The sequence below is a fragment of the Lithobates pipiens genome, unplaced genomic scaffold (assembly GCF_037356315.1).
Source record: "Lithobates pipiens isolate NorthernLeopardFrog02 unplaced genomic scaffold, aLitPip1_a1.2 Scaffold_16, whole genome shotgun sequence".
Lineage (NCBI taxonomy): Eukaryota > Metazoa > Chordata > Amphibia > Anura > Ranidae > Lithobates > Lithobates pipiens.
The window spans coordinates 594,213,590-594,357,768 of NW_027507748.1; the positions used below are offsets into that span (position 1 = coordinate 594,213,590).

General features: G+C 45.6%; 1 protein-coding gene across 2 annotated transcripts; it reads left to right on the plus strand.

Annotated features, from left to right (window-relative positions):
- Window positions 1–16,087: 16,087 nt before the first annotated feature.
- LOC143983845 (hydroperoxide isomerase ALOXE3-like) lies at window positions 16,088–104,235 on the plus strand. 2 transcript variants are annotated; one of them, XM_077483943.1, is made up of 14 exons: window positions 16,088–16,258; window positions 18,917–19,121; window positions 29,475–29,556; window positions 36,402–36,530; window positions 38,405–38,508; window positions 40,153–40,325; window positions 40,833–40,976; window positions 51,148–51,351; window positions 72,577–72,663; window positions 79,572–79,741; window positions 79,831–79,952; window positions 101,212–101,312; window positions 103,109–103,276; window positions 103,684–104,235. In XM_077483943.1, the coding sequence occupies exons 1-14, from the start codon at window positions 16,112–16,114 to the stop codon at window positions 103,861–103,863; spliced, it is 2,016 nt and encodes a 671-aa protein (XP_077340069.1). In that variant the 5' UTR covers window positions 16,088–16,111; the 3' UTR covers window positions 103,864–104,235. The 2 variants fall into 2 exon arrangements, with proteins under 2 accessions (XP_077340069.1, XP_077340070.1); XM_077483944.1 differs by lacking the exon at window positions 51,148–51,351.
- The last annotated feature ends 39,944 nt before the right edge of the window (window positions 104,236–144,179 follow it).

The window sequence follows — 144,179 nt, forward strand, 5'->3', positions numbered from 1 at the left end:
CATATGTCTCAAGCGTATCTCGCATGGCCAAAACATCAGCCGCTTGGGCACCACATGCTTGACCAGACATATGTTGACCTGCCATGCAGCTCGTTGGCAAGCGTACCTCAAAGACCCACACCAAAGAACAAAGCGGACCTCTCCTTGCTCCTCATCAGCTGGCATCTCCAACCCCACTAGACCTTCAGTCCTCTCTGAAACCTGCTCTGAGAGGAATGAAGGTGTAGAATTAGGTGTGTCACAGCCAAGTGCTTCCGGGAACTCTGCTAGCGGTACACCCACGTCCGATTATAGCAGGCAAATGTCCCTGGCCCAGCTGCTGGACCGGCGAAAGAAGTTCACTCCCAGCCATCCACATGCCCAGCGGTTGAATGCTAGCTTGGCTAAATTGCTAGCACTTCAACTGCTGCCTTTTCAGTTGGTAGACTCGGCCCCCTTCCGTGAGTTTGTACAATGTGCGGTTCCTCAGTGGCAGGTCCCCAAACGCCACTTTTTCTCACGGAAGGCGATTCCGGCTCTCTACCGGCATGTGGAAGGCAATGTCCTTGCCGCACTGGACAGGGCGGTCAGCGGTAAGGTGCATATTACCGCTGACTCATGGTCCAGCAGGCATGGACAGGGACATTACCTGTCTTTCACGGCCCATTGGGTCACTCTTCTGGCAGCTGGGAAGGATGCAGGACAAGGTGCAGTAGTGTTGGAGGTTGTTCCGCCACCACGCCTCCAAAATGCTACTATTGGTTGTGACACACCTCTCTCCTCCACCCCCTCCTCTTCTTCTTCCTCCATGGCCTCTTCCAGTGCTCTGTCCTCAGAACCAGCGGTGCTTCGTAGGCGTTCCAGGGGCTACGCAAGTACGCAGGCAAAACGATGCCATGCCGTGCTTGCGCTGGTTTGTTTGGGAGACAGGAGCCACACTGGGGCGGATGTTTTGTCAGCTCTGCAGGGGCAGGCTGAGAGGTGGTTGACGCCACGCCAGCTTAAGCCAGGAATGATGGTTTGTGACAATGGCACCAACCTCCTCTCCGCCCTCCGACAGGGACAACTGACCCATGTGCCCTGTGTAGCTCACGTCCTTAACCTGGTGATGCAGCGGTTCTTGGGCAGGTACCCCGGCTTACAGGATGTCCTGAAGCAGGCCAGGAAAGTCTGTGTGCATTTCCACCGATCATTTAATGCCTGTGCTCGGCTGGCTGAGCTCCAAAAGGAGTTGAACCTGCCCAAGAACCGCCTTATATGTGACATGCCCACCAGGTGGAACTCAACGTTGGCCATGCTGCAGCGGCTGCACACACAGAAGAGGGCCATCAATGAGTACCTGTGCGACTACGGCACCAGGACAGGGTCAGGGGAGCTCGGTTTTTTCTCACCACGCCAGTGGGGCATGATCAGGGATGTATGCACTGTCCTGTCACCGTTTGAGGAGGCCACAAGGATGGTGAGCAGTGACAGTGCATGCATCAGTGACACTGTACCTCTTGTCCACCTCTTGGAGCATACGTTGCGTGAAATAATGGACAGGGCACTTGAGGCAGAACAGAGGCAGGAAGAGGAGGACTTCCTTGCCTCTCAAGGCCCCCTTTATCCAGACAGTGTTCCTGCTGTGCCACCCATCACACAGGAAGAGGATGAGGAGGAGGAAGAGGAGGAGGAGGATGATTGTGTCAGCATGGAGGTGGAGGCTGGCACTCAGCATCAGCAGCAGCAGCAGCAGTCTTGTAGGGATGATTTACAGTCCCAAGAAACACGTGGACTTGTACGTGGCTGAGAGGAGGTAGCTGCGGATCATGTTGTCCTTAGTGACCCAGAGGACTCCGGACCGAATGCCTCAGCTAACCTACGCTGCATGGCCTCCCTGATCCTGCAAAGCCTGCGGAAGGATCCTCGTATTCTTCGGATCAAAGAGAGGGACCATTACTGGCTGGCCACTCTCCTTGATCCACGGTACAAGGGTAAGGTTGCCGACCTTATCTTGCCATCGCAGAGGGAGCAGAGGATGAGACATCTCCGGGAGGCCTTGCAGAAAGGTCTGTGCAACGCGTTCCCAGAGACTGGGAGGTTACAAACTCCTGGTCCTGGACAACGTGTTGCTGAGGCATCGGTCAGAAGGAGCGATGGAGAAGGTGGCCATCTGACTGATGCTTTCAGACAATTTTTTAGTCCGCAGCCCCAAGGTATGATCGGTTCCAGCACCCATCGCCAGCGTCTGATTTACATGGTGCAGGAATACCTAGGGGCAAGGTCAGACTTGGACACCTTTCCCATCAAAAATCCTCTGGCTTACTGGGTCTTGAGGATGGATCACTGGCCAGAGCTTGCACAGTATGCAATTGAGCTACTGGCCTGTCCTGCATCCAGCGTTCTTTCGGAAAGCACCTTCAGTGCTGCTGGTGGCTTTGTTACCGATCACAGGGTGCACCTGTCCACCGACTCAGTTGATCGACTGACCTTCATCAAGATGAATCAGTCTTGGATCACCCACAGCTACCAAGCACCTGAAGCTGATGTAACAGAATAATTTTTTTTGAAATATCACATCCCTTCAAGACTGCCTATGCTGATGCTGAGTGACTGTCCTGTTATGTTGATTGTCTATCCTTTTCCTCCTCCGCTGATATGTTTGAAGAACATTTCTGGTTCTGGTTGATGCCATCAGCACAATTTTTCTGCCCCTGTTTAACAGGGGCGTTTAAGTACAATTTTTGATGCAATGCTTTGCAGCAGGGCTAATTCCTGCAATCAAACAAGAGTATATGGGATAGGTTGCAGTGTGGTGGCACCAGCACCAGTGCCTAAGGCCCAATTTTTCTGCCCCTGTTTAACAGGGGCTTTTAATTACAATTTTTGATGCAATGCTTTGCAGCAGGGCTAATTCCTGCAATAAAACTAGAGTATATGGAAGAGGTTGCAGTGTGGTGGCACCAGCAGCAGTGCCTAAGGCCAAATTTTTCTGCCCCTGTTTAACAGGGACATGCAATTACAATTCTTGATATAATATTTCACAGGAGGGCCCCTTCCTGTGCCCACCCAGAGTAACAGTGAGGACTTATAGTGTTGTGACACCAGCACCACAACCACCAAAGGTAAATTTTTCTACCACTTTTCAACAATGGCATGTAATTACAATTCTTGATATAATCGTTCATAGCAGGGCGCTCCAGCGCCCACCAAGAGTCACTTTGAGGGCTTACAATGTTGTGGCAAAACCAACACCTTGTTCCGCCATTTCTGCAGAGCATATAGGGCAGGCCCCTACTTTCAAACATCCAATTTACAAACATCTCCTACTTGCAAACGGAAGGAGACAACAGCAAGTGAGATGAAAAAAGATGGACGACAAAACAAATTATACAGGGGTGATAACCCTTCCCTATGTTTTCCAAAAAGCTTAAAAATAGTTTTTTTGACTGGAGCTACACTTTAAAAATGTACCAGTTGAAAATTACAAACAGATTCAACTTAACACAACAAACCTACACAGTCCCTGTCTTGTTTGCACCGCCTGTATACTGCTGTTCTGAGTATATAGGGCCTGGGGGCCACACGCATTTCTTTTTTTTAATATGGGTACAGGGTTCCCCTTAATATGCGTACAAGACCCAAATAGGCTGGTAATGGGCAGGGAGGGCTACCCATGCCCTTTTTATCAATGATTTTCAACCATATTGCAGGAACCAGATATAACATTAAAACCGCAAGCAGTTTTAAATGGTGTTATTTCCGTTTAATGTCATTTTGTGCAGGGACTGTTCTAAACACGGGAAACACGTGGCACTTCACAGGCATACTACAGACACCCCCCAGGCACCATATTTAAAGGAATATTTCACTTTCGTCATTAAAATCAGTGCTCCCGCCAAAACGGCCATTTTTAAAAACATTTTAGGCATTGACCCATGTCCCCTGGGGCAGGAGCCAGGTCCCCAAACCCCTTTTAGGTCAGTATCTTGCATATTAGCCATTAAAATTAGCACTTTTAATTTCGAACGTTCGAGTCCCATAGACTTCAATGGGGTTCTAAAGATCGTTCGAATTTGGGGTCCGTTCGAAAGTTCTGGTGCGAACCGAACCGGGGGGTGTTCGGCTCATCCCTAATTGTCACTAGTGTACTGGCTCTGGAACGTAGACTATCAGCTGCTAGAGTGCATTTTTCTGATAGAAAGCCAAATCTTTCTTGGATTATGCTGTATGCTGCTTGCCTGTGCCTCAGGCCGCGTACACACGCGGGGACTGTTCGCTCAACTTTGTCCGCTGAACAGTGTTTCGGCGGACAGTCCGCTCGTGTGTGGGCTTCAGCGGACAGTTTCAGCGGACAGTCTGACGAACAAAGTTTTTCGGAAATTCCGTAAAACTGTCCGCTGAAACTTGGTTTGAGCGGACAGTCCGCCCGTGTGTAGGCTTGTTCGTCAAACTAAGTTCCGCGCATGCTCAGAAAGGATTTACACGGCGAAGGTTGCATTGCAGTGTATAGGACGTCGTATTTCTAGTCCCGTCGTACGTGCCGTTCACGTCATCGTGCAAGTTTCAGTGGACTGTTCGTTCGTCGTGTGTGGCCAAGTCCGTCCATGTTAATTTTGAGCGGACTGTCCGCTCAAACTGTTTGACGAACAAAGTTGGGCGAACAGTCCCCGCGTGTGTACGCGGCCTCAGTGATTCTGTCAGTTGGTCAATTATAGGATAAAAGGTGTGCACTTTAAACCTTTCAGAGGGTGTCATATCAGCATCAGCATCTTCTGGATCACCATAGTCCCACCTCCTATTTCTTTTCACTTTCCTTCCACGTTGTAGTTGGTACTCCTCGCAGCCGGAAACATTTTTACCCTGCTCTTCAAATGCAGAGAATCTAGACCGGAGAGTGCACAAAATCCTTCAGAGAATTCAGCATGTTCATTGCTGTATGCAAATCTAATTTTGTATCTTGGAGACACTGACTGGTTCTGTGAAACCTATGTAAAATGACAGACCATACTTCAACCATTATTCCAGTTTCTAGCTGATCCATGACATTGCTTAGGCCCTTTGCTTGTAAGCAGATCTCTCCCTTTGTGTATTCATCATTGAAAACATTTGAAAGAACATCTCTGATGGTACTAAAGCCTTTTTGTAAGGCGTTCACAGCATCATGGTGAACAGACCAACGTGTATCAGCTAACCTTTTTAATGTCGGTATAACACATGGTTTGAAACTATTTGTTAAGAGATTCCATCGGTGACTTGAAGCAGAAAAAAACAATACAACTGCTGTACAAAATGAAAGAACGAAACTGCAACTGGACAGTGTCATGGTTATGCAGTGATCTTCCTGTGTTTGCTTACCTCCCCTCATGTCTTCAGACTAAGAGGCCAGCCGCTTCCACCTGGTGGTTTTTATAACCTCTCCTCTAAGCATGGCTCCACCCCAGGCCCTATCAGGGAGCCCTATATTAACCTGTGCACTGCAGGCCATCAGGGCTGATCAACCTTTGTGTGTTAGCTTCCTGTTTCCTGCCGTGTGCTCTGCTTCTGTTTTCCGTTACCGACTTTGGCGTGTCTTGACTATCCCTGTTTGCCTGTGATCCTGACCTTTTGGCGTGTACCCGGCTATTCTTGTCTGCTTGTGGCCCCGACCTTGGCTTTGTCCCTCACCATCCATATCCTCCTGTTGCCTACTGTGGGTGTGAGCTGGGGGACCCTGGGGGTCGCGACCTGGAGCCAGTTGCAGCCAAGTCCATCCTCACCACTCGAGGCTCTGGTGAACACCTGCTGGCTCTTAGGCCGCGTACACACGCGCGGACTGTTCGCCCAACCTTGTTCGTCAAACAGTTTGACAAACAGTCCGCTCAAAATTAGCATGAGCGGACTTGACCACACACGATGAACGAACAGTCCGCTGAAACCGTGCGCGATGACGTGAACGGCACGTACGACGGGACTAGAAAAACGACGTCCTATACACTGCAATGCAACCTTCGGCGTGTAAATTCTTTCTGAGCATGCGCGAGACTTAGTTTGACGAACAAGCCTACACACGAGCGGACTGTCCGCTCAAACCAAGTTTCAGCGGACAGTTTTACGGGATTTCCGAAAAACTTTGTTCGTCAGACTGTCCGCTGAAACTGTCCGCTGAAGCCCACACACGAGCGGACTGTCCGCTGAAACACTGTTCAGCGGACAAAGTTGGGCGAACAGTCCGCCCGTGTGTACGCGGCCTTAGACTCCGCGCCCCAGGGAATCTTACGCTCTAACCCCAGTGGGATCCATCTTGGTGTTCTGGAGGCCCTGCCTTCCTATCACCTTGATCCCTGTCCGCAGCAGTCAGCCGTAGGGTCCACAACCTTGCGGTGCACTCCTAAGCCCTACGGTGTGCATCTGTCATCTGGGCTCTAGGCGACCTGACAGACAGCTGTTTACGGCATTTTGTCCCACAAGATTAAGCGAATGTGCACAACAAGGAATATATTCAGCAAGTGTTTTTTTTTCCCGAATTAAGGCCTGTGTGCCATTATATTTGCCACTCATATTCGATGCGTTATCATAAGACTGACCCCTGCAATCTTTGATGGAAATTCCATTTTCATCCATAAATTGAAGAAGAGTGTTTGTTAGCTCCATACCAGTGTGTCCATATATTGGAATGAATTTCGTAAAACGCTCCACTGGACCACTAGGTACTGGTAGTACATAGCGAAATATGACTGTCAGTTGGTCAAAATGTGCTATGTCAGGGGTTGAGTCAACAGAAATTGAATAATATTTGGCTTTATTTATCTCTTTTACAATCTGCTGTAGCACTTGCTGACCAATCAGTTCAATAAACTCATCACATATCGTTGATGATAAGTACGATATGTGACCTCTTCCCTTGTTGCCATGTTTTTGAATATGGTCAGCAAGAAATGGATCATATTCAGCTAACAGCTCAAGACAGCCCAAATAATTTCCATTATGCACGGATCCAATAATTTCATACTTCCTCGAAAAGGAAGACCTCTTGATGACAGTAGTTTTATAACACTCAGGATGCGACGAAGTATTTCATGCCAATATTTCTTATGACTCTCAAACTGTTTAACAAGACCTTTGTCTATTCGTTGGCCAGAAGTTTTTCTCCTCATTAGGTCTTCAATTGCTTTTCCATGGCCAGCACTATTTTCATGCCGGCTTAAATCTCTTCGCCAATCTTAGTCGCCAATCTGAATACCCTTTTGAAGCCAAATTGGTTTCCTCTTTTTAAAATAGTTTGCAAAAAGCACAAAAAACTTTGCCAGTTTTTGGAGAATAACAGCCATTCACGCTTAACTTTTTCTCCATTCAACTGTTCTCGGAAAAACAAGGACTTTGTACAGTGTCTTGTAAAAGTTTCACCTGGACATGTCTTTTCTGAAGCTCTAAAATCACTGTCCATATGTTGACAATCAACTCCTTTTTGTCAAAAATATTCCCTCAAAGCATCACAGATATTCCAGTCTCCAATATCATCTGAATACATTTTCTCTTGCTGTTCTGAGTCCAACTCAGTGGATCCATTTGCTCCTGCACTAGTTTCACTATCATCTGATGCAGTGGAAACAACCAAACTTGTTGTACTGACATCAGCTGCACTGGTTGAACTTGAAGCTGAAACAAGTATATCAGTTGCACCACTTGTTCCAGGTGTGCTCTTTCTACAAAATTCTGTAATTTTTTTGGTGTTAGACAAGAATTTTTGGATTTGTTTTTCTTCCTCTTTCTTGGCTTTCACTTTCTCCCAACCACGTTGTTTTGTCATCCTTATGTGTAAAAATAAAATGAAAATTACAGTACTTTCTCCAGGAGCTCCTTAACACATTAGGCCCATGCAACCGTGCAGAAGGCCACATTGTTTTATTTGGCATTTGTAAAGCCAGCTCTACTTACATATACAGCGGGTAAAATGACTATTGAACACGTCATAATTTTTCTAGGTAAATATATTTCTAAAGGTGGCATTGACATGAAATGTTCACCACATGCAATCCATACATACAAAGACGCCAAAACAAAATACGTTCAGAAATGAAATTCTGTGTAAAAAATGGAATGACACAGAGAAAAAGTATTAAACACATGAAGATTTGGAGGATCAAAAGGGCATGAAAAGCCAAGTGAAAAAGTATTAAACACATGAAGATTTGGAGGATCAAAAAGGCATGGAAAGCCAAGACACCAGCTGAAATCTATCAGTAATTGGAAAGCAATCCTGCCCCTTGTCAGTACAACTGGTCAGCTGGTTCAGTTTAAACTGATGGCCTATAAAAAGGTGTCTCATTAACAAGGTGTTGCACAAGAAACCTCTCATGATGGGTAAAAGCAAAGAGCTCTCTTAAGACCTTCGCAACTTTATTGTTGCAAAACAAACCGATGGCATTGGTTACAGAAGGATTTCTAAACTTCTGTATGTTCCAGTGACCACTGTTGGGGCCATAATCTGTAAGTGGAAAGAACATCATTTCACAATAAACAGGTCATGATCATATACTCCTCACAAGATTTTTGACAGAGGAGTAAAAAGAATTATCAGAAGAGTTGTCCAAGAGCCAAGGACCACTTGTGGAGAGCTTCAGAAAGACCTGGAATTAGCAGGTACAATTGTTTGGAAGAAAACAATAAGTAATGCACTCCTCGCCATGGCCTGTATGCTCCATTGCTGAAGAAAAAACATGTTGAAGCTCGGTTAAGATTTACTCCACAACATTTAGACAAGCCTGTGAAATACTGGGAGAATATAGTCTGGTCACTTCACCCTAAAAACACCTCCATACCAACAGTGAAGTTTGGAGGCGGGAACATCATGGTGTTGGCGGGGCTTTTTTTCAGCATAAGGTACAGGTAAACTTCATATCATTGAGGGAAGGATAAATGCAAAAATGTACAAAGACATTCTTGATAAAAATCTGCTGCCACCTACCAGGATGATGAAGATGTAACGAGGGTGGACATTTCAGCAAGACAATGATCCCAAACACAAAGCCAAGGAAACCCTCTATTGGTTTCAAAGAAAGAAAATAAAGCTGTTAGAATGGCCCAGCCAATCACCTGACTTGAATCCAATAGAAAATCTACGGAAAGAACTAAAGAACTGAGTTCATAAAAGAGGTCCACAGAACCTACAAGGTTTGAAGACAAGATATGAAGATCTGAGCAACACACACGACTAGTTTCTCCATACAGGAGCCTATCTCTTGAAGCTTTCATTACCAACAAAGGATTTTGTACCAAGTATTAAATATATTTCAGTTAGCGGATTCAATACTTTTCCCCCCATGTCCTTCTATTTTATTACACAGAACTTCATTTCTGAACCGATTTGTTTTGGTTTCTTTGTATTTATGGATTACATGGGTTGTTACTGAAAAATACTTTCTAATTAATGATGGACCGTCAGCATCAGTGCAAGTCTACACAATAACCCACCACATTAGTACCAGTTTCTGCAATTATATCCACCCAGTATCAGTGCCAGTTTAAGAAATAATAACTCCCCTCCTAAATGGCAATTTCCATAATAATAAAAAAACATCAGTGCCAATTTACAGAACAACCAAAAGCATTCATATCAGTAACAGCAATAATAACCCCCAGCGTGAAATCAGTGGCAGTTTACACAGTAACAACCCACATCATTGGTGTCAGTAGCAGCAATAATAACCCCCAGCATCATAGATTAACATTCCCTCATATCCGATTATTTCCACTATTTATTTCCACAATGTATTTTTTTTTAAATAGTGACAGCGAGTTGAGGGAGAAGATTCTCCTCTTGCTGTCACTAGATCCAGTGGATAGGGGAGATTCTGCTGTGGGATGTGGGAACATGTTACATGGTCCCAAAGGTGAACTTATCCTTTAACCACTTTCCTATGGGCACTTTTACCTACTTCCTGCCCAGGCCAATTTTCAGCTTTCAGCACGGTCACACATTGAATGACAATTGCGCGGTCATGCTACACTATACTCATATGACATTTTTGTCATTTTTAATGTCAATTAAGAGCACTAAGTGTAATTTCTGCCCCCTGCTTTATTCCTATGCTGTCAACATAAATCACTTCTGACAAGTTTTCCTGACACCAAGAAAAAAAATGGTGACAGAAGTGATTCATGTTGACAGCAGAGGAATAAAGCAGCTGGCAGAAATGACACTTAGTGCTCTTAATTTACATATGTACACACTATAGAGGGATATGCTTTGTTCATATTTCATATCTGAGGTTTACAGCCACTTTAAGGCCCCGTTAATACCTGAGCTATTTGAAGTGTTTTAATGCTTAACACTAGTATTGCCATTACACTGAATGGTGCCCATTTACATCTGAGTGTAGTACCGCTTGAAGACAGCAGCTCAAAAAAGTAGATGAGATTCTTCTAGATCACAGCCGACTGTTTTTGAGCCAGTATACTTCAATGGGAGGGTCTGAAAGGCATGTGTTTTTTTTCTGGTAATTTTCAATTGCCTAAAAAGAATTATAAAAAAAAGAAAAAAAAAAGCTAGAAACTAGAAACTCATGCAAAAAAGTCCAAAAACCTACCCATAAAATGGCCAAAGATGTTCACCCGAAAAATGACCACAGACCAGACATACAATGTATCAAGAATAAAAAGACACCAACAAGGGACCACCTGCAGCAATGGCGGAACTACCAGGGCCATAAAGGTTGCTCTTGTGACTGGGCCCTGGCAGTCTGCCCACTGTGGAGGGATCCCAAGATGGCAGAGTTCGGTTCACACTGCTGCGACCCAAAGTCATGTGACTTTCTTGCAACTTTTATGATTTAACATTGCAGTCTACGGCACCCAAATTGCACCAAAATCCCATAAAATTACTGGAATTACTGTCCCTGCACCTTGAGTCACATTGATTAAGACTGCACCCACTGAAATTAATATGTTTTGAATTTTGTCTTTTTTTTTTTTTACACAAATAGACCTTTTTTTTGGTGGTATTTAAACACCACTGGGGTTTTTATTTTTTGCTAAACATGAAAAAAAAGATACATTAAAAAATATATATGTTTTTCTTAGTTTGTTATAATATTTTGCCATAAGTAATTTTTCTTCTTCACTGATGTGCACTGATGAGGCAGCACTGATGGGCAAAAATGAGGCAGCACTGATGGACATTGATAAGGCGGCGCTGATGATCTGCACTGATATGCAGATCATCAGTGATGGGCTATGATGAGCTGCACTGATAGGCAGCACTGATGGGCAATGAAAACTGGTACTGATGGGCACTGATGAGCTGCACTAACAGGCACTGATGAGTAGCACTGATGAGCTGCACTAATGGGCACTGATGAGCAGCACTGATGGGGTCTGATAGGTGGCTCTGACAGACAGCACTTATGGGCACTGATGGGTGTCACTGACACTGATAGGTGGCACTTATGATCTGCACTGATAAGCAGCACTGATGGTCAATGATAGGTGGCTCTGATATGCAGCACTGATGGTGAATGATAGGTGGCACTGATGAGCTGCACTGATAGGTAGCACTGATGGTCAATGAAAAGTGGCACTGATGAACCGCACTAATGGGCACTGATGAAATGCACTAATGGGCACTGATGGGCAGCACCAATAGGGCTCTGATAGGCGGCACTGACAGGCAGCACTGATGTCAATGATAGGTGCTACTGATGAGCTACACTTATGGACTCTGATAGGCGGCACTGACAGACAGCACTTATGGGCACTGATAAGGTGGCACTGGTGAGGCAGCACTATTATGCGGCACTGATGGACACTTATAGGCAGCACTGATGGGTGGCACTGACACTGATAGACGGTGCTGATGATCTTCAGTGATAGGCAGCACTGATGGTCAATGATAGGTGGCACTGATGAGCTGCACTGATGGTCAATGATAGGTGGCACTGATGAACTGCACTAATGGGCACTGATGGACACTGATTAAATGCACTGATGGGCAGCACTGATAGGGCTCTGATAGGCGGCACTGACAGGCAGCACTGATGGTCAATGATAGGTGGCACTGATGAGCTGCACTGATGGGCAGCACTGATGGGCTCTGATAGGCGGCACTGACAGACAGGACTTATGGGCAATGACAAGGTGGCACTGACTGATAGGCGGTGCTGATGAGCTGCACTGTTAGGCAGCACTGATAGGTGGCACTGGCACTGATGAGCTGCACTAATGGGCACTGATAGGTGGCACGGATGAGCTACACTGATAGGTGGCACTGATGAGCTACATTGATAGGTGGCACTGATGAGCTGCATTGATTGGATGGCACTGATGAGCTGCACTGATAGGTGGCACTGATAGAGGGCACTGGCACTGATAGGTGGCACTGACGAGATGCACTAAATGGGCACTGATGGGCTGCCTGCACAGTCACTGATGTGATGAGTTGCACTTATATAGCCACTTATATAGCCACCCGCCCCCCCCCCCCAAAATGTAAGTTAACCACTTCACTTCAGCCAATTTCACAAATCTGCCATTGACATCCCTAGCGCCCATGGCTTACTTGAACTTAGTTGTTGCTTTCACTTATTCTTCACTCCCGGTCCTGGCTCGCAAGACCGCTCGCACATGAGACTCGGTCCAGTCCTTTCCCAGTCAAGCCTCTCGGGATGCTGGGGAAGGCCTCCGGATGATGTCACGCCGGCCGGGAGGTCCAGCTCCTCCAACAGGATGCGAGCAGCCGAGCACGCTCAGCCTCGGCGGGGCACTGGCATTGTCTGCAACGTCAACTGTTAATATATTGCGCCGCAGGTGCGTTTGAGCTGACTGAAATGTCATATATGTGGGCCTAAAAATAATGCAGCTGCCTGGCAATGACAAGGTATATAGCGGCCAGCGTCCGACGGCCGGGTCGTGGTGAATGACTGATTATATGTATTTAAAGTTTTTGGGCCTATAATATGATGGGAGCCTGGAGCTTCAGCTGCCCTTCCCCTCTGACTTTGCCCACATCTGCATACTCTGATCCTTGCTTGCTGCATGAGATACCTTTCACAGATCCCACCAGATCCAAGAGAACCGCACCCTTCCCATTTAGGTGCAGTCTGTTTCTGTTGTAGAGTCGGCAACTGACTGCAGAGATGGCCCAGTTCTCCATGAACATAAAACCTTCCTTCCTATCCCAGTTCCTCAGCCACTTGTTTTGCTCGCAAAGCTCCTGCTTCCTCTCTGGTATGGTTCGAGTTACAGGCAGTATTTCTTTCAGAATGTTAAATTGGAGGTTTTTTTCTTGAATTTTCCACTTAAGTCCCTGAAATAATTTTTAAGGGCACTTCATCGTCCTCTAACTTTGTCACTTGTGCCGATATGCGTCATGATGGGCCTCCCCAGCCCCTTCCTACAATCTGTCTATCCAATGCACAATATGCCGAACCTGGGCTCTCAGCAAACAACATACTTTTTTCTGCAAAATATTTTAAGCCATCCATGGTCTGAACTGCTTATTTTGCCAAAGGACAAATGAGTGAATAGTGAATACTATGCCTAAGAAAAAGGTTACATTTCAGTTGGGGATTCCACTTGTATTACATAATGTCAAACTGATTGCAGGCACTTCCAGAGACTGTACTTTGGTTCCATGATCCCATTTTGTGGAGGCCTAACTTTCAGTATATAATACAGGTGCATTATGTTTTAGTAGCCTGAGGTGAGAAAAATGTAGGAGTGTTAGGCTAGCAAGGAAAGAGGTTATACAGTAGTACTTTGGATTACGAGCATAATCCATTCCAGAAGAATGCTTGTAATCCAAAGCACTTGTATATCAAAGCGAGTTTCCCCATAAGAATCAATGAAAACTCAAATAATTTGTTCCACAGCCACTGTTTGTCTATGCAGTACCGCATGTGGCCAGAGGTGTGGGCGTGCCAGTGACACTCGGAAACACTCGGAGAAGCTCAAAGACTACTCGGAGATGCTCAGAGACACTCTGAGGCACTCAGGGTGTTTCCGAGCGGCTCCGAGCAGCTACGATTGTCTCCGAGCATCACCAGCGCCAACGAAACCTCTGCCCAAATGTGGTACTGCACACCCCAGAGGCTTGAATTTTGCTCGTCTTGTGAGACAATGCTCGCAAACCGAGTCAGGATTAAAAATAAAAAAAAACTTGTATTGCGAAATGCTCGTAAACGCCATTATTCGCATTCCGAGGTTTTACTGTAAACTTATTTTAGAGTTAATACCGCGCTAATGTTCAATCATAAACAAATTAAACTTAATAATAATGATTTAAAAACATAAAAGGTTGTTTCAAATAATAATCAAATTGCAAAGTCCGTGAGGAATAAGCATTGTTTTCAAGTAAACATGGTAAATTTCTTTAATTTCATATATTAACCAGGGGCGTAACTATAGGGGGTGCAGCAGTCACGACCGCAACCGGGCCCTGTGATGCAGGGGGACCATGCAGCCCCCGCTACATATGGCTGGCAGCAGTATAGGCAGCTAGGGGTACCAGTGCACCATGCACACGGGTGGCTGGAGGTGGAGGGTGACTAGCAGAGCTCCATGCTCGACTATCGCACTGGCTGCTCTTCAGTTGTGCATTCCCCGCATGACCTGTGTCCTCAGCCGGCTCCTCAGAGTACCCCTCTCCTGCTCCATGCATTGCCGCTCAGTCCAATGTCTGTTCTCCCTAGCCAGAGTCCCACCCCCTGAGTCCGGGCCCACACTGTACTGCATACTTTTCCCGGGTAAACAAACTTTAAGCACACAGATGCAGTTCAGCCCTATGAAAGCCGGCTCCCCGGAGGACACTGCAGGCTTGTCTGCCAGCCCCCCTCCTCCCCCGTCATACACAGATGATGAAAGGTCTTTCTGGGAGATATACTGATCACCCGTCCAGCACACTGGATGGAGCCCAGGCCAACATGGATGAGTGCGCAGCCTACAGCTTGGTCATGGTGAGTGAGAGGACCCCATCCCCCATACACCATTACATACCCCCTCCACCTAACCTGGGGACAGGGACCCCTTCTCACGTGGGGACAGGGACCCCCACCTCCCCTGGGGACAGGGACCTCTTCTCACCTGGGGGCAGTAACTTCATCTGCCCTGGAGAAAAGGACCTCATCTCTTCTGGGGACGGGGACCCTATCCTGCCTAGGGACAGTCCCCCAATGGGGCACCTAAAAATAAAAAAATAAAATTATTTAAAAAAACTACTGATACCAGTGGTGGAACTACAGGGCTCACAAAGGTCATACCTGTGACCATGCCCTGGAGTTCCACCGCCGGACTCGGAGGGAAGGGCCCCCCTGAACCCCAGCCAGGGCTCTTCCCTCCGAGTCCGGCGGTGGAACTCCAGGGCATGGTCACAGGTTTCTTGCATCGGGGCCCTGAAGGTTCTAGTTACGCCACTGATATCAACAGCACCACAATGATTCACACCACTCTAGTGTACACCACCACCTTATGAAAGACACGCTAACCAGATGGCAAGCTATACAGGCTTGTGGCTATTGCCCAGCCAAGGACTTGTAAGCTCAGATGTCTACTTGCAGATGGGGCTTGATCTTGGGATCGATCACTGAAACCAAACACTCCCACCACTCGTATCCAGTCCAAAGGAGTCAAACAATGTCCCATTCAACAAAGATGACCCAAAAAGACGATTTCACCATAGTGTAAGATTTTCCTAAAGTTTATTAAATTTAAAAAGTATTCCACCTACACTTAGCAGGTTAAAAACCTGCATAGATATATGTATAGCCGGCCGGCTAGCATCAGACACCCGTCCTTCCAGAATAGAAAAGAGCGCAGTGATGTCAGCACGTTCCTCCTCCTCCATGTCTCTATAATCTTAACCTTGGCTCCTGTACTCTATGTGAAAAGGCTTGTTAACCTGTTTATGACTGGGAAGGGGGAAATGTCTGCAAAGGAAAAGGAAATGCTATGTATTGGGAAGATTGAAAGACCACACTGGTGCATATAAAAAAACGAATCCAGTACGGGTATGAGTATGTATGAATCATTTTAGCCATACAAACCTTTTTCAGACATATGCTGCTAAGTAACTCATCACAGGTTTAGTTCCATTGTATATGGTCTTAAACATTTAACTCAATGTTTTTCATAACTGATAGAATTCTTGTCTTTCAGAGCTGCTGCTTCATCTCCTCAAGCCATGGCGGTCTACAAAATAAAAGTAGCCACTGGGACAGACCTGGCAGCTGGCACCTTTAATAATATCTTTATTATTCTTGTGGGCGAACATGGAGAAAGTGAGAAACACCAAATAACCCGTCACTGGAGCCACTTCTTACCAGGTTCTGTAAGTATCTCTAATGACCTGAACACACAGTCAGACATTCCGACCACAAAATCCATCAGATTTTTCCTGACGGATTTTGTCCTAAACTTGTGTTGCATACACACGGTCGGACAAAGTTGTCGGAAAATCTGATTGTTCGGAACATGGCAATGGTCGAGACTACGTAGAGGCTAGTAGCCAATAGCTTTGTTCTCGTAATTTGATCTGAGCATGCGTGGCACTTTGTCCGTCGCAATTCTCTACAAACGATCGGAAAAAGTCTGATCTGATTTTTTTTGTCAGAAAATTTGAGATCCTGCTCTCAAATTTTTTCCGTCAGAATTTCCGATGGAAAAAGTCAGATAGAGCCCACACACGATCGGATTTTCCGACAATATGATCTGATCGGACCTTTTCCATCGGAATTTCCGACCGTGTGTACAGGGCATTAATAATGCTGACAACATTCGCTAGCTACAAATAGTTCCAGTAATTGCCCATATCTGGTTAGACTGGATAACTCTTATGCCGCGTACACACGATCTGAGTTTTCGTCGGAAAAATCTTGGATGATTTTTCTGACGAAATTCCGGTCAAGCTTGGCTGGCATACACACAGTTACACAAAAGTTCTCTGAACTTTCGACCATCAAGAACGCGGTGATGTACAACACTACGACAAGCCGAGAAAATGAAGTTCAATGCTTCCGAGCATGCGCTGAATTGTTTGCGATCGGGCGTAGGAATTTTGCACATCGGAATTGCTACAGACGATCGGAATTTCCGACCGGAAATTTTTCCCTCAGAAAAATAAAGAACCTGCACTCAATCTTTTGCTGGCAGAAATTTCACCAGCAAAAGTCCGATGGAGCATACACACGGTCGGAATTTCCGACCAAAAGCTCTCATCGGACTTTTGCTGGCAGGATTTCTGATCGAGTGTACGGGGCTTTAGTAAGATCAGGTAAAAATCTGAGCTTCCTTTTTGCACTGCACACGTAATTCAAAGCAGGCATAAGTATGGAGCCTTGCCAAAGTTATATCCCATCTGTGTTCTTAATTCTTTTTAAAGTGTCATTAAACCCACATCATTAAAAACTGTCAATACATTTTTGTATTACATGCTGTTCATATTCACTCAGTCACTATGGGATTTGTTTTCTGCATTCTGCAAAAATCCTGCTTGTTCCCACTGTTCCCTATCCCTCCGTCCTGTCTGTCATCACTGCAGTCTGATATTGTGTAGACCCATCTTTGCCACAACTGCTGATCATGCTCCAGTTTCAGTTCCCTTCATTTCATCATCTTTCTTATCTGTGCAGCCCATGTGACTATAGAGTCACAAATGTGGGAGCATACACTCTGGATAAATGACAGCCCACCCTCCCCCCCATGCCCACTAAACAGCTAAACACAATGGGGGCAGGATATCACATGTTGATTGATTAAGGCATCACTTCCCTGAAAGTCCAAGCACATACAAACAATAGAGACAGGCAAGAGGGATGTGAAACAGGCTGTGTTCGACAGAACCTCCCCCCCAGATAGTCTATACCATGTTTTTACACAAAAATATTTATATTGAGCTTAAATACATATTTTATGATGATTTAAACATTTATATAATATAAATTATGTATTTTTCCTCCGTATTCTGAAGGCTGTATTTTTCTTTATAAGCATGTGATTGGCAGCAGAAGAATAGAAGCTGCTCCTGCTGATGTTTCCCTGCAGATAGGCTAGGAAAGAGTTGAGTCACATGACAGCTGTGCATCGTTTATTAAAAAGTACTTCGATTTTTTTTAATTAAAATAAATAAAGTAATTGACATCATCCATATACATAAAGAGAAGGGATAATGTAATCTAAACAGTGTGTTTAGTATCACTTTAATGTTAACACGGTATAACCATACCTCCCAACATTTTGAGATGGGAATGATGGACGCCTACTAGCAAACGTATGTAGGTATAGGACATACCCCTGCCGCACCACCTTACAGGAGAATTAACAAAAAAAAGGTTAATTAAATCCACAAGGGCTTGTTTTTTACCACTACTATTCCTTTATATTGGCTTTTAATTTTACAAATGTAGAAATTTAGAATGTGGATGGAAGGTTCAGCATTGGGAAACACTTTTTGAAAGATAAAAAGTGCATTTTATATACAACTATATTGATTAGACCAAATGAGGGACAAATGAGTGGGAAAGAGGGACATTGCTCCAAATCAGAGACAGTCCCTCGAAATCAGGGACAGTTGTGAGCTATGTATAACTGTACACATAAAACATTGTAGAGCTGGCCACTAAAGCAGCATGTAAACTGCCCATGACCAATGTTTAGGGTAGCCATTGATGAACATACAGTATATGGATCATGGAGATGTCTTGTCTCTAGAGTGCTGGGACCTGATGCAAAGCAAGACTGATATGTCAGCAGTACTGTGATGCATTCCTCTCCCTCTCTGAAGTGGGAGGGAAGAAAATATACCCACCTTCAATAACACTTATGTCAGTGAAAATGTATACAAGCACCTATGGCTGGAAGGCTTCTGGTTACCTTTTGGAGTCTGTATAGAGCACAATTGTTTAAAGCGGTTTTGAATTGCAATATCGCCTGCAAAAATTGGCCCATTGACTTGTTGATGAGACAACATCTGACAACTTTCTTCCTTCAGGTTACAGAATTTGATATAAATGTTGAAAAAGATCTTGGTGACCTCCTGCTTGTCCGGTTGAACATGGAACACTACTTAAATTTCCTTCTAGATGACTGGTTATGCCAGTATGTTAATGTGACCAGCCCCAGTGGACAGCTTTACCAGTTCCCATTCTATCAGTGGATATCAAAACCTGGCTCTGTAGAGGTCCCAGAGGGTAAAGGTAAGACTTGTTACTTAGTTTTCTGTGGAACTGTTCTACATCCTTGTCTTATGAGACTGATGTGACGATGACAAACACCACTGTAGGTTTTAATACTTTACCACACAGCCTGAAGGGTCTGGTATGGATTTTGAGGAGGACCCCCATGCCATTTTTTTTTAAATTTTGATGTGGCGTTCCCTTAACCACTTAAGCCCCAGACCAATTTGCAGCCAAAGGACCAGGCCCCTTTTTGCGATTCGGCACTGCGTCGCTTTAACTGACAATTGCACGGTCGTGCGATGTGGCTCCCAAACAAAATTGGCATCCTTTTTTTCCCCAAAAATAGAGCTTTCTTTTGGTGGTATTTGATCACCTCTGCGGTTTTTATTTTTTGCGCTATAAACAAAAATAGAGTGACAATTTTGAAAAAAATTCAATATTTTTTAAATATCCCCCAAAAAAATATATAAAAAAAACATTTTTTTAAACAGTTTAGGCCGATACGTATTCTTCTACATATTTTTGGTAAAAAAAATCGAAATTAGCGATTATTGATTGGTTTGCGCAAAAAGTTATAGCGTTTACAAAATAGGGGATAGTTTTATAGCATTTTTATAAATTTTTTTTTTACTAGTAATGGCGGCGATCAGCGATTTTTATTGTGACTGCGACATTATGGTGGACACATCGGACATTTTTGACACATTTTTGGGACCATTGTCATTTATACAGCAATCAGTGCTATTTAAATGCACTGATTCCTGTGTAAATGACTCTGGCCGTGAAGGAGTTAACCACTAGGGGGCAGTGTAGGGTTTATGTATGACGTTACATGTTTTTTTATTGTAGGGGGCATGGCCTGGCATGTGATGTCACTGATCGTCTTTCCCTATAAAAGGGAACAGACGATCTGTGACAGCCACACTAGTGAAGCACGGGGAGAGGTTTGTTTACACAGACCTCTCCTCGTTCTTCAGCTCTGTGAACCGATCGCAGGACACCAGTGGCGATTGGGTTCGCTGGTCCCGCGGCCACGGTTACAGAGCTCAGGACCGGGCCGGGAATGTGCCGCTGCCGGCGCACTCCCGACCCACGCTGGGCACTTAAAGAGCCATGTACAGGTACGTGATTATGCCCAGCTGTGCCATTCTGCTGGCGTATATCGGTGTGAGGCGGTCCTTAAGTGGTTAATATCCATACCAGACCCGAAGGGCCTGGTATGGAATTTGGGGGGACCCCCACGCAATTTTTTTTACATTTTGGTTCGGGGTTCCCCTTAATATTCGTACCAGACCCAAAGGGCCTGGTAATGGACTGTGGGGGAATCCCATGCCATTTTTTTCTTCTTTTTTTTTTCCATAATAATTTTTATTAAAATTTTTATGAAGGTATACAATCATCGTATAATAATTTTACATGCGAGTTGAAAAGGACTCATACAAATAGTTTTTGAACTAGACAAAATTAACAGAAAAGGACATAAGCATTTATAAGTTGGACCTAGTCCTCTTGCCTTGGGATTTTTAGTCAGGCTGCTGTGAGCTGGCTTTTATAAGATAGTTAAGTGCAAAAGGTTCCCAGACCAGCTAGGAGATATTGTCACCAGACGCAGTGCATGTGTGAGAAGTCTAGTGTGGGAAACTTAAACTTCTAGTTGTTCAGGGTAGTGGGGGGCCCGTCAGAGGGTGGATCCGTCGTCACATCCAGTCTAGTCAATGTGTGTAGTGTTAAGATAGTCAAGACATTACGAACTGTTGGGTAGTCCTACTTATGGTTTATGGAGAGGAGAGGTGGTGCGATACTGAGTCAGTGCTGGGTTATGGGGGGATAGGAGGGACAGAGGAGGACAGAAAAGGGGGGGAAGTAATTACGGAGAAAGAGAAAGGGTAAGCATTAAGACCCACAGTAAATAGCAGGTCCTTATCACACCAGAATGTGTGATAAAGTTTCTCAGCGAAATGATTCACCAATCTGGTCATAGTTGTGTTGCATTGTGTTGCCGACCTATATAGGTTTTCAATTTAACTTGCGGGGCTCATGACCAGAGCGTATCGTTCTGAGGAGCAAAAATCATTCCATTTTGCCCATGTTCGAGCGAACTTGTGGGGGGAGTCTCTAGAGATATGGATTAACTCTTCCATTTCCGCTATTTTTTTAATGCGGTTTAGCCATTCTGATATTGATGGCGCTTCTGGAGTACCCCAATGTGCTGGTATACATAGTTTAGCTGCGTTGAGCAGATGCAAGCAAAGGGATTTCTTGTACAGGTGAACCGGAGTGGGAGAATGGTGCAAGATGAGTCTGGCCGGCGTGAAGTCTATCTGACTATCAGTGATGTGGGATGTAATGTCGTGTCCAAAAGGTCAGTAATCTGGGGCAAGACCACCAGATGTGTAGGAATGTACCTAGCCCGGAGTGACATCTCCAGCATTTGTCTGACGTATCCTTATTGTATTTGTTTGTTATCACGGGTGTGCGGTACCAGCGAGATAATGTTTTGTAGTTGCGCTATTGTGAATATCCTCTCCCAACTTTCTTCCGAAAGCTCCATCTGTAAGTCTCTCTCCCAGGCCCTACATGCTTTCCCTTCTGAAGGTAAGAAGGATGAAAAGAGCAAAGAGTAGGTGTATGAAATTAAGTGTCGTTGTGGAGAGGTCTGGGAGCAGAGGCTCTCAAATGGGAATAGGTCTCGGGATAGCGATGAGTCCGAGTTTGTGGTTTGTAGGAAGTGTCTTATCTGAAAATATACCCAGTAAGGGAACGGTTTACCCCCAGGGATCATAGGCACCTCACTCCGGTCCAACATTTTGCCTTTATGAAAGAAGTGGCGGACTTGCATTTCTTTAAGTGGCCACGTTGTCTTTAAGAAGTTATTTGCCATGCCAGGTTGGAAAGCAGGGTTAAGTCGGACAGGAGTGAGGGGTCCGGGGTTCGATGAGAGGCTTACTATTTTGTTTGCTTCCCTGAAGCTACAGAGAGTGGGGCCTATAAGCGGGTGATCTCGTAGTGTTTTAGGGATATGGTGTGGAAGTATCCACGGGGAGGCTTTGATCGGGAGGTCGGAGAAGGAGTCTTCTAGTGTCACCCAGTCTTTCGTGTCCTCATGAATTGCCCAGTCTACCACCCTCTCCAAGTGACACGCATAGGAGTACTTCCACAGGTCTGGCAGACCAATGCCTCCCATTGTTTTCGGTTTGGATAGTTGGGTATAGCATATCCTAGGGCGCTTGTGTTTCCAAAGGAACTGTAAAAAAAAGTCTCTTTAGGTTTTGAAAGAAAGATAGGGGAATTCTAATGGGGATAGTTTGAAGAAGGTAAAGGACGCGGGGAAGGATGTTCATTTTTAGTATGGTCGCGCGGCCAAACCAAGAAAACTGTGGTTTGTCCCACCTGCGTAGGTCCGCCGAGATGGATTGGATGAGTGATGTATAATTTTTCGGGAACAGGTCAGGAAGGTGTGACGGCAGCTTGATCCCTAAATACAGTATCGAGTCCTGTTTCCATATAAATGGAAAATTGTTTTGGCATAGAACTGTAACGTCATGTGGAAGGGAGATATTGAGGGCATGGGACTTGGAGAAGTTGATTTTTAAGTTTGAAATACGTTGAAAGAGGTCAAATTCTCTAAGTAAGTTAGGGATAGAGGTTAATGGGTTAGTCAGGAACAATAAGATGTCATCTGCAAAGGCCGCTAGCTTGTATGTGCGGTCTGCTATTGAAATACCCTTAATGTTATTATTGGAGCGTAAACTTCGGAGGAATGGTTCGAGTGTTAGAATGAAGAGGACAGGGGAAAGGGGGCAACCCTGTCGTGTTCCATTGCGGATGGAGAAGGCGTTTGACAGGTGGCCGTTCACCCTCACTTTTGCGGTTGGGGAAGAGTATAGAGACAAGATAAAATTGAGCATTCTGATGGGGAGTCCCAAGTGGCGCAAGGTCGCCTCGAGGTAATCCCAGGCTAGCCTGTCAAACGCCTTCTCCGCTTCTAGTGACAGGAAAAATCCTTTCTGCTTGCTGGAGGTCAGCCAGGGATGGATATTGATTGCTTTGATGGTATTGTCCCTGGCCTCACGACCAGGGACAAAGCCAACTTGGTCAAGTCCTATCACGGAGGGCAGGAGGGGGAATAGCCGATTTGCCAAAATTTTAGCGAACAGTTTTAGATCTACGTTTAGCAACGAGATCGGCCTATAGTTGGTTACCATTGTTGCATCTTTTCCATCTTTGTGTATGACCGCAATGTGTGCTTCTAGTGAACCGTGAGGAAACAAGGGATTGGTGGAGAGGGTGTTGAAGGCTTTGAGGAAAGGGGTTACGAGAGTGTCGGAGAACGTTTTATAGTAGGGAGCCGACAGGCCGTCTGATCCAGGGCTTTTGCCTGCGTTTTTTTCAATTACTTTTATGTGTATTGCCGGGACCGACAATTCATTATAGCCATGAGTACTTTTAGATTACTTTTTTCCTTTAGAAATGTAATTTTGTGCAGGGACTGTTTGTAAACACGGGAAGCATGCGCCACTTTACAGGCATACTATAGACACCCCCCAGTACAAAATTTATAATATTTCACTTTTATTGTTTCACTTTAAGCATTATTAAAATCATTGCTCCTGTGAACACCCCAAATTAATCGCTACTCGGCTTACGTTCGACTCGAACATCGGGCTCATCCCTAGTGATGCATACTAGTAGTTTTGAAAGTCTGGTATGCCCATCCCACCCCTCTCCTTGGGTTTGGTCAACAGGCTAAATTTGATTTGGTCTTTTGTATGCCCAAATGAATTTACATTGGATCGAGTGTAAGGCCTTAAAAAAGCTAGGTATTTTTATAGGTAGGTTTAGAAATAAAAAAAATATCTCAGTAGACATTTTGCAAATGGAACCTGGACCAAACCAGGAGAAGTGTTTCGGGTGCTATGCTCGTAGATTTTTCTCTTTTGGTTTTAAGAATAGATAAGAAGTTACATTTGTAGATTAGAGAGAGTCGTTTTGTCAGCCAAACCCCAAGAGATTTTAGTAATGAAGCTTCCCATTTAAATGGGCTATTGTCTTATATATATATTTGAGAGAAACCCCCGGTATAGTGATATTCATCATTTCAGATTTTGTGTAATTTATTTTTAAATTAGATATGTAGCCATATAGGGAAAATTACTTCAGTAGGGTAGGTATCAAGGTGTGAGGATTTGTCAGAAAGAACAATAGGTAAGCAGCGACCTTGAACTCTCTGTTGGCCACCTTAAACCCCTGGATTGCTCTTTCGGCTATTACCCTTCTGTTGAACGGTTCAAGCAAAAGAATGAATAGGAGAGGCCAGAGGGGACTACCCTGCCTTCTACCATTGGTGTGATGCTCACACTTTCTGACAAGGATCCGTTGATCTTTAATTTAGCAGATGGGTTTTTACAAAGCTCTGAGATCTAGACCATTATAAGAGTTTCCAAGCCAATATACCTGCAGGTTTCTAGCATAAAGTCCAAGCATACCCGATCGAACGCCTTCTCCACGTCCGTAGACAGGAGAAGTCCCCCAATCATTTGCATCCGGGCAGCATAGATTAGATTGAGTGACTTGGTTACATTGTCTTTTGCCTCTCTGCCTGGCATAAATCCGGCCTGCTCAGGGCCAAATAGGACATGTAACAGGCATGTAACAGTGACCTTAACCTGTTAGCTAGTAGCTTGACATCCACATTAAGTAAGAAAATTTGTCTAAAGATTGTGGATTGCGCCCCCTATTTTCCTTTTTTGTGAAAAAAGATATATATGTGTTTAAACGTATCCACTGTGTATATAATACAATTATATCTCAACAAATACCACTTACTTATTTTTTGGTGTTTTAACAAATACAAACTGCTCCTACACATCAGAATACATGCATATGCAAACACTAATAACCAAAAAACAATACAAAAAAAACCCCTCTTTTCCTGTGGCCTGCCAGGTTGCGTGCTCAGATAAGGGTCTGGTATGGATTTTTGGGGGGACCCCATGCCATTTTTTTTTATTTTGCCACGGGGTTTCCCTTAATATCCATACCAGACCTGAAGGGCCTGGTATGGAATTTGGGGGGACCCCCACGCATTTTTTTTGTTACATTTTGATTTGGGGTTCCCCTTAATATTCATACCAGACCCAAAGGGTCTGGTAATGGACTGTGGGGGAATCCCATGACGTTTTTTTCAATTACTTTTATGTGTATTGACGGGACCGACAATTCATTATAGCAGCAAGTACTTTTAAATTACTTTTTTTCCTTTAGAAATGTAATTTTGTGCAGGGACTGTTGTAAACACGGGAAACATGCGCCACTTTACAGGTATACTATAGACAACTCCCAGGTACAAAATTTAAAGGAATATTTCACGTTTATTGTTTCACTTTAAGCATTACTAAAATCACTGCTCCCGAAAAAACTGCTGTTTTTAAAACTTTTTTTTGCATTGATACATGTCACCTGGGACAGGACTCAGGAGTCCAAACACTTTTTATGACAATACCATCCATATATACCTTAAAAATTAGCACTTTTGATTTCTCCCATAGACTTTTAAAGGGTGTTCCGCGGCTTTCAAATTTGCCGCAAACACGTTCTGTGGCTTTCGAATTTGCCGCAAACACCCTAAATTGATTGGCGAACAGTCGAACACCCGATGTTCGAGTCGAACTTACATTTGACTTGAACATCGGGCTCATTCCTAGTCGTTAATAACCTGACGGATTTCCGATGTTTCAATAGGTCTTTCTAGGTGTTTGATGCGGGGAGTTTGAGTCTTTCAAATATTCCCATATAATTTGTAGTCTGTTGTCGTGGATGTCTGCGAGATTGTGTTGTCTCGGAAGGTTGTAGAGGTTAGTATAAAAGTTATGGAAATGGTGTGCAATTTGCGCATTAGTGACATCTAGCTTCCCTCGTTTTTTTTATGCCCAAGATGTTATGGTTGGCATTTGGCCTGTCTTGTCCCCAAATTCATAGTACATTTTTTTTTCTAAAGAATAAAAAACGTTAAGCTCATGCTTCTAGGATCTGCTGCAGCGTTTTCCTGGTCTCCAGCAGAGCTAGTGCAGATTGTGCTGTTAGGTTTCATATGTCAGGATTTTTTCAGTTAATTGTTTGATTTATTTTTCTTTCTTTCTTTTACGTTGGGCTCCCATCTTAAACAACTCTCCTCAAATGGAGCGTTTATGGGCCTCCCATACTATCAGGGGATCAACTTCTGGATGTATATTGTGTTCGAAAAATTTGTTTAAAAGTGATGAAATCTTGAAGAGCAGCACATGGTCTGTTAATAACGAGGAGTTTAGTCTCCATGTAGGGGATTTGAACATGGGAGCTGACAAGTTCATGGTCAAAGAAACGGTGGCATGATCGAATATGCATTGTATTTTTATACTGGCCTCAGAAATCACATGTAGGTCTCTCTGGCAAATGAAAATATAATCAATCCTAAAGTAGAAGTCATTTGGGATAGAGCAGAAAGTAAAGTCTCTTCCCTTGGGGTGGAGAAAGCACCAACAATCTATAAGTTGTAGGGAATTTAATAGTGATTTGAGTCATTTTAAGATTCAGTATGTAATGCAGGTTTTGCCCGATGATGATGCTAAGGGGTTTAAGGGAATATTGAACTAAAGCTTTCAAGTTCTCTTACCAAACGTTGGAAAAAGGTTAGGTGAATGTGTTTGGGAAATGCACATTTGCTAGTGTGATGGGGATTCCACAGCATTTTCTTTTTAGGAAGAAAGATCTCCCTCCTGAGTCCACTAGTCAGTCAGTCAATTGAAAGGAAGATTCCTTGCTTACCAGGATTGAAACTCCTTTTGACTTGGAGATATTGGTAGTTTGGTAGGCTTCAGTGAAGAGGGAGCCGGTGAGCTTGGATATATGGTGTGTCTTAAAGTGTATTCCCTGTAAAAAGGCAAAGTGGGGCCTCATTTTTTTGAGTTCCTTCAGAAGGGCTGAACATTTCTCAGGAATGTTCAATCCCTTGACATTGTGAGATATCACTGTGGGACTATGTCCCAGAGAGGAGTATGCCATTAAACAGTACCAGAGAGAGCCATGGAGCCTGGACCTGAAAACAAAAACTGTATAAACTGTTCGGTTATATGAAGATAACATTGGCAACTACTTAAACAATGTTATAGAGAGTGACAATCTGTCAAGAACAAATAAACATACATAACATCAGAACAAGAAAACGTGGCTGGTCTGCTGATGAAAACTACATGTAACGTTAAAGAAAATAAAGTCAGTCCTGAATTTACCATATTATTTCAGTTTAAGATAGGGTGAAAGAATGGCATACTTCATCCGACTAGTCAAAGTTTAAATTCTGTAAAAAGGGGTGAGCGTATGTTGGGCACCATAATTTAGGCATAATGTTATAACTTTGTCTTGAGCATAATAACATGAGGAAAAAGAAGCCTTAGGGACAGAAATGTTCAAGTTGTTTTGATGACTGTATAGAAGCCATGCTGCCCTCAGAACTGATCGAATAGGCTCAGGCGGTATGTCCAGGAACTTGAGTAAAAGGGTAATATCATTCAGCTTATCTAGAAGTCAACTCGGATCAGAACAGGGGTGTATTCCACTTATAATTGTGTAAAGAGAAGGTAACGTGGTGAAGGCGGTAGTAAAAGACCAGCACATATTATTAAGGAATGGAATTTGATAGTCAGACATCATCCATGGAAGTTTTAGCCCTATGGTTTGGGGTTCCCGCAATCGAACCCCCTTGACAGTTTGCTTTCATCATTTTAGATTGGTGATTCTCTGGGGACCTGAAGGGGGAGTGCGGGGGGACTCCTTTCCAGGGGTGGTAGGAGAAATTCTTGGTACCAATCCCTGAGGTCAACCTGGCCTAGATGAAGTGCATTATAAAACTCTCGTAGGTCCTCAAGAGAGCATGAGGAATGTTAACGGTCATTGTGGGTTTCAAGGTATGCAAATGGGAAGTGTCATGTGTACATCAGATCTTTCTCACTTAATTTGTCCAGGAGGGGATGTAGAGCCCTACAATTTTTTTAGAGTGATCTGAGAAAGGTCATGAAAAAGCACAATTGTTTCCCCATTAAAGATGATCTCCTCACATTCCTTTGTGCTTTATGCATGATATCCTCCTTTAATGCAAAGTTGTGCAGGCAACAAATTATAACTTCTGGTGTCAGGCCTTTAGCCCTAAGGGCTCTGTGGGCCCTCACAAACTTTATATCTGTGTCTTCAGGTCTTTCCAACAAACTGTTGAAGACCCTCTGCAAGGCTGAAATAATTTGCTCATTGTCCACAGACTTAGGGATCCCCCTGACGTATTGTTTCACCTCCCCATGTTGTCAAGGTCTTCTAAATGTCTATTCATGTCTATGAAGTGGAGGAAGTGTGAAGCTGTCACTTGTCCAATGTATGTATTGCCTTCTCCCTGTGTTTCCCAGCCACTTCAGCAGAGGCCAATTTCTCTGTGAGAACCAGCGGGTTCGTTTTGAGATCAGTCCACAGCAAAGCTAGACATATTGGCATATGTGAGGGGGTGGTTAGAGTGGGAGATTCCCCTAATGTTATTCTCTGTGGACGATTGAGTCCTCACTGAAATCCTCCTCTGGTCAGGTCTTGCCTCCGGCCAGGCTGCTATGGGAAGATGCCTGACTTTTGAAGAGTTCAGAGATGTTTCTCCCTGTATAAGCAGCTGAAGTGCGGCGGGATCGGGTATGTGGCGTTTGGTGGTTCTGTCTGCCTATTATCGGGTGTTTAAGGTGCAGCGAGACGGGCTAAAGGCTTTAAATGCTCCATAGCTCCTCTAATGTGCTGCCATCTCAGCCGCACACCAAGCCACGCCCCTTGATTTTTATTTATTTTTTTTACTTTTTTCTGATATGTTGTTGTTATATCTGTCACTTGGATGTGATAAGTTGCACTGAGTACATACAGCTGGACAAAACATGTAGGGAGGAAAATAACCATGTGTGACCATAATGCATAAGTAATAGTGCTTGATCTTATGCTATGGATGTCTGCCAGAGGATGATTCTTGATAAGATATATGTCTCACTGTCTGAATGAAAAAACTGAGCAGCCACTTTTATCCAGTGTCAGAGTTGGGACATTAAAGAGATTTACATCTGTAGGGAACCCAGACATTAATTTGTCACAAAAGCCTACATTTTACAGACGTTTAGCTCGCCTGTCATGTAGAATTCAGTAGTGGGTCTGGCCTTTTTAGGGTGGTTCAAAAAACCTTCTCAACATGGTTGGCTTCATTGTTGGGGTTCATAGTTAAAAGGTCACTAACCCTTGTACTTTAAATTGCCAAATTTCTAGTACTTAAACTGTATTATGGTTCCGTTAGTCACATACATACAATTTGCTTTGTTTCAGGTGTTATAATAACAGGGAGCACCCCTCCTATCCTCCTGAGACAAAGAAAAACAGAACTGGAGATGAACAGAGAGACATACAAGTTAGTGAGAAACCTACATTTGCTAATTATATGCACCATTTGCTACGTCTAGTTTGGCAATCCTTTTTGGACTTTTCACAACTGTAATTTCCAACACTATTTTTGTAATTGTAGTCCTTCCTTTTGACTTTAGTGGTTATATTCCAATCCATATGACTGCTCACAGCTGATTCAGTAGTAAAACTGAATATTCAAGGCTACTATAGATTAATAGTTGGATACAGCCATGACTCTTGGGTAAGCCATTAACTTAGTGAATAAATAACATTTCTGCTGGTGACATGGAAAGGAAACTGAGAAGAAATAACTCATCTTAGTGGTTCCTGTGGATTGGATTAGAGTTGGCAGCTTTTAGGGCCTATTTATATGTATGCAGTCCATTGCTGTACATCAATCCATGCAAATGTACATTGCATTAAGGCAGCCCATTCAACTGGGCAGCCAGTTCAACAAAACAGGACAAATCTGACATGCATAATTTTTGCCAACACAGCCCACTGCAATGAATAGGGAAGAATAGGCCTTTGGAGTGTATAAAGCAGTAGTGAAAATTCAGTAAATGTAACATCCATGTAGGTATTTTGGAAGTTTTTTTTTTTATATGATGGGAAACAGGAACTCTTAGCCCACGTACACACGGTCAGAGATTTTGGCAACCAAATCCATCAGATCTTGTCCGAAACTGTTGCATACACACGGTCGGACTAAGTTGTCGAAAAATCCGATCTTTCAGAACGTGATGACGTAATTTCATTACGATGGGACTACATTCAGGCTAGTAGCCAATAGCTTTGATGTAGGAATTTGATCTGAGCATGCGTGGCACTTTGTCCGATCAAAATTCTCTACACATGATCGGAGTATGTCTGATCGAACCAGTTGGTCGGGAAATATTTCCAACAAGTTGGAAAATTGGGTCCGACGGATAATCGGACGGAATCAGTCCGATGCATGCCACACACAGTCGGATTATCCGACAACGCGGTCCGATAGGACACATTCCGACGGATTCTCCGACCGTGTGTACAAGGGCTTAGCATGTGTAGAGAATTTTGATCGGACAAAGTGCCACGCATGCTCAGATCAAATTCCTACATCAAAGCTATTGGCTACTAGCCTGAATGTAGTCCCATCGTAACGAAATTACGTCATCACGTTCTGAAAGATCGGATTTTTCGACAACTTAGTCCGACCGTGTGTATGCAACAGTTTCGGACAAGATACGAAGGACAAAATCTGATGGACAAAATCCGACGGATTTGGTTGCCAAAATCTCCGACCGTGTGTACGTGGGCTTAATGTGTGGATATTGGCTCTTGTCGAGATGTTGTCGAAATGACACCAGCAGATGGCAATAAGCAGACAAAATGTCTCTTTAAGTGTTTGCTTAAAGGGTCAATTCACCCAGGTGATCATTAGTAAGTGAGCCACACCCTGGCCACCTACCTAAAGTGCAGGCCTAGTAAAGAGACCTGTTTCACACAGGCTTCAGCTTGTATAAGAGCAGTGTGAACAGCAAGCTTTGACAAAGAACTTGCAGAGCTTTATTGAAGCTTTTAAAGCTCCAGTTTGTAAATGCTGAACATGGATCATAATGGGAGTGCTAATTGCCACTTTAAAGAAAAGCTGAATGGTATTTTAAAAACTTCAACAAATCTTGCTGAAAGCTCTGCATTGTCAAAGCTTGTTGTTCACACTGCTCTTATACAAGCTGAAGCCTTTGTGAAACAGGCTTAAGGCACAAGACTCTTGCCAGCAGTCAAGATATCTGTCAGTCTGTTAAATCTCCCAGTATCCACTAAACATTGGAATGGTCGGTAGACAAATTTCACTTTACTTCATGTAGCCCACTGATGCTCTTAAAAAAATTGGGAAAGCCAATAGAAGAAGAAGGCAAAACAGAAAGTCCGGCAAGAGCCTGTCCTTCCGCCACCATCCAGTGCCATCCAGATGGAACTTGAAGGTAGTGAAGTCACGAATCCCAAGTCTTTTCAAATATAGTCATGGCTATAGCTATCTTTGCTGCCAAGAACATAGAGAAGATTAATGATTGCTTATGTCCGGTGATATCATCCATGGATTTATTTAAAAGAGCTACCTGAGCTGTCTTAGGGATGTTCAACATAGAAGAAAAGAAGGCTGGACAACCGCACTCCTATGCAATTTCTTTATTCAAGTGCCGAATACAAAGATGAACTACAGGTATCAGCTTACATGTTTCCCACCAAGGTCGGGTACTTACTCATAGCTCGTAAGCATGAGTAAGCACCCAACCTTGGTATGTAACATGTAAGCTGATACCTGTAGTTCACCTTTGTGCGCTTGAATAAAGAAATTGCATAGGAGTGCGGTTGTCCAGCCTTCTTTTCTTTTAAGTATCTTTTTGCATACAGGGCTCACACCCTCCATGTAGGATAGATGTTTTTTGGAGCAGGGGGGTAAGAGAAACTGCCTTCAAGCGATGTACATGTACATGGATGTTCAACATAGTTACAGAAAATTATAAGGCATGTTCTTTTCCTCCAGAATCTCCTAACCTTACAGCAGGTCCACCATTTGTGCAGCATTGAACCCTTTTGACTGCAGCCTCAAAAGCATTGTGAAGAGACCTCAGAATGCATCATAGACAGCCTGGTTGGGACTTGATACCATCAGGAGACCACCTTATAATTAGTCTTAATCAGCTGAATGTTCAAAATGCCCTTATGAATTCTAGAAGTACAGGCATTCCAGGCTTCCTCAATGATCTCCGTTTCCAGGTCTCCTTTCCAAGCCAGCCTATACGCAAGTTAATCAAAGAGGCCATAAATAACTTACAGTATATAAGGATGTGAGTCCATCCCTTTGAGTTGTACTCTGCAAACATCTACTTTCAAAGACAGTCTGTGTAGTAATACCATCTGCTTGCTTTTTCAGGACAATAAGGAAGTGTGTCATTGAAATTAACAGAATGATTTGTGTCATTTTTAAAGGTTGAGAAAAATAAGAGGACTTTCAGATACCTTTTCGGTCAAAAAAAGTGTCCAATGCGATACAACCCCTTGTCTATACATCATTGAAGCTGAAAGCAGTGTAGACCAGAAGGGAACTTAGGGTTATTAAATAATGGAGCCATCAGAGTATGGCACGACCAGACCAGATACAAGACACAGGAAGTATCCCAGAGGTGTAAGGAATGGGAAAAAAGAGGTACAGAGGTGGCCCTATGACTTTTAGAAGGCAGCCACATCAAACGGTCAATAGGAAGAGAAGCACAAGCTTGTGCTTCCAAAACTATCCAGGCAGGTGTATACGAGTCATAATGAAGTTGATACAGTTGCATCTCTTGAGCAGCGGGATTATATTTACAGAAATCAGAGACTGCTAGACCTCCTGGATCTTTTGGGTATACATAGATGAAAATGCAATTTTATGAGCACTTGACTTAAAATTATTATGAATCAATTTATCATATGTATTTTGTTTCACAGCCCTTGGTTTTGCCCTTTAATCTCATGGCTTTACTGACTTTGTAACCAGGGGTTCTTATATCATTTGTGTACATGTGCTAATGTGCTTGAAGTGAATCTAATGTTACAAGCTATATAATATGGCTTCTTCCCCTAAATATAAGAATATCTTTTCCTCTCATAAATGTAATGCAGTGCACCTTAGTGATAAGGTCTCCTTTTTCAAGGTGCCCCCTCTATTCTAAAAGCTGGATGAAAGTGCAAATAAAGCCTAGGGGGAAGTTAAATATACTGTATTTGCTTTTTGCCTTCTTCCTCCTTCGATCCATAGGCTAGGGTGACATCATCCTCCTACTGGCAAGGTTTTGGAGAATGTTTAATAGCCTAGTTCTTTCAAGAAGACTACTGTGCACTGTGCAGGGGCGTAACTAGAAATCACAGGGCCCCATAGCAAAATGTTGTATGGGGCCCCCCCCCAAAAAAAAAATTAACTAATACCATTGAACAACAGATTACCTCACCCATGTGGCACAGTACCCAGGCAACAGCTTATATTCATTTCGAACAACAAAGTATGCAGTATACTGTATGCAGCCCCTGAAGGACACGCATTGCTGACCTCCATCAGTACAGTGCAGACCCCCCAGCAGTACAGACACCCCTCAGTACAGACCCCCCAGCAGTAAAGACACCCCTCTTAGTACAGACACCCCCTACCTCAGTGCAGACCCCCCTTAGTACAGACCCCCCCAGTGCAGACACACCTTAGTACAGACCCCCCCAGTGCAGACACCCCCCTTCAGTGCAGGACCCCCCAGCAGTACAGACCCCCCTCAGTAGTACAGACCCCCCAGCAGTGCAGACACCCCCCTTAGTACAGTTCCCCCCAAGTACAGACACCCCACTTAGTACAGACACCACCCCATTACAGACCCCCCCTCAGTGCAGGACCACCCCAGCAGTACAAATACCTCCCAGTGCAGACACCCCCCCAGTCCAGACCACCCCCTCAGTACAGACCGACCTCAGTGCAGGACCCCCCTCAGTAGTGCAGATTCCCCCCTCAGTAGTGCAGACACCCCTCCATTACAGACCCCCACTCAGTGCAGGACCCCCCAGCAGTACAAACACCCCCCTTATTACAGACATCCCCCAGCATTGCAGACACTTCCCAGCATTGCAGACACCTCCCCCCTAAGTAGTGCAGACCCCCCCGAGTAGTGCAGACGCCCACCCCTCAGTGCAAACACCCCTCAGTAGTGCAGACACCCCCCCATTACAGACCCCACTCTGTGCAGACACCCCCCCAGCGGTGCAGACTCCCCCCTCAGTAGTGCAGACTCCCCCCTCAGTAGTGCAGACTCCCCTCAGTAGTGCAGACCTCCCCTCAGTAATGCAGACCCCCCTCAGTAGTGCAGCCCCCCTAGTAGTGCAGGCTCCCCCTCAGTAGTGCAGGCTCCCCCTCAGTTGTGCAGACTTCCCCTACAGTAGTGCAGGCTCCCCCCACAGTAGTGCAGACCCCCCCACAGTAATGTAGACTCCCCCTCAGTGCAGACCCCCCCTCAGTATTGCAGACCCCTCAGTAGTGTAGACCCCCCTAGTAGTGCAGGACCCCGTCAGTGCAGACCCCCCTCAGTGCAGACCCCCGAGTAGTGTAGACCCCCCTCAGTGCAGGACCCCCCTCAGTAGTGCAGGACCCCCCCTCAGTAGTGCAGACCCCCTCTCAGTACAGACTCCCCTCAGTAGTGCAGACCCCTCCTCAGTAGTGCAGACCCCTCCTCAGTAGTGCAGACCCCTCCTCAGTAGTGCAGACCCCCCCTCAGTAGTGCAGACCCCCCCTCAGTAGTGCAGACCCCCTAGTAGTGCAGGCTCCCCCTCAGTAGTGCAGACTTCCCTCTCAGTAGTGCAGGCTCCCCCCACAGTAGTGCAGACCCCCCCCCACAGTAATGTAGACTCCCCCTCAGTGCAGACCCCCCTCAGTATTGCAGACCCCCTCAGTAGTGTAGACCCCCCTAGTAGTGCAGGACCCCGTCAGTGCAGACCCCCGAGTAGTGTAGACCCCCCTCAGTAGAGACTCCCCTCAGTAGTGCAGACCCTCCTCAGTGCAGCAGACCCGAACTCAGTGCAGACCCGAACTCAGTGCAGACCCCCCCCCCCATACCTCAGAACAGCGCTCAGCGCTGATACACAGTGCCGCGTGTGTGTCCCTCCAGCGTAAGCTCATCCTCCTCTGTGGATGTAAACAGAGAGGAGGGGGAGGCGGCTACGGTCCGTGCTGCTGTGTCCCTGCACCCGCACTACAGAGAGCAGTGTTAGTGATGCGGGCGGCTGCCGCTACTCCAGCGTGTCACCCGGAGCGGCCAGCACCCCCCACTAACACCACTCACCAGGCCCCCAACTCGGCTGCGGGCCCCATAGCGCCCGCGTGGGTCGCTATGGCGGTAGTTCCGCCACTGGCACTGTGGTTTTGCATTGTCTTGTGAGATCTGGGCTACTTGGCATTTCCAGGGATCTTGGCAGCCTGAGAATTACATCATTCCCTTCATTATTCATAAGTCAGAGAAAGGTGAGATGTCCCCCCCCCCCCATGGGTCCTCTTTTAAATACCTGTGCAGTGTTTAAGGAAGGGGGGGTCACATTTAAGTTTGTAACTAAAGCTTGATTTGTGATAATCAAACAAGAGAGATGTGTTTTTTTGTTTTGTTTTTAAAGCGGCACTTCCAGCATAAAAAAATATAACTTTATTGCTTAAGCATGACTAAGCACAAGTGTGTGAAACGCGTTTGCTGAATTCCACAGGAGATGTGTGTGCACATTGTGTGCTCGATTTCAATGGATTTCCAATAAAGTTATATTTTTTTATGCTGGTAGTGCCGCCATCTCTTTTTTGTTTTGCGCACCAAGTCTGGCACCCGTCACTTGCTACAGCAGGGAGGAATCTCATATTTTACCTGGAGAGGTGCTATCATCATGTCGTATTTTGTCAAGAAAGAGGTGATGCTCTCCATCATAAAAGCCCAGTATAAACATGTATTGGTACTTTCCGGTACAAAGGGTGTTCCACCAATTTTTATTGCAACTTAAGCCCATGTAATAAAAGTGTCCTTCCAACCTGCAATCCTCATTCTTCAGTTAGAATCTTGATAGAGTGAGATGCATTATAGGGCAGAGAAGCAGCTGGAACAGCCTTTTTACCAAAAAGTATTTACATTTTATACCAGGCTTTTATGATGGAGAGTGGTTTCTCTTACTTTGTTGGATTACCATGATTACAGAACAGGTAATGAACTGCTTTAAATCAGGACCCATTGGCAGGTGGAATAGGGGAAATAGTGCTAGGAGTGGAACAGTACAGCCTGTTATCAGTACTTGTAATAACTTTATACAATCTTGTAGGTGGAAAGTTTATGCAGAAGGTGTCCCTCGCTGCATTGACATGGAAGATGATGGCGCGTTCAAGCTTCCCCCTAATGACCAGTACTCCTTGCTAAAAGAAATCAGTTTTGGCTACAACCTTTTTTCCATGTATGTATCTAAATTCTGCTGTGAGAACAGGGATCCAGGAAATGTTGCTGTTCAGTTGTGCTCATTCAATAAGTTGTGTAGCGGAGTTGTTTACTCTTCCAGAAGCCCTAAAAAGAAAGGTAAACCAAGGTATTAAGATATTCTTAATGCCCTTCTCCAGCTTGTGGCAGCTTTAGTTAATCAGATGTTGACAGCATCTTGTGGATAAGTGGTATTAGGTTCACCTTTCGTAGAAAAAAGTTTTTTGTCACTATAATTCTCAGGAAACCCGAGCAAGGAATTCTGGCAAAAGATTTAGCTCAAAATGCTATACTTGTAATAAACAGAGTGAAAATATTTGTAGCAAGACCTACCATAAAAATCAACATGGTGCACAAATCTGAATTGTTAGCTCCTGGAACTAAAACGGCAACCTATTTCTTCAATAATTTTGTGTATTTGTTAGAAATCAAATCACAAGCAGTTGCCGATAATTTGGGTGTGCTGTAGGTCATAAATGGTCATTTATTAATTTTATTATTCTTGTTTATTGAAAGTTCAGGCTAGCAAAGAAGCTAGAAGCAAATCTAGTTTAAATGTACTCTAGAATCTGGTTGTTCTAACCTACCAGATAATCAGATATGAGCTTTTGTAGAGTTATGCCGCGTACACACAATCAGACTATCCAGCAGACTTGTGTGGGGGCTCCGGCGGACTTTTTTTTCCCAAAGGTCCGGCGAACTTAGAAAGTAGTTTTGACTCAAAACTTGACCGCCGGACTCGCAATCCGGTCGTGTGTGTGCTAGTCCGCCGTACTTTTGAAATGAACGGACTTTCCCGCACACGGAGGAAAGTCCGTTATTTTTGAACGCGGCTCCAGGTAACTGGGACTAGCGAAGGAAGTCAATGTCGCTGCCCCGTCACCTGGTATGGACTTAAAGGGGAAGCCCTACGCCGAAAAAACGGTGTGGGGGTTCCCCCAAGGTCCATATCAGACCCTTATCCGAGCACGCAGCCCGGCCGGTCAGGAAAGGGGGTGGGGACCAGCGAGCCCCCCTCCTGAGCCGTACCAGGCCACGTGCTCTCAACATGGGGGGGTGCTTTGGGGGAAGGGGGGGCCGTGCGCCCCCCTGACCCGAAAGCACCTTGTCCCCATGTTCATGAGGACAAGGGCCTCTTCCCAACAAACCCTGGCCATTGTCTTATTGGAATTTGGGAGCCCCCTTTAATAAGGGGGCCCCCAGATACTGGCCCCCCACCCTATGTGAATGAGTATGGGGTACAATGTACCCCTTCCCATTCACCTGGTGAAAAAAAATTTAAAAAAAAAAAACACCACACAAGGGTTTAAAATAATTTATTGCTCTTTTACTAGTGGAGGAGCCCGGCTTTCTTCTTCGTCGCCGCCCGGGGGTCTTCTTCCGACTTCGGGGGTCTTGTCCCCCTCTTCGGTTCTTCTTGCCGGGCCTCCGCTTTCTTCTCCCAGCTCTTTTACTAGCGGTGGCTCGGTCTTCTGTCGCTGCTGCCTCTTCTTCCGACTTCGAGGGTCTTCCGAATTCCGACTTCAGCGACGTGTCAATCTCGCCGCTGAAGGTGGCGACATTAACCTCCTTCGCTAGTCCCGGCTCCCGGGAGCCACGTTCAAAATGAACGGACTTTCCTCCGTGTGTGGGCAAGTCCATTCATTTGAAAAGTACGACGGACTCTCGCCATAGTCCGGCGGACCTAGTCTGCCAGAAAAGTCCAGTTGTTTGTGGGCAGGTCCGCTTGCCGGACAGTCTGATAGTGTGTACGCAGCATAACAGATCGCTGTATGGATTTGACCACAACTGACTTGTTCAGCAGCTCTAGATGAGGCCATAAAAAGGAATAGCTACCTGTTCTTCTACTGTTAGTGGCTTTGGAACCATTCTGAAAGGATTTCTGTTCAACAAGGATTCATGGCATAACCTAGAAGACATCAAACTGCTGTCCACCCTGCGGCAATCACAGAAATCAGGTTTGTGAGATTTCTCTATTATTTTAGACCTTCATAAAATTATAGGCGTTTTTGTCAGGGTGTTCTCAATACATAAATATGGCATTTATCTTACAGCTAAGTCTTTGCAGTTAAGTCTTGGATTTCTGACAGCATGACACAATTATTCCTTTATAACAGGCTGCTTCATAGACCAGCTAGAAAGCAAGTTGTCAGAAATTCAATGTGGTGATGCACAGTCGACATTTTGTAACTTTGGAACCATAATGGTTGTTTGAATAAATTGATTAATGGAGAGCTACAGTGTGTGTTTTAATAGATGGTTGTAACAAATTGAAATGCCTCAAGTGTAGTAAATCTTAAATACCCTAAACTTAAACCTACCATGATCAGAGCCGGCGCTACCACTAGGCGAACCAGGCAGTCACCTAGGGCGCACTGCCGCCTAGGGCGCTGCCACGGCCTGTCAACTTCTCATCCCCAGTGGATGTCACATCTGGAGCCTGCACGAGTGTATCGGAGGTCCAGAGGAGGAGAGGGAGGAATAATGCAGGGGCACGGGGAGGGAACTATTGCATGCAGTACACTCACAGATCCCTCCCCCGGCTCCCCCAGCTGCAAAGCTGTTCGGCGGCTCAGGGCTCTGATTGATGCCGAGCAGCTGGCACACCTCCTTCATTGTCACTGGTCAGTGGTCGGGACGTGTGAGGGGGCGTGACCAGCACAGGGGTGATCCCATATGTCACTGGGGGGAAGGGGGCAGAGCGGCCAACCTCAGGGATGATCGTGCGGTCCTTCTGGGTCAAAGAGCAGGGTTCTGGGAGTGCAGATTGCTGCGAGCAGGGATGGCAGGGTGCTGGGAGTGCAGATTGCTGGCAGCAGGAATGGCAGGGTGCTGGGAGTGCAGATTGCTGGCAGCAGGAATGGCAGGGTGCTGGGAGTGCAGATTGCTGGCAGCAAGAATGGCAGGGTGCTGGGGGTGCAGATTGCAGAAGTTTGGTTTGTGGAGAGAGTAGCAACTTTGAAGGTATTTTTAATTTAAGTTTTTGAGCAGTCATTAAAAGAGTCAGAGCAAGGACAAAGTGGTGGGGTCAGGGGCAGAGCCAATGGGGTGGCAAAATAAGATTTCGCCCCTAGGGTGTCAAAAATCCTTGCACCAGTCCTGACCATGATAACCTCAATTGTTCATGCTGTTTCCTGATACAGGTACTCCTCACTTAACGACCAGGTTCCATTCCAATGACCAGGTCATTATGGTTGTTAAACGAGGACCACAAGTAATCAATATTTTAAGCATTCTTAACTACTGTAATGTATTGTGAAAAAAGGTCTAAACACAAAACTCCAGATCAATAACATTGTTTTAATTTGCATAAGTACAGAACACAGATGAAAATTCTGTACTGTACAATACAATGATGTATAGCACGTTGTTCGGGTAGGGAGAGCTGGTCGTAAGTTTGAGTGGTGGTTAAACAGGTAAGTCGTTATACAATCTGTATATATAAAATGGCATTGATTTCGAGGACACTGTCTCAAGTTCTGCTTCGCATTTCTTTGACTTTATGGTCTCTGGGCATTAATATTGTCATGTTCCCCCTCTGCCAATAGATTTCCTAAAAAAAAGTCTAAAAAAGCATATTAATCTTTACCTTTCATGTTTAGAGTTAGTGAGTGAGATATGGAAGGAGGATTCTTTCTTTGGTAGCCAATATCTGAATGGAGTTAACCCTTCACTGATCAAGAAATGCTTCAAGATCCCAGAGAACTTTTCAGTTGTTGATGAAATGGTGGCGTCATCTCTGGGGCCTTCCACAAATTTAGAGACAGAACTTCAGGTGGGTTCTGGATACAATAACATGAGTAAATGGAATCAAACTAGCTGGAATTTTGAGTCTGTGCATGTATTTTTAAAGTGTAACTAAAGGCAAAACGTTTTCTTTAGTTTTGGACAGAGTGGAGATGGATTAAAAAAGCTCAGTTTTTCTATTTGTCCTGTTTACCATTAGCATTGAAAGCAAAAGTAAAAAGAAATTCCAAATTTTGGGTAGTCCCCAGAAAAGTAACAGAGTCTTTCAATGGGGACACCAGTTTGGGTGGTGTAGGGGTCCCCAAGGAATTCCCTTAATTTGCAGCAATTTCCTCTCAATTCCTGTTTTTGCAATGAGACAGGAAGTGAAGGTAAATCTCCCCAATGGGGCACAAATGGCAAAAAATTAAACAAACAGGAGTCCCTTACTCGATCCAAAATAAAAAAGAAAAATATGTTTTGCCTATAGTTCTACTGTAATACATTGCAGTTTTGTGCTAAGAGTTTGCTAATTACAAAAGATATTGTATTGCAGAATGAACACATTTTCCTGGCAGACTATAAAATTCTTGAAAACATTCCTACAAACATCATTAATGAAAAGCAACAATACATTGCGGCTCCTATGTGTCTACTGTGGAAAAACTCTCAGGATCAGCTTGTCCCAATTGCCATTCAGGTGATCTTTTCTTCTGTACCTACACAATTGCCTATCTTTTAAATCAGAATTCGTTTAAGAAAGGTTTTGTGAAGTTTACAGCGATAAGCTGTCCACAGAACAGCAAGGTAGAGAGAGAAAACAAAGCACAGCTCCATACAGAGACATTTGAGTTTGAAGTGGCACAATAGCTAGTTACTGTAACAAGGAACATTACAATAACTGGCCAATTAAAGGCCAGACAATTTCACTTCAACCAGTAGTAGGGCACATAAAATCTGTCCATCAGGACCATATGGATTTGAATTTGTGCACTGCATTGTATGTTTCCCAAATTACATATATACAACTCTTCAACAACAGTTTTGCTGAAAGGTATTGACTCTCCTCTACCAATGAGTTTGCTTCTAGTGCTTCAATTAGGGATGTATGTGGGTTACAGGACAGTAGCTGTGGCTACTAGTATTATTACCTACCTCCCACCGCCCTACCTGTTGAAGCTGAGCCACTAGAAAATAGCTCCAAGGGTGCGGTATCGCTAAACACCATCTATCTTTAGGCAACTGTAATATTCTCAGGTGAATTCTGATATGTCCCTTCCTCCATATCAGATCTCTAAAGATGCCCTCCAATTTCCTAAACCACACACCAGAAATTCATTTGAGTGAATTCTGTAAAATATATAAAAGTTGAGGCGGCAACCACACCAATTTAATCAAGCTACAACAGCCTACTATTGACAACGGGAGACAATTCCATATCTTACATATTCCCTTAAATACTTTTATTAAGGGCTTAGGGTTTTACTGCTATATTTATTCCCATATATTCAAAGCTTTCCACTACCTGCAAATGTCTAGCGCTCTCAGGCAGCTCCCGTTCCAGTTCATAAACTGGAAGAACAGATTTCTCCCAGTTGATGGAGAGGCCAAAGAACACGCCAAATCTTTTTATAATATCCACCGCTGCAGTTAGAGACTGGTTCACATTTACCAAGAACAAAAGGATATAATCCGCATATAGCGAAATATTTTCTTCATCCACCCCTCTCCTCAAACTCCTTATACCTTCCACTGTTCTCATGGCTATGGCCAAAGGTTCCACTGCCAGGGCAAAAAACAGGGGTAACCATGGGCACGGAACAGTGAGAAACTTTCTGAAACCCTTTCATTAATCTTTACTTTTGCCCTAGGGTCAGTATATAACAATTTTACCCATTTTGTAAAGATAGGACTGATATTAAAGACTAACAGCACTGACCACAAATAAGGGCACTCAACGCTGTCAAATGCTTTGACAGCATTGAGGCACAATATAACTTTTGATCCCATCTCCTCTACTGGTATTTGTAGATTTAATTATAGTCTCCTTATATTGAACAATGTTGATCGGCCAGGGATAAATCCACACTGATCAGGGTGGATTAAAGTATGGGTTATTTTACTTAATCTACTGGCTAGAATTTTTGGCAGTAGTTAAACGTTTGCGCAAAGCAGAGAGATTGGTCTACAAGATGTGGGTTGAAGAGGGTCTTTCCCTTCTTTTGGTATTATTATGATCATCGCTTCTGCCATAGATACAGGTAGTTTTTCCTTTTCCGTTGCCTCATTTAGTACCTGTAATAACTGGTAGCATTATCTCCCCATATTTCCTATAGATTTAATTTGGCAATCTATCTGGCCCTGGTGCTTTATGGTTAGCTGAGTCCAATACCGCCTCTTGTAATTCCTCAATGGTAATGGGCAATTCCAGCGATGCCTTATTTTCCTCTGAGAGGTATGGGATAAACCTTGGAAAAATTCACCCCATTTCTCCATTTACCTCTACTACCTAAAGCCCCATACACACTATCAGATTGTCTGCTGATTTTTTCCATCAGATTTACCAAAACCATATAATATGAGGTCAAACCTTAGGGGTTTCAATGTGTATGCAATCAGACAGGCCCTTGTACTACATGGTTTTGGTGAACCTGAAGGAAAAAATCAGCAGACAATCTGATAGTGTGTATGGGGCTTTAGACATATAGGTCTGAATAATACTCTTTAAATACATTTACTATTTCCAATGGACACATGGTGACCCTTCCAGCACAAGTCTTAATGGACATTGAAGCAGTTGTAATAGTGTTTTGAAACTTTGCCAGAAGGGCAAGCATGTGTCCTGTGTTTTCCCCCCGCTTCATAATGGGCCTGCTTCAAAAAGAACTTATTCTCAGCTTTTTTTTTTAGAGATAACATACTGTATTTATTGGCCTATAACACGTACCTTTTCACCCTGAAAATCGGGTGCAAATAGTGTGTGCGTGTTATACACCGATACTGCAATTTGGGCAGACCAGGAGGAAATGGGGAGGGGGGGGGGGCGGGACGAGAGCCGTCAAATTACATACAGCGAGTATCTCCTGTTTACTCAGCGACCTCTGTAATAGAAAGTCCCGTCTTCTAGGCCGGGATTGAACCAGTGTTCTGTCTATCATAGAAGCCGGTCCAGGAGGCGGGACTTTGGATTAAAAGAGGCCAATGAGTAAACAGGAGATTCTCGCTGTATGTAATCTGATGGCGCTCGTCCTGCCCCCCTCCCTGTCCCCTTTGGGGCAGCAGTAATCTGAGGTGAGGCTGCAGATTGGAATTAATCAGGCTGCATTCATGTCAATGGTGAGGCTGCATATGGGCATTGACCAGGCTGCAGATGGGCACTGATCAAGCTGCATTGATGGCCAATTCTGAGGCTGCAGATGGCATTGATCAGGCTGCAGATGGGCAATGGTGAGGCTGCATTAATGGGCACTGACCCTTATTTTGCATCAAATGTCTCTATTTTCTCTATTTCATCCAATCTGAAAAAAATATTACCAACAAGTGGATTGACTGTATCTTCTGAATTCATGGCCTTCGCGTACTGTCAGAAACCATGAATCAGATTGAGACAGAAGTACAATTAAATCACACATGTTTATTAATAAAAATAAAAAGGTAAATAGAAAAAGCGTAGTCAAGCATAGCCAGAATCCAGTAGCCAGATCGGGTAGTCAGCCAGTCCAAAGTTCATTAACAAGATCGGGTAATCAGCCAGGCCTCAAGTCAGGGATCCAAGGAGAGCAACTGCAAGCAGGATAAGGAGCCAGGAGGGACATCAGCAAGCCAGTCTTGAAACAAACAGTAGGAAATGGAGCCACTTCCCACAAACAAGGTCCAGGATCCCAGCTGGTGCCACATGCTGTCTGTCCACTTAGCCCATCCGACAGCCAGACTTCTGACCACCGCCGCTTCTCATGAGTCCTGCCTGTGCCTTTCAGTGTGCTGCTATGCTATCCCAGTGTTTCTCGACACTACCCCGGCACTCTGAGCCTGCACCGACCACCCCAGGACTGGAGGAAACCAGGGCCAGGAGGAAGAAGAAGAGGCATCATCCACACAGACAGAAGCCCCTCTTCACCCACAGCTGCACGGACATTGCGAGTACTCCTCTACAGAGGAAAGCTATGTATGGGATGATGGCAGCCAGAGGAGGGCTGGGGCTGAGCTCTGAACTGGAATCTGAGGCAAAGAGAGCTTTGTATTTGGGGGGTTGTAAACAACCCTACACCCTCAACCCTACACAGCACACCCCCTCAACCCTGCAAGCCACAAACAGCACACCCCCCTCAACCCTGCACAACACACACAGCGCACCCCCCTCAACTCTGCAAGCCACACACAGCTCACCCCCCTCAACCCTGCAAGCCACACACAGCGCACCCCCCTTATTCCTGCAAGCCACAAACAGTGCACCCCCTCAACCCTGCAAGCGACACACAGCACCCCCCCTCAACCCTGCAAGCCACACAGAGTGCAACCCCCTCATCCTTGCAAGCCACACGCAGCACTCCCCCTTCAACCCTGCAAGCCACACACAGCGCACCCCCTCAACCCTGCATGCCATACACAGTGCACCCCCTCAATACTGCACTGCATACACAGCGCACCTCTAAACCCTGCATTCAGTACACAGCACACCTCTCAACCCTGCACCCCATACACAGTGCACCTCTGAACCCTACATTCTGAACATTGCATCCCTCAGACTTGCACTCCATAGACAACGCACCCCTCAACCCTCATTGCTAATAATTAGTTCTAGTTTTTATTTTCTGTCTATTGGTGGGTCCCGTCACTTTCACAGTCTATGGTGTGAAGGCAGTGAGATGATGTGCTGTAACCCTAAGCAACAAATTAGTGGGTTGTAATGATGTGCTGTAATCTCTAGCAACCAGTGAGCCATAATGATGTGCTGCAATGTCTAGCAAGCAATTAGGGAGCATTAATAATGTGCAGTAACTTCTATCAACCAGTGAGGTGGTAATGATGTGCAGTAACCTTCAGCAACCAATCAGTGAACAGTAATGATCTGCTGTAATCTCTAGCAAGCAATCAGTGAGCAATAATAATTTGCAGTAACCTCTAGCAACCAATCAGTTTGTAGTAATGATATGCAGTAACCTCTAGCAAACAACGGGTAAGTGGTAATTATGTGCAGTATCATCTAGCAACCAATCAGTGAGCAATAATAATGTGTGTGGTGGACAGTGTAGGAATCAGGTGGGTCAGTGTAGTGGTCAGTATAGGGATCAGGTAGGTCAGTGTAGTGGTCAGTATAGCAATCAGATAGGTCAGTTTAGTGGTCAATGTAGGAAACAGACAGGTCAGTATAGGAATCAGGTTGGTCAGTACTACTGAACTAGCTGAAGGGACCCAGAGAGTGCTAAAAATCTATGGGTTAAGGGGCGCACATCTCTTGCCCTGCCCTGGGCGCTGACAACCCACGCTACCCACTGCTTTCAGGTGCTCTTGCCAATGAGCTCAGTAGTAGGAGGTTAAATGCCTTGTCAAGCATATGGTGCCACGCCTGATGTGCTTGAGACGAAAATTTCCAAATTGCAACAGTGCGATCAGCTGCACATGTGCTAAAAAAAAGGCCCAGACAGCTGAGCTGTGGGAAGTGGGCCTGGAGATAACACCTACACAATGTGATGGAATAGGGTGGCTGCTCTCTACTCTTCCATTATGGCTGCCTCCTCAGGGTTGTGCCTCACCCTCACTTTCCTCCTCTGCTCCATCCGGCACCCAATTCACGTCAGTGACCTAATCATCTCCTCCATCCTCATTACCACTGGAGACAACTTGGCAATACACTGCGGCTGGGGGTACATGACTGCCAATTTGTGTACCAGTGTTCTCCCCTCTCTGTAGGCTCATGTTCCTGCCTTCCACAACCTCACAACCAACATCTGAATCAAGTAATGGCTGTGCATTGTGAAGAAGCAAGTGGCTAACGCTGTGTTCAAATAACTCCATGCCTGATGCTGGGGCTATGGCAGGTATAGCTGTGGACAAGGAGGCGGGTTTAGCCACTCTGGCAGCTGCAGGGGACTGCACACTTGTCTCTGCTTGGGTGATGGAGGATGAGGATGGTTTAGTAAGCCAGTCCACCACCTCCTCTGCATGCTATGGCTGGATAGCACGGGCAACATCTCTAAACAGAGAAAATGATGCCCTGCCTGAGGACTGACCATGCCCACCTTTGTCTGTGGACACATATGCTGCTGCCCCCTCACAGTGTCATGGGAATGTCTGCCTCTCCTTGTTGTCCTCCCAGACATGATGGGGGGATGCTTATAAACAAAATGTAATAAAGATGTGGAAATGTGAATGTGGATGCACTTTAATCAATGGAAAGTGGTGTTTGGTGTAACATGAGTACACACTACACAGACACCCTCCACTGATACACTATAATATACTGCAGTAAAACTGTACTGACACTGCAATATACTGCATCAAACGTACAGTAATGCACAGAAATATACTGCGTTAAATGTGCAGTAATGCTCTGACATATATGGCGTTAAACTTGCAGTAACACACCGAAATATATTGTGTTAAACGGCACGTACTGCACTGACATATACTGCGTTAATTTAAATCAAGAAAAAGACAATCAGCGCTCACATATATCAAACAAATTATTGCAAGCTGAACACCAAAAAGGGGCAATACAAAAACACCTTAATAACACACTAAATAATACAAAAGCTTCGGCGCAAAATATAAAAAATATAAAATAGTCCACACAGATTGGTCAAATATGACAGCAGGAGAGCATGTAGAGAGGAGACACCATGTGGGAAGACAGCTGTTTTGCTTGTATGTGACCCTCCTTCCACTAGTAGAAATAAACTCTTACCAGCACTGATGGACCTCTGATATCTCAGATGGTCAAATACACGGATTCACACTCCGGGTGTGCAGGAGCCTTATTGCTTAGTTACCAGGTATGGATGAGGCAATTTTCTAGGTCGCTTGGTCAGGTGCAGCCGACTCCAAATAAAAGCCCAGCAACTTCACTCCAGGTATAAATGGGCAGATGTGAGTACACAGGAAAAATCCGGGAGAAACTCCAGCAAAATTTTAAAAATAAATATTAAAAAAAAAAAAAACGATCTAAGTGTAGCTGTAAACAGATCGTTTTATTTAAATACACGTTTAAAAATTAATAAATAAAAAAAATTTAAAAAGTTGTTTATGACACCAGAAAAATCCTTCACTTTCAAAGTCCACAGTCATATAAGTGAATCATTTGATAACAATAACTAGGTGTCAGTACTGATTTACACCTCAAGAAGGCAGTATAGTCTATGTAATAGCAGGCATTGAGCATATAATGACAGGAGCCAAAACAGCTTGCAGCAAAAATACACTTCGGAGAAAATAAGATAAACAAAGAGCAGAGACACGAACTGGACGGCGGGTGACGTCCGCAACATGCTCCTCCCCTGTATGTACGTTGCGTCCAATCAGGACTTTCCCTCAGCTTCTCCTGTGCCTTGATCTGGAAGATCTGTGCCTTGATCTGGAAGATCTTGAGGAGCTGATGGGACTAACCGTTTTAGGTAGCATTAGTGGTATCCTGCTCTCTTTTTCAATCTTTTCTACTTACCAAGGTAAATCCTTCCCTCTTACCTATTAGGCTGATGGTGATCTGCTGGGGCAGTGGTCTCCATAGATAAGGAGTATAGGAAGCCTAAGGAGAATAGGTAATGTAATAGGTAATGTAAGAAAGAGAAGAGGAGAGAAAAGAAAGTAGGCAGAAAATCAGCATGGAAACTGAGGAGCCACTTAGCAATTAAGGGTGGAAGCTGGATTTGGGGTTGGAGTGGAAAGGCAGTCCAACATTGGAATAAAGGCAAGGCAATGAAATTAGAAGTTTCCGCCTTTTCAAACTGGCGCTGGAAGCAAGTCCCGCTCGCCCATGCGCAGTAGCTCCCCGCAGCGGCCGGCGCCATCTTGGAAACTGGAAAAAAGGCATAGAAAGCCTAAAACTGCATACTGCACATGTGCGGGAGTTCCAGGAATCTCAGTGAGCAACAGACTTGAAGCCGTGGGACTACAGAGCCCAGACAGACCTGCTAAGAGGAAAAAAAGGGGGGCAATAAGACAAGAAAGAAAGAGACACAGTGCACAGTAAAGTGGAGACCACTGCAGGTAACTAAGCCTATTTAAGGCTCATATGTTAAGCACACTTACATACCTTCAAGCCTGTTTAAGGCTTATACAAGAGGCTGTAGTGGCAATGCTCAAGCCTGTTTAAGGCTTATAATAAGGCTGCAGAGAGATGATAATATTGATAATACCCCTGAGATCACCAGAGTGGGGTTCCATTTAGCTTCATTTAGAGGCTGTACCAGCAAGGACTTCCACCCAGGAGAGGCTAGAACCTGGCTGTGGCGAAGCGGTAAGAGGGTGATGATCTGTGCGGTCCCAACAGGTGAGGAAAAGTAAGAGAATACTGAGGCGGGGGCCGTATCATCATCTTATAGCTCTGTGGTCCTATCAGGTTGTGGAGACGGAGTCACAACCCAGAGTGTATGCTGCCATGATGCGACAGGAAAGGTTTTTAACATGATCCGCACTTTCCAAAGAGTGTAGAAAGGCAGATATACATGTAAAGATTATGTAGGAGGATTTGTTTAATCTCTGTGTATCATCTGAGGCTGTTCACGTCACTGGGTATATGTGAGGGTTTACTAGACACGTGCAGAATTAAATAAATTGTTTTGTTTCATTATTTAAAGAAATTTAACTAAAGAAATTTTTGTAATCTATTTAATTCATTTTCAGAATCGGTTTTTGAATCGATTCAAATTTAAATCTAGATCAATTTCGAATTTGGATCGATTTGAAAAGATTTAATTTTCCAATTTCCAAAGAGAACAAAATAGAATAGAAAATAAAGAAATAGAATAGAAAAAAAATTGATTTGGAAAGCATATAACAGAAAATAAAAGAATATAATATAATAGAGTAAAACAGAGCAAAATAGGAGGGAAAATAAAAGAACATAATAGAATGGAATAGAAAAGAATAAAAAAAGAATAGAATTAAATAGAAAAATTATAACCATCTTCTGAAATTTGACATAGAATAGAAAAAAAATATATAGAATAGAAATAATATAATCATTTTCCAAAATTCAAATAGAATCAATTTGAATAGAATACAGTAGAGTAGAATAGACTTGAACACAAAAGTAAACCAGCAAACAACCATGGTGACACACAATAATAACTCTCTAAACCAAACATGAATACAAGAGTAAGATGTAATCATAAACTTAATCAAGACAGGGTCATACACGAGAGATCGATCAGATAGAACAGGGAACAGGACGGGACACGGGGAGGACAACAGGAGGAAGGTATAGGTCTGCAAGACAGGAGTCCAGGGATGGATGCAGGGTTCAGGAACACAGAACACAAGGTACAGGATTCAGGAATACAGGTCACGAGGTATGGATTCAGGATTACAGGTCAGGGCTCAAGGAAAATACCAAGGAAAATGTGTAAGCATCTGACAGGTTTATATACACACCTCCTGCAATCAGTCTCAGGTGACGCCTGATTGCAGGAGATAATGTCGGCTCCAGACTACAGGGAGACTCCCGCTGGTGGACACCAGTACTGCAGCCCAAAGATGTGACAGCACCACAGGCAGGTGAAACCTTTCCTGACAACTATTCTGCTATTTTCTAATCTATTCTTTTCTATTCTATGCAAATTCTAATTGATTCTATTTGAATTGTGGGCAATGGTTATATTTCTATTCTATTTTTTTGAAATTCTATTTTTTTTCTATTCTAGTCTTTGTTTTTTATTTTATTCTATTCTTTTCTTATGTATTCAAATTCAAATGTATTCTATTTGAAATTCTAATTTCAGAAGATGATTATATTCTGTCTATGTTATTCTATTTGTTTCTATTATATTCTAGTCTATTCTGTTCTTTTATTTTCTCTTCTATTTTGTTCTGTTTTACTGTTTTGTTTTTTTTTACTGTTTTATTATATTCTATTATTTTATCTTCTGTTATATTCTTTTCTATTCTATTATTTTTTTTCTATTCTATTCCTTTATTTACTATTATTATTATTAATTATTACTATTTTTTGGAAAAATGTATTCTTTGGAAAATGGAAAACTATTTGAATTCAAAAACTATTTGAATTCCTAAACTATTTGAAAACTATTTGAATTAGAATTTTGTAAAACATTTTTTTTTTACATTATTTTGGATTTGTTTAAATTTGGTACTATTGTAATTTGGATATATTCCAAAAAAAATAAAAAATTCCTCTGAATTTCAATTTGGAACAAAACGAACCACACATGTCTAGGGTTCACAACCACTTTATTTTGCAGTCTAGTAGCTTGGCAGATTGTGACTCAATCCAAATGACATCTTGCAGATTTTAGAAAGCTTTATTCCAAATAACCTGTGCAGATCATAACAGATGAACAGATCATAGCAGATTATAACACATGAACGTCCTGCATGTAAAAAAAAAATTATAGTGTCTAGATCCAGAAGACTACAGCACAGGCAATGAATTGAGACTGAAGCATGAAGAAAGGTTGGACTAACTACATAGAGTATACCTTACCTATGGAGTGTGGAAAGGACAAAATTATTCAAAGCAAGCAAACAACATTGCATGTGTAACATGATATTTACTACATTTACAACAACTGAAAATAGATACTTTATATTTAATACTTGGAAACCTATGACTGCTTGTGATTATGGGTAATGATTAGGATTTAGGCAAGCCTATATTGATTTTCCTATTTGTGAAGCATACCTTTTCTGAATTTTAGTTATCTCAGACACCTGGTGACCATACTCCAGTCTTCCTGCCGAGTGACTCGGAATTTGATTGGTTGTTGGCCAAGATCTGGGTTCGTAACTCTGAATTCCAGGTACATCAAATTGACGTTCACCTTCTCCGCACACATTTCTTAGCTGAGGTCTTCTCCATTGCAACCACCAGGCAACTTCCAATGGGGCACCCATTGTATAAGGTGAGATAGTGGATTATGGCATTTTAGGCACTATATGATGTTGCAAAACTGATGTTTGGTACTTTGGACACTATATGATCATGCAAACTTATCTTTGTCACTGTATTAAAATAAAATAAAAGTTGAATTTGGTAATATGCAACTTATGGTGTTTCTGTGACCTTTGAGTTGTAAATCTTTAGGCCCCAGCCTAGTACATGTGTAGTGTTACCCCCAGAGAAGCCGTTGAATTGTTTTGTGGTTTCTTTTGTACACTCGAAGATGAAGACACACCTTGCTCACCCAGCACCAACACACCTTGGGGTATTTCAAAGAAATTATTAGGCCAAGCATAGCCTAAAAAAAGAGTACTAGCAAGTGTACTTATACAATCAATAGGACAATGTTACTTTGAGAGATATGGTTAAAACACCTGCAGTATTCTATCAGTAATTAACAAAGCTGAATTTATTTTACCTAGCAACAGTATGTTAAGACAGTCCTAACTTGCTATAACAGTCCCCATTTTATACCACTGGCCAGTGAATGATTACAAAAAAACATTGGTCAGCAGAGTTTGGGCCCTTGAAGAAAGCACACAAATTCCCAGCAGACAAAAGATAAACTTGTATGATGTTGGTCTCTTACCAGACCCAGGGCACCCTCTTCTGGGTTTCTGGACACATGCCCTGATTCAGCAAAAGTTGAGCTCAAGTTATAAAAGGATAGACGTTGCTGTATGCTCTCAATCCTACTGAGACATTCCTTATTTTCCTCAACCGTAAGTGGTGGGATTACTCCCTATTACATTCTTTTAATCCAAAGGTACGCTGGAGTGTTCCCAAATAAAGAGGAAATAAAGCAACCCCACTGGGACAAAACTATTTTTACAGAACCAAGAAATGTCAGTGGCCAAGAGGCCTCTGATTACAGTAGGTACTCTCCAAACTCCAGACTTTTCCATGTAGGTTTATGAAAAGGTCCTCCTTCACAAGGCAGCACCCAGCAGTAATAGCGAGTGGTCTCATACTGATGGTGAGGGGTCTGCTGAATGTCGCAGTCACTCACCGCATCCAGCATGTAAAACATTGATCCTCAGTGTGAGCTCTCAGGATCCAGGTCCCTTACATGTATCATTGCACAGAGTATGTTGGCAATAGCAGTCTCTAGTCAGCACTCTTCTCCTGGGCAGCACAGCATCAGATGGTTCCAGAAACTCTGGCCATACATCACTCTTCCCCATTTACTGCAATCTTGTGGTGCTCTCTTTCAGCTGCAGACCCACCTCCTCTTGCTTTGTTGCATCAGCTAATCACCATTCTCTAGCATTAAATTAGGCCCAGCCAAGATGGCTGCCCCCTGAACTGGAGACAATTCATAAATGTGCATTACAAAGTGGTCTCCTTGAAGATGTTCAGTTTAACCCTGTTCACACTGCAGAAGGACAATACAGCAGCAATAAAGAAAGAAGTTCCACAGCAGTTGCCAACTACAGTCTAAGTTATGGACATGGACATGTACTAACTTACTCCAAATAACTGCAAAAGTCTCTTTCAAATTGCAATGCCAAGTTAGTCTCACTATTTAAATGTATTTCCAGTAAAATATATATATTTTTTTATAAATTGTATATTTATTAATTTTCTCATAGTGAGAGTACATAGCAAATACAATCGTAGAAAAAGCACATAACATATGTTAAAACTGTATAGGTAGGGTTACAATGCTACCAACAAACATTATCACAGCATTGCAGTCATATAGATTAGGAGGGAGGAACAGGGGAGGAAGGACCCAGTGAGTGGGCATCACAAACACTGAACTTATAGTTCACACAAAAAGAAATGTTGCTCACTGGGTCTGGTGTCAGCGAGATCTCCGGGGTGCCTAAACTGAGGAACAAGGCACCCCTTAGGAGTCCCACCTGAGGAAGAAGGGGGGATGGGGGTAAAAGGGGCACCATGGAATCGTCAAGAGAACCAGCTGATGGAGCTAAGAAGACAGAATGTTAGCATATATGGTCAAGGGGGTGTTGTACCTCTAGGAGGGTAGGGAAATGGCATTCGGGTTAAGTTCTGAGCGATCCCATAGTTTCCAAATTATTGAAAATTGAGGAAGTGGGTCATTTACTACCGCAGTAAGGTGTTCCATTTTGGGCATCTTCTCCAATATTTGGAGCCCCTGTGGGAAAGTGGGTGGGGAGGGAGACAACCATCTTGAGGGTATAGCCCTTTTTGCTGCTAGAAGGATAAAGGCAGCTATTTTTTGGGTGTGTCTGGGGATGCCAGAGAATGGTCGGCTCAGAAGATAATGAATTGGGTCCAGAGGGAGAACAGTGTGGTTGAATCAGGGGGAACTCACAAAAAATTTGGAAATGAAAGCCAATGTCGCCCCAGCATCTCCAACACACCCGGGGGGCCCTGGGGTCATACCTATGTAGGATTTCTGGGGTTCTAAACCAAAAGAGCAGTATTTTGTAAGCTGTCTCTCTCTGCTCCATGCATCTGGACGATTTGGAAACAACCTCCCATATCTTCTGCCATTGAGGGAGAGGAATGGGTCGTTTAACAGTCTGGGACCATTTCAGCATGTATGGGTGATATCTGTCTGTAAATAATTGCTTAGGGACCTGATGTTTCCTTTGCAATTCATCAAAGGGCAGGGGTGTATAGGTGAGCGGGTGTACTAGGTTTAGAAGCTGAAAGATTCCGGCCTGTGTCCATGGCAGCATTTGGGTATAAGAAAGGCTGTCCGGAATGTCAGGGTTAAACAACACATTCAGTAGGGGTGGGCATAGAGAGGAGAGAGAGAACTGATGGGAGCACTTTTTCCATATTGAGAAGGTGAACAACATCTGGTGTAGACATAGACTCCTAAGTTGGCTCATGGAGGTCTCTAGGTTTGCCCAAATCATAGAGTTGGGATGGACCGGTCTAGTGACACTCATTTCAATCTCTGACCAAATGCTGGATGCCATTCTAGAGGACCAGGTAATGAACGGTTTAAGATGGGAGACAAAATAGTATTTAACCACTTCAATACCAGGCACTTAAACACCTTCCTGCCCAGACCAATTTTGAGCTTTCAGCGCTGTCGCACTTTGAATGATAATTGCTACACTGTACCCAAATGAAATTTTTATCATTTTTTTCCCACAAATAGAGCTTTCTTTTGGTGGTATTTGATCACCTCTACAGTTTTTATTTTTTGCTAAACAAATAAAAAAATAACGAAAATTTTGAAAAAAAATATGTTTTTTTTGTTTCAGTTTCAAAACTTTGTAAATAAGTAAGTTTTCTCCTTCATTGATGGGCACTGATGGGGTTACACTGATGGGCAATGATGAGGCAGCACTGATGGGCACCGATGAGGTGGCACCAGTGAAGTGGCACTGATGAGGTGGCATTGATGGACACTGATATGTGGCACTGATAGGCGGCACTGATGGGCACTGATAGGCGGCACTGATGGGTGACACGGATGGGCACTGATAGGTGGCACAAATTGGCACTGATAGCTGTCACGGATTGGCATGGATGGGCAGTACAGGTGGGCATGGATAGGCGGCACAGATGGGCATGGATAGGCGGCACAGATGGGCATGGATGGGCACTGATAGATGGCACAGATGGGCACTGATAGACGGCATTGTATTATATTATACTGTACTAATGGATGCCAATCAGTGCCAAACAATAATGCATGCCAATCAGTGATGCCCATTGTGGGCACTGATTGGCATCCATTATGGGCACTGATTGGCATCCATTGTGGCACTGACTGGAATCCCTGGTGGTCTAGGGTGGCATATCTTGTCCTGGGCATCCCTGGTGGTCTGGTGGCGTCCCTGGCAGTCCAGTGTGGGCATCCTCGGGGGGGGGGGCTGTGCTGATAATCGATCAGCACAGACCCCCCCTGTCAGAGGAGCAGCCGATCGGCTCTCCTCTACTCGCGTCTGACAGACACGAGTGAGGAAAAGCCGATCACCGGCTCTTCCTATTTACACTGTGATCAGCCATGATTGGACACGTCGGAGACTCTTTACCGACTGTTTACCGAGATCGTAGTTGCAAGGTGTCAGACTGACACACCGCAAAAACGATCACCACGATGCGCGCCCCCGGGGGCGCGCAGCGGCTCAAAATCCTGATTACGTCATATGATGTCCGGTCAGGATTTTGAAACCACTTTGCTGCCGTGTATCTGTTATAGGGAGGGCGGCAAGTGGTTAATGAAATCGGGGGCTCCCATCCCACCCCTGTCTCTAGGAGCTAACATTAGCAATTCCGGTGAGCTTTATAATACCAAATTAAGTTGAGAAATGTTCTCTGTGTGTCAAGTTTACGCAACAGCATTATTATCTTGTCTTTTTAAAACCCAAGGTGGCTGGTTGGTGTCCCTTGTTAATTTGACATTGTATTTGAAAAAAAACACATAGGCAAGTATTTTCAGAAAAAAAAAATCTCCATTTATTCTGGCGGATAACAAAATAAAGAAAGCAATGCTGGAGAAACTTCTGGAATTTGCAAAGCCTTTCTACCCCAGGGCACACATCAACTATTTGGAAAATAAAATTGGTAGCTTGAGAAGTCCATATAATGGGGAGAACAATCTGGTCTAGGACTCCCAGAGATCATGAACAGCAGCAAATTACATATATGTCCCCAGGCTGTGGTACTACAACAGCCTGTGTCTTCTGTCAGACCAGACTGAATCCAGGCCATCACTTTCTTGTCTTCCTTGCAGTCTTCCTTGCAGCCTTCCTTGGAGGCTGTGGCTCTGGAGGTGGATTTGTGGCAGGAGGAGGAGAAGGATGGGCGAGCATACATAATTGTTATCACTTATTTGGCCACTCAACCCCTTCTGAATGGCCTCAAAAACAAAATTCTCACACCTGAGGAGTTGGCCCTCCTCCATTTGCTGCAATTTAGCAGCTACATAGCAGCCATAGGCCTCTTCAGCATGGGGGGGGGGGGCTTTTCAGGACCGCATTAGCATCCTTAATGAGGCCCAGTTCTGCCTCCTCCACATTACTCACCTTCCTGGCCCTTTTTGAAGGTGGAAGGGAGGCACCTGGGATTGGGTGAGACTACAGGGCCCTGCCACCTCCTGGTTGCTACTTAACCCTGCCTCCTCCTGGCTGCCACTTACCCCCACCTCCTCCTGTCTGCCACATTCCAGAGCCTCGCCCTGGCTATGGTCTTCCTATTTTATGAAAAGGGACATACTTTTAGTTTTTGGTTCATCAATCACACCCAAATTTCAGCTCATGACTATTACAAATTGAATGTTAATAAATAGAAAAGACTATCATTCTGACCCCAGCATGTTTCATTCTTATCACACACATTTTTGGCCCCTCCTCTCAATTGATATGTCAAACACTTTTTGTTAAATCATCAATTTGTTAGCAAGAATAACATCTAGTTAACAACAATCATTTTCGGACAATAAATATGTTAAAAAATACTATACCTGGCTCCAGCTGGGCTCCTCAAATTCTTCCAGGATGGAAGGCCCAGGTTGGTCCTCGGAAGCCTCAGTTGGGGTTGAGGGAAAGGTGGATGGAAGTATAGAAAGTGATTCCCTGGCTTCCATCTGGTCCTCCAGAAAACGCATTCTGTTGTAGTACCACCGACTGGGTACATACAAATCCTCTGCTGCAGCTCCTGATCTCATGGAAGCCTGGACCTTATTAAGCTCATTCCTATATGTGCTTCTCAAGCTACCAATATTCCTGTATTTGTCTATGAAGTGGCCCATGAATGAATTCAGGGTCTTTAAATTGTTTCATATTTGCTGCAAGACAAAACACAAGACGAAAACATTAAATATCAGGCTAAACTCTGCTAGTTTTATCCCAATATAGGCCTCAATCTAGAATCAGTATAGGCCAATGATGTACCAAAGATGTTACCTTCATTAGAACATTCATCCTCCTTCCTCAGCACACCAAACGTACGTACGACACAAGCATCTTAACATATATACACTGCGCATGCATGAAACTCCGCCCGCGTTGTCCACCCCCGACGTTCTTTCTTGAAGATTCCCCGCCCCGTCTCTTTCATTGCAGTGGGAGAGGAACATGGCAGAGACACAACAGGTGGTCGCGAAACATGGGCGTTGTCAAAAAATTTGTTTTGTTTTGTTACGTTTTGTTCCGTATGAAAAAAATAGTTTTTCTTAATTTGTGTACAAAATCTAATTCGGATTCGTACGAAATACGAATTTTCATTAGATTCATAAACTTTTCATTAAAATAACGAAAGTTTGTTATGATGGATTTATCTTTATGAGGTGTTCCCACCAAGCCTGTGCTGTGCTGACTTCCTGGGTTTTTAACTTTTAGGTTTGTTAACTTTTCGTAACAATTACGAATGTCCGTTATGATGAATTTATCATTACGTCCCTGTGCTGAGTTCCCACTTCCCGGGTGTGTACACCTGCTGTGTGTCCATTATGAGGGGTTCCCACCATCCCTGTGCTGTGCTGACTTCCTCTGGTGAATAAAACACCAGTCATGTTTCTGTTAATTTGGATCCGAAATTCGTTAATTAAATTTTGTATTTCGTATGAAATTCGTAAGCATAAACATTTGTATTTTGGATTCGTACAAATGTACGAATTTCCGGAAATTCGTACGAATTTTCGATTCGTATTAAACTAATCACATGTGTCTAGTGGTCACTACTACTAGTAGTGGGAGGAAAGCATGGAGGCCAAAACGTACCGATCCAGGAGGAGGTTTAAGGTCTCCAATATGTCCTTTGAAGAGATGGTGGAGATGGTCCACATATTGAAGAGGGCTGACTATGATGGCAAGAATGGACCGTACTCAAACCCCAATCTGCAAAAGGCCAAAATCAAAGTGAAAGTGGTGAAGAGTCTGCAGAAATTTGGGATACAACGATCCAAGGAGCAATTAAGGAAACGCTGGTCAGACCTAAAATTAAGGGAGCAGGATCAGTACAAAAGGATAAAGAAAGTTCTTCAAAAAAGTAAGTATTTGTCGTGTGTTCCTATTATGATTATTAACTTGCATGCTGCTCCATGTGTTTTTCTTTACTGTTGTACAGTTTAAAATGGCTACTTTCATGTTCATGGGCACAGTAATCATTCGTAGGAAACATTGTTCGTTTGATAACTAAATATGATGTTTTTAGCTGATACAGGGTTAACTACATTTGGTCATGCTAATTTGTATTAAAAGAAGTATAGGACATTGTTGTCTAGATGTCTTTGAAACTAGAATGAATTGCAAACTTGATTCAGTGTAATGTAAGGAGAGGACACTCAGCAGTAGGGATGAGCTTGGTGTTCGAGTCGAAGGCATCTGCAGCAGTTAAAGTGGTTGTTGTGTGCCTCCAGCACAGTATACACCTGAAGATACCCCTTATTGCTGGTTTTCTGTAATACAGGCATCTGCAGCAGTTAAAGTGGGCGTTGTGTGCCTCCAGCACAGTATACACCTGAAGCGACCCATTATTGCTGGTGTTCTGTAATATAGGCATCTGCAGCAGTTAAAGTGGGTGTTGTGTGCTTCCAGCACAGTATACACCTGAAGATACCCCTTATTGCGCGTGTTCTGTAATACAGGCATCTGCAGCAGTTAAAGTGGGTGTTGTGTGCCTCCAGCACAGTAGACACCTGAAGATACCTCTTATTGCTGGTGTTCTGTAATACAGGCATCTGCAGCATTTACAGTGGGTGTTGTGTGCCTCCTGCACAGTATACACCTGAAGCTCCCCCTTATTGCTGGTGTTGTTCTGTTTCTGTAACACAAGCAGGCAGCTGCAGTAATTACAGCCAATGTACTGTGTCATCTGCTCAGTGTGCACCTAAAGCTATCCAATTTCTGGTTTTCCCATCTCCCTGCAGGCCATTACTATGTCTGGAAGACCAACAAGGAGAGACAGACAGTCACGAGCCAATAAAAGAAGGCAAGCAGGCTCTGTGTCTAGAGACAACAGTGCTGGTCATGGACGCAATGCATCGTCATCAGCACGTGGCCATGGGACACGCTTGTCCTTATTTTCGGCAGCTGGATGTGTTGAGTCGCATCATGCCGAAGACTTGGTAGAGTGGATGACCAAGCCCTCCTCATCCTCTCTCACCCAGGCTCAGTCTACTAGCAAAGCAGCTGCCAACGCGTCCTCTTCCCTCGTCTCAATGTCATCAGTCACTCCTTCCCTAGATTCACCATGTCCTCCTGAGGAGTCCCCCGAACTGTTTGAGTACAGTGTTGGGTACATGCTCCAGGAGGATGCCCAGCGTTTTTAAGGCTCTGATGATAATACCCAGCTAGAGGAAGGCAGTAGTGTGAGCGCAGAGAGAGGGGATGCTCAAGAAGGACAGAAATCTGGCAGTCATGTTCCATCAGCTGCAGTATACTGCCAGGTTTGCTCCAGTGATGAAGAGGGAGGGGATGATGAGGTCACTGACTCCACATGGGTGCCTGATATGAGAGAGGTGGAGGAGGCACATCTCCAATGAGGCAGGATGCCCTCCTGGGGCCAACTTAGGGGCAGCACACCGACTGAATCACACCGCAGAGCTCCGCCTGTGCAGGGTGCTGTCTCTGTGTGTTATTCCAAAAGTTCTTTGGTGTGGGTCTTTTTTGAAACAAGTGCATCAGATCGCATTGCTGCTATCTGCAACATATGTCTCAAGCGTATCTCACGTGGCCAAAACATCAGCCGCTTGGGCACCACATGCTTGATCAGACATATGTTGACCTGCCATGCAGCTCGTTGGCAAGCGCACCTTAAAGCCTGACATTTCTTATATGAGGAGGGCGGGGCCACCCGTCACCTGATCCCGCCCCCCTCTGGCGCAAGTGGGAAAGCCTGGCTTCCCCAATGACGTGCGGGTGACCCCGCCCCTATGATGTAACAGAAACCTGCGTTACATCAGAGGGGGCCGGGGTCACCCACACGTCATTGGGAAGTCAGACTTTCTCACTTGCATCAGAGGGGGGCGGGGCCAGGTGACGGGTGGCCTCCTCATATAAGAAGTTTGGCGTGGAGTTCCCCTTAAAAATCCATACTCAGGTCTGGTATGGATATTTAGGGGAACCCCGCATCTTTTTTTTTTTTTTTTGACGTGGGGTTCCCCTCATATCCATACCAGACCTGAAGGGCATGGTAATTGAATTTGGGGGGACCCCACACTTTTTTTTTTATCAATGACTTTCAATGACTGTTCTCTGTATTATGGGGAGCCGACAATTCCTTATAGCCGCGAGTGATTTTAAATGACTTTTTTTCCTGCAGAAATGACACTTTGTGCAGGGACAGTTCTAAGCACGGGAAACATGCACCTATTTACAGGCATACTATAGACACCCCCCAGGTACGAAATTTAAAGGAATATTACACTTTTATTGTTTTACTTTAAGCATTATTAAAATCACTGCTCCCGAAAAAATGGACGTTTTTAAAACTTTTTTTTGCATTTATACATGTCCCCTGGGGCAGGACCCGGGTCCCCAAACACTTTTTAGGACAATAACTTGCATATTAGCCTTTAAAATGAGCACTTTAGATTTTGAACGTTCGAGTCCCATAGACTTTAATAGGGTTCTAAAGTTCACACGAAGTTTAGGTCTGTTCGCAAGTTCTGGTGTGAACCGAACCAGGGGGTGTTCGGCTCATCCTTACAGCCCAAGAACCACCTTATATGTGACATGCCCACCAGGTGGAACTCAACATTGGCCATGCTGCAGCAGCTGCACACACAACAGAGGGCCATCAATGAGTACCTGTGCGACTACGGCACCAGGACAGGGTCAGGGGAGCTCGGTTTTTTTCACCACGCCAGTGGGGCATGATCAGGGATGCATGCACTGTCCTGTCACCATTTGAGGAGGCCACGAGGATGGTGAGCAGTGACAGTGCATGCGTCAGTGACACTGTACCTCTTGTCCACCTGTTGGAGCATACGCTGCGTGGAATAATGGACAGGGCACTTCAGGCAGAACAGAGGCAGGAAGAGGAGGACTTCCTTGCCTCTCAAGGCCCCCTTTATCCAGAGCTACTGGCCTGTCCTGCATCCAGCTTTCTTTCGGAACGCACCTTCAGTGCTGCTGGAGGCTTTGTAACCGATCACAGGGTGCGCCTGTCCACCGACTCGGTTGATCGTCTTACCTTCATAAAGGTGAATCAGTCTTGGATCACCACCAGCTACCAAGCACCTGAAGCTAATGTAACCGAATATTTTTTTTTGAAATGTCACATCCCTTCAAGACTGCCTATGCTGATGCTGAGTGACTGTCCTGTTATGTTGACTGACTATCCTCTTCCTCCTCAATGATCCTGTTGATAGCTTGGAAGAAAATTTGTGGTCCTGGGTGACGCCACCAGTGGCTAAGGCCCAATTTTTCAGCCCCTGTTTAACAGGGGCATGTAATTAGAATTTTTGATGCAATGCTTTGCAGCAGGGCTCATTCCTGCACTCCAACTAGAGTATTTGGGAGAGGTTGCATTGTCTTGGCACCAGTTCCAGTGCCTAAGGCCCCATTTTTCAGCCCCTGTTTAATAGGGGCATGTAATTAGAATTTTTGATGCAATGCTTTGCAGCAGGGATCATTCCTGCACTCCAACTAGAGTATCTGGGAGAGGTTGCAGTGTCGTGGCACCAGCACCAGTGCCTAAGGCCCAATTTTTCAGCCCTTGTTTAACCGGGGCACATGCAATTCGAATTTTTGATGCAATGCTTTGCAGCAGGGCTCATTCCTGCACTCCAACTAAAGTATTTGGGAGTAGGGATGGCCGAACGGTTCGCCCGACGGTCGTTTCGTGGCGAATTTCGGCTGTTCGTGGTCCGCCCGATCGGCGGACTATTGCCACTGTTCGCCCGGCGGACTCACATGTTTACTGTGTAAAATAACTTTGACCTATGATGACACATCCATCATGTGGTACAGGACAGCCAATTGAGACATTACAGGACATGGACACTTGGACATTCCCCCTAACTTATAAATATACCCGATCCGGCGGCCATTTTACATTCTTTCTACTGTCACTATAGGGAGAGGTTGCTGTGTGGAGCAGGGACAGACTGCAGTGACCCAAATCGCTAGCTATTAGGTCCACAAAAATTATTTTAAGGACTGGTATGGTATAGGTGTTAGGTGTAGTTCAGGATATAGGTTTGAGGCACTGCTATTCAAGTCATTGTTGCAGCAGCCTGTCTTTTGTCAGTGTAGAGAGAGGGACAGGACGCTGTGTGCAGCAGGGACAGTCAGTTTAATCATTAGCTGTTACTATTAGGTCCACAAAAGTCCTTTTCAGGACTGGTATGGTAAAGTAGTACAGGATATAGTTTTGAGTGCTATTCAAGTTATTGTTGCAGTAGCCTGTGTTTTGTCAGTTTAAATAGGGACAGGCAGGAAGCTGTGTGTGGCAGTGAGGGGCAGTCAGTTTAATCAGTAGCTGTTACTATTAGTTCCACCAAGGTTCTTTTCAGGACTGGTATGGTAATAGGCTTGTACACGTATAATATTCTTTCTTCCAAATATAGAAAGAATATTATACTTGACTGCTGCCCTTCTGCTGCAGTAGTCCTTTATGAGTATAGGGACTGAGGTACAGTCTGCTAATCATAGTTTCATAGTTTCATAGTTAGTTAGGTTGAATAAAGACACCTGTCCATCCAGTTCAACCTGAATGAGTGTCTACAATTGTCCCCATCCCTGTACATTGCACACTCATGTCAGTCCCTACCCTAATCACAACCTACTAGTTCCACAAAGGTCCTTATAAGGACTGGTAAGGTATAGTGTACTACAGTACATAGGGTTGAGTGAGGTACAGTCTGCTATTCCTTAAGGACTGGTATAGGTCCACAATATATAGGGTTGAGGTGCACTACTGCTGACTGCTGTCCTATTCTGCAGCAGTCCTTTATCAGTATAGGGACTGAGGTACAGTCTGCTAATCACAACCTACTAGTTCCACAAAGGTCCTTATAAGGACTGGTAAGGTATAGTGTACTACAGTATATAGGGTTGAGTGAGGTACAGTCTGCTATTCCTTAAGGACTGGTATAGGTCCACAATATATAGGGTTGAGGTACACTACTGCTGACTGCTGCCCTATTCTGCAGCAGTCCTTTATCAGTATAGGGACTGAGGTACAGTCTGCTAATCACAACCTACTAGTTCCACAAAGGTCCTTATAAGGACTGGTAAGGTATAGTGTACTACAGTATATAGGGTTGAGTGAGGTACAGTCTGCTAATCACAACCTACTAGTTCCACAAAGGTCCTTCTAAGGACTGGTAAGGCATAGCATACTAGAGTATATAGGGTTGAGTGAGGTACAGTCTGCTAATCCTTAAGGACTGGTATAGGTCCACAATATATAGGGTTGAGGTGCACTACTGCTGACTGCTGCCCTATTCTGCAGCAGTCCTTTATCAGTATAGGGACTGAGGTACAGTCTGCTAATCACAACCTACTAGTTCCACAAAGGTCCTTATAAGGACTGGTAAGGTATAGTGTACTACAGTATATAGGGTTGAGTGAGGTATAGTCTGCTAATCACAACCTACTAGTTCCACAAAGGTCCTTCTAAGGACTGGTAAGTTATAGCGTATTAGAGTATATAGGGTTGAGTGAGGTACAGTCTGCTAATCCGTAAGGACTGGTATAGGTCCACAATATATAGGGTTGAGGTGCACTACTGCTGACTGCTGCCCTATTCTGCAGCAGTCCTTTATCAGTATGGGGACTGAGGTACAGTCTGCTAATCACAACCTACTAGTTCCACAAAGGTCATTATAAGGACTGGTAAGGTATAGTGTACTACAGTATATAGGGTTGAGTGAGGTACAGTCTGCTAATCACAACCTACTAGTTCCACAAAGGTCCTTAAGGACTGGTATAGGTGTACTATTTGGTGTGCAGTATATAGTTATGTAATACACATACAAAATACTTGCACATACTTGACTTCCTCTTGGGGCTGCTTATTATGAGGGGCTCCCACCATCCCTGTGCTGTGCTGACTTCCTCCTGGGGCTGCTTATTATGAGGGGCTCCCACCATCCCTGTGCTGTGCTGACTTCCTCCTGTGGCTGGACCTCTGCTGTGCATATTATGAGGGGCTCCCACCATCCCTGTGCTATGCTCATCATGAGGGGCTCCCACCATCCCAGTGCTGTGCTGACTTCCTCCTGGGGCTGCTTATTATGAGGGGCTCCCACCATCCCTGTGCTATGCTGACATCCTCCTGGGGCTGCTTATTATGAGGGGCTCCCACCATCCCTGTGCTGTGCTGACTTCCTCCTGGGGCTGTACCTCTGCTGTGCATATTATGAGGGGCTCCCACCATCCCTGTGCTATGCTCATTATGAGGGGCTCCCACCATCCCTGTGCTATGCTGACTTCCTCCTGGGGCTGCTTACGGTGCAGGTGTCAGTGCTGTATATCACGGTGCTGGTGTCATTGCTGTATAACACGCTGCTGATGTCAGTGCTCTCTATCACGGTGCTGGTGTCAGATCACTCTATCACGGTGCAGATGTCATTGCTGTATGTCACGCTGCTGATGTCAGTGCTCTCTATCACGGTGCTGGTGTCAGTGCTGTATATCACGGTGCTGGTGTCAGTGCTTTATGTCACGCTGCTGATGTCAGTGCTCTCTATCGCGGTGCTGGTGTCAGATCACTCTATCACGGTGCAGGTGTCATTGCTGTATGTCACGCTGCTGATGTCAGTGCTCTCTATCACGGTGCTGGTGTCAGTGCTGTATATCACGGTGCTGGTGTCAGTGCTTTATGTCACGCTGCTGATGTCAGTGCTCTCTATCACGGTGCTGGTGTCAGATCACTCTATCACGGTGCAGGTGTCATTGCTGTATGTCACGCTGCTGATATCAGTGCTCTCTATCACGGTGCTGGTGTCAGTGCTGTATATCACGGTGCTGGTGTCAGTGCTTTATGTCACGCTGCTGATGTCAGTGCTCTCTATCACGGTGCTGGTGTCAGACCACTCTATCACGGTGCAGGTGTCATTGCTGTATGTCATGCTGCTGATGTCAGTGCTCGCTATCACGGTGCTGGTGTCAGATCACTCTATCATGGTGCAGGTGTCATTGCTGTATGTCACGCTGCTGATGTCAGTGCTCTCTATCACGGTGCAGGTGTCATTGCTGTATGTCACGCTGCTGGTGATCATCTCCTGCACCCTCTTCTTTGCCTACCCTGACCTTCCCTCTCCTCCATTGCCTTCATGCGCTCCACAGTCCTGAATTGTCACAATTTCACATATAAAAAAAGAATGCTTGTAGTTGTCGATCCCAGATTCACCTCATACATGTGTTATGTCATTGGCCATGTGGTGGGACTATGTTTGCACAGCTAGTAATTATTTTGTGGCTGCAAATTTCACCTGTAGGTTTGCAAAGTTCGCCTCCCATTGAAGTCAATGGGGCCCGCCGCAAACTTTACGGTTCGCCAACTATCGGCCGTGTTCGCGGTCCGCGTTCGCGAAACATCCCGTCGGAAGTTCGTCCATCACTATTTGGGAGAGGTTGCAGTGTCGTGGCACCAGCAACCAGTGCCTAAGGCCCAATTTTTCAGCCCCTGTTTAACAGGGGCATGTAATTACCATTCTTGATATAATATTTCACAGCAGGGCCCGTTCCTGCGCTCAATAAGAGTAACTGTAAGGACTTATAGTGTTGTGGTACCAGCACCACCACCACAACCACCAAAGGCCCAATTTTTCTGCCACTGTTCAACAATGGCATGTAATTACAATTCTTGATATAATCGTTCACAGCAGGGCGCTCCAGCGCCCACCAAGAGTCACTTTGAGGGCTTACAGTGTTGTGGCAACACCAACCCCTTAGGCCCACATTTCTGCAAAGCACATAGGGCAGGCCCCTACTTTCAAACATCCAACTTACAAACGTCTCCTACTTGCAAACAGAAGGAGACAACAGGAAGTGAGATGAAAAAAGACGGAGTGCCCAAAAAATTATACATGGGTGATAACCCTTCCCTATGTTTTCCAAAAAGCTTAAAAATAGATTTTTTGACTGGAGCTACACTTTAAAAATGTACCAGTTAAAAATTACAAACAGATTCTACTTAACACAACAAACCTACACAGTCCCTGTCTTGTTTCCACCGCCTGTATAATGCTAAGTATATAGGGCCTGGGGGCCCCACGCCTTTCCTTTTTTAAATTTGGGTATGGGGTTCCCCTTAATATCCGTACAAGACCCAAAGAGGCTGATAATAGGCAGGGGGGCTACCCATGCCATTTTTTTCTCAATGATTTTCATCCGTATTGCCATAACCAGATATTACATTAAAACCGCAAGCAGTTTTAAATTCCTTTTTTTCCGTTAAATGTCATTTTGTGCAGGGACTGTTCTAAACACGGGAAACACGTACCACTTCACAGGCATACTATAGACACCCCTCAGGCACAATATGTAAAGGAATATTTCACTTTTTTTTTCACTTTAATTGTCATTAAAATCAGTGCTTCCAAAAAAACAGGCATTTTTAAAAAAAAAATTGGCATTGACCCATGTCCCCTGGGGCAGGAGCCGGGTCCCCAAACCCTTTTTAGGACAATATTTTGCATATTAGCCATTAAAATTAGCACTTTTTATTTCGAACATTCGAGTCCCATAGACTTCAATGGGGTTCTAAAGTTCATACCAAATTTCGTTCCGATCGAAAGTTCTGGTGCGAACCGAACCGGGGGGTATTCGGCTCATCCCTATTCAGCAGCTGTTTACACATCTGAACTGAGCACATTTTTTAGGGTGACCCACACAGGTGCTTCAGTGGATACTTGGGGTGTCTCCATGTGTGAAACTTGTCCAAATAAGGTAAGTATCCCAGCTTGGTTAAGGGAATTAATCATGTCTTCAACTTGGAACTCAAACAGACAACTGTACCCCAACTGTACCCCACTTTCAAGCAATGTTTCACATTCATATTTCTGTCCACAAATATCTGTGTGCTAAGTATACCTTTTGTTTCATTCTCATAGGGGAGAAAAGACTCGGGACATGGAGGACAACATGAACCCCCCACCTCCTCAAGAAGGGGAACAGACGACACCACAATCTGAGGATGTGGAGGAAGGAGAGGTGGAAGAAGTGCTGGAATTTGGCACCACAACAGGTCAGTGTCGGACACCACAGATTCAGGTAATACACGTATGCCTGCATATTTTTAATACATGGTGTATATTTTTATTTTAGGCGATGTTCAGGTTGTGGTACCAAAATCGAATCATTTCACCAGTGACAGTGCACAACGGCTTATCCAGGAAATCATGTCTTTTAGTCGTGATTTGGACCTTATCAAAGAAAAAACCAAGGAGATTGAACAAAGACTGAAGAACATGATTGATGTACTAGGGAGAATCTAAATCCTAAAAAGATTCCTGGATTTTTTTTATACAAATTTTATCTAAAGTTTTAATATAGTTTAAAAGCCAAATTTGGAAGATGCACACAGTGTGTCAACATATGCTATCTGCCATCAGGGGATTTCAATATACACATTTTGTGGGTGCAACCCCTTCCTCCCAACTCTAGTAGGTGAGAGGAAGTGTTTGCACCCCCAAAACACGTCCATTGATTCCCCATGATGGGAGGTAGCACACGTTGACATTAGGTATGGGATCAGAAAGGAAATCCCCATTTTTGCTCACAATTTGTGTGCATCTTCTAAGTTTGGCATTTACAGGGGGGACTTCACCCCATCTGATGAAGGCAAGATCAAGACCTTTTTTTGCACAGTATAAAATATCTGATATTGCCTTCTTTTTTGCAGTGTTGAACTCTGTATTTTTTCAAAAAATTTCAAGGTAAAACTTAAAAAAAAAGATGTGTTTTTATACCGCCAAATGTTTTATAAAATGAACACGCGAATGTGCATGGAGTAAAAGGCTTTCTACTCAACAATGTGTGGCTTCTACTTTCAATGCTCAATAATACTTTTTCTATTAAGTTGGTGTTTACAGTGACAATGGGTGTTATTTAAATAATGTGAAAACCACTTGGCACTACAAGTGCACTAGGAGAACCTATTAGACAGATAAAAGAAGCAGTAAATCCAAATCAAGATTTTATCATATCAAGTTTTTTTTATTTAAAAAATATTTACAAATCAACTGGCATAGCAATGGCCCCCCTTCCCGTAAAATATTCCACATATTTTTCATGCACTTCACGGACGCTTTGGGGGGCAAGCCAGGATGGACAGCTTCCAGGGCCGTCAGTGTTGTTCACGAAGTCCGGCCTCAGGCCCAATTGAGGCTATATAATTTGGAGCATTTCTTTTTAAAAAGTTGTGCAGGATGCAGCAGCATAAAACAATGTGGTTCAGTTTGTACTCCGCCAGGTTGATTGCTGTTAGAAATAGGCAGAACCGACTGGCCATTATCCCAAAGGTATTCACCGCGACTCTTTGGGCTCTGGCCAGCTGGTAATTAAAAACCCTCTTCTCCAGGGTGAGGGTCCTCTGGGGGAATGGCCTCATCATGTGATTGAACAGACCAAATGCTTCGTCAGCAATAAAAACGGAAGTCCTTCGATGTTCTCTTCCGCAGGTAGCAATCCCAAGCCACCGCTCTGGAGACGTTTGTAGAACGTTTGTAGAACTCGGTCTGGGCAAAGACTTCACCATCTGACATCCGGCCATTCTTCCCCACGTCCATATAGAGAAACTCGTATGTCACCATCACCATCGCCATCGACACGATACTATGAAACCTCTTATAGTTAAAATAGTATGACCCCGAATGGGGTGGTAGGACGATGTGGACATGCTTCCCATCTATTGCCCCTCCGCAGTTGGGAAAGATCCTAAAATGGGCAAAGTGGGATGCCACAGTCTGCCAATCCTGTGGCATTGAAGTAAACTGTGGAGTCCAAACAGAAAAAAAAAATAGTAATTTTGCACATAAACATTGCAAACAAATTAGACAAACATTCTTGGCTCCTCAAAAAACGTTACTCCCTTGATCTCCGTGACTGTGCTCTTCAGTGGCTCTCATCCTATCTATCCCAACGCACCTTCAGTGTCACTTACAATTCTACTTCCTCCACTCCTCTTCCCTTCTCTGTCGGAGTCCCCCAAGGTTCTGTTCTTGGACCTCTTTTCAAAGCTTGCCGCCTCAACCTCTGCAACATCTCTAAACTACGTCCCTTTCTAACCAATGAAACCACAAAGCTCCTGATTCACTCCCTGGTTATCTCTTGCCTTGACTACTGCAACTCCCTCTTCATTGGTTCACCTTTAAATAGACTATCCCCCCTTCAGTCCATCATGAATGCTGCTGCCAGACTCATACACCTTACAAACCGCACAGTTTCTGCTACCCCTCTCTGCCAATCCCTCCATTGGCTGCCACTTGCCCAACTAATTAAATTCAAAATACTAACACTTGCTTACAAAGCCATCCACAACTCTGCCCCCAGCTACATCACTAGCCTAGTCTCAAAATACCAACCTAATCGCCCACTTCGTTCCTCCCAAGACCTCCTGCTCTCTAGCTCCCTCATCATCTCCTCCCATATCAACCTACAGGACTTCTCCCGAGCCTCACCCATCCTCTGGAATTCACTACCCCAATCTGTCAGACTGTCTCCGAATTTATTCACTTTTTGGCGATCCCTGAAAACTTTCCTCTTGAGAGAAGCCTATCCTGCCTCCATGTAACAACCTCACTATTGTCTCCATTAGCACATCCCCCACAGCTATTACCCTTTTGTATAACTTGACCCTCCCTCCTAGATTGTAAGCTCTAATGAGCAGGGCCCTCTGATTCCCCTTGTCTTGAATTGTATTGTATTGTAATGTCTACCCCAATGTTGTAAAGTGCTGCGTAAACTGTTGGCACTATATAAATCCTGTATAATAATAATAATAATAACATCAGTATAACATTGATTTTAATGCGTATTTAAAGACAAAAAGATAAGGTCCACTTATCAGATAACTCACCCCCTCTGATGGCCCATTGTCCAAATTTTAGGTGGGAGGGGGTTCTAAATGAGTTTGTGAGCCCAAAAAAGCCTCTGACACTCTGCATGAATTTAAGGACAACAATAACATTTGTACACATTATAGGGGGTGTTAAGGGTAAAGCTGTACAATGGAGCTGAAAAAATACATTGTTTAAGTGACTAGGCTAGGTGAGTATGGGCCCAGGATAGCATGCTGGGGAGGTTAGTGAAGGCAAATATGCATGTAAGTCAAAAAAGGAGCATTAAAAGCATGCTTGAGGACAAAGGGGACATTCACAGCATATTATAATCAGGGTCATTATGGAATGATGAAAGAAATACAAAACATTAGCATACATTAAATACATATAATGTGATGTTAAAGGATAAAACTTACCCTAATATAGTCCTTCTGTAGGACCTGAATAATAGCAGAACAGGTCTCTGGAATAATGATCCCCAGAGCCTGGGGGCAGATGCCTGTTGAGAACTCGAGGTCCTGTAGACTTCTCCCCCGTCGCCAAGTACCACAAGGTGGCAACTAGCCTCTGCTTGGGAGAGATGGCTTGCCGCATGCAGGCACCCTGCCTGCTAATATAAGGGGGGAGCAAAGCCAAAAAACGGTGAAAAATGGGGTACGTCATCCGGAGAAAATTCCTGAAATCATCAGGATTATTCTCCTGGATCTCATGCAGCAGAAGCATATGAGAGAATTGGTCATGCTGGAGTAACCAATTCTTGGTCCATGAACTCCTCCCCACCCTGTTCATGGACTGGGCTTGGGTCAAAGTAAGAACCCCAACACCAAGCCCCTGCACAGCATGAACTCTACGATGAGTACGTAACTGAAACATGGCTTCAAAACGGTCAGCTAGTCAGAACGAACTAACCCAACACACTGAAGAACAGAAAGGCTTGTGAAGAGCAAGCTGAAGGCATAGGCAGATCCCCGTTCTGCTTCTGTACTAGGTGATTGCAGGTCGCCGGTGGACATAGAGTCCGCCCGACCCGCAGGCACGCTCCCTCCTGCGCGAGCCACCATACAGCTCTGGAAATTTGCAAGCGGTTAAAGCTGAACTCCAGGTGGATATAAGGCAGACATTATTTCAGTTCAGTATTACTACAGATTTGTTAACATTCATTAATGCCCTGTACACGGTTGGACTTTCCGACGAAAAACTCAGTTGGATTTTTTCCAATGGATTTTGGCCCCAACTTGTCTAGCATACACGCGGTCGCACAAAGTTGTCAGAAAATGCAATCGTTCTGAACGCGGTGAGGTAAAACACGTACAATGGGACTGTAAATGGGCCAGTAGCCAATAGCTTTTGTCTCGTAATTTATTCTGAGCATGCGTGGCACTTTGTCCATCGGAATTGTCTACACACAATCAGAATTTAAACGATCGGATTTTGTTGTCGGAAATTCCGACAGAAAAAGTCCGATGGAGCCCACACATGATCGGATTTTCCGACAACAAGATCCGATCACACATTTTCCTTCGGAAAGTCCGACCGTGTGCACAGGGCATAAGTCTGTGTGGGATTTAGTACCTGAATTTAAACAGACTTGTAGACTACTGTTTGCTGTACACAAGGAGCATGCTCCTAGGAGGAAAAGGTGACAGAGATTAGCTCTTAGTCTGCTGCTTCTTCTTTCACTGTCTAATCAGAGACCTTTACATTAAACACTGGGGCCCCTCTCCTGCCAGGCAGGAACGTTGTGTGGCCGGTGTTCTGGCATATTAAGTCCGGCCATCATATAGTGTCTGCCCCCTACTGCGCATGCACAGCGCTTGCGCGGTACGGAGCAGAAGAAGCTTCGGAAAATCTCCGAAGATGAACGGCGCCTGCGCTGTGAGTGGAGGTGGTAGCCCCATCATCCAAGTGGACATAGGGCTGGGAAAATTAGAGGGCCCCTCGCGGGCTCGCTTTGCTCGCCACGCTTCGCTCGCCACGCTTCGGGCTCAGCCTCGCTGCGCTCGGCTCTTTTATATTCCGGCTCTATACCCACTTGGATGGTGGGGCTAGAACCTGGACTCACGGCGCAGGCGCCGTTCATCCTCAGCTATTTTCGGAATCTGTGTGTGCTGTGTACTGCGCATGCGCAATACACAGCGGACACTATCCGATGGGGGACTGTATATGATAGGACACCAGACTGTGTAAATCTCAGGACTGGATGAATAGAAATGTAAAGTCTTTAGTCGGGTAAAAGGGCTTACTAAATTATTGTATTCATTTTTTTCCCCCTTCTAGCTGATTATCCCACATTTTCGCTATACACTGGAAATAAATGTTCTTGGCAGGAGACAGCTCTTGGCACCCAATGGCCGCTTTGAAAAAGTAAGAACTATATCTCCATGGTTTCTGTTCTATGACCACAGTAACAGAAGTTCCCAAAATAGCTTGAGGTGTTAGTGTTCACTATATTTTCACACATGTGTTAATCAAATTATGTTTAGCCTTGATGTTTTTTGCATTAACTACACAAAGCCTCAGTTAAAAATCTGCCCAGCACGTGGCAAGCTGCAAGTTATTACCATTCAGACTTTTTTGCTTTTTCTGAAACACTTGCAAGGCTGAAACTTGCAATAATTGGCACCAAAATCCAAATATAAGCCCTTGTACACACGGTCAGAAATTCCGTCGGAAAATCCGATCGTGTGTGGGCTCTATCAAACTTTTCCGTCAGAGATTCCGACGGAAAAAATTTGAGAGCAGGATCTCAAATTTTCCGACAACAAAATCCGATCTGACTTTTTCCGATCGTTTGTAGAGAATTCCGATCGGACAAAGTGCCAAGCATGCTCAGATCAAATTACGAGACCAAAGCTATTGGCTACTAGCCGGAACGTAGTCCCGTCGTAAGGAACGAACATCATCCCGTTCCAAACGATTGGATTTTCCGACAATTTTGTCTGACCGTGTGTATGGAACACCAGTTTCAGACAAAATCCGTCGGAAAAAATCAGACGGATTTTGTGGTCAGAATTTCTGGGGCTAACACATGCCTTTCACACCAGCAGACCAAGCATTAGTAAATTAAAAGGGTAAGTTCACCTTTGTAAAAAAAAGTAGTAAAATAAATGCACATCTTTGTGCAGGTAAAAAAAATGTGCAATTATTTTTTTTTTTAAATTAGGAGCCGATAAAGCATTGCACTGCTATCAGCAGATCGTGGGTGCAATGCAAGGATACTGAAGACTTCCAGTGTAGCTGTCTGCCCTTACCTCGTATGGGCAGGCAGTTGCTGATTGACAGGAAGAATCAATGAAATACCCAGAGCACTCACCAGCTCCCTGAGAGCCACAAGAGCCGTCAGCTGCAATGGCTGATAATAGTGCATTTTTTAAATTGTGACAGCTGGTGCGGAAAGAAGATCCCTGGCCTGCTGTCACAATGGGGGTTGGGGGGGGGGTCTGGCTTCTTGTCTAGTTACACTTTTCTTGGATAGAGGTGTAACATGTAATAAGTTATGAAAGGTGAACGTAGCCTTTAATGAAAAAGTAATTGACAAATGGTTCATTGGAGTGAAAACGCTGCATGTTGGACTTTTGGAAATCAGGACTAAGTTTGCTGCATCAGTGAATGAATGGTTAGTCACCATTTTGACTTTGTCTTGCAAACACAAAGCAAAAACAGATAATCTTAATGGACGAGTGTGGGAAACTTTACTTTACTTTTACATTCTTCGTGTGTGTGTGTGTGTGTGTGTGTGTGTGTGTGTGTGTGTGTGTGTGTGTGTGTGTGTGTGTGTGTGTGTGTGTGTGTGTTGTGGTGTTTTTTTTTACTATTGCATTTTTAAAAAAATTATTGCATTGAGTTGTTTTCTAACAGTATCAAAATTGGGTACTCTGATGTAAGCCCACATGAATTAATGCCCAATGTCACTATACAGAAATGGTATTATCCAGAATTGACAGTAAACAGCTCATTCATTTTAATGGGCAAAGGCATGACAGGAAAATGTTTTGGTTGAGTAGGATCATTCAGGAGGAAGGATTCCCCATTTCTTCCTCCATGTTTAAGAGTTGGGGAGGATTAGTATAACATTAAAGAGGAGGTCCAGCCTGGGTGAAAAAATAGGATTTTTGTACTCACCGTAAAATCCTTTTCTCTGAAGTTCATTGACGGACACAGCTCCAGTAATCTTGACCGTAGGGTTATTAGGCCACCTTCAGGAGAGGACTAGGCAGAACATGTAACACATGTGAAACACAACAGAACTGTACAATTCCGCCCAGGGGGCGGTCTCTCTGGTAATAACCCCTCAGCCTGCTTCCTGCAGCTCAGTACATCAACAAGCAGTATAACGTAAACCAATAGGAGGAGAGGGTGCCGTGTCCGTCAATGAACTTCAGAGATGAATGGAAAGTAAATATTACAAAAGGTGCAGAGCAAAATGTAAAAAAATTTATAAAAAATAATGTATAAAAAAAGTCCACACGGATGGGACAAATATGACAGCAGGAGAGCCTGTAGAGAGGAGACGCCACGTGAGAAGACAGCTGTATTGCTTATATGTGACCCTCCTTCCACTAGTAGGAATAAATTCTTACCAGCTCTGATGGACCTCTGATATCTCAGATGGTCAAATGCGCGTATTCACACTCAGGGTGTGCAGGAGCCTTATTGCTTAGTTACCAGGCAAATTTTCTAGGTCACTTGGTCAGGTGCAGCCGACTCCAAATACAAGCCCAGCAACTTCACTCCAGGTATAGATGGGCAGATGTAGGTACACAGGAAAAATCCAGTAGAAACTCCAGCAAAATTTGAAAAATAAATATAAAAAAAACGATCTAAGTGTAGCTGTAAACAGATCATTTCATTTAAATACATGTTTAAAAATTAATAATTTTTTTTTTTTAAATTGTTTATGACACCAGAAAAATCCTTCACTTTCAAAGTCCACAGTCATATAAGTGAATCATTTGATAATATTAACAACTAAGGTGTCAGTACTGATTTCCACCACAAGATGCCAGTATAGTCTATGTAATAGCAGGCATTGAGCATATAATGACAGGAGCCAAAACAGCTTGCAGAAAAATACACTTTGGAAAAAAATCAGATAAACAAAGAGCAGAGAAACGAACTAGACGGCGGGTGACGTCCACAACAAGATCCTCCCCCGTACGTACGTTATGTCCAATCAGGACTTTGTCAGCAGTGGCGACGAAGTCCTGATTAGACTTCGTCGCCAGTTTGTCTGAAGGGAGAAAAACTCTCACTTCCAGGGAGTCCAGCAGTAAGCCTAGGTTCTCCAGGGGTTGAGTCAGCGCAAGAACTGACTTTTTGAGGTTCAACACCCACCCAAATTCCTGCAGGGTTTGCATGGTGATCGCCATATCCTCCTTTAATTCTGAGGCAGAAGCTGCTCTCAGAAGGAGATCATCTAGGTAACCCATATGGGTGTAGGCAAGTACGTGTCCTGGATGTCCAAAGACACCAGGGATTCCCCCTGATGGAGTGCAGCAACTACAGAGCGAACTGAATCCATTCTGAACCTCTGTACTTTCACAAAGCAATTGAGGGCTTTTAGGTCCAAGATTGGACGTACCCCTTCCTTTTTGGGGACTACAAACAGATTGGAATAGAATCCCTAAAACCTTTCCGTTTCTGGGACAGGCACTATCACTCCGCGGCTGACCAGGTCCCTTACTGCCCCAAATAGGGCCTCCCGGCGAGCCTGGAGTAAAGGTATGCTGGAGGGGAAAAATCTGTTTGGTGGCCAACAGAGGAACTCTATCTTGTAGCCCAATGAAATCAGTTCGCAAACCCATTGGTCGGACAGCAAACTCCCGAAGGCAACCCCCACCCGAGTAACGGGCATTTTGCTGAAGTCCCGGGGCGGACAAAAAAAGCCTCCTTTGAGCGGAAAATGAGGGCCCTTGCCTGCAGCGTGGCTCCTTACTCTTCCTGCACTGTGGGAGAAAAGTGCTCTTCCCACCTGTGACATTCTTAATAATGTCATCCAGCGAGGCTCCAAATATCCGCTCACCAAGGAAGGGAATCTGTCAAGGCTTCTCGGTCCGCAGACCAGCATGTCAGCCAAATCTGACTCCACAGCACCACTGCTGAAAATGATGCTCTGGAGAGCAAGGGAAGCGTATCCATGGCCACGTCACAGACATACTTAAGGCAGTGCACTAACTGGTCTGCTAGTTCCACACAGACAGGAGAGGCCAGCTGTTTCTCCAATTCACAGTGCAATAGTTTTGCCCACTCAGTAAGTGTCTGCGACACCAATGCTATGGCCAGTACTGGTCGTATCGCTGACCCCACTGCCGTAAACAGGGAACGGGCCACTGCCTCAGCCTTCCTGTCGGTAGGGTCCTTAAATGCAAGAGTCCCTTCTACCGGGATTGTGGTTACTTTATTTAACTTGGATACCTGGGGGTCCGGGGGGGGGGGGGGCGACCATTTTTTTAAGAAGTCTCTCCTCAAAGGGGTCCATTGCAGGCTTCCCCATTCCTTGTATATGAACGTATCGAAATAAGTCAGATACGGAAACACCTTAGGTGTACAGGCTGACTTATGGGACCCAAAAGGGACCGCTACCTCAGCAGAGGATCCTGCTGTATCCAGTATTTTCAGGGTATCATGCGCAGCTGTGATAAGTGCTCCAACTAGCGCTTTGTCTTTGCGGATTCATCCTCACTGTCCGATCGGTCCCGGTCAGTGTCCTCTGACCCATCAGAGCAGGGGCCACCAGTCACTGCAGGGCCCGAGTCTGAGCCAGAACTCTCCCCAGAGGACGGGGAGCAGGGGCCGTTTTTTACCACCTTTGCGCCCACACACCTCCTCCCCCTGGCAACAAATGTTTCAAGGACCGCCGACAAAGTGTCCAAAGGCACTGCACTCTTTGCAGACTAGCCGGTTGCAATTGCAAGGAGGTCTGGGGAAGAAACACCAGTTTCTGATGCCATGCTGACCCACCCTGTCTGCCACCCTTGGGGACTTAGGACAAGGTGCTCAATCTCACCCTCCTAGCTGCTGCAGACTGAGGGTTCCCAACCGCAGGACTCATGATCCTGACCGAGCGCTGCACCGTGCTGTTACAGGTGCCTGTGTCCAGTGTCAGCTCCCAGGTGTCCAGAGCAAAAAAAACGCGCTGTTCTGAGGTACAGGAACCAGCGCTGAAGAGAAAAACCGCACTGAGGCTACAAAAAATGGCCGCCGGGCGTCCTGTATAGAGGAAAATCACAGGGAAAATGGCCGCCGAGCTTTGGGAAAATGGCCACCGACCATGCTTCTCACAGAGACCCACAGAAAATGGCCACCAAACAATTGTACACAGGGAATGTACACAGATTATGGCGGCAGACAGCACTATGGCGGCAGAACATGCAGAGCCCACAGACATCAGCAGAGAGATCACAGACAGCCCAGGGACACAGACAGACAGCGCAGCCCCCAATCAAGGATCAGAGCCCCTCCGGAGGGCCCCTGGCTCAGGTACACACACCGCTCAACAGCCCAGTCATGCAGCATCCCCCACAGTGGGGGGGGGTAAAATAGGGACAGGGAGATAAGAAAGGGAGGAGAGGGACCCCCTAATCGACCTCCCAGGGAATGCCCAGCTGCGCAATCCCGCTGAGGCAGGAAGAGCTGTACTTACCATCTGGACGAGCTGGAGGCATCCCATCACAGACCCACACCCGAGCAGTACAGGGTGGCTGCGGCCATGCCACACTGTGACAAAGACATCGGTAGTCCGGTAATATGTGTGCCCCAGAGCATTGCGCTCACCGGTTGTCCCTGGAGCCTGAGGGGCATGTTGTGGCCGACCCAGTGCCTAGCTAGAGTCTGCACACACTCGATGGCCAGGCTGGGGAGAATACAAGGATAAATATTATTCAGCCTGTCACCCAGACGGCTGTTGATAGAAGATCACAGGATCTTAAAATCTTGCGCACAAGGCAAAAAACTGAAAATAATCCCCAAGACCGATGGTCCCGGCAGGGAGCCTAGGTCCTTCTTCACTAGGCAGAAAAAAACTAAGCTGCAGGAAGCAGGCTGAGGGGTTATTACCAGAGGGACCACCCCCTGGGCAGAACTGTACAGTTCTGTTGTGTTTCACATGTATTAGATGTTCTTCCCAGTCCTCTCCTGAAAGTGACGTAATAACCCTTACGGTCAAGATTACTGGAGCTGTGTCTGCCAATGAACGAAAGAGAAATATTAAAAGTCAGCAGCTACAAATACTGTAGCTGCTGACGTTTAATATTAGGGCACTTACCTGTCCAGAAATCCCACGATGCCAGCACCCCAGCTGATGTTCGGATCGACTCCTGAGTGCTGCTGCTGACATTCCATGGTGTATGAATCAAGCTTCCAGTGGCCTTTTAGACAGATAAAAGTCAGAAATACAGCTCTCTGAGAGGTAATCAAAGTGAAAAAACTAACCCTTTAGCATGTATGCATATAGCATGAAAAAGATCTAGGTCAGTTCATGAAACTGTGGCTGGAAATGTAAAGATCATGCTTTGTCTTCTTTTTTTCCACCATTATATTAAAGTGATTGTATAGGAAATAAAAAAATTGTATTGTTCAGAGCGGTCCCTTACATACTTTTCTGGGGTCCCGCACTAGTGCTGTCAACCCCTCCTTTACTGCAGGTGCCTCCTCAGAAATCCATGTGCTGATGGGGCACCCATGCACCCAGGCACACTCTTGAGCCAGGCTGTGTGCATCCATAGACACACACAGCACTAATAAGACCCCACCCCCCTCACTCCTCCCAGGAGTTTGACAGCAGTGGGAACTTATGTGTCTCCTGTAAGACCAGAAAGTGGAGGAGGAATGCTGCAGCCAGTACAGCACTGGAGAGATGAGACAAGCCAGGTAAGTGTTAGGTAGAGAGGAGGTGAAAAAGGAAGTGGGACATTTATTTTTATTTTTTTACCTCAAAGCTGGCCCAAACAAACTATTTCCCTCACTAACATGTGCGGCTGCTAGGTGTGCTGTATAAACTATGTAGCCTCAGCTACATATGGTATACGGCTCTGTGTTCTGGATGTGAGGCGAGACCTTCTTACCACACACCCGGAACAACATAGCGTTGGTCTGAATGTCACTCAGCTATTCAAAGAAAGCTTTATATTCTATCAATTAATACAAAGCTTACTCTGATTGGCTGAGTCAGAGAGGTGGGCTGATGACTCAATCAGAGGAAGCTTTATATGGCTTCTTTTACAGTTGGTAATTATGAATATTAACCATGTTACTCTCTGGTATTCTCTCTCCAGGCTTGGGTGTTTGGGGATGGGGGGATTCCATTACTCCTGAAAAAGGCCATGGAAGGGGTGACATATCATAATCTGTGTCTCCCTGATAACATTGCAAGCAGAGGAATGGAGTCCATCCCAAACTACTTGTACAGGGATGATGGCATGAAGATCTGGTTAGCTGTGGAGAGGTAAAGATCTTTTATTTGATTCCTGGAAAGGTGGTACTCCAATACTTAAAAATATATCTCTTGATTCTGATCCTGTTTTGTTTTTTTAGTTTTGTTTCCAATATTGTTAATTACTATTACACAAGTGATGCGATGGTCAAGGAAGACCCTGAACTTCAGGCCTGGGTGGCTGAGATCTTCAAGGAAGGATTTCTTCAAAATAGTTCTTCAGGTAAAATTTCTATTCTGTTTCATTATCAAACTATTCAAGATCAATTAAAATTGCCAAAGCATCCTGCCAAGAGGATGCATTTTTTCCTGCATTAAACAAGTTTTTAGGCTGACAAAAAGCACCTGACTCATACTACTTCTGAAGCATTAGCTCAAAGCCATATTTATTTAAAAGGGTTGTAAACCCTCAAGGTTTTTCACCTTAATGCAATCAATGTATTAAGGTGAAAAACCTTCTGTGCTGCAGCACTCCCCAGACCACCCCCCCCCCTTTTCTTACCTGAGCCCGATCATTTCAGCGTCAGGGATCAGCACAGCAGCTCCAGGCGCTGTCTCGGGTTCTCATTGGATAGATTGAAAGCAGGGGCGGACTGACCATTGGGCCACTCGGGCACTGCCCGAGGGCCCAGAGCCACTAGGGGGCCCCATCAGGGTTGCCAGCCTCTGAAAAACCAGGGACGGTATGTAAAAATCTGTGTTTTTTTTTTTCTGTCTCTGAAATATCCCTTACCGACATCCTTTTGGTCTAAAAATCCCAAGATTATAGCTGCCCCATCTCTCCAGTACCTTCTCAGCCAATAGAAACATGTCTGTGTATACTGTGTGTACATGTATGTGTATACTGTGCGATTGTATACTGTGTGTGTGTACACTGTGTGGTCCCATAATCTTGGATTGCCTGGGAGCCCCATAATCTCCTATTGCCCAGGGGCCCCATGAATTGTCAGTCCACCCCTGATTGAAAGCATTCAAATCCAGTGACACAAGAGACGGGGCAGGGCCAAATCCTGCTGTCTGTGTCAATGGATGCAGCAGCAGAACTCGGGTGCGTGCCCGCACAAGTGACCCCATGGAAAGCGGCTCTTCGTGGGGGCACTCAAGAAGAGGACAAGCCAGGAGCGCCTCTGCACTGTGGAGGTGTCGATGCTCGTGGCCAACAGTCGCGATGACCACAGGCCTTTAACGATCGTGGCAAACACACAAATCCCTGTTCTGTTCTGTGAGGAGTGACAGATTGTGAGTTCCTAATAGCTAGGAACCACAATCTGTCATCCCCTCTAGGTCAGTCCCCTCCCACTACAATTAGAAACACACAGGGAACACAGTTAATCCTTTGATTGCCCCCTAGTGTTAATCCTGTCCCTGCCAATTACATTTTTACAGTAATCGGTGCATTTTTATAGCCCTGATTGTTGTATAAATGCCAATGGTTCCAAATACGTGTCAAAAGTGTCCAATGTGGCCACCATAATGTCGTAGTCCCTATAAAAATCGCAGATCGCCGCCATTACTAGTAAAAAAAATAATAATAAAAATTCTATAAATCTATCCCCTATTTTGTATATGCTATAACTTTTGTGCAAACCAATCAATACTTATTGCGATTTTTTTATACCAAAAATATGTAGAAGAATACATATCGGCCTAAACTGAGAAAAAATTTGATTTTTTTTAAATGGGGATATTTATTATAGCAAAAAGCACAAAATATTGGGGGTTATTTCCTAAAGGAAAATCCACTTTGCACTGCAAATGCATTGAAAGTGCACTTGGAAGTAAAGTCGCTGTAGATCCGAGGGGGACATGCGAGGAAAATAAAAAAACGCATTTTAGCTTGCACAAGATTGGATGATTAAATCAGCAGAGCTTTCACTCATTTCATATCTACCCCTTAGATTAAGAGTGACTGCACTTCCAAGTGCACTTGCCTTTCGTAAATAACCCCCATTGTGTTTTTTTTCAAAATTGTCGCTCTTTTTTTGTTTACAGCGCAAAAAATAAAAACCGCAGAGACGATCAAATACCACCAAAAGAAAGCTCTATTTGTGGAAAAAAAAGGATGTAAATTTTGTTTGGGTGCAACGTCGCACGAACGCGCAATTGTCAGTTAAAACTACGCAAGTGCCCAATCGCAAAAAAATGGCCCAGTCATGCAGCAGCCAAATCTTCTGGGTCTGAAGTGGTTAAAGAGCTAATGAGGATTCTTCAATAAAGGCACTGCATGTTGAGAAGTTCTGTTGTTGTGTGCATGGGATTTATGCTAATGTTGTGTAGCGCTGCCCCAATGGGGACTGCTAGTTGATGCTTGTCCCCAGTTTGCCCTTATCTTGCAAGCTTCTCATACCCTTGGACACTCTGGATTCAGACATATTTATTGCAGACAGAAATACCTGATACAATGAAAAGAAGACACAATTCAAGTTTACCAAAGCAGAGATCTGTATTCAGTAGATGATTTGATTAATCAATTAATGTTTTTCACATATTAACCTCTGAAACCACTCTGGTATGACAGCAAAAACCTAAGCCTATATATAGCACAATAACCAGGGGCTTAAAGAGGAAGTAAACCCTGATGAACCCTGATAAAACCTTCCTGCAAAGGTAAAGCAGAATGGGCTACTATGCATCGCATAGTAGCCCATTATGTGTCACTTACCTGACACAGGAGCCAGCGATGTCACTGCTGTCCCCTGTAGCCCCGAGCATCCATCTTCTTCCGGGTATCACTGCTCCGGCCAATCACAGCGCCAAAGCAGCGATGACGTCACTCCCGCGCATGCGCACGGGAACCACCACTAACGGCATATCGCATGCCGCTAATGGCGATAGTGCGCTTGCGCACCGCTGTCTACGGCGAATGCTCCATAGACAGCGGTGGCTGTCTTTTTGGAAATATCTCCTAAACCGCATTGGTTTAGGAGATATTTCTTGTACCTACAGGTAAGCCTTAATCTAGGCTTACCTGTAGGTCAAAGTGGTTTGTAAGGCCGCGTACACACGGGCGGATTGTCTGCCCAACTTAGTCCGCTGAACCGTGTTTCAGCGGACAATCCGCTCGTGTGTGGGCTTCAGCGGACTTTTTCAGCGGACAGTCTGACGGACTTTGTCTTTCGGAATTTCCGTAATTTTGTCCGTCCAAACTTGGTTTTGTCCGTCCAAACTTGGTTTCAGCGGACAGTCCGCTCGTGTGTAGGCAAGTTGGACGGACTAAGTATGGCGCATGCTCAGAAAGGGTTTACACGGCCGAAGGTTGCATTGCAGTGTATTGGACGTCGTTTTTCTAGTCCCGTCGTACGTGCTGTACACGTCATTGCGCACGCTTTCAGCGGACTGTCTGTTCATCGTGTGTGGTCAAGTCCGTTCATTCAAAATTTGGACGGACTGTCTGTCGGATTGTCTGACGAACTAAGTTGGGCAGACAATCCGCCCGTGTGTACGCGGCCTAAGGGTTTACAACCACTTTAAACGTAGGGGTAAACACTATAAGGATTTGGGTATGCTCAAGTTTAAATAGAAACATAGAAACATAGAAAACTGACGGCAGAAAAAGACAGAGTAGTCCAACGAGTTTGCCTATTTTTTTTTTTCGTTAACTTTTTGGTCTGAGTATAGATCTATGTTTGGGGTTAAGTGTGTCCTAGGGAGGTGTTTCTAAATGTGGGGGGATGGGACTGACTTGGAGTAGAGAGAGATTTCTGTTCTTGATTACTAGGAACAGTAGATCTCTCTCTATTTCCCTGACAGAACGGGGATCTGTCTGTTTGCATTGACAGATCCCCATTCTGTCTCTGTGAGGAGTGACCAAGGATGGCCAGCGGACATGTCAACCGCCGGCTACGTTCATCGGCTCCGGCATCACGCCATGGGCGTGCGCACGCCCCCTAGAGCTTTTAAAGCATCCGACGTACACCTATGTCGATTCGCCCAGGAGAGCCAACCTGCCGCAGTATAATGGCGGCTGATCGGCAAGCAGTTAAAGTTTGACAGGACTCAGAAGTATATTAGGCTTGCTCAAACCTTAATACCATAAATAATATGTTATTAGATTTCTACTACAGGAGTATATCATGAGAAAATCTTAAATAATACTTTACAATTTAACTAAACGCATTTGATTTTAGTAGAGTAAAATATACTAGAGAATTTAGTCGACTAAAATATAACTAAAACTAAAACAATTCAGATGACTAAAACACAACTAAGACCCCTTTCACACTGAAGCACTTCTAAAACAGCTGCTAAAGCGACGGACGTTTTTGTGGTGTTTTAGCAGCATTTGGGCTCTAGCAGGGCACAACAATAAAAGACCCATTTTGCTGTCCTTTCAAATCACTTTTAAGGTGCTTTGGAAGTGCTGCATATTCATTTCAATGGATGGGACATTTTTCAATCGCTATTTAGAGCGCTCCAAACATGCCCCAAAGATGCTGCTTGCAGCAGTTTTTGTACCATCCCGCAAGCGCACTGCCCCAGTGTGAAAGCGCCCATTCAAATGAATGGGAGGCAGTTTACCGGCACTTTTCAGGTGCTATTTTTAGTGCCAAAGCGCCTGATAACTGCCTCAGTGTGAAAGAAGTCTAAAACTGAAATTACATTTTAGTCAAGTGGTTAAAACTAAAATGAAATTTCAAAATGAACACTGGTTGTAGGCATGTACCACGGCTGCAATATGGTTTCCTCAATGCTGTTTCTTTTCCGAGGGCAGTGTTCCCAGCATATTTAGCAAAGTACGATTGGATTGCTCAGGTTGAGGGTCTCCCTGTGGATGATAAGGCAGTGTATGGGACTTCTGAATGTCCAGTAGGTCACACAATTTGCGGATAAGTTTACTCTCAAAGTCTCTGCCTTGGTCTGAATGTATTCTTTGTGTGCGGGCCATAATGCATGAAAAAAACTTCTGCACTAAAACTTTGACCACGGTAGCAGCCTGTTGATCTTTGGCGGGGAATGTTTAAGCATAGCGTGTGAAATGGTCAGTCACTGCTAAGACATTGCTGCTTCCACTTGAGTCGGGATCCTGGCACTGGAAGTCAATGCACACAAACTCCATCGGGCCTTGACTTTGCAAGTGTCCCATTGGAGCAGATCTGGTTGGTAGAGTCTTCCTCCAAATGTATTTTAGGCAGGAATGACAGTAACTTTCTCTGCTCTTCTGGCTGGCCAATGAAAGCGGTCTCAAACAAATCTAAATGTCCTTTATGGCCCTCGGTGTTCATGCTCATCGTTTAGGGGCTGTCAGCACAGTTTGCCCATGGTTCTCTGGGAAGAATAATTGTCACATCTCTTCTGGACCAGCCGAGGAGCCTTTCCTGTAGATAATTCAGTTTGGCAGCTGGTCCCACTCTTTATAGATCACCTTGGAATTTTCAACTGGGTTGTTTGCCAAGAATTCAGGATTCTGCTAGACTAGGGCTTTTAAGGCTAGGTTACAGAGTGGGTCTTCAATCTGGTCTCTCCTTAAAGGATAAGTTCACATTTTGTAACATGTTACATGTTACACCCATATTCAGGCTGTAAGATGTAACATGTTACAAATGCACTGACCCCTGGCTCCTGTTTTCACAGGAAGCAAGGGATCTTCCCCACCCCTCCAATGCGGCCATGCGGGGCACTTCCTGGCCGTGTCATCCATTCATGGTGTTCTGTGAATGGGAGAACTACAAGTCCTGACAGCCTTTGGGGCTGTAGGCTTGTAATTCTCAATGAACTACCAGAGTGCTGTTGATCATTCTAGGTAGTTCATTGAGATTCCCATCAGAGTGTAACTGCCTGCCCATATCGGAGGTACAGATTACCATTCTGACAGGACGTAAGGCATGGATCCTGTGTCTCTGCAAAGCAGGAACGAGAATCCATATCTTCCCCTAGTAAAGTCACCTCCCACAGTCTACAAAAACACAGCCTAGGCTTACAATTAACCCTTTGATCGCCCCTGATGTTAACCCCTTCCCAGTGTCATTAGTACAGTGACAGTACAAATTTTTTAGCACTGATCACTGTATTGGTGTCACTGGTCCCCAAAAAGTGTCAGTTAGTCTCCGAATGTCCACCGCAATATCACAGTCACTGCCATTACTAGTAAAATAAATAAATAAAAATATCCCATAGTTTTAAGATACTATAACTTTTGCTCAAACCAATCAATATACGCTTATTGGGATTTTTTTACCAAAAATATGTAGCGGGATACATATTGCTTTTCGGTACATATTTTTAAAAGAATAACAGAAAGGCATATAAACTGTCCATGCAGGGGCTCAGAGTGCCAACTTAAAGTGGTTGTAAACCCTTACAAACCACTTTGACCTACAGGTAAGCCTAGATTAAGGCTTACCTGTAGGTCCAAGAAATATCTCCTAAACGTATACGGTTTAGGAGATATTTACCTGAAGACAGCCACCGTAGACAGCGGCGCGCAGGCGCATTGGGTAAGCCGCAGATCACGGCAATATGCCGCGAGTGTCGGCTCCCGTGCGCATGTGCCGGAGTGATGTCATCGCTGCTCCGGCGAATGACAGCGCCGGAGCAGCGAGACCCACAGAGACCCACCAAGAAGATGGACGCTCGGAACTACACGGGACAGCAGTGACTTCGCTGGCTCCTGTGTCAGGTAAGTGACACATAATGGACTATTATGCGATGCATAGTAGTCCATTATGCTTTACCTTTGCAGGGAATCAAAGAGGAAGTAAACCCATCAGGGTTTACTTCCTCTTTAACCCAGGGAAAACTACATATGCAGACCACCAAATGAGAGAAAACAGTGTAAGTGGTTATACGCCAAGTCTAGAAAGTTGAGGGGGGTCCAGGAAAATCCACATGAATATCAATTTCAAACCTGGACCAGCTAAATCTCTGATAGTAATGCAGGTTAACTATGCACTCAGGGAGTGCAATGTTACCACAAAGAAGAGGAAGACGGGGCATGAGCCCCAAAAGAAAGATGATGAAGAAGAAAATAAAACAGAAGGAAAAGGAAAGGGGAGATCAGCGGTAAGTCAACAGGAAGAAAGGAACGAAAGGATGGCATGGGGAATATATGGACTCGGGATTGTCAGGAGAGTCAGTCACATGTGTCCGATGCTAGCTGGAGAAAGTTAGGGAAAGACTTATTGGAGCCAAGGTGCCCAAATCTTTAAAAAATTGGCATGAGAGTCCTTGAGAATTCTTGACATCTGTTCATTGAGCATAAGAGCTGTCATACACTCTATAATGCCCTGTAAAGGAACCATAGGCTTCCTCCAGGCATGGGCAATTGTTCTCTTGGCAGACAAAAAAAGGTAGGTTGCCAATTTCTGCTGACGAGCATAGAGGCAAAGGATGGGGCAGTGCAGCAGGGCCAATTTAGCATCCTTTCAGATAGGCAGGTGAAACAGGGTGTATAGCAGGCTGAAGACTCAGGACCAAAACCCTATCAGTCATGGACAAGTCCACCATATGTGTAAAACGTCCCCACGATGGCCACAGCCCCAGAAACAGCAGTCGCTAAGATTGAGGTTGGCGTGAACAGTACACGCTGGCACCCAGTACCAGCATAGGACTACTTTATATGCCACCTCTAAGGTGGCTGTGTTAAATGAGCATTTACGGAGGACCAGGCCTTGCTCTAGTCTGCCAGGTCTATCTCAGACACCAAGTCCTGCTCCCACTGAGAAACATATGGGAGAGAAGAAGGGGATGTTCTACTGTTCAGGGACGCATACATTGTGGAGATGAGACCAGGAAAGCCCGGAGAGTGTTGGCATATGTTTTCGAAATACAGTTTGTAAGGGCGCTCTGAACTTCAGGACCAAGCAAAAAAAAAACAGATGTCTTTAGGAACCAGAAAGTCTATAATAGGGTATCTTCCACACTTAGGGCTGCACTTATGGAGAGAAGCAATCTCTGAATAGGAAACAGAAAAACAAAGAAAAGGCGCCTCTAAGTGTAGAATTAAAAGCTGTTTAATTTCCCCAAAAAGGGTTAAAAACACTTACAAGATATGTAGACTGGCAGAGCATATCATTAATATCCATGTAGGTGGTCCGGCATGAATGCAGTGGTCATTGGCATATACCAGTTCTTTAGGCTGTGTGTGTCCAGTAGCAGGGAGGTCCAGGGGATGCCAACAGGAAAAAAAGCAGGGAGCTCCAAGAGAACTGGCAGGCCAGTCCGCAATCACAGTCTCAAAACACAAGGATCCTGGAAGTGACGTCAGCGGCAGGAGACAATAACCAGCAACCAGCGTGGACCACAAACAGGAAGCAAAACAGGAAGCAGTCATCAAAGAGGGACGCGTTTCGGAACATCTCATTGGTTCCTTTATCAACCTGATGACTGTGTGTGTATGGGACTAATTTATACTACCTGGGCGGACCTTAGGGGCGGGGATATGTAAATGGAGCGTTATCACAATATAAAGGTATAGGACAGGGGGAGAAACAGAAACAGAAACAAAATCCCTATCCAAACAAAAAAATATGATTTCTTACAGAGCAACAACCAATAAGCGACATTTAAAAATAAACATAAAATGAAAATGAGAATCAGTATTTTTACACAGTCTTCAATAATGCTTAGGTCTAGGCATAATATATAAGACTGAAGGGGAGGGAGTAGGGGAAAAAAAAAAAAAAGGGAGGGGCAAAAGAAGAAAGGGAATAAAGGGGCAAAGAGAAACTATTTTGAAAAATATATCTAGGGCAAAAAAATATGTATAAATATATTAGCTAAATATATTTAAAAATATATCTAATATATAAATATACCGAAAAGGTTAAAATTATTTAAAAATATTTACCATATTTAAAATAATATACTAATAGAAAATTATATACTACTAAAAAGATCTTGCACAAATATATTAGGAAAGGAGGAATCTAGAGAATGGCACTAGTTTCAAAGTCCTCGTTCAACCCTCCAGGGGCAAGAACATTTAAAGTAAAAATCCAAAACATTTCTCTATGACAGAGTTTTCTGAAACGTTCGGCTGAGGGGAGGTTCTTTGGCATTGTCTCAATGACCCAGACCCTTAAACCATCTGTAGATTTTTGATGATACTTGAGGAAATGCCTAGGAACACTGTGATTATCTAATCCACCAGAGATGAAACGGCGATGCTCGCCGAAACGCTTGCGAAGTGGCCTAATGGTTCTCCCTACATAAAACAGGCCGCAAGGACATTTTAGACAGTATACCACATGGTCAGTGGAGCATGTGTGAAAACCCTTGATAGGGTATGTTTTTCCTTTTACAACAAAGTCCTTCTGGCCATGTCTTACAAACTGGCAGGTTTTGCATAATGGTTTGCGGCATTGGTACATACCCGAGATAGCTAGAAAAGTGGGAATAGAGCTACCAGGGGGAGGAGGTTTCTCTTTAAGTTTACTTGGTGCCAATTTGCTCTTAATATTAGGTGCTTTTCTGTACGCAAACTTTGGCCTATTGGGAACAACAGGAAGCATATGTTTTCGAAGGCCATTTTTGAAAGAGGTAGGTAGAGTTGTGATGGGGAGATGAAATCCAGTGTTGGAGTTGGAGGTGATGAAAAAACTCTGAGCAAGGAGCCTCATGCATTTCTCGGATAGATGCCCATGTCGGAAAAGACCGAAAGGCCAAAAAGTGTTGAACTTGCATGAAGCCATGGGCTGTCCACCAGGAAAAGGCATGTAGCTGGAGGAAATAAGGGGTTGCAAAGGGTGGGCAGGAGGGGCAAGAAGGGAGACATGAGTTTGCCTGAATATCTGACAGAATCCCATGTTTTAAGACTATGCTGCATGAGGGGGCTAAGTGTGGGCAGGCATAATTTATGAGCCAAAGGAGAGCCTGGAGAGGCAGGGGTGTGCAGTTAGGGAGTTCCAGGAGCGCCCACAGGGGAATGTCTACTGAGGTATTGTACAGGGAAAGCAGGGAGATCTGAGTTGCTAAGTAATATTATACTATATATGATACTTGGAACCCCCAACCCGCTTTGGAGCCTGTGCGTGAAAAGTGGGACCCTAGAAACTAGGGTGCTTATCAGCCTAGATAAAACGCAGGATCCTTTTATGCACTAGGCATAGATAGTGCGAGGGGATCCCCATAGGAAGAGTGCGGAAGTATTCCGATAAGCCCCCCGCCAGACAACCAATGGCCAGGGTTGTCGGGAAGAGGCCCTTGTCCTCATCAACATGGGGACAAGGTGCTTTGGGTTGGGGGGGGGGGGGCGCTCTTCCCCAAAGCATCCCCCCGTTGAGGGCACACGGCCTGGTACGGCTCAGGAGGGGGGGCACTTGCTCGTCCCCACCCCCTTTCCTGGCCAGCCAAGCTGCATGCTCAGATAAGGGTCTGATATGGACTTTGGGGGGGTACCCCCACGCCGTTTTTTCAGCATAGGGCTTCCCCTATAAGTCCATACCAGGTGATGGGGCCAGGTGTCTTTGCTAGCAGGTAAGGGCCCGAGCATGATGGTGACTAGTCACAGATCTGCCGTCTCCAGTAAGTAGACAGCTGAACTAGTTATTGTGGCTGTCCTTTAAGGCAGCACAGGTATGGTAAAAAAGTTAAGCACAGATCTCAATCCAGTGGTGGTTTGAGCCTTCTTAACTTATGGTGTTATTACTTAGCAGCAAGATTTACACAGCTAGCTCAATGGCTTGCTCGTTGCAATCAAGTCACTTGGTTACATTTTTAAGAACAATCAATTATTCCATTTCATCTACAAGGAATATTATGGTCCAAGTCGATTCAACCTAGAGAGACCTTAAATAAGGTTGTAGCCCACTCATATCAGTTATAACACCATTACAAAGATAAATTTGACTTGATGTCTTACACCCCCCCAACATCCTTTATAGGAGACCCCCGTTTCCCTCTGGCCTTTAGAAATAGGGGTATGTTCAGTAAATGGAAATTATGCAGCCTCACTTTTGAAATCTCTATCCCTAAATAACAAATTTCACACTTTTTCAGAGTTATGTGAACTATATAATTTCAGAATTACCCCATTATACTCAAATTGAAACATTCTACCAAAAATACTTCTCTCTAACATTGCATACCCCTTACTCCCTATTTGCAACAAATCTGCATTTCCTCACCAAGAGATAAGGGCTTCATCTCCCATATTTACTGCTGTTTGAATGAATTTTCTCTCTCAGAAAAATCAAAACCAATGCTACAATGGGAAATTGACTTGGACCAATCTTTTACACTACCAGAATGGACCACTATGATCCAAAACCTACTAAAATATACTTGCTCTATTTTGGCGAGAGAAGCAGCCATCAAAATACACATTAGATGGTACCTGACTCCCTTTAAAATAAACTAATTTTATCTGTCTGTATGCCCTACCTGTTTTAGGGGATGCCAAGACCAAGGCACCATCTTACATACCTTCTGGGGCTGCAAAATTTAGAATTCCATATGGTTACAAGCAGCAGTTAAGATTGAACATATCATAGTCAAAAAAATTTCCCTCACTCCTAATATATATTTATTGTTAGCACCTATACCAAATATACCCATACAGCATATTCGATTAATTCACACATTGTTCAACTCAATCCACTGGATGATAACATTTAACTGCCACTCACCAACAGTCCCTTGGTCTCAGATATTGAGTTAAATGGAACAAATATAACTCTCAGAGAGAATTCATCATACTCTCTTTGACACCATGCATATTTAAAAAAAAAAAAAAAAAAAGGTCCCCTTGGTATATATCACAACCCTAAATATCACCTAAATGTAGCCTAATAATAAATATCAGCTTAGATCAAAACTATGATGTAACTTATGCAACCTCATAGGAAAAACAAATTCTTACAGTGCCTTGCGAAAGTATTCGGCCCACTTGAACTTTTCAACCTTTTGCCACATTTCTGGCTTCAAACATAAAGATATAACATTTTATTTTTTTGTGAAGAATCACCAACAAGTGGGATACAATTGTGAAGTGGAACGAAATCTATTGGATATTTTAAACTTTTTTAGCAAATAAAAAACTGAAAAGTGGTGCGTGCAAAATTATTCGGCCCCTTTACTTTCAGTGCAGCAAACTCACTCCAGAAGTTCAGCGAGGATCTCTGAATGATCCAATGTTGTCCTAAATGACTGATGGTGATAAATAGAATCCACCTGTGTTTAATCAAGTCTCTGTATAAATGCACCTGCTCTGTGATAGTCTCAGGGTTCTGTTGAAAGCGCAGAGAGCATCATGAAGACCAAGGAACACACCAGACAGGTCCGTAATACTGTTGTGGAGACGTTTAAAGCCGGATTTGGATACAAAAAGATTTCCCAAGCTTTAAACATCCCAAGGAGCACTGTGCAAGCGATCATTTTGAAATGGAAGGAATATCAGACCACTGCAAATCTACCAAGACCTGGCCGTCCCTCTAAACTTTCAGCTCAGACAAGGAGAAGACTGATCAGAGATGCAGCCAAGAGGCCCATGATCACTCTGGATGAACTGCAGAGAACTACAGCTGAGGTGGGAGAGTCTGTCCATAGGACAACAATCAGTCATACACTGCACAAATCTGGCCTTTATGGAAGAGTGGCAAGAAGAAAGCCCTTTCTCAAAGATATCCATAAAAAGTCTCGTCTAAAGTTTGCCACAAGCCACCTGGGAGACACACCAAACATGTGGAAGAAGGTGTTCTGGTCAGATGAAACCAAAATCCAACTTTTTGCCCACAATGCAAAACGATATGTTTGGCGTAAAAGCAACACAGCTCATCACCCTCAACACACCATCCCTACTGTCAAACATGGTGGTGGCAGCATCATGGTTTGGGCCTGCTTTTCTTCAGCAGGGACAAGGAAGATGGTTAAAATTGAGGGGAAGATGGATGCAGCCACATACAGGACCATTCTGGATGAAAACCTGTTGGAGTCTGCAAAAGACCTGAAACTGGGACGGAGACTTATCTTCCAACAAGACAATGATCCCAAACATACAGCAAAATCTACAAAGGAATGGTTCACAAATAAACGTATCCAGGTGTTAGAATGGCCAAGTCAAAGTCCAGACCTGAATCCAATCGAGAATCTGTGGAAAGAGCTGAAAACTGCAGTTCACAAACGCTCTCCATCCAACCTCACTGAGCTCGAGCTGTTTTGCAAGGAAGAATGGGCAAGAATTTCAGTCTCTCGATGTGCAAAACTGATAGAGACATACCCCAAGCGACTTGCAGCTGTAATCGCAGCAAAAGGTGGCTCTACAAAGTATTAATGCAAGGGGGCCGAATAATTTTGCACGCCCCACTTTTCATTCTTTTATTAGTTAAAAAAGTTTCAAAAATCCAATAGATTTCGTTCCACTTCACAATTGTGTCCCACTTTTTGGTGATTCTTCACAAAAAATAAAAATGTTATATCTTTATGTTTGAAGCCTGAAATGTGGTAAAAGGTTGAAAAGTTCAAGGGGGCCGAATACTTTTGCAAGGCACTGTAGATATCAGCACTGTTGTTCTTATGTTGTATTGCTATGTTCTTTTTTATACATACCATTTACCTCATATTGACCACATACTTGATATATATTGAATGTACCTTTGTTTCTGTTATACATTTGTACCAAACTATGACCTTTTTGCAACACTAAAAATCATTTGTAAACAAAAAAAAACAAAGGGAATAAGTGGGTGCGAAAGCCCAACAGTCAGTAACTAGATAATAGAGGAAATGTGCAGTCAACTCGAGCCTCCATCTATGGTGATTGAAGTACCACCTCCCTCCCTTCTCTCACTAGCCTTTGAACATGCCAATGTAAGGGAGAGTGGTACTGTAATGAAAAGGGGGACTTTGATGTAAGTGGGAGCTTTGGTGAGCAGAGATCCCCTTACATCGGAGTTCTACTTTACATTACAGTCCACAGAGCTCCTCCTTAGGGCCCTTTCACTCTGCCAAGTGGATCTGTCAGGGAAATAGGAGTTACCTTGTGGGACGCGATCGTGTTAACGCGCGGCAGCGCCCACGAAGACGCAATATGATTCCCAGACGAACGCCTGATGGAGCCTCCGATCGAGTACGCGTGCGCCGGGTAGTACGAACGCATTACGTTACACGTCGTAGGCGTACGGACGCGGTGGCGCGCTCACGACGTAATCCAAGCGCCGTGTCTATTTAAACGTTCACCTGACAGCATCACATTGCTGGTTTATCGTCAGCTCTTCCTGAGTACCCGTGCCTGTTATCTCTGCTACCTGATCTCCTGTTACCGACCCGGCTTGTTTGACCTGCTTCCGATTACTCTCCTGGCTCCGACTTCTGGCTTGTTCCTGATACTCCTTGTCTGCTCCCGGCACCCGACCTCGGCTTGGCTTGACCTCCGTTCCTGATCTCCGGTTCAGTATCCATCCTTCTTACCCCCGGATTGACCTCCCGTGTTTGACCTTCGGCTTGACCCTGACCCTGCCTTGGACTTCTTGCACAGTTGCCTCCAGAGACTGGTCTGCTCAGCATTTCCATCTACTGCTGCTACCCGGCAACCTGTGCTACTGTGGGCACTGCATCCCTGTGCCATCTCCAGGGTTGCACTGCACTCGGCCGCAAGGGGAGCCCTCTCAGCATCTCGGCCTCCTAACCTCGGTAGTGACAGTATAAACCAGCCAGATGCCAGAGGCCGACAGAGGCAACTCCCCGATAGAGGCCATCTTACGGGAAGTCATGGCCCTGACCCCAGCGATTAAGGGTCTCCAAGAGAAGTACCTTCGATTGGAGGAACGTCTGCAGCACCCTCCTGAGCCATCTGTCCTCTCTGGCCAAGATCCTAGCGCTATAGTCTCAACCTCTCCCGAGCCACGAGTCCCTGCACCAGAATATTTTCATGGGGACCGAAGAAAATTTAGAACCTTCAGGAACTCATGCTACTTGTACTTCTCTCTGCAGCCTCAGACATTTACTTCTGAAATGACCAAAGTGGGTTTTACCATCCCACTACTAAGGGACGATCCCCAGACCTGGGCTCACGGCTTACTAGAGCAACGCAGCTCTTCCATTAGTACCTTGGATCAGTTTTTTCAAGCTATGGCCCGTCTTTACGATGATCCCTTTCGGACAACTACAGCCGAAGCAACCTTGTACTCCCTCCGCCAGGGCGAGCGGCCTGCAGAAGATTATACAGTAGAGTTCCGTACTTGGTCTGCAGATGTCGGCTGGAATGAGGCAGCTTTAAAATATCAGTACCGGATGGGGCTGTCCGAGGTCCTCAAGGACGAGCTAGCCAGATTGGAGGTTCCCCCAACACTTGAGGAACTCATCCAACTTACCACACAGCTTGATAGGCGCCTACGTGAACGCCGGTCTGAAACCACTTGGACCTTTAACTCTACCCAGGCTCCACCTCCGGCCTGCCCAGCGGCATCCTCTGTTCTGAATGGCCCGTTCCGCTCTCCCTTGACCACTGAAGAGAGGCTTCGCCGCCGTCAGGCACATCTCTGCTTCTATTGTGGGGAATCAGGACATCGTATTGACCACTGTCCCACCAGGCCAAGTAAATCCACCCTCTGCACTCCATGTCATCTCCAGGTAACGAAACCCGCTTCAACCCACATCGCCCTTCCTGTCACATTGACGATGTCAGGTCAGGAGATCCACTTACAGGCAATACTGGACTCTGGGGCCTGCAGCTGCTTTCTGGACTCAACCCTGGCTAAAAATCTTGCTCTCCCGCTTCTCTTGAAGAAACAAAAGCTGACTGTCCGTCTGGCCGACGGCTCCCTACCTAGCTCTGGCCATGTCACCAGGGAAACAAGACCCATCCTAACGACCACAGATTCTGGTCATCGGGAGTTTATCAAGTTCGACGTCCTGTGTTCTCCCATGTTCCCTGTCATCCTAGGAATCCCGTGGCTTCAGGCACACAATCCTCGGATTGATTGGTCCAAGAAAGAAATAGCCTTCACTTCAGCTTACTGCCAACAACACTGTCTGGACCCCGAATCTAGAAACTTGCCCAGCTGTTTGACCGTCCAACCCGTACTCGGTCCCGCTCCTAACATACCAGCAGCGTACCAAGAGTTCAGGGACGTATTCGACAAGGGAAAGGCAGATATCTTACCTCCGCACCGTCCCTATGACTGCCCCATCGAATTATTGCCGGGAGCTCCCATTCCCTTCGGCCAGATTTTCCCTCTCTCCGAGACTGAACTTGAGGCCTTAAGACAATATATAGATGAGAATCTGGCAAAGGGGTTCATCCGCCCTTCCTCATCCCCTGCTGGTGCGGGCATCTTTTTCGTAGAAAAAAAGGACAAGACTCTGAGACCGTGCGTGGACTACAGGGAACTAAATAACATCACCCTCAAGAACCGCTACCCACTTCCGCTCATCCCAGAACTTTTCCAAAGGTTCCACACTTCCCGCATTTTTACTAAGCTTGACCTACGTGGAGCCTACAACCTTGTCCGTATCCGGAAGGGGGACGAGTGGAAGACGGCATTCAGAACAAGATTTGGGCATTTCGAATACTTGGTCATGCCCTTCGGATTGTGCAATGCCCCAGCAACTTTCCAGCACTTTATTAATGACGTCCTCCGGGAGTACTTGGACCACTTTGTCGTCGCCTACCTGGACGACATTCTGATCTTCTCGACCACTCTAGAACTCCATAGAATACATGTTAAAAAAGTGTTAGGTATTCTCAGGACCCACTGACTATTCGTTAAGGCCGAGAAATGCGACTTCGAAAAGGAATCTATTCAGTTCCTGGGACTCATCATTTCCACAGGTGGAATCGCCATGGACCCCCAGAAAGTGAAATCCATCCTAGACTGGCCCGCTCCTTCTGACAAGAAGGCTGTTCAAAGGTTCATTGGGTTTGCTAATTTCTACCGGAGGTTCATAAGGAGCTTCTCCACCATAGTAGCACCCATCACGCAGACCACTCGTCAACATATCAAGTTTCTCTGGACTCCAGCAGCACAATCTGCCTTTGACCAACTCAAAACCCTCTTCACTACCGCACCTATCCTGCAGCATCCAGATCCCGCCTTACCCTACGTTCTGGAGGTCGATGCCTCAGAGGTGGCCACAGGAGCAATTCTATCCCAGCGACAAGGTCCCAAGGCATTATTGCACCCTGTAGCCTTCTTTTCACGGAAGATGAGCCCCCCAGAGAGAAACTACGATGTAGGTGACCGGGAGCTTTTGGCAATCAAGACCGCCCTTGAAGAGTGGAGGTATCTCTTGGAAGGTGCCGCTCACCCCATCCTGGTCTTCACCGACCATAAAAATTTAGAATATCTTCGCACAGCTAAACGTCTGAGACCCCGACAAGCCCGCTGGGCTTTATTCTTCTCAAGGTTTAATTTTCATGTGACCTACCGTCCAGGATCAAAAAATGGCAAGGCAGATGCCTTGTCCCGGATGTTCCCAGACTCCTCAGAAAAGACTACACCTAGTACGATTCTGTCTCCCCAGAATTTCCTACTAATGCAACCGGACCTAAGGGCTTCGATAGCACAGGCCTCTAACCAATGTACTGACATAGAAGCTTCTTCCTTGAGAAGTCAAGACGGGCTTCTATGGCACCAGAACAAAATTTTTGTGCCTCAGCAGGCCAGGTTACTCGTACTAAGGACCTTCCACGACCACCCCCTGGCCGGCCATTTTGGGGTGCGGAAGACGATTGATCTTGTGCAGCGGTCCTTATGGTGGCCTACCTTAAGATCCGACTGTAAAGAGTACGTTGATTCCTGTACAACCTGCCAACGAAACAAGGGGTCTAACGCTAGACCCTGGGGCCTGTTAAGGCCGCTACCAGTCCCAGAAAAACCGTGGAAGGAAATCTCTTTGGACTTCATTGTGGAGTTGCCCCCTTCTGAAGAGCACACTACCATCTTGGTAGTGGTGGATCGCCTATCTAAGATGGCGCACTTTCTGCCTATGAAAGGGACCCCCTCCGCCTTGGATACCTCAAAAATCTTCATTAAGGAAATTGTCCGCCTACATGGTGTACCCGACAGCATCGTATCAGATAGAGGGGTGCAGTTTACCTCCAGGTTCTGGAAAGAGCTCTGTAAGTTGTTATCGATTAGAATATGTCTATCCTCAGCCTACCACCCACAGAGTAATGGACAAACAGAGAGAACCAACCAGACGCTCGAACAATATCTGCAATGCTTTTGTTCTTTTTCCCAGGATGATTGGGCCTCCCTGCTCCCTTGCGCGGAATTCGCGTACAACAATTCAGTGCATGCCTCGACCAACCAATCACCCTTTTGGGCAAACTACGGGTTCCACCCTTCGTTCTTACCCAATACCATTCCTGAATCTACGGTCCCAGCCGTTCAGGATAGAGTAAACCTCATCCAAACGAACTATCAGTTGCTCCAGGATACCATGAAGAAGGCTCAGGAGGAATACAAAAGACATTATGATAAGAAAAAGAGAATTAACCCTGCCTTTAAGATAGGGGACAAAGTGTGGCTCTCTGCTGTGAACTTAAAACTGTCATGTCCTTCTCGGAAGTTGGGACCCAAGTTCCTGGGCCCTTTTGAGATTAGACGTGTAATTAACCCTGTAGCATTCGAACTTGCTTTGCCTAATTCTCCTGGAATTCATCCCGTTTTCCATGTCTCCCTTCTCAAACGTGTCATCTCCAGTCCTTTTTCAGGTAGAGAAGAAGTGCCCCCGCCTCCGGTCCAGGTTGGTGATGAAACCGAATTTGAAGTCGAATCTATCCTTGATTGTCGTCGGAGAGGTAGGACAATCCAATTTCTAATTAAATGGAAGGGGTATTCGGCTGAGGAAAATTCTTGGGAACCTGCAAGTTTTGTACATGCACCTAGACTCATACACAGGTTTCGATGTCTTCATCCTGAAAAATGGGCTCGTTTAGGCATCCGGAGGCTGCCCCTTGGGGGGGGGCACTGTCAGGGAAATAGGAGTTACCTTGTGGGACGCGATCGTGTTAACGCGCGGCAGCGCCCACGAAGACGCAATATGATTCCCAGACGAACGCCTGATGGAGCCTCCGATCGAGTACGCGTGCGCCGGGTAGTACGAACGCATTACGTTACACGTCGTAGGCGTACGGACGCGGTGGCGCGCTCACGACGTAATCCAAGCGCCGTGTCTATTTAAACGTTCACCTGACAGCATCACATTGCTGGTTTATCGTCAGCTCTTCCTGAGTACCCGTGCCTGTTATCTCTGCTACCTGATCTCCTGTTACCGACCCGGCTTGTTTGACCTGCTTCCGATTACTCTCCTGGCTCCGACTTCTGGCTTGTTCCTGATACTCCTTGTCTGCTCCCGGCACCCGACCTCGGCTTGGCTTGACCTCCGTTCCTGATCTCCGGTTCAGTATCCATCCTTCTTACCCCCGGATTGACCTCCCGTGTTTGACCTTCGGCTTGACCCTGACCCTGCCTTGGACTTCTTGCACAGTTGCCTCCAGAGACTGGTCTGCTCAGCATTTCCATCTACTGCTGCTACCCGGCAACCTGTGCTACTGTGGGCACTGCATCCCTGTGCCATCTCCAGGGTTGCACTGCACTCGGCCGCAAGGGGAGCCCTCTCAGCATCTCGGCCTCCTAACCTCGGTAGTGACAGGATCAGCCTGCTCAGCGGGGGATCGGTCTGCTGATCCCTGCTGAACAGGCAGATGATAGGTCCATGTCCTCTCCACTGGGTGGTCCGATTGGTCCGCCATGTGAGAGGGTCCTTATAGTGCAAGTGGAAATTATGCAGACTCTGATATAACAGGGGCTCTGGGAACCCTGTGGGTAGGTGGGTGATTTGGTTACTAGGGACACCCTTATATCAGATTTACCCTTTACACCAGAGTCTGAAGTGTTCCCCCTTACATCAGAGTTCTTACTGTTCTTCCTTAAATTAAAGTCCCCAGAGTTCATCCCTTATATACCGTAAATGGGAAACTCTGGATGTGGATGCAGATGTAAGGGGGGACACTAGTGATTAAACATATGCAATTAGAATTGTTATTTAATCATAAAGTAGAATGTACAGTATACTACAAAAAAAAAAAAAATTAGCTGTTCACCGCTAAAGTCTTCAGGTTTGGCTTGAAGAAAAAGTGGTAACCATACCCAAGATGGCAGGAAGGGGTCCCACTGCAGGACCATAATAAAGGATCCCACAATGGGACAAAAGGACCCCAGGATCAGTGGAAAGAACCCCTGGACTAGAGGTCGGGGGCCCTTTCATGGTTTCTTGCTTCGGGCCCTGAAGGTTCTAGCCACGCCTCTGCAGCATGCATAGGATCAGCAGAGGTAGGCTAGGCAACAGGCACAGCATCAACAGAGGCAGGCTGGGAAGCATATACAGGACCAGCAGAGGCAGGTTGAGCGGCATGCACAAGATCAGCGGAGGTGCCAAAAACAACATAGAGGATTATTAAGGGGGCGTAATCACCAAGTATTGAAGTAGGTTGGAAGAGGAGGTGCCTTTAGAGAGCTTTTAATATTCTGATGGATAGCTCCCATCCTGCGAATGCCTGGTTTGCAGAGTTGCCCTTTCCACAGTCTGTATGTTTATTGAATACTAGAATCTTTTTAGGGTTAAATTAGATATGCAGTATGTATTTAATATGTGATGCATGTGTTGTGAGATAATATCCATGTGAGATATGTGATGTCTTTTATGTGAGGAGGCTGCTTCTGAATTTCATTTCATGGTTTTTGCTGTAAAATGATGATACATTATTCTAATGCCGTGCCAGAATTCTCCAGCCATGGAGATTGATTTTTGTCACATTTAGTGGAAATTCTCTGCTGTTGTAGCTATCTTTATACAGGAGAAGAGTGGAATTTATAAGTGATTTCTATCTATCAGGGATCAGTGAGACAGGAAGAATGGTTGCTTTTCTAGCATAATTGAGCAATAGTCCAGGTCCATGGCATCATAGAACCTGGGATTAAGATGAATGTATTTCCATATATGCCCAATATATGGAAGAAATTAACATTCAAGCAGGAGCACCAACAAGCAGTGGAGTGGTCAGCTTAAAACATTCCCACACATACCAAAGTGAGATAGTAGTGATGTACAATTATAAATTGCACCAGCCTATCTCTAGCTGAAATCAACCGTTGAAGTGGATAATCCCAAATATCACACTAATCATCATTATCCAAACTACGGAGATCCGATGACTGATTCATGACTGGTTCCTGCACTTCTGTAACCCCTATGAGATGGGTTGTTGAAGGGTTCTAATGCTGAATGAGATTCTGACAGATTTGGGCAGAGACACAGTACATACAAGGATTTCAAGCTCACAGTGGATAACCTGAAAGAATAAAACTGTGCAGTGCAAACATGACAGAATTTGGATAGAATGAAAAATACCAATTGGGGAGAGAGTACATGGCTTTTAACACAGGGGAAATCAAACCTGTGATATTCCCACCAACAAAGATGCAGCAATAAATCAAAACTTCATATATAAGGATACCAGCAAAACATGAACTATTTGCGGGACATGAATACAGGTTTGGTAAATTCTTTTTTAAGATGTGTGTATGTCTCTCCTCTGACAGAAGTCCCATCTTCCTTGGAGTCCATAGCCTCGCTGATCAAGTACCTGACTATGGTGATCTTCACATGTTCTGCTCAGCATGCAGCTGTCAATGGTGGCCAGGTGAGTGGCATTACATTGGTACTGCCTGTATTGTCCATGTATATTGATGATTGGTACTTGACAGTGTTTTCCAGCCTGAATAATCAGCATGACAGCTAGGCATATAGGGTTATAAAAGGTCAGCATGTACAGTATACTTCAAATGACAGGCTTCCTTTAACCACTTGTCTACCACTGGAAAACTTTAAAGAGGTGAACATTATTTGTACAGTGCAATGCCCACAGGTGGCCAGCGTGCCCATTAATGGCTGTGACCTGAGCCATCAGCAGAAAGCTCAGATTACACACACAAACAGTATATAATACAGAATTTTTTTATAAAGTATAAAAGATGATGTTACACTGATTAAATAGATACCTAACATGTCATGCTTTAAAATTGTGTATGCCCACATAACGGCGCCAAACTTCAGTACCTAAAAATCTCCATAGGTGATGTTTTAAAAGCCTTTACAGGTTACCAGTTTAGAGTTACACAGGACACCTAGTGCTAGAAATATTGCTCTTGACCATTCTGCTGTTTGCAGAAATAGCTCACATGTGTAGTGTGATCACCGTTTACATATGCGTGTGGGACTTTAGTATGCATTCGCATTTGCGTGTGAGCACAGTGGGAGTGGGACCGTCAAGAACGCGGTGACGTACAACACGTACAATGAGACTAGAAAAAGGAAGTTCAATAGCCAGTGGCAAATAGCTTCCATCTTGTAGTTGAATCTGAGCATGTGTGAGTTTTTGTGTGTCGGAATTGCATACACACAATCGGAATTTCGGATAGAAATTTTTTCCGTCTGAAAAATTGAGAACCTGCTCTCAATCTTTTACTGGCGGAAATTCGACCAGCAAAATTCCAATGGAGCATACACACGGTCACATTTTCCGACAAAAAGCTCTCATCGGTCTTTTGCTGGCCGAAATTCCGACCGTGTGTATGCACCATTATATTAGTTTGTTTTTGGATAATTTGTTATTTTTGCAGAGTATAGATATTCTTTATAACAAATCAATTTGTTTTATTGTTTAATTGTTTAGTTTTTGGATAATTTGTTAATTATGTATGTACTGTATATATATATTTGGGATAACGATTCATAGTTCAGAAAGACGTTTGTTTATTCTCCTATGTTCAAATACAATACAACACCCTTCTCACTCAGTTCTCAGGAATGTGTTTGCCAATTGCCAGTAATCCAAGCCCCAGCACAAAATTAATCTGCTGATTGGACTGTAAGATTTATTTTGAGTCGACTTTTTGTGAATTAATGAAACATGCTGAATTCATTTGTTATTTTTGTTACAATTTCTTTCGTATTAGTTGAAATTTGTTATTTTTTTCTTCAGATGCAGGATTTGGCTGAATTTCGATTAATTACGAATCAAATTGCACATGTCTATCATTTGTAAATATATTAAAAAGTAAGGGATGATTCATGACTGGGTAATTGACCATCAAAGTATTACTGAAAAATGGTCTGGTGATAAAAGGGGCAACATGCCAGGACGGATGTAGTTAAATACCACCAAAAGAAAGCTCTAGCTGTCTTAAATTATATAATATTATTTTCCGGTACAGTATTGCATGACTAAGTAATGTACTAATTATTACTATATTTTCAGAAAACTGAAAAATGGCCTGGTAATGAAAGGGTATTACAGCCACGTAATCAAGTGATTAAAGAAGCTTAACTTTGCTATGACAGGAAAACGCATCTTTTTAGAAGGCAGTGACTGCACTCTAAAAGCCTAAATTGCTTGCACCCTTCCCTTCCCTAAACATGTGTTTGTCCCCTCTGCAGTTTGACATGTATTCTTGGATGCCCAATGGCCCCACTACTATGAAGAGTCCCCCACCCACTGCAAAAGGTGCTACAATGGAAGCTATTCTGAAGACACTGCCAGATGTCAACACTACAGCTCTTGGTTTGATATTTATGTGGACAGTAAGCAATGATCCCTTAGACACGGTAAGTACAATGGACCAGTGAGGAGAAGTATACAAACATGCTAATGTCTCTGTGGATCACATAGAACCTTTAAGCTGGGTTCACATATATGCAAATTGGATGAGAGTTTTTTTTCCGCATTCAATGGAGCTGGTTCACTCAGATCTGGGGTGGCCGCGGAGCGGATTGCAAAAGGGTAGTGTGCATGTTTGGGTCCGGTTCAAGTGCAAATTCAGGCAAAAATTCCCACCTGAATCGCCCCTGAACCGGTGAACAGAAACACACCAGACCCCAGGCACAAACCGGCGGCCGCACATATGTGAACCTGGCCTTATTGTTTCACAACATTACATTTTGTCAAATCTATAGTGAGTATTACTGGACAGATTCACTGTCTTACAATCTCAACAAGCTCTTCTTCTTTACAGAGGCGTCTTGGAAACTATCCTAATAAATATTTTACAGAGAAGACTCCACAGCAGTCTATTAAGGAATTCCAGGATAAACTCACAGAGATCTCAAAACACATAAAGGAGAGAAACAAGACCATGGATCTGCCCTATGCTTACCTGGACCCAAGTGTTGTAGAGAACAGTGTTTCCTTATAATGATATTACAATGGTTTAAATTGGCTGATTCTGTCCTTGTGTGTGGGTTTCTTTTACCTATTCAGCTCTGGTGACACAATACCGATTTTGGCAGTATGGTAATGTTTATGAGATAACTGTAAGATCTTTGGGAACACAAGAACAGATTACCTTGCATGAGTATTAAAATATTATTTAGTGAATAAAATAGGATTTTTACTTTCCTGTAAAATGCTTTTCTTGGAGTACAGCATAGGCAGTTATCATTAGGTGATTGGACACTGGCAAAAAGCTGCAGGGACAATCCTTCTGTAACAAATAACAAATTCTATAATAAATTTTACCTGAAGGTAAAATAAATACCGTATCTCACAAAATTGAGTACACCCCTCACATTTTTGTAAATATTTTATTATAACTTTTCATGTGACAACACTGAAGAAATGACATTTTGCTACAATGTAAAGTAGTGAGTGTACAGCTTGTATAACAGTGTAAATTTGCTGTCCCGTCAAATTAACTCAGCACACAGCCATTAATATCTAAACCGCTGGCAACAAAAGTGAGTACACCCCTAAGTAAAAATGTCCAAATTGGGCCCAATTAGCCATTTTCCCTACCCGGTGTCATATGACTTGTTAGTGTTACAAGGTCTCAGGTGTGAATGGGGAGTAGGTGTGTTAAATTTGGTGTTATCGCTCTCACTCTCTCATACTGGTCACTGGAAGTTCAGCATGGTACCTCATGGCAAAGAACTCTCTGAGGATCGGAAAAAAAGAATTATTGCTCTAAATAAAGATGGTCTAGGCTATAAGAAGATTGCCAAGGCCCTGAAACTGAGCTGCAGGCACGGTGGCCAAGACCATACAATGGTTTAAAAGGAGAGATTCCACTCAGAACAGGCTTCACCATGGTCGACCAAAGAAGTTGAGTGCACATGTTCAGTGTCATATTTAAGCAAAATATTGGGGCTGGCTTAAAGGGGGCGTGGCTCAAATGGGGGTGTGGTTAGAGTCTAAGATGATAGAGGAAGAAAGAGGGAGGGGGAGAGAGAGAGAAAGCAAGAGATAGGGAGGGAAGGAGAGAGAAGGAAGGAAAGAAAGAGGGACGGAGGGACAGCAGGCCCAGATCCTACACCACAAAATAAATATGTGTATTCCAGAAAATGAAACAATCAGCAGATAAAGATACTCCAAACACCTGGTGTTAGCGCTGCAATCATCCTGGCACCATGGTTGTTATGGTGTCAGGATGATTGAAGCACATTATTTCTTTTATTATATTGTAATATAAAATGAAATCATTCAACTCAAAATAATGGGTCCGTCCTTACATCAGGTGCCCCAGCAGAGTCCATCCTTACATCAGATGCCCCCAGCGGAGTCCGTCCTTACATCAGGAGCCCCCAGTGGAGTCAGTCTTTACATCAGGTGCCCCCAGCGGAGTCCGTCCCTACTTCTGGTGCCCCCAGTGGAGTCCATCACTACATCTGGTGCCCCCAGTGGAGTCCCTCCTTACATCAGGTGCCCCAGCAGAGTCTGTCCCTACATCTGGTGCCCCAGCAGAGTCCGTTGTTACATCAGCTGCCCTCAGCGGAGTCCCTCCTTACATCAGGCATTCTCAGCAAAATCCGTCCTTACATCAGGTGTCCCCAGCAGAGTCTGTCCTTATATGTGGCATCCCCAATGGAGCCCCAGTCCTTACATCAGTGTCCCCAGTGGAGCTCTAGTCCTTCCTTACATAAGTGTCCCTAGCGGAGACCCGGTCCTTACATCAGTGTCCCCAACGGAGCCCAGTCCTTTCTTACATCAGTGTCCCCAGCGAAGCCCAGTTCTTCCTTACATCAGTGTCCCCTCTCCTCGTGGGTCGAGGGTTGGTGGCAGCTCTATTTCCTCCTTTCCCCATGTGGAGAGGGGAGGGGCCACCGATCCGTGCAGCCAATCGGCTTCAGTGTATAAAAAACAGTCCTGATGCCATATGCCGCACACTGCATCAAATTGGTCTGCGTGGCTGTCCTCCCAGAAGGAAGCCTTTTCTAAAGGTGATGCACAAGAAAGCCTACAGTTTGCTGAAGACAAGAAGACTAGGGACAGGGATTATGTCCAATGGTCTGATGAAACAAAGATAAACATATTTGGTTCAGATGGTGTCAAGCGTGTGTGGCGGCATCCAGGTGAGGAGTATAAAGACAAGTGTGTCTTGCTTACACTTAAGCAAGGTGGTGGGAGTGTCAAGGTCTGGGTCTGCATGAGTGCTGCTGACACTGGGGTGCTACAGTTCATTGGGGGAACCATGAATGCCAACGTGTACTGTGACATACTGAAGCAGAGTATGATCCCCTTCCTTCAGAGACTGGGTGCCCCAGTGTAGTCCGTCCTTACATCAGGTGCTCTCAGCGGTGTCCCTCCTTACATCAGACATTCTCAGCAGAGTCTGTGCTTACATCAGGTGCCCCCAGCAGAGCCCCAGTCCTTACATCAGTGTCCCCAGTGGAGCCCTAGTTCTTACATCAGTGTCCCCAGTGGAGTCCGTCCTTACATCAGGTGCCCCCAGCGGAGTCAGTCCTTACATCAGGTGCCCCCAGCGGAGTCTGTCCTTACATCTGGTGCCCCTAGCAGAGTCCGTCCTTACATCAGGTGCCCCCAGTGGAGACCGTCCTTACATCAAGTGCCCTCAGCAGAGTCCCTCCTTACATCAGGCATTCTCAGCAGAGTCCCTGCTTACATCAGGTGCCCCCAGCAGAGTCCATCCTTACATCCGGTGTCCCCAGCGGAGCCCCAGTCCTTACTTCAGTGTCCCTAGCGGAGCCCTAATCCTTCCCTACTTTAGTGTCCCCAGCAGAGCCCAGTCCTTACATCAGGGTCCCCAGCGGAGCCAAGTTCTTATATTAATGTCGCCAGCGGAACCCCAGTCCTTAGATCAGTGTCCCCAGCAGAGCCCCAGTCCTTACATAAGTGTCCCCAGCGAAGACCCAGTCCTTACATCAGTGTCCCCAGCGGAGTCCAGTCCTTCCTTACATCAGTGTCCCCAGCGGAGCCCAGTTCTTCCTTGCATCAGTGTCCCCTCTCCTCATGGGGCCGAGGATTGGTGGCAGCTCCATTTCCTTCTTTTCCCGTGTGGAGAGGGTAGGGGCCTCCGATCTGTGCACCCAATCGGTTTCAGTGTATAAAAAACAGTCCTGATTCCCAGTTCAAGGCGCAAAATCCCGGGATTTTAATCAGGATGGACTCAGGTCAGGACGAGAGTCCAAAAATTGGGATTGTCCTGGGAAAATCGGGACTGTTGGCAAGTATGCCATACGCCGCACACTGCATCAAATTGGTCTGCGTGGCTGTCCTCCCAGAAGGAAGCCTCTTCTAAAGGTGATGCACAAGAAATCCCACAAACAGTTTGCTGAAGACAAGAAGACTAGGGACATGGATTACTGGAACCATGTCCAGTGGTCTGATGAGACCAAGATAAACTTATTTGGTTCAGATGGTGTCAATCGCTATGCATCCTTGTGGCTCCTTTTCCAAGAAATTGTCACCAGCACAGTGCAATTACGAGATTGGTGACAGAGAGCTGTTAGCTATCATTTTAGCCCTGAAAAAATGGACAGTGATGGACGAACTTCCGACGGGACGTTTCGTGAACGCGGACCGCGAACGTGGCCGATAGTTCGCGAACCGGAACGTTTGCGGCGGGCCCCATTGACTTCAATGGGAGGCGAACTTTGCAAACCTACAGGTCAAATTTGCAGCCACAAAATAATTAATAGCTGTGCAAACATAGTCCCACCACATGGCCAATGACATAACACATGTATGAGGTGAATCTGGGATCGATAACTACAAGCATTCTTTTTTTATATGGGAAATTGTTGTGACAATTCAGGACTGTGGAGCGCATGAAGCCAATGGAGGATAGGGAAGGTCAGGGTAGGCAAAGAAGAGGGTGCAGGAGATGATCACCAGCAGCGTGACATACAGCAATGACACCAGCACCGTGATAGAGAGCACTGACATCAGCAGCGTGACATACAGCAATGACACCTGCACCGTGAAGGAGTGATCTGACAACAGCACCGTGATAGAGAGCACTGACATCAGCAGCGTGACATAAAGCACTAACACCAGCACCATGATATACAGCACTGACAGCAGCACCGTGATAGAGAGCACTGACATCAGCAGCGTGACATACAGCAATGACACCTGCACCGTGATAGAGTGATCTGACAACAGCACCGTGATAGAGAGCACTGACATCAGCAGCGTGACATAAAGCACTAACACCAGCACCGTGATATACAGCACTGACAGCAGCACCATGATAGAGAGCACTGACATCAGCAGCGTGACATACAGCAATGACACCTGCACCGTGATAGAGTGATCTGACAACAGCACCGTGATAGAGAGCACTGACATCAGCAGCGTGACATAAAGCACTAACACCAGCACCGTGATATACAGCACTGACAGCAGCACCGTGATAGAGAGCACTGACATCAGCAGCGTGACATAAAGCACTAACACCAGCACTGTAATATACAGCACTGACAGCAGCACCGTGATAGAGAGCACTGACATCAGCAGCGTGACATAAAGCACTAACACCAGCACCGTGATATACAGCACTGACAGCAGCACCGTGATAGAGAGCACTGACATCAACAGCGTGACATACAGCAATGACACCTGCACCGTGATAGAGTGATCTGACAACAGCACCGTGATAGAGAGCACTGACATTAGCAGCGTGACATAAAGCACTAACACCAGCACCGTGATATACAGCACTGACAGCAGCACCATGATAGAGAGCACTGACATCAGCAGCGTGACATACAGCAATGACACCTGCACCGTGATAGAGTGATCTGACAACAGCACCGTGATAGAGGGCACTGACATCAGCAACATGACATAAAGCACTAACATCAGCACCGTGATATACAGCACTGACAGCAGCACCGTGATAGAGAGCACTGACATCAGCAGCGTGACATAAAGCACTAACACCAGCACCGTGATATACAGCACTGACAGCAGCACCGTGATAGAGAGCACTGACATCAGCAGCGTAACATACAGCAATGACACCTGCACCGTGATAGAGTGATCTGACAACAACACCGTGATAGAGAGCACTGACATCAGCAGCGTGACATAAAGCACTAACATCAGCACCGTGATATACAGCACTGACAGCAGCACCATGATAGAGAGCACTGACATCAGCAGCGTGACATACAGCAATGACACCCGCACCGTGATAGAGTCATCTGACACCAGCACTGTGATAGAGAGCACTGACATCAGCAGCGTGACATAAAGCACTAACACCAGCACCGTGATATACAGCACTGACAGCAGCACCGTGATAGAGAGTACTGACATCAGCACCGTGATATACAGCACTGATACCTGCACTGTAAGCAGCCCCAGGAGGAAGTCAGCATAGCACAGGGATGGTGGGAGCCCCTCATAATGAGCATAGCACAAGGATGTTGGGAGCCCCTCATAATGAGCATAGCACAGGGATGGTGGGAGCCCCTCATAATGAGCATAGCACAGGGATGGTGGGAGCCCCTCATAATATGCACAGCAGAGGTACAGCCCCAGGAGGAAGTCAGCACAGCACAGGGATGGTGGGAGCCCCTCATAATAAGCACCCCCAGGAGGATGTCAGCATAGCACAGGGATGGTGGGAGCCCCTCATAATAAGCAGCCCCAGGAGGATGTCAGCATAGCACAGGGATGGTGGGAGCCCCTCATAATAAGCAGCCCCAGGAGGAAGTCAGCATAGCACAGGGATGGTGGGAGCCCCTCATAATAAGCAGCCCCAGGAGGAAGTCAGCACAGCACAGGGATGGTGGGAGCCCCTCATAATAAGCAGCCCCAGGAGGAAGTCAGCACAGGGATGGTGGGAGCCCCTCATAATAAGCAGCCCCAGGAGGAAGTCAGCACAGCACAGGGATGGTGGGAGCCCCTCATAATAAGCATAGCACAGGGATGGTGGGAGCCCCTCATAATAAGCATCCCCAGGAGGAAGTCAGCACAGCACAGGGATGGTGGGAGCCCCTCATAATAAGCAGCCCCAGTAGAAATATGACACCGCACAACCTCTTCAAACAGGAGGGTACGGGCATATAGTACGGTGTGCTTTTTTTGGACAAGGAAATGAGCCAAATGAAGAAAGAAGGTCTGTGTGCTCGATTAAAAAAATTGTTTATAGACATATACATGGTCTACTGGTCACATGTGTTGAATTCCTCCAAGATCCATGCTTCATTCATTTTTAGAAATGTGAGGAAGTTAAAGTGGTAGTATGGTCAATTTTTTAACTTTTACCTACAGGAAAGCCTATAATAAGGCTTACCTGTAGGTAAAAATAATATCTCCTAAACCTGTACGGTTTAGGAGATATTCCCCTCGGTATGCGCCGCTGACTGCAGCGGCGCATGCGCACAAGGGGGTTCTCTCCGTGAAAATCCAGCAGCGCTCGTGCGGCCGGACTGAAATCTCCCGCGCGCATGCGCGGGAGTGACGATATCGCGGCTCCGGCCACTCACAGCGCCGGAGCCGCGATACCCGGAAGAGACGCCGAGGGAGCATGTCGGCTCCCTCGGCGTGGATCGGGCCAGATGTCGGGGCCTCGTTCTAAGGTAAGTATTTCATAATGAGCTAGTATGCGGTGCATACTAGCTCATTATGCATTTTGCTTTGCAGGTTTAAAAAAAAAATAAAAAAATTGCGGGTTTACTACCGCTTTAACACTGTCGTGAGCTAGGCGAGTATGCTTATCGGTCACAATCCCCCCTGCTGCGCTGAACGTCCTTTCGGACAGGACACTGGACGAGGGGCAAGCCAACAGTTCGATGGCAAATTGGGCAAGCTCTGGCCAGAGGTCAAGCCTGCCCACCCAGTAGTCCAGGGGTTCATCACTCCTCAGAGCGTCCACATCGGCCGTTAACCCGATGTAGTCGGACACCTGGCGGTCTAGGCGTTCCCTGATGCTGGATCCGGATGACACCTGTCGATGGGTCGGCTGAAAGAATGACCTCATATCCGAAGTCACCAACACATCTTCAAACCGGCCTCTTCTTGCAGGCGCTGTTGGATTGGTACCCGCAACTCCTTCTCTGGGAGTGGGAATTGCTCCTCTGCCAGCGCACGCAAAAGCAGAATGCAGCATTTCTCAAAGCAAGGCCTGGAAGTGCTGCATTCTGACAGCCCTCTGTGACGGCGGTAGCATTTCCGCCATCTTGTGTTTGTACCGGGGGTCTAAGTACGTTGCCACCCAGTACTGGTCCTTGACCCTTATGCTTTTTATACGGGGGTCCCTATTAAAACACTGGAGCATGAAGGCCCCCATTTGCACTAAACTGGAAGCGGTGTGGTGGCCTGGCTCCTGCTCATCATCCAGGATAATGTCGTCCTCTTCATTCTCCTCTCCCCATCCACGCACAACAACAGGGGTCCCAGAAAGGTTTAAAGCATGCTCTTCTTGCTCCTCCTCATCCGCCCCGGCACCATCCTCCTCTGACTCCTCTTCAGACTCCTGTTTTTGACTTGTCTCATATAGAGTAGCCCCCCCTGGAAATTCATCCAGCATTGCGACTTCCTCATCTTCCCGCTCCTGCTCCTCCACAGCTTGATCAATGACATGACGCAATGCACGCTCCATAAAGAAGGCATAAGGTACCATGTCACTGATGGCGCCATGGCTGCGACTGACCAGTTTGGTGATCTCCTCAAATGGCCGCAGAAGTCTGCATGCGTCGCGCATGAGCAGCCACTGGCGCGGTGAAAAGAACCCCAGCTCCCCAGAACCTGTTCTGCCGCAGAGTTCATACAGGTAGACGTTAACTGCACGTTTCTGCTGGAGCAGCCTATCAAGCATATAGAAGGTTGAGTTCCATCGCGTCGGGCAATCGCAAATAAGACGTCTGACCGGCAGATTGTGTCGCTGCTGAATGTCAGCAAGGCGAGCCATGGCCGTGTAAGATCTTCTGAAATGGGCCGAGATTTTCCTTGCCTGCCGCAAGATGTCCTGGACCCCAGGGTATTTGACAACGAATCGCTGCACGACCAAGTTTTAGATGTGTGCCATGCATGGCAGTGCATGATTTTGCCCTGTTTCAATGCGCTAAGCAGATTGGCAGCATTGTAACACACCACTTTACCAACTGTCAAATTGAGCGGTGTTAGCCACTGATCTGCCTGTGAACGCAAAGCTGAAAGGAGTGCCGGGCCAGTGTGGCTCTTGGCTTCCAGGCACAACAGACGCAGCACGGCATGGCAACGTCTCACCTGGCATGTCGAATAGGTTCTGGGGAGCTTGGGCGGCGCAGCAGAAGAGACGCTAGCAGCGGAAAAGGAGGATTCAGCCGAGGAGGATGGAGTAGGAGGAGGAGGAGAAGAAGGGCCAGGCCTGCATGCAATCCGTGGTGGTAAAACCAAATCTACATGGGTGCCACGGGTTACATGCTTCACGGCCGTCAGAAGGTTCACCCAGTGGGCAGTAAAAGTGATATACCTTCCCGGCCCGTGTTTGCTAGACCACGTGTCTGTGGTCAGATGTATCTTGGCACCGACACTGTGTGCCAGAGATACATTCACTTGCCGCTGAATATGGCCATATAGCTCTGGGATGCCCTTCTGTGAGAAATACTTCCTTCCTGGGACCGTCAGGAAACTCACCGTATGTATGCCCATCCCCGTATAGCAGAAGTTCATCTTCGTTCTAGGCGCCATGCGCGGTGTTCCCGTCAGAGGCGTACGAGTTCCGGGACGAACGGACGCTGGCTAACCCGAACGTGTAGACGTACACCAATCAGAACACGTGGAGGCACCCGCGCAAACTGAACGTATGTACGTACTTATGCACGGACGGCCACTTTCACCAATCCTGGCTCACTCCTCACTATATAAACGGGATCCTGGTCTGACACCAGTGCTGGATCGTCTTCAATTACTCCTGAGACACCTGATCGTTGTTCCTGTGATCTTGTTCCTGTGATCTTGTTCCTGTGACCTTGTTCCTGATACCCATTCCTTGGATACCCCTTGTTACGACCTCCTGGACTACGACTGACCTCAGCTTGGACTTTCAACTTTGGCTTGCTTCCTGATTCTGTACCTCATTGCTTGCACGTTACCAGACCCTTGCTCGTCCTTGACTACGCACCTGCCTCTCGATTCTGTACCGCATTGCCTGCCAGTTGCCGATCTTGCCTGTTCTAGACGTGCAGTGTTTCCTGTATACCTGCTGAACTTCCGCTGCCTACCTCCGTGATCAACCTACACCTCTTCCTCCGTGAGGACCCAGCATCTCCAGGTCTCCAACTTCCGCCTGCAGGCACCTGCACCCTTTCGTTGTCTTCACACTCCCTGTCACCACCTCCAGGGGTGTGGAGACCGGAACCGTGCGAGAGGCCACCCGCAACAGTCTGACTCCGCTGTAAGGTACGTGACAGGGACCTTCCATTGTGGTGTTCCAATGGCCACACATTTGCGAAAGGCCTCTGAGTCCATCAGTTTATATGGCAGTAGTTGGCGGGCTATGAGTTCTGACAAGCCAGCCGTCAACCGTTGGGCAAGAGGGTCATCCGGCGTCATCATTTTTTTACGCTCGAACATTAGGCCCACGGAAGCCTGCCTTTTTGCAGAAAAACGTGAGCTTGGCGTGATGGAAGGTGGAGTGGAGGACAATTGTGAGGAGAGAGGAGAAGTAGAAGACGAGGCTGGACGGTGAGAGCCTGGAGTGTGGCTTTGTGTGTTCCGTTGCTCCCACTGGGCTCGGTGATGGCTGCTCATGTGCCTTCTTAAGGTGGCCGTCCCTAGGTGAGTGTTGGGCTTACCGCGACTAATGCGTTGACTGCAAAGATTGCAGATGGCAATGCTATTGTCAGCAGTGGACACGTTAAAAAAAGCCCACACTGCGGAGCCATGTGCCGGTGTCCTGGGAGCGCCAGATGTGACCGTACATGGTCGATGACTCGCTCCTGATACATTTGCAGTCTGCTTTGTCCCTCCTGTGCAATGTAAGTTATTCCTGCTTCTCCTCCCTATCTGGTGGTCCATATCTCCCTCTGAACTCCCCTCCTCTTCCTCTCTTGTGGGCACCCACGTGACATCACTAGACACGTCATCCTCGACGTCACCTTCCCCACCGATATAAGTAGAGATCTCGGAGTAGGCAGCAACACCGGGGACCAACCTCCTCCTTGGGCTGATCTGGGTACTGTCGTCAGACTGCTGAGTAGCGGTTGTTGCTACCTCCTCTTCCTGATCCAATACCAAGAGTGGCTGCGCATCAGAAATGTCTTGATATGGATCGGAAAATAATTCCTGTGACTCAAACAGAAGGTATGTGGTGGTGGTGGTGCTGTTGTTGGTGGTAGTGTCTTTGGGGGTGCACATAGCAAAGAGTGAAGAAGAGGGTGCAGATCGAGAGGATGAGGATGGTGCAGAAGAGTAAGGCTGAGTGAGCCACTCAACCAAGTCTGGTGCGTCCTTTAAAGTAATTGAACGCACCTTCTGCAACTTCCCACTTTGGCTCAAGCCTGTTGCTCCTGCCCTACTCCTACCACCCCTGTGGAAGGGCCTGCCTCTTCCTCTGCCTGTCATTTTTTAAATGACCCTGTGACAAAACTCTCAGTTCCTATACTGATGAAGGACTGCTGCAGTATAGGGCAGCGGTCAGCAGTAGTGCACCTCAACCCTATGTATTGTGGACCTATACCAGTCCTTACAGAATAGCAGACTGTACCTCACTCAACCCTATGTACTGTAGTACCCTATACCTTACCAGTCCTTATAAGGACCTTTGTGGAACAAGTAGGTTGTGTGTGACTGATTAGCAGACTGTACGTCAGTCCCTATACTGATAAAGGACTGCTGCAGTATAGGGCAGCGGTCAGCAGTAGTGCACCTCAACCCTATGTATTGTGGACCTATACCAATCCTTACAGAATAGCAGACTGTACCTCACTCAACCCTATGTACTGTAGTACCCTATACCTTACCAGTCCTTATAAGGACCTTTGTGGAACAAGTAGGTTGTGTGTGACTGATTAGCAGACTGTACGTCAGTCCCTATACTAATGAAGGACTGCTGCAGTATAGGGCAGCGGTCAGCAGTAGTGCACCTCAACCCTATGTATTGTGGACCTATACCAGTCCTTACAGAATAGCAGACTGTACCTCACTCAACCCTATGTACTGTAGTACCCTATACCTTACCAGTCCTTATAAGGACCTTTGTGGAACAAGTAGGTTGTGTGTGACTGATTAGCAGACTGTATGTCAGTCCCTATACTGATGAAGGACTGCTGCAGTATAGGGCAGCGGTCAGCAGTAGTGCACCTCAACCCTATGTATTGTGGACCTATACCAGTCCTTACAGAATAGCAGACTGTACCTCACTCAACCCTATGTACTGTAGTACCCTATACCTTACCAGTCCTTATAAGGACATTTGTGGAACAAGTAGGTTGTATGTGACTGATTAGCAGACTGTACGTCAGTCCCTATACTGATGAAGGACTGCTGCTGTATAGGGCAGCGGTCAGCAGTAGTGCACCTCAACCCTATGTATTGTGTACCTATAACAGTCCTTATAGAATAGCAGACTGTACCTCACTCAACCCTATGTACTGTAGCACCCTAGACCAGGTTACCAGTCCTTATAAGGACCTTTGTGGAACAAGTAGGTTGTGTGTGACTGATTAGCAGACTGTACGTCAGTCCCTATACTGATGAAGGACTGCTGCAGTATAGGGCAGCGGTCAGCAGTAGTGCACCTCAACCCTATGTATTGTGGACCTATACCAGTCCTTACAGAATAGCAGACTGTACCTCACTCAACCTTATGTACCGTAGTACCCTATACCTTACCAGTCCTTATAAGGACCTTTGTGAAACAAGTAGGTTGTGTGTGACTGATTAGCAGACTGTACGTCAGTCCCTATACTGATAAAGGACTGCTGCAGTATAGGGCAGCGGTCAGCAGTAGTGCACCTCAACCCTATGTATTGTGGACCTATACGAGTCCTTACGGAATAGCAGACTGTACCTCACTCAACCCTATGTACTGTAGCACCCTACACCAGGTTATCAGTCCTTATAAGGACCTTTGTGGAACAAGTAGGTTGTGACTGATTAGCAGACTGCAGCAGAAGGGCAGCAGTCAAGTATAATATTCTTTCTATATTTGGAAGAAAGAATATTGTGTACAAGCCTATTACCATACCACTGATACCAGTCCTGAAAAGAACCTTTGTGGACCTAATATAGTAACAGCTACTGATTAAACTGACCCTCACTGCCTCACACACAGCTTCCTGCCTGTCCCTATATAAACTGACAAAACAGAGGCTACTGGAACAATAACTGGAATAGCACTTTTGTGGACCTGATAGTAACAGCTAATGATTAAACTGACTGTCCCTGCAGCACACACCGTCCCGTCCCTTTCTTTAAACTGACAAAAGACACTCAGGCTGCTGCAACAATCACTAGCACAGCACTGCCTCAAACCTATATCCTGAACTACACCTAACACCTATACCAGTCCTGAAAAGAACTTTTGTGTACCAAATAGCCAGCGATTTGGGTCACTGCAATCTCTCCCTGCTCCACACAGCAACCTCTCCCTATAGTGACAGAAGAAAAAATGTAAAATGTAAAATGGCCGCCGGATCGGGTGTATTTATAAGTTAGGGGGAATGTCCAAGTGTCCATGTGCTGTAATGTCTCAATTGGCTGTCCTGTACCCCATGATGGATGTGTCATCATAGGTCAAAGTTCTTTTACACAGTAAACACGGAAGTCCGCCGGGCGAACGGCGGCAATAGTCCGCCGATCGGGCGAATCGCGAACAGCCGAAATTCGCCGCCAAATGACCGCCGGGCGAACCGTTCGGCCATCACTAATAATGAATACATTTCCTCAAAGGTACCACTGTACCGGTTCTCATTCTTACTGACCATAAGAATCTCACATTCCTCGCTCTCAGAAGGGCATGATGGGCTCTAGTTTTAATTACATTGTCTCATTCTTACCTGGTACTAAGAATGTAAGGGCTGATGCTTTGTCACGACAATTTTCCTCTGCTTCCAAGATGGAGTCAGTTCCAGTTCCTGTTATTCCTCCTGATCGTATTCTGGCTATGGTTAACACCAGTCTCACTTCTCCTTTGGTTGACAAAATTCTTGCTGCTCAGGTCAATGCTCCTTCTGAGAAACCTTGCGACCGCTGCTTTATCCCAGAGAGTCTCCATACTGCCGTGTTCCAGACTTACCATTCTCCCAAGGCTGCTGGCCACCCTGGGAAGAATCAACTCTTTTGGGCCATTTCCCAACAATTCTGGTGGCCTAGTCTACATGCTGATGTAACTGCCTTCGTAGCTGCCTGTTCCGTGTGTGCTCAGAGTAAAACTCTACGACACCTTTCAGTGGACCTCTTACAACCCATACCCAATGGAGAGAGGCCCTGGACCCACCTGTCTATGGATTTCATTGTGGAGGTACCCAAATCCTAGGGCAACACAGTTATCCTCATGGTGGTTGTCCGTTTCTCGAAAATGTCTCATTGTATTCCACTTAAGAATTTGCCCACTTCTAAGAAACTGGCTTCCATTTTTGCTTGGGAGATCTTTTGCTTACATGGGCTACCCAAAGTGATTGTCTCAGACAAGGTAGTCAGTTTGTGTCCCGGTTCTGGCGAGCCTTTTGTGCACAGTTGGGAATTCAGCTTGCTTTCTCCTCTGTGTATCACCCGCAGTCTATTGGGGCCACAGAACGAGACAATCAGTCCTTGGAGAAATTCCTGCGTTGCTATATTTCTGACCATCATAACAACTGGTCAGACCTGTTACCGTGGGCAGAGTGTGCTCACAATAGTGCCTTAAATTCTGCTTCCCGATTGTCCATGTTTATGGCAAACTATGGTTTTCAACCTTCCATGTTGCCTGACTCATTTGTTCTGCAGAGTATTCCTGCGTTAGAGGAGCATCTCCGTGGTCTTCGTTTCACTTGGGCACAAGTACGGGAGGCTTTGCAACATGCTAATGATAGGTACAGACTCCATGCTGACAGATGCCTGTTTGCGCCTTCCTACCAGGTTGGGGACAGGATCTGACTGTGATCTCGCAACATCCGACTTCGTGTTCCCTCTCTGAAGTTCGCACCTTGGTTTATTGGGCCTTTCCGTATTCTTTGCAGGATTAACTCAGTGGCTTATGCATTAGACCTTCCTTCTAATATGCATATCTCAAATGTATTTCATGTGTCCTTATTAAAACTTGGTCTGCAACCGCTTTACCACCTCGGTGCCATGTCCTTTCCCTGTACAGGCTTAGAAACATGAGGAGTATGAAGTACAGTCCATTGTTGACTCCCATAGGTTCCGTGGGTGCATATAGTACCTGGTGCGTTGGAAAGGGCACGGTCCAGAGGGATGCTCTTGGGTCTCATCCTCGGACATACATGCCCCTGTCCTCATCCATTATCTCCATAGATGTTTTCCCCTCAAGCCTGGTAGTCCTCTGAGGTGGAGGGGTTATTGAGGAGGGGGTACCATCAGGGCTGGACTCAGCCCTTCCTTCTCTGAGCTGGCCGCTCAGCTGTCGGCTAATTGTCAGCTCCTATCTCTCCACAGTGACTCACCTGTTGATTTCAGTCCTGCCTATTTAAGCCGTCCAGTCCAGATGATCTCTGCCTTCGCCTTGGTCACATCTCCAGAGACGATCTCCTGTGTTCCTGTTAAAGACTTGCTTGGCTGACATTCCTTCTGGCTCCAGATCCTGCTTGCTGTTTTACTACACTGTTCTCTGGCTCCCTGACATTTTGGCTTGTCTGACTATCCATTCCGGTTCCTGAACTCTATGTTTTGACTATGTTTACCTTTTTTATTATTATTAACTACTTCAGGAACGTCCTTCAGAAGGAGGGGGCTCGTGCGCGCACATGCCCGCGCACGTGCCCAGGCTGTGGCGCGATCCCATTGCGCTCGTGTCACACTGACACGGCGCATCTCCGATCGGCAGGAGGGCTCTATGATTGGCCCTCCTGATCACATGATGGCCGTGTCCAATCACAGCCGTCATGTGATCTAAACAAACAGCCGGTTGCTAGGAAATCAGCTCTTCTCTCCTCAAACTTTAGTTGTCGCTGGGGAGAGGAGAGCAGATCACTGGAGCTGGCTGGTGATCAGTGAGTATGAGTTGTTTTTTACAGCTTTTTACTCACTGATCACCAGTCTAGTGTAAACACACAGTGTAAACGCACATGTCACCAAATAATAAAAACACATGTCCCCCACATATGTCCCACTAAAAACACATGTCCCAATATCTCCGTGATCACCTGCACACATCTGTACATGATCATTTGCATACATATGTCCGTGATCACACAAACCAATTATTATACACTTAAGGGAATTTTTTTAACAAAAACATGTAGCAGAATACATTTTGGCTTAAATTTATGACAAAATTTGATTTTATTGGATATCTTGTAAAATAGAAAGAAGAAAATATTTTTTTTTTTTACAAATTTCCGCTTTTTTTTTGCTTATATCACAAAAGTAAAAATTAGTTGTGAATAAATACCACCAAAATTAAGCTCTATTTGTGCATACAAAATTATAAAAATTTCATTTGGGTACAGCGTAACATGACCGCACAATTGTCATTGAAAGTGCAAGAGTGCTGAAAGCTGAAAATTGGTCTGGGAAGGAAGGGGGTGAAAGTATTGTAGCGGTTAAATAAGTGTGATTTAACTGTACTTCTGTCTGATTAATGGTATCTGACACTCAGCTACATCTGGATGATAGGTGCTGACTGCCAAGTGAGTGAGCTCACCATCCATGCCTGTCTGTGACTGGAGTCTGCCCCTTTCCCTCTCCTGCCTCTGAGTGAGTACACTAAGGTAAATCAGAGTTCCTTTTTACACCAGAGGCCACAGTGTTCCCCCTTACATCAGAGTCCTCTCCGTAACATCAGAGTTCTCAGTGTTCCCCCTTAGATCAGGGTTTCCAGAGCATCCCTTATGTTAGAGTCCCCAGAGTTCTCCCTTACATCAGAGTCTGCAGAGTCCCCCCCCCCCCCCATGTAAAAGGGGAACTCTGTGGACTCTGATGTAAAAGGGGACTCTTGTGCTTAACTTCATTTGATTAGAAATGTTATTTAATTGCAGAATAAATGTATAGTTTATATTAAAAAAAATTGCCGCTAAAGTGTTTGGGTTTGACCTAAAGAAAAGGAAGCAACCATACACTGTAAAGAGGGTGGAAAACGTTGTACAGGGCATCTTGTAGCTACAGAGGGACAAAATTGGGCAAACAAACAACAATGCATGAGCAACATGATACCATACACAAATATTAGAGATTCAGGGGTTGATTTACTAAAACTGGAGAGAGGAAAATCTAGTGTAGCTCTGCATGTTAGCCAATCAGATTCTAACGTCAGCTTGTTCAATTAGGCTTTGACAAAAATAAATGGAAGCTGATTGGTTCCTATGCACAGCTGCACCAGATTTTGCACTCTCCAGTTTTAGTAAATCAATCCCTCAGTGTCCAGTGGCTCTAAATGAAGGGAGAGTACCGTTGAGCTAGAGGCCTTAGGAACTACAATCCAATCACTCCCATATGTATTAGGAAGATCAGGTAAGAGTTCTGCGTGAGGCTGGTGTGAGTCACACTCTGAAGTATCATTTGAACCATCTTTGTCACTTACTTGAGGAATAAGCAGCAAATGATTTCTATGCCAGCTTTTGTTCTTATCTTCGGGTCCCTTTGAAAAATACAAGGAAAAACAAAGACTGACCTATGTGGTCAGTCTTTGTTTTTCCCTGTATTTTTCATATTTTATGTTGGGGTGGTATTTTTGTTGTTCAAGTAGGGGGATTAATTCTACCACTATCTGGACTGTAGGCTTTTTTATAGCGCAACGCAAAATGATTTGGTTGGAAGGTGACTTTTACAGTGGTGAACAAATTGCGTGAACAATGGTCAACCTAGCATAAATGACTGTAAATGTGGGCAGCCCATTATAAACCACTTATATGTTCACATATGGACATCCAATTCATGGTTAGCCTCTTATGTTAGATAATGGCATTGACTATGTTTTGAGATGTCTTTTCATTATGGATTGTTATTGAGGCTGCCACTTCCGGTCCCGCCAAGCTGGGGGTGGTCCTACTTCCTCTTGTATTTTTGACAGCTTATAAATTCAGTAGCAATGTGGGGAGGCAAAATGATGCCCAGAGGAAGACCTTTTGAGTCTAAACGCATTGGGATGTTATTTTTTACCTCCCATATTGCTTTTAAATCCTTTTATCTATTTCGTGATCACTTTTATATTTTTTTATCTTGCATGTCGCTGTAAGATTTTTGTATGCTTGAATAAACCATATTTGGTTGACCTGCACCATATGGAGCCCCCTTTTTCTTTTCTTTTTCATTTTATATTTGGGCACTGTTGATTATTCCTCTACCATCATCCCTCAGATTGTCCTGGATCTACCTCCTGGCTGCCAGGTGTCCATTGCCTTGCGATTTGGAGCCGTATACTGTTCATCATGTCCAGCGCGCCACCTCCTGACCCCCAACACCATGCTCTTCTGACCCCCAGCACCATGCCCTCCTGACCCCCAGTATCATGCCCTCCTGACCCCCAGCACCATGCCCTTCTGAGCCCCAGTACCATGCCTTCCTGATCCACTGACTCCAATTCTGGGGCACTATTCCTCCCACTGACACCAATGATGGGACACTATTCCTTCCACTGAGACCAATAACGGAGCACTACATCTCCCACTAACACCAATGATGGAGCACTATTCCTCCCACTGACACCAGTGATGGCACACTATTCCTCCCACTGACACCAACAATGGGGCACTACATCTCCCACTAACACCAATGATGGGGCACTATTGCTCCCACTGATGTCAGTTCTGGGGCATTATTCCTCCCACTGACACCAATGAGAGAAGGGGGGTGAAGGGAGTTGGGACTTTATATAAGACAATTAGTGGATAGGTTCATCTGCCTCCATCCCTGGTAATGTATTAAAAAGAGAAAAGGTTGTGGGACTTTATATGAAGCATAACTGCAAGGTAAATATGCAAAGATATGTTTGATGATTCTTCGTCCAAATACAGAGATTCATAGTAAATAATGTAACATTGGTAACAATAGATAACAACTTAATATTTTATATTTCATATATATATATATATATATATATATATATATATACGGTATATATATATATATATATATATATATATATATAAATATTAGGGCTGTTACTGATTAAAATTTTCTTGTTCGATTAATCAATTTTTTTTAAATCGATTAATCGACTAATTTTGATTAATTATAACGCACATACAGTTTTTAATTTTTTTTTATTAAACTTTAAGAAAAACGTAGAAAGTTAGTTTAACTTTAACTGTAATATCCACATCTCCCCCATACTGTAATGTCCACATCTCCCCCATACTGTAATGTCCACATCTCCTCCAATACTGTAATGTCCACATCTCCCCCCATACTGTAATGTCCACATCTCCTCCAATACTGTAATATCCACATCTCCTCCCATACCTTAATATTTAACATTGTCTGCTCTGTCCGGAATAGACAGCAGGCAGACCCATCCGTCCTCAGAGTAGACGGCACAAGCAGGCGGGCGATGATGACGTCAGCGCGCCGCTACTAAGCTGCCGTCGGGTGGACCAAGATGGCCGCGGCTCCAGAGCTAGGCCGAAGCCGCGGCCTTTCCTATGGGCGAGACTACGGAGCCCACTCCGCGGATCATCCTCGATCAAAATTATTTTGATCGATCAAAGAAATTAACGATTAATCAAACAATTAATCGTTAATTTCCGCAGCCCTAATATATATATATATATATATATATATATATATATAAGATATTGATATAAAGTACATTGTTTAGAGGTAAATTATCTTTAAATTAATGAAGATAAAAGTTGTTGTTCAATAAGGTGTCATCTGGATCGAGTCACTGTCTGTTTATCCAAATAAAATTGGGTTTATCGATATCAACACAACTAATGGTAAGTTACGGAGATCACACTTTCAATGCTTAGATTTGAGAGGCAGAACACATACTATCCACCACTGTACACTGCATGACCTGCGTAGCCCAACAGTCCCCCTCTTAATAATGTCCCTTACCAGCCCTTTTATATCTATAATAATGAGACCACACCTTCTCTTTGGAGTAAAATGGCCACAACAGCCTTTATTAAACATAACCAAAATATTTTACTCCCTCCAAAATATGTATATAAATATATAAATATATATCTACAACTGTAAACAAACATTTTGAACAACTTTTATCAACTCCAGTCTGGTGATCTCTGACGGTGACCCACTTTAACTCCAAACACCAACCTCACTGCTTTACCTTTTTACCATACCAGGCCTCACACTGTGACCGCTCAGAGACAACCAATTCCTGCAGTGAAAAACCTCCCAGTATTCCGTCCACCGTTCGGGAATACACCGGAGGGGCCCATAATACCAATGAGCCCCCCACCCTTTTATATCACCCCTGTTTACCGCCACCGTCAAAGACCACCAGAAATCTCACGCTGCAGCCCCCCAAAGGGGCCGACTTCACTGTTGTGACGACCATCCCACTGCACCTGAAAGAAAGAAAAACAAAACACAACAACAACACCAGCAAGCAACCAGTAACTCACACCAAAACATGCTATACAGTAGGGAGGGAGGGTGGGAAAAGCTGCCTCCTCCGATATTTTTCCCTCGTGACTGGTCCAGTTCTGGCTCCGCCCCTTTTAAATATAGCCCCTCCCCCTCTCACCATTCTCCTCCTCCACCTATCCTGTTCCTGGGTCAGGTGTCTCTAGGCACCCGGTCATGCCCGCCCCTCCATTACCCCTCCCCTTCTGTTTGCATCATTCCGGGGCTCCCTCTCCTCTCCAGCACATAATACCCACCGCCGTACAATCTGCACTCCTCTCCAGCATATAATACTCACCGCCGTACACTCCACACCCCCCTACTGCACATACTACCCACCGCTGGACACTTCACACCAGTGGCAGCTAATGCTAAACTTTTTTTTAAGGCAGGGGCGGCAAACAAACCCCCCCAGGCCCACCTCTCCATGTTGATGGTTGATGGACCCCCCCCTGCATTCACTCCTCCACAGTGATGGTCTCCCTCCGCACTCACCTCTCCATGGCTTCCTTGGCTTCTCCTCCCAGCAAACCTGATCTGCCTCCTGCCCTGATTGGCAGGGAGGAGAAGCCAGAAGACAATAGCAAATATTAATTCACTATTGTCACAAGCAGGTGGGTTCGGGGCACAGTGCTCTGCACCCCAAGCCCAACCTTTTTCAAGCCAGTTAGAGCCTCAGGCTCTAATCATGTGGCTTGAAAAAAAAAAACACAGACGTATGAGTCTGGCGCCTTTGCGCCCCACTGTACAGTACATTCCCTATTTAACATTACCACATTCTGCATTATGTAATCTCTGACCACACCCCCTTTAAGCCACTCCCAATATTTAGCACAATTTCAACCACGTCCACTTTTCAGAGGGGCACGCTTTTTTTCATGCCTAGGGCCCACTTTTGATCTTGCACACAGGCCCACTGATTTCATGATACCCTCTGCTTTCAGTGCTTAGATTGTAGAAGCAGAACACTTTGTACACTGCCATACACTGTCTGCTCATATATAGTAAGACTTGGTTCACACTGGGGCAACTTGTCAGGCAACTTAGCCGCCTGACAAGTCGCGCTCCATTCTGTACAATGGAACCGTTCTAATAGGAGCGACAGGTTCCTGTACTACTTTTGGGGTGACTTCAGGTGACTTGCATTGACTTATATACAGAAGTCATTTTGCAAGCCGCCGCTGAAGTTGAATGCAGGTCGCCTGAGGCAGTTGCGCTGCAAGTCGTGCTGCCTCAGTGTGAACTGACCCTAAGACGAATGCAAAATTTGAAAGAAAAAGCTAGCATGAACTGGTCAAAGAAGGGTTTACTTTGACACAGTTGGCTGGCTTGAACAGATATTGTGCTAAGTGCAAAGAAGACTTTTTTCCAATGTCAATATAGTTACAAGTGTTTAAGTGCATGGCAGGTAGCAAATAGCTAATTGTAAGTAGGTGGTGTATGGCTGGGGAGATCACGCCCTCTCTATCACCACCTACATAAACTGCCTGGGTCTATGCACACATTAGACTCTTTGTTGTACTGAACAGGTGAGTACTTGGTCCTTGTAAAGAGAAGGAAAGTGTGGGTTTGTTGCCTTGTTTAAAGTATAGGGCAAAGTACTTTTTTTTTTTTTCTTTCTTGGGTCATCTGTGTGCAGAGGGTTTGATGAGCTATGTAGATCCACTGAAGTAATGTGTTCTAAATGACTTAGATGTGCCATGTGCAGTACACAAACCTCATTTAAAGGATGTGGTTTTAAAACCAGCCTTGCTTTTATCAGTGCTTCCATGTACATGTGTTTACACTAATTGACTATTTTATTAACTTGTATTCATTTTGTACCATCTTTGTTAAATTTGTGTCTAAATTCCCCCCCCCCCCCCCAAAAAAAATATATTGTATCATCTCAATACTTTGAGATAATTGAATTGCACTTGTTCTCTTTTCAGGTGCCTTTTTTTTTAATTTTTATTTTTTTTTCTCTTCTGGCTATCCTGCAAATGCCCCTTGCCGCTGGGTGGATTTACTCCCTTGATGCAGCTTAAAACCTATCTTTCTCATGAAAGCCACAAGAATCCCCCCTTTCCCTTCCTTAGGCCTCATTTACATTGTTGCTGGTAAACTGATGTTCAGAGGCAGTTTGGTGCTATTTTATTTCGTTATCTTATGTTGTACACAGGTTTGTTTAGAGGCGCCTTTTTTTTTTTTTTTTTTTTTTTTTTTTTTTTTTTTTTTTTTTTTTTCTTCTCCCCACCCCCCTCAGACTCCGCTGTTAAACACAATGGGGCCACACTGCTCCTAGTTGGGTTATCGTTGGGGATGAGCCGAACTCCCTAAACCCCCCCCCCCCCCCCCCCCCCCCCCCCCAATGGTTTGGTTCGCAACCCTGTTAAAGTCTATGGGACTCTACCGTTCAAAATAAAATTGCTAATTTTAAAGGCTAATATGCAAGTAATTGTCCTAAAAAGGGTTTGGGGGACATGTATCAATGCAAAAACTTTACAAACCGCTTTATTTTTTTCGGGAGCACTGATTTTAATGACGCTGTGTGTGTGTGTGTGTGTGTGTGTGTGTGTGTGTGTGTGTGTGTGTGTGTGTGTGTGTGTGTGTAATATTCCTTTAAATATGGTGCCTGGGGGGGGGGGGGGTGGGGCGGCGTCGTCTATAGTATGCCTGTGAAGTGGCACGTGTTTCCTGCGTTTAGAACAGCCCTGCACAAAATGACATTTCTAATGGGGGGGGGGGGAGGAGGAATCATTTAAAACTGCAGTTTTAATGCAATCTCTGGTCCCGGCAATATGGATGAAAATTATTGCGAAACAAATGGCATGGGTACCCCCTGCCAATTAGCAGCCCATTTGAGTCTTGTACGGATATTAAGGGGAACCCCATACCCAAATAAAAAAAAAAAAAAAAAAAAGTGGGGCCCTATATACTCAGAACAGCAGTATACAGATGGTAAAAACGAGACTTGGACTGTGTAGGTTTGTTAAGTAGAATCTGTAATTTTGAAGTGGTTCATTTTTATTTTATTTTTTTCCTAAGCTTTTTGGAGCTTATATTTTTTTTTTTTTTTTTTTGGGGGGGGTTTTTAGTAAAACAAGGATTGAGATAAAGCATCAGTGGAGAGGAGACCCGTTTTCCCATATCAACTTTTACAGGAGAGAATTTCCCTTCCTAGGGGTAGATTTCATCTCACTTCCTGTTGTCTCCTTCTGTTTGCAAGTAGGAGCTGTTTGTAAGTTGGATGTTTTGAAAGTAGGGGTCTGCCCTATATGCTCTGCAGAAATTTGGGCCTAAGGTGTTGGTCTTGCCACAGCACTGTAAGCCCTCAAAAGTGACTTTTGGTGGGTGATGGAACTCCCCTGTGATTACATGCCATTGTTGAACAGTGGTAGAAAAATTGGTCCGGTAGTGATGCTGGTGCCATAACACTGTAAGTCCTCACAGTTACTCTTGGTGGGTGCTGGAATGGGCCCTCCTATGAAATATTATATTGAGAATTTTAATTACATGCACCTGTTGCACAGGGGCTGAAAAATTGGGCCTTAGCCACTGGTGGCGGCGCCCAGAACCAAAAATGTTGTTCCAAGCTATCGGCATGATCATTGAGGAGGAAGAGGCTAGTCACTCAGCATCAGCATAGGCAGTCTTGAAGGGATCTGACATTTCAAAATAATTCAGTTGCCTCAGGTGCTTGGTGGTGATCCAAGACTGATTCATTTTTATGAAGGTCAGTCAATCCACCAAGTTGGTGGACAGGCACACCCTTTGATCGGTTACAAAGCCTCCAGCAGCACTTAATGTGTGTTCCGTAAGAACGCTGGATGCAGGACAGGCCAGAAGGTCAATTGCATACTATGCAAGCTCTGGCCAGTGATCCATTCTCAAGACCCAGTAACCCAGAGGACCTTCGGTGGGAAAGGTGTCCAAGTCTGTCCTTGCCCCTAGGTATTACTGCACCATGTAAATCAGACGCTGGTGATGGTTTGCTGGAACCAATCATACCTTGGGGCTGTGGACCAAATTGTCTGAACGCATCGGTCAGACACCTTCTCCACTGCTCCTTCTGTGACTGACCGAAGCCTCAGCAGCATGTTGTCCAGGACTAGGAAATTGTAACCTCCCAGTCTCTGGGAACGCGCTGCATAGACCTTTCTGTAAGGCCACCTGAAGATGTTTCATCCCTCTGCGACGGCAAGATAAGGTCCGCAACCTTACCCTTGTACCGTAGATCAAGGAGAGTTGCCAGCCAGTAATGATCCCTCTCCTTGATCCAATGAATATGAGGATCCTTCCGCAGGATCAGGGAGGTGATTCAGTGTAGGTTGGCTGAGGAATTCAGTCCGGAGTCCTCTGGGTCACGAAGGACAACATGATCCGCAGCCATGTACAAGTCCACGAGTTTTTGGGACTGTAAATGATCAATAAAAGACTGCGGCTGATGCTGAGTGCCAGGCTCCACCTCCATTCTGACACAATCCTCCTCCTCCGCAGGAACACTGTCTGGATAAAGGGGGGGGGGGGGCGGGCCTTGTCCATTATTCCACACAGCGTGTGCTCCAACAGGTGGACAAGAGGGACAGTGTCACTGATGCATGCACTGTCACTGCTCACCATCCTTGTTGCCTCCTCAAACGGTGACAGGATAGTGCATGCATCCCTGATCATGGCCCACTGGCATGGGGGGAGGGACAAGCTCCCCTGACCCTGTCCTGGTGCTTTAGTCGTACAGGTACTCATTGATGGCCCTCTGCTGTGTGTGCACCTGCTGCAGCATGGCCAATGTTGAGTTCCACCTGGTGGACATGTCACAGATTAGGCAGTTCTTGGGCAGGTTCAATTCATTTTGGAGCTCAGCCAAGCACTGGCATTATATGACCGGCAGAAATGCACACAGACTTTCCTGGCCTGCCTCAAGACATCCTGTAAGCCCAGGTACCTGCCCAAGAACCATTGCACCACCAAGTTAAGGATGTGAGCCAGATGGGGCACATGGGTCAGTTGTCCCTGTCAGAGGAGGTTGGTGCCATTCCCGCCTTAAGCTGGCATTCCATCAACCAACTCTCAGCCTGCCCCTGCAGAGCTGACAATCTCTGCCCCATTGTGGCTCCGGGCCCCCAAGCACACCAGCGCAAGCACTGCATGGCATCTTTTTGCCTGCTTACTTGCGTAGCCCCTCGACCACCTACGGAGCACCGCTGGTCCAGAGGAAGAGGCCATAGAAGAGGAGGGGTGGAGGAGAGAGGTGTATCAGAATCGCCAGTAGTAGCATTTTGGAGGTGTGGTGGCGGAACAACCTCAAAGTACTGCACCTTGTCCTGCATCCTTCCCAGCTGCAAGAAGAGTCACCCAATGTGCCGTTAAAGATGGCTAACGTCCCTGTCATGCCTGCTGGACCATGAATCAGCAGTAATGTGCACCTTACCACTGACTGCCCTGTCCAGCGAGGCCAAGACATTGCCTTCCACATGCGGATAGAGAGGTGGAATCGCCTTCCGTGAAAAAAAGGGGGCGTTTGGGAACCTGCCACTGAAGAACCACACATTGCACAAACTCACAGAAGGGGGGCCGAGTCTACCAATTGAAAAGGCAGCAGTTGAAGTACTAGCAATTTAGCCAAGCTAGCATTCAACAGCTAGGCATGTGGATGGCTGGCAGTGAACTTCTTTCGACGGTGCAGCAGCTGGGGCAGGGAAATTTTCCTGGTACAATCAGACGTCAGTGTACCGATAGCAGATTGCCCGCAAGTACTTGGCTGTGACACCCATAATTCTACACCTTCATTCTCGGTGCAGGTTTCAGAGGACTGAGGGTATAGTGGGGTTTTGGCCACGCGAGATATGCTTCAGACATATGTTGCAAATAGCAGCAGTGCGATCTTATGCACTCATCTCAAAAGTCCACACCAAAGAACTTTTGGAATAAAGTGCAGAGGCAGCACCCTGCCTGGCAGTATGCTGCATCTGGGGGAACTTGATTGCTGTCCTTCTTGGGCATCTCCTCTCTCTGGGCTTACGTTACTGCCTTCCTCAAGCTGGGCATCTTTAGAGCCTTAAATGCTGGGCATCCTCATGGAGAATGTACCCAACACTGCTCGAACAGTTCGGGGGGCTTCCCATGGCCACGTGCTGATGAGGATGCACTGTGTCCACAACCAGCACTGTTGCCTCTAGACACAGAGCCTGCTTGCCCTTTTTTTATTGTCTCGTGACTGTCTGCCTCTTTGCTTGTCTTCCAGACCATACAAATGGCCTGCAGGGAGATGTAGCTGCACAAAGCTGGGACGTATATACTGCAGCTAGCAGAATCAACTGCCTGCCTGTAGTATTACTGAGAACACCAGCAATTGGGGTAGCTTTAAGTGCACACTGTGCAGATGACACACTACACTGACTGTAATTGCTACAGCTGCCTGCGGCTAGGATCAGCAGAACACCAGCAATTGGGGTAGCTTTAGGTGTACACTGTGCAGGTGGCACAATACACCGACTGTAATTGCAACATCTTCAAATTAAATTCAAAGACGCCTTCTCTCCGCCGACGCAACACACTACACAAGGCCGCTGCGCTGGTGGCCTTATATAGTGTGGGGTGTGTACTAAACCCCCTGAGCCATAATTGGCCAAAGCCACCCTTGCTTGTGTGTTTAATCCCTGAATGGGCACCATGGTTGTACACCATCAATCGGTGTGGGTCTGGGTTGGTGGAATGGATAAATGCTGGTACATAAGGTAATGTAGACTATATAGAGGTAAAGGAGGACAGAGGGTCCTTTTCAAAAAAAATTCAGGAAAAGTAGCATCGGTTATAGAGCTGGCCTTTGCAGTTCGCCCTGCGGTCGGTTCGCGGTGAACTTTGCGCGTTTGCTATTTGGCGAACATATAGCGTTATTCGCGCCTGCCATATTCTTTTACATTGTGAAGAACTTTGACCCATGACACATCCATCATGTGGTACAGGACAGCCAATTGAGACATTTCAGCACATGGACATACCCCCTACCTTTATAAATGGACCTGATCTGGCTGCCATTTCACATTCTGTCTGTCTGCTGTGTGGAGCAGGGACAGACTGTAGTGACACAAATCACTAACTAATGTAGGTCCACAAAAGTCCTTTTAAGAACTGGTATAGGTGTACTATTTGGTGTGTGTGTATATAGGGGTGTAATACACTTATAATATACTTGCATATTATTATAGTGGTTTTGTATTGTGACGGCTGAGTGGTTCTGCAGCGATACTACAAAGAGTGACAAACTCAATTAGAAAAAAGTATTATAACTGGTGTGATAGACCAGTGGCCCCCCAAAACAGATTGAAGCTGGGTGTTGTATACTGCGCTTCTCTAGAGACTTTTGTTACAGGGTCATTTAAAAAAAAAAAAAGACAGGCAGGCCCTTCCGCAGGGGTGGTAGGGCAGGAGCACCAGGCTGGAGCCAAATTGGGAAGTTGCAGAAGGTGCGTTTACATCAAAGGATGCACCAGACTTGGTTGAGTGGCTCACTCAGCCCTCCTCTTCTGCACCCTCCTCATCCTCTGTGTGCACCCCCAAAGACACTACCAACACCACCACCCCCATATACCCTCCGCTTGAGTCACAGGAATTATTTTCTGATCCCTCACAAAACATTTCCGATGCGCAGCCATTTGTGGCATTGGATCAGGAAGACGAGGTAGCAATGACTGCCTAAGGGCAGTCTGACGACAGTAACCAGATCAGCCCAAGGAGGTTGACCTCCCCCCCCAATGCACAGGAGAGGCAAACAAGACTGCTAATGTATAATGAGTGAGCAATCAACCATGTACAGTCACATCTGGCGCTACCAGGAAGCCAGCACATGGCTGTGCAGTGTGGGCTTGTTTATTAAAAAAAAAAAAAAAAAAAAAAAAAATGTCCACTGCTGACAATAGTGTTGTCATCTGCAGTCAGTGCATGTGTCGCGGTAAGCCCAACACTCACCTAGAGATGACCGCCTTAAGAAAGCACATGAACTCCCATCACTGAGCCCAGTGGGAGCAACACCGACAGAACCCACAAAGCAACACTCCAGGTTTTCACCATCCAGCCTCTTCTACTTCTCTCTCCTCACAGTTGTCCCCCACTCCACCTTCCATCATGCTGTCTTCACATTTTTCTGGAAAAAGGCAGGCTTCCGTGGGCCAAATATTTGCGCGTAAAAAAAAAAAAAAAAAAAAAAAAAAACGCCTGATAACCCAATGGTTGACACTGGCTTGTCGGAACTGATAGCCCGCCAACTACTGCCATATAAACTGGACTCAGAGGCCTTTCGACAATTTTGTGGCCATTGGAAAACCACAATGGAAGGTCCCAGGAAGGAAATATTTCTTGCAGAAGGGAATCCTAGAGCTATATGGCCATGTTCAGTGGCAAGTGAATGTATCTCTGGCACAGTGTCGAGGCCAAGATATATCTGACCAGACACGTGGTCTAGCAAACATGGACAGGAAAGGTATATCACTTTTTCTGCCCACTGGGTGAACCTTCTGACAGCCGTCAAGCATGTAACCCATGGCACCTATGTAGATTTGGTTTTACCGCCACAGATTGCATGCAGGCCTGCCTCTTCTCTTCGGCTGACTCCCCCTTTTTCCGATGCTACCATCTCTTCTGCTGCACCGCCCAAGATCCCCAGAGCTTATTCGACATGCCAGGTAAGATGTTGCCATGCCGTGCTGCGTATGTTGTGCCTGGAAGCCAAGAGCCACACTGGCCCTGCACTCCTTTCAGCTTTGTGTTCACAGGCAGATCAGTGGTTAACACCGCTCAATTTAACAGTTGGTAAAGTGGTGTGCAACAACGGTGCCAATCTACTGAGTGCGTTGAAACAGGGCAAAATTACACACGTGCCATGCAGGGCACACGTCTTTAACTTGCTCGTACAGCCGATTCATTGTCAAATACCCTGGGGCCCAGGAACGTCTTGTGGCAGGCAAGGAAAATCCCGGCCCATTTCAGAAGATCTTACACTGCTATGGCTTGCCTTGCTGACATTCAACGGTGACACAATCTGCCCATCAGACATCTTATTTGTGACTGCCCGACGTGATGGAACTCAACCTTGTATCAGCTTGATAACTGCACGTTTCTGTTGGAGCAGCCTAACGACTACCTGTACGAACTATGCGGCAGGACAGGTTCTGGGGAGCTCTTTTTCACTGCGCCAGTGGCTGCTCATGCACGACACATGCAGACTTCTGCGGCCATTTGAGATCACCAAACTGGTCAGTCGCAGCCATGGCGCCATCAGTGACATAGTACCTTACACCTTCTTTATGAAGCGTGCATCGCATTGTGTCATTGCTCAAGCCGTCTTGGAGCAGGAAGATGAGGGAAGTAGCAATGCTGGATGAATTCTGGGGGGGGGGGGGGCGACTCCATCTGAGACAAGTCAATAGGAGTCTGAAGAGGAGTAAGAGGAGCATGCTTTAAACCTTTCTGGGATCCCTGTTGTCATGGGGGGGGGGGGGGGGGTGAGGAGGTTGACATTATCCTGGATAATAAGCAGGAGCCAGGCAAATCACACCACTTCCAGTTTAGTGCAAAGGGGGGGGGGGGCTTCATGCTCCAGTGTTTTAACAGGGACCCCAGCATAAAGGGCAAGGACCAGTACTGGGTGGGAACCTACTTGGACCCCCGGTACAAACAAAAAAAAAAAAAAATGCCAAAAATGTTACCACCATCAGAGGGCTGTCAGAATGGAGCACTTCCAGGCCTTGCTTAGAGAAATACTGCATTCTGCTTTTAAGTGCGCTGGCAGAGGAATTTCTACTCAGAGAAATGGTTGCGGGTACCAATCCAACAGCGCCTGCAAGAAGAGGGCGGTTTGAAGATGTGGTGGTAACTTCTGATGTGAGATCATTCTTTCAGATGACGCATCGACAGTTGTCGTCCAGGTCCAGCATCAGTGAACGCCTAGACCGTCAGGTGTCCGACTACATCGTGTTAATGGCCGATGTGGACGCTCTGAGAAGTGATGAACTACTGGGTGGGCAGGCTTGACATCTGGCCAGAGCTTGCACAATTTGCAATGGAACTGTTGGATTGCCCCTCATCCAGTGTCCTGTCCAAAAGGATGTTCAGCACAGCAGGGGGATCGTGACCGATAAGCCCACTCGCCTAGCTCACGACAGTGACTACCTCACATTTCTAAAAAAATGAATGAGTCCTGGATCTCAGGAATTCAACACATGTGACCAGTAGACCATGTTTGAGTCAAATTCCTCATGACAGGCCACAAATGTCTGCCACCACCCATAACCATTCATGGTCCCTGTCTTGGGTAAATACAGCGGCATAAGAGGCCTTTATGTCCGTTTGAATACCTAATTTTGGTGCCTGTAATGGCCAAAACTTATTTATCATATAAATGCCTAATGTACCTTCAGCCACAGAATACAAATTCTTGGCTGTCAGGTGAACGCCTGTTGGCTAATTTTTGGGGCCTGTACTGGCTGACGCTTACTACTGTATCCAGGCTGTGAATGCCTAATTTTTCAGGCTGGAATTGAAAATCAATGGGTCTGTAAATTTTCCGCTAAATTGTGGAAGGGATGCGGACCCATTTTACAGATGTGTGTATTTGACATGTATTTACTGGCTGCTTTAGGCTGAGCTATTACAAAAACAAAATGCATAACTGTGTAAACTATTTATATAACAAAAAAAAAAAAATTATGCCAACTTTTCCAATAGCAGGATCATCTCTGCACCCCTTTATAGCCTGGCCTTGCCTCGCCTCTCCTCCATGCACTCCGAAATTTCGCAGATAAAAAAAGTGCTTGTCACTTGCAGATTCGCTTAATACTTCTGGTATGTCACGTGTCCATGTTGTGGGACTATGTGTGCATAGCTAGTAAGGATTTTGTGGCTGCAAATATGACCTGGAGGTTTTTCACATCTGCCTGCCATTAAAATGAATGGGACCCGCCACAAACCTGTGGTTTGAACATTTGTGTGCCTTCACGAACCGTCCCATCAGATGTTCGTCCATCACTAATTGGTTATAGCTGCAAGTGCTGATCTGTTCTGCCGGCAGAGCACAATAGTGGGATACCTTTACTTCTGCGGTGGAAGGGAAAAAAAATGGATAATCTCGAGTGCGCGGGCGCTCCGTAATGGCTGCTTGAGCCGGGAGCTCCGCATCACCTCTACCCCGTGATAGCCCACAGCGCTGCAGCACCGACCGAAAAGCACAGATAACATCCGCTCCACACAGGGGACCTCAACGAGACAGTCTCTAAATGCCGGGACCGGAGGCCAGACGCGATCTGGGACCGGACTTTCACAGGGCCGGATCGAACGGGTGTACCAAGATGGCCGCCTTTCAGAATGCTTCACAGACTCACGATGCCTCCGGTGAAAAGAAGCCAGATCAAAGGCAAGTGATCGCCCCAGCTACTCTCTCGTACTCCCAAGTCACTCAGGGAGGACACCACTACCCCCCAAACGCCATCCCCAGCCTCCACGGAATCTCTCCTGGGACGCCATGTGGAAGACAGTGCCCTAACTCCGTCAGGGCCTACTTCCCCTAATCTCCTAGCTGTCCACTCTCCATGCCTGCCTGAACAGGATTCCTTATCCCAGCAGGGAGACCTGTTTCACAAACTTTTAACACTCCTGGAGAGGGGCCTAGCTAACACTGCAGCCCAGATCACCGGAGACATGAAATCAGATTTTGCAAACCTAGGTTCCAGAATGGAAGCCATTGAGAACAAACTGGACATTACTGTGTCTCGCACTAACCAAAATGCTGCACACATTCAGACCTTCAGGAGCAACTGGACGTGGCCCTATCCAGGATCGACGACCTGGAAAATAGATCCAGAAGTTATAACCTTAGGATACGTGGCCTTCCCGAAGTCCTATACGGATGTATCCGCAGCAATCCAAGATTTCTTTAAGGACTTAATTCCGAATATACCGTCACATCGTTTAGAATTAGACAGGACCCTCGGTCCCATGAGGAAGGATGGCTCCCCGAGAGACGTCCTCGTTAAACCACATTTCTATGCTGTGAAGGAGGAGGTTCTAAGGCAGTCCAGACTCCAGCCACAGATAGCCTTCCATGGCCACCAGCTCCAGATCTTCGCAGACCTGTCCCCAGTCACTATCCAGAAGAGGAGAGCTCTGAAGCCGCTCCTTACAGTTCTCTCCAACCAGGAGATCAAGTACCGCTGGGCCTTTCCTTTTGCAGTCAGATTCAACTACAACGGGCATTTCTACGCCTTCTCCAGCCTCCCAGAAGGCGAAAAGTTACTTCTTCATCTCAAACTCATTTCCCACGAAGCACCCATGGAAGTAACGGCCAATGCTGCTGCATCTGCCAAGCGTCCACAACCATCAAGCCCGGTCTCTCCCGTCTGGATCTCGGGGAAGAACAAGAAATCAAGAGAGGGAAGACCACCATAACGTGACTTTCTTCACTTTTTCTCACTTGTTTCTCCCTAAAAGTTTTTGTGGGTCGGTTACCTAGGTCAGGTTACTCTGTTCAGGTCGGGGCCCGGAGCCCCCCCTATTTAACCTGTCCCAGTGAGAATCTTTTACTTATTTTTCTTTTTCAGTGACTTTTTTTCAGCAGTTTGCTCCATTTTTTTTTTTTTTTTTTTACTCTCCCTTTTTGAGGCTGCAATCCCTTTCACTCCCACCAGGGAATTCTTCTGCTAGACTCAATGTCACTGTGGGAGGTGTTATCTTTGCCCTGCATGACCGGGGGCTCAGGTGTGTTGCAGGCTGTTTGGGGAGAGGGGGTGGGGTCCCTATTACCTTGGGGACCCCCCTCTCTCCTCCGACATCCAAATGGTTGAAGTCATTATACTTGATCCTGTTAGCTTGTGGAAAACTTTAGCTGGTTTGTAGTATGCTCTCTCTGAGGGTAGTTTTCAAGACTTCCAGTTAGTCTAGTCTAATTCTCTGGGTCCGCCACAACCCTACCCAGGGTGGGGGGGGTTTGGGTTCGGTTACTCTCAATTACATGTCATAATTTAGTGAATACCTGCCTTGTTATATTCATATATATGGTCATTCCTAATCTATCTCAATTTAATTTCAGTGCTGTTCCGGGTTTATCCCAGGGGTTTTTTCTTCTCTTTTACACAACGGTTTTTCTTTCAGCAGGGGGTAGAGGTGATCCCTTGCGCCTCCACCCTTCCCGCAGAGACAGGCTTTTGTTTCTGCGTGTCGGCTCTTGGTTAGAGGACGCCGACGTCTATTGCTCTGCGGCCCCTTGGGGTACCCCCCCCCCCTAGGCACCGTAGACCTTCTTTGAAGATGTCCTGTTTTACTTGTTTTTGTCTTTTTCTTCTTCCCCCCCCCCCCCCCCCTCCTTCCTTTTCCTTCCCCTTCGGAGCCAGCCGACAGGATGTTCGCGACCCACAGTTCTGATCCCAGTCCAGATCATCCCACCCTCATATGCCAGACCTGATCGGGAGTTGATCTTCACGGGTAAGAGACATCCATTCCTACAGCCTATCTCAACCGAGGTTCTATGACCCACTTAGATAGCTCTAAGAGGCCTCTCAGAATTGCCTCTCACAATGCTCAGGGACTTAACTCCCCCAGAAAGAGGAAACTAGCATTTGAACATTACCACTCCCTTAACCTAGACATTATCCTCCTGCAAGAAACACATTTCCCAATCCGGTACAGCCCCAAAATTCCTCCACCCACGGTATCAAAATTTTTATTTAGCGAACGCTGAGAATAAGACCAGAGGTGTGGGAGTCCTATTTGCCAAATCTTGTAGGTTTGAACATTCATCCACCATTGGAGACCCCGAGGGCAGGTACATATTGGTCAAGGCCTGATCGAGGGCGTCCTTTATACCATAATCTCATATTACGCTCCAAACAAGGGTCAACCCAAATTTTTTCAAGACCTTCTCAGGGTCCTCCTGCCCCTTACCGAGGGCAGGGTGATCTTTGGGGGAGACTCTAATGTCGCCTTCGATCAGGGGCTTGATAGATCCAGGCCTCTGGGGTCTCAGCTTACACGCCCCACCAAGGCCAGCTTGACCATAGCTAGGAACCTACACACCCACGGCCTGATGGACGTCTGGAGGGAGTTAAACCCAACCAAGAGAGATTTCACCCACTATTCTTCCCCCCTCACCAATCCTACGCCAGAATTGACCACATCTTGGTCCCCCGGGGATGATCCCATCTATCCACAAGGCAACGATTCTCGATGTCTCCTGGTCAGACCACTCAATAGTATGCGCCTCAGTACACAATGTAGTGACAAGGGTGGCAGGGTTCCACTGGCGGCTTAATGAATCTCTTTTGAATGACCCCAGCTCATCAAAAGACATTGAGAACGCCTTGAAAGAATATTTCCTCCTGAATGCAGTGGGAGGGATCTCCCCGGAGACCCTTTGGGTTGCCCACAAAGTCGTGATCAGGGGTAAAATAATAAACATAGCCTCGTGCATAAGAGGAACGTACGATCACCATCAAAAACCTCGAAACCAAATTCAAAACCCTGCAATCCCAACACAAACACCCTTCTAGGACTTTAGCGGACTTAGTTGACGCCTCTAGACTTGAATTAAACCTAGCCTTAACCGCCAGAACCGAAAAGGGAAATCCGTTGGGGTAGTGCTAAATTCATAACCAGAAGGATAAGAATTGCTCCATGTTGGCAGCCAAATTAACACCTAAGCATAGTACTCACTCCTTCCCCAAAATTAGAATCCCGGGACAAGCACTCTCTGCCAACCCACCAAAATACTTAAGTCGTTTCAAGATTATTATGCCAAGCTCTACAGTTCGACTTGAGGGGATGACCGCGATGCGTGTGGGACCTTACTTAAAAGATTTGCCCATACCAACACTCTCAAAAGACCACAGAGATATCATGGACGCCGAAATCTCCGCTGAGGAGATTAAAGAAGTCATAAAGTCTCTTAAATCGGGATCAGCCCTAGGACCTGACGGTCTCTCTGTGCCATATTAACAAGACCTTTGTAGACTCCCTCGCGCCCCACATGGCTAAATTTTTTAACTCATTAACTAAAGGTTGCCCCTTAGACCCTCAGTTGAACTCCGCTTACATCTCGGTCATCCCTAAGCCGAATAAGAATTTGGAAGAAGTAGAGAACTATAGACCTATATCCCTAATCAATAATGATCTCAAGATACTCACTAAAATCCTCTCCGACCGGCTAGCCTCCTTTATTAGCAGATATGTACATAAAGACCAGGTTGGATTTATCCCTGGCCGTCAAGGACCGGATCTGACTCGAAGGGCTATAGATATAGTTTCCATCCTGCAATCCAACTGGGAGGGGGACCCAGACAAGAGGGCATGCTTCTATCCATGGACTTGCATAAGGCCTTCGATTCTATAGAGTGGTCTTATATTTTTTCACTCATGGAACGTTGGGGGTTTGGAGACAGGTTTATGGGCATTCTACACTCTTTATATTCCACCCCAACGGCGTCAATTCGCCTCTTTAGGTCACTACTCCCAATCACTCAGAATAGCTAGGGCACCAGACAAGGTTGCCCGTTGTCCCCATTGATCTTCGCAATAGCTATTGAGACTCTTGCCATAGCCATCCGCACCAACCCCGACATACAGGGGGTTTCCTGTGGGTCTCAGACGCATAAATGTGGCCTCTTTGCAGATGATGTCCTCCTCTTCATAACATCCCCATCACATCCTTACCAAATCTATGCAGACTCCTAGACACTTCTCCAGGGCCTCGGGTCTCCGGGTCAATTATTCAAAATCTCATGCCCTCAATGTTTCGCTTCCCCTATCCATAGTATCCACCCTACGGAGCAGTTTTGACTTTGATTGGAAAGACACCTTTTTAGATTACCTCGGGATCAAACTGACCCCCAAAGTTGAACAACTATATTCGGCCAACTTCCTCCTACTTACAAGAAGTTAGAAGCAGACTTGCAATCTTGGGCTCGGGGGAATCTCTCTTGGTTGGGAAAAATTCACTCGCTCAAAATGACGTTCCTCCCCAGGTTGCTGTATTTATTTAGAGCGATCCCGATTAACATTCGGTCTGACCACCTGCAATCCCTTCAGAAAAAGGTGATTCATTTCATATGGGGGAAAGCGGTCACAGGCTACCATGTACTACTCTATTTAGACTTAAGAAAGGGGGCTTGGGCGTTCCAAGACTGTCTTGGTACTTCCAAGCTGCCAGACTTGCCCAATTGTCCACATTATACTCCAGACTCGAAAAACCTGACTGGCTGAATATAGAGACAGGCTGCCCCTACATACACTTTAGATTTTTTGCTCTGGATCCCTCACAAGGAGCGCCCCCCCCCCCCCCCCCCCAATCCTCTCGCCCATTCTGTCTCAATCTCTGGCACTCTGGGATCGATTGAAATCCAACTCTTCCTTGGTTTTAAGCTCCCGCCCTCTGGTTCACACATTTAATAACCGTGATTTCCCACCAGGGTTGGATATTAAAGCATTTAAATGGTGGCTGGATAAGGGGCTGTACCGAATTGGCCACTTTTTCACGCCCTCGGGTCCATCACTCTGTCATACTGCAAAAAGAAATTGGAGATTCCGAATTCGAAACTCTTCCGGTTCTCTCAAATTCAACACTTCCTTCATGGCTTTGAAGGAGAAACCGGCCCCCCCTCGCTTTACTGACTATGAGGCATGGTGCAGGCAAGCCACTAACCAAAGAGGTGGAATTTCGGTAATATACCAGGCTCTAGCTCAGAACGACAACAAGACTTCTTTCATGGTAGCATGGGAAAGGGACCTCCTATTTCAATGGGACCTTGAGTCCTGGTATTCCTCTCTCGACAAAGCCTACAAGGGGTTAGGTTCATTTCTCTAATAGAAGCCAATCTTAAAGTGCTGACTAGATGGTACCTGACCCTGTCCAAATTAGCCTGCATGTTCCCCTCAACCAGCCCCCTTTGCTTCAGGGGCTGCGAAATGACAGGCGGTATGGCCCACATCTGGTGGGAATGTGTAAAGCTTCGACCTTCTGGCGGAAGATGTTCAACTTAATTTTTAAGGTGACGGGTATTCAGGTCCCCAGAACCCCGGTGGTAGCTCTCCTAAATAGCCCTATCCCCCGGATTGGCCAAATCTACTAGTTTGTTGATTCACTACATGTTACTAGGGCCAAGGTCACATAGCGAAAGCTTGGAAACAGCCCAAAGTTTCGATCCGTGCCGCTAAACGCAAGATCTCATGGATCATGACACAGGAAAAAGTCACGAGCATATTACTGAATTATAAAGAGAAGTTTGAGGCTATCTGGGAACCTTGGGCCCAACACGTGGGCATCTCCCTTATAACGGGCGTTCCTCCAACTCGAACTAGCTCGGTTACCATTGCCCAGATTTAATCCTGTCGCCTGGCTTCCTATTCCCCCTTCCCTTCTCTAGCCCACCGCAGGTCAAAAATTTTTGTATCCCTTAGGGTGGTCCTTCATCGCTGGCACTAATACCTAGGTACTGGTCGGGTTCCTCCTGTCCCCCTGGCTCCCCTGTCAACCCTTTCTCTCTGTGTCTCTTCCCATCTAGAACCCCCCCCCCCCCCCCCCAACCCCTTCTTTTCTTCTCTCTCTCCTTCTCTACGCGTATCTACAAGCGTAGCTGCTGGTGTTGCCATATTCGAGCCTCGGGCTCACACAGTCTACCCAGAAGGGGCCCCGATTGAATCTGTTTGTTTACACAACTAATTTGGGGGTCCTCCCCATGAAGCTCTAGCCATTTACACATAATTCTTCACCCCTCTGTGCCTTTCCCAGATTGGCATTGGGAGCAGTGGGTGTCTGGGGGTTTGGGGGGTGACGGCCCGGCACAGCGAGCTTCCATTAGGGGTGCTGGGCTGTTTCCCCCCTGGCTCCCGGGCACCCTTCCCCCCTTTTCTCCCATTTTTTTTTTTTCTGTTTGTTTTCATGTTGTTCGATTACATGTCGTTCCCTGAGGTTACAGATTGTGGGAACAGAGTGTCGACCTCTAGTGGTTTCAGGGGTTTATAATGTTTCGCCTGTACTTAAGATTCTCAGACGGTGGACTATTCTAGAATGCATTTATGTACCGATGTCTGCACCTGATATGTTTCTGTACTATGTCTTTTGAAAATAAAAATCTTTGAAATAAAATTGCATAATCTCTGACCTGCCTATCACCGGTGGAGACTACAGGTGGCTGTGCTGATTTGCTTGTGCAGATCTGGTCCACAGGCATCATTTAGGAAGCTGAGACGAACAAGTGCATCTCATGCAGATCAACCACACTAAGGTGAGAGAAACCAGCATAACCATGTGATGGCAAATGCCGCCCACTGGATCTATATCTAGTTTAGTCGACCTTCACCCTATCCCCAACATAAAATTAGAATCTTCTCACAAACTCTGCCCCTGGTTGTCTTTCAGGACAGCACCCTGAGAGATGACTGGTCCCACCTGACAGGAAATGCATCAAAGAGGTCAAAAACCCCTGCCCCCTCCGTGTGTGGGTTGGAGGTCTCCTCCTGAGAGGTGCCTGCAATGGCCGCAGCAATAGAGGAGACCACAGGGGGTGAGTCTAGCTGGCTGGCAGCGGGACTGGGGCCACCCAACCATTGCAGGATACAGCAGATGGGGGAAGATTTGTACTAATGGCTGCATCTTTTACAGAAACGGAGGCTGCTACCCAGGGAATCACCAGTAGACTTAAGTCCAAAACCCTAACATTCCAAGAGATGTGGCTACTGCAAACTATTGCAGGACCATGCAAAACTATTCTACTACAAATGTATCCATAAGTTGTCTGGGAAAAGACCTCCCAGGTCATGAAGGATTTTCTCTCCGTACAGACGGATATGTTGTCAACCCTTAAAGCTTTCCAAGCAGCCCTAAAACCAGGGCAGGAGGTGGGGGGGGGGCTCTTCCTCGCAGGAGGAGTCTTCCGCTAACAGGGACAGCAGGAGTAGCCCTCCTGAGCTCCAGCCACTCTGGAGACTTCTGCCTCCTCCGAGTCCTATCGGACCTTGCCTGAGGTTAGCCAGGACAAGAACTCTAGGACAGGTAGACTTTATTTTTATTTTTTTGGTCAATATGGAGGGACTCCTCAGGGCAATATACACATCAGAGGAGAACCTGTGACGCAGGTCTTGGCCCAGGGCAGATGTACCAGGGCCTGGTCAGACCTCAGTTAAAGGTTCTCCCTATTTAACAGGCTCTTTAAGATTTGTGAGAGAATGGAAGGAGCCAGAAAGGAAGCTCTTGAAGTTTAAAACGGGGAAGTGGCAGGTGCCCCATCAAAGAGGAAGAGATTCCTTTAAAGTGGTTGTAAACCCTTGCAAACCACTTTGACCTACAGGTAAGCCTAGATTAAGGCTTACCTGCAGGTCCAAGAAATATCTCCTAAACCTATACGGTTTAGGAGAGATTTACAAAGACAGTCTACTATGATCCGCATGCTTGGCCAATCTGAGCTGTCTGTACAGCGAGCCGTAACTGTCCAAAGCCAGGGTGGCCTTGCCCATTATGTCTCGGGGGTTTAGTACACGCCCCACACTATATAGGCTGCCTGCCTTGTGCACTGTGTTGCATCAGTGGGGAGAGATGGACAGAGAGACGTGTCTTTAAATTTCATTTGAAGCTGTTGCAATTAGTCGGTGTATTGTGCCACCTGCAGTGTACACCTAGAGCTACCCCAATTGCTGGTGTTCTGCTAATCCTATCAGCAGGCGGCTGTAGCAATTAGTCAGTGTACTGTGTCATCTGCACAGTGTGCACTTAAAGCTACCCCAATTGCTGGTGTTCTCATGGTAATACTACAGGCAGGCAGTTGATTCTGTTGCTGCAGTATAATCAGTATATACGTCCCAGCTTTGTGATCTACATCTCCCTGCAGGCAATTAGCATGTCTGAAAGGCCAACAAGGAGAGACAGTCACAAGCCAATAAAAGGGAGCAAGCAGGCTCTGTCTAGCGGCAACCGTGCTGGTCGTGGACACGGTGCATCCTCATCAGCACGTGGCCATGGGACACGCTTGTCCTTATATTCCGCAGCTGGATGTATTGAGCCACAACATGCCGAAGACTTGGTAGAGTGCATGACCAAGCTGTCATCCTCTCACTCAGGGTAGTGGCAAAGCAGCTGCCAAGCGGCCTCTTTCGCAGCGCCCTGCACACGCGGAGCTCTGCCTCTGCTCGTTATTACAAAATTATTTGTGGGCCTTTTTTGAGACAAGTGCATCAGATCGCACTGCTGCTATTTGCAACATGTCTCAAGCGTATCTTGCATGGCCAAAACATCAGCTGCTTGGGCACCACGTGCTTGACCAGACATATGTCGACCTGCCATGCAGTTCGTTGGCAAGCATGCCAAAAAGACCCAGGCCAAAGCGGACCTCTCCTTACTCCCCATCAGCTGGGATCTCCAACCCCACTATACCGTCATTCCTCTCTGAAACATGCACTGAGAGGCATGAAGATGTAGAATTAGGTGTGTCACAGCCAAGTACTTGTGGGCAATCTGCTATCGGTACACCGACATCCAATTGTACCAGGCAAATTTCCCGCCCCAGCTGCTGGACTGTAGATAGAAGTTCCCTTCCAGCCATCCACATACCCAACTGTTGAATGCTAGGTAAATTGCTAGCA

Bases quoted from the DNA above. Each gene is read 5' to 3' on its own strand.
- LOC143983845 (XM_077483943.1), top strand. From the start codon at position 16,112: ATGGCGGTCTACAAAATAAAAGTAGCCACTGGGACAGACCTGGCAGCT. The intron at 38,509-40,152 runs GTTTGTGAGATT...TTTCATGTTTAG, and splicing joins GCGGCAATCACAGAAATCAG to AGTTAGTGAGTGAGATATGG. The intron at 40,326-40,832 runs GTGGGTTCTGGA...ATTGTATTGCAG, and splicing joins ATTTAGAGACAGAACTTCAG to AATGAACACATTTTCCTGGC.